The sequence below is a fragment of the Ursus arctos genome, unplaced genomic scaffold, assembly GCF_023065955.2.
Source record: "Ursus arctos isolate Adak ecotype North America unplaced genomic scaffold, UrsArc2.0 scaffold_3, whole genome shotgun sequence".
Taxonomy (NCBI): Eukaryota; Metazoa; Chordata; class Mammalia; order Carnivora; family Ursidae; genus Ursus; species Ursus arctos.
Genome location: NW_026622985.1, coordinates 61704126 through 61832075, shown reverse-complemented (window position 1 = coordinate 61832075; position 127950 = coordinate 61704126). Strand labels below are relative to the sequence as shown.

The following is a 127950-nucleotide window of genomic DNA, read 5'->3' as shown; positions in this document are numbered from 1 at the left end:
ACATATCCCAGTGATTCTAATGAGCAGCCAGCATTGAGATCCTGGGTGGAATCACTTTCCTTTTTGCAAATAGCATGTATTTTTAAAAAGTTTTTATTTAAATTCCAGTTAACATACAGTGTAATATTAGTTTCAGGTGTACAACACTTCCATACATCACCCGGTGCTCATCATGACAAGTGCCCTCCTTAATCCCCATCACCTGATTCACCCATTACCCCCTCTCCCCATATCTCCTCTCTGGTTACAAAACCATCAGTTTGTTCTCTGTAGTTAAAAGTCTGTTTCTTGGTTTGCCTGCCTCTCTTTTTTTCCCTCTGCAAATAGCGTGTATTTAATGTCATGGATCCCCCTGCTCTCCATGTCCCCTGGAAAGGGCATTTCATCCTTTCTCACCACTTCGGGCAGCTCCTCCTTGGGAGCTTATTATACTGGGTTGATCTGACCTGTTGGAACATGCCCACACCTCTGTGATGTTGCGTAGGCTTTTCAGAGCCTTGCTGATCCAAGTGTAGTTCCTGGTCAGCAGCATCAGCAGCACCTGGAAGCCATGTAGAAATGCTGCCCTGGCCTCACCTCCTGAATCAGAATCAGCGTTTGACCAGTGTTTGGTTTATGCATATGAAACCCTAAGAGCTATGGGGTTAAAAGAACATTCTTCACTCTCACAACTTTTTTTTTTTTAATAAAACATTTCAAACGTAGAACAGAGCCGAAAGCATTTTACAGTGCGTACCCCAAAACAATTATTGCGGTCACAGTCCAACTTCTGGAGAGAGCGGAGTTCCAAAGAGCCCCCCTGGAGGGGGTGGCATGCAGTGCTTCTCCACAGTGCCTATTGTGTGTCCCATTTAGGAATTCTGGGCTCTGCTGACTGTATGTGTGGTAGGGCAACTCCTGTACATTCATGTTTTTATTACTCATGCAGCACATTTCCATCACTGAAGGTGGTCTGTGTGCATCTCTCCCTTGCAACTTGGGTTCTCAGATGAGTATATTATTCATTTTGGACTCTCCAACTCTCTGACAATGCCTGGCACATAGTAGGTCCTCAAACTGTATTTCTTGAATGGACTCACCAGCCCTCATCATGAATGATGTGACATGGGTAATTGATTCAGGGAGCAAAGTTAATTGGGTCACCCAATAACAGTTAATATAAATTTGGTAAGTTGAAGGGACACGGAAATTGACTAAGTCAATGCAATTTTGTCTTCCTCATGAGCTGTCTGTGCCTTCATTTTCTAAGGGAAACTTGCAGATAGCTCCCTTCCTGGCAGGTATAATCTCCATTGGAATATCAAAGACACATGGAAATTGGGTTTGCAGACCCTTTTCCAGAGTTGGTCTCATGTTTGTATTTTATTAGGGAAGAGTGGAGAATTAAGAATCCTGTTAAGGACACTCCTCCACAATCCACCTCTTTCCATTCCTTCTTCTGTCCAGCGTGGGGAGATGAAGGGATAATGTTCTGACAGTGGTCCTTGGCAAAATGGTTCCCCTCTGCCCCTAGTCATGAAGAAACGCCCTCTGCTTGGTGAAATCATTTTCATCCTCCAAAGCCCATGGCAATTGTTGGCTTCTCTGAAAATCATCCTGTAATCCTAACCTGCATCCCCCAAACCCAGTCTATCACTCTTCCACCTTCATGCCCAACCTTCCCAGTCTGTTGGGATTAGAGCTTGTTGTCTGTGTTTCTTGTTCTAGTAGAGTTTCCTGAAGGCAGGGAGGACATCTTTGCCCTGGGGGTTTGGAAAAGGGCAAATGTGGTCCTACCACCTCTCCGCCTTCCTTAAGTATCCTGTGTCTGTCCCATCTGAATCCCAGGCGCCTTGGATCCCTGGGGGGGAGTACTTGCTGGAAGGCCTTCCCTACCCCCAACTTCTTCCCCTTCCTCAAGTCCATTCTCCAGGCTTGGCATTTTCTTGAGATTTTGCTCATTTCACACAAACTAGTCCACAAAAATGTCATAAGGACTCCAAGTTGGGGTCTATTGCAAAGAGTTTCTGACTCAGACAACAGCCTGCAGAATCCAGCTTATGGAAGGGCACTCCACTCTCCCCACACAGAGCACCGGGCTGATCACTAACCTTCATCTCCACAGACTAGTCTAGATGTGGCTGGAAAATGTGGACATATATTTCCTGACTTGGCTATCAGCCACCACAGTTAATTTTATATGATACGTATTCTTCTATAAATTATAGGCATGTATTTCCTACATATAAATATTCTGGGGTAGATAAAGAGAACTGTAAACTAGCCAGACAGGCCTGCTCATCAGGAAGTGGGTTAAGAATGGGAAGGAGTGGGGGTCCCTGGGTGGCTCTGTTGGTTAAGCATGCGACTCTTGATTTCAGCTCAGGTCATGATCTCAGGGGTCATGGGATTGAGCCCCATGTTGGGCTCCATGCTTAGCAGGGAGTCTGCTGGAGATTCTCTCTCTCTCCCTCTTCCTCTGCCCCTCCCCCCTTCTCTCTCTCTATCTCTCAAATGAATAAATAAATCTTAAAAAAAACAATGGGAAGGAGTGACCAACCTCTGGTAGCAGCATAATGTAATAAAGCTGCACTACAAGGCTGCAAGTTGGTGAACTAGTCAGATGTCCTCAGAGAGCTGACTTGGCATTCTTTTATTTTTAATTATTTTTTAATTGGGATATAATTGACATATAGCATTATATTAAGTTCAGGAATACAACACACATTCTTTCCCTTGTGACAAGAATTTTAAGATCTAGTTTCTTAGCAACTTTCAGATATGCAACATAGCATGATTAACTACAGTCGCCATGCTGTTCGTTACACCCCCAGGACTTATAACTGGAAATCTGTACATTGGACTGCCTTCACCCATTTCGTCTACCCTCACCCCCTGCCTTGGCAACCACCAGTCTGTTCTCTGTATCTATGAGTTCAGTTTTTTGTTTATTTGTTTTCTTTTTTTAGAGTCTACATATAAGTGAGATCATATGGTATTTGTCTGTCTTTGTTGGACTTCTTTCACTTAACATTAATGCCCTCCAGGTCTACTCATGTTGTCCCAAATGGCAAAATTTCCTTCTTCTTTTTTTTTTTGGTGGTTGAATGATATTCATATACATATGTACGTATATATGTATACATACCACATTTTCCTCATCTCATCTGTCAATGGACACTTAGGTTGCTTCCAGTCTTGGCTGTTGTAAATGATGCACATATAAATGAAGATGGAAGGACATATATCTTTTCAAGTTAGTGTTTCCATTTTCTTCTGATAAATAACCAGAAGTGAAATTTCTGGATCATGTGGTATTTCTATTTTTCATGTTTTGAGGAACCTCCCTACTGTTTTCCACAGTGGCTGCACCAGTTGGCATTCCCAGGACTTGGCATTCTTGATCCCCCGTCTCCTGTCAGATGAAGCCTCTGAATGATCCCTAATTACAGTGTGATACTAGGAAGGCCGAATGAAGAAAATAGCAAAACGAGATGGGGCCTGAGGATGAACAGGGCCATGGTGGGGAGCCATGAAGAGAAGGGAAGCTACCTTCAGTCAGGGCTGTCAGAGGGAATGAAGTCCATTCCTGCTGCTGGACTCTGGCTAGGGAGTGGCTGCTGGAGACAGTTCTGGTCAGTGAGGTGGTGTCCGATATGAGCATGCCACTTGGTCTGATCCCTGGCCCGAGTTTGGGTAAGTGGAGAGCCAGCAGCATTCATTCATGCTTTTCTTCTCTCTGTAGTTTCTCATTTCTTTTTCTCCTTGTCTAAGATGTAGCTGTCTCTGTGTTCATTTGTCTCCGGGAGATTTGTGGTAGGGAGGGGGGCAGAAATAACCAGCAGTTCTTTTTTTACCTTTGTGTTCTAAAAGCCTCTGTTTAGGGAATTAGAGGCTTTGCGGAGGGGCTGAGAGGTAGTGATGAGGGGATCTGTGGAAGAAATATAGTAGCAGTCAGATTTCCCCAGACTTGGGTGGTGGTAGGTCAGGGGCAGACCAAGAAAGGAGGCAGGAGCATGAGCAAAAGTCACTGGCTCCTCAGGCAGCTCTCCTGGGCCTCTGGCAGAACCCCTAGGGAGGAGTGCTTGACTCAAATGTCCACAGGGATCTGGAAAGCAGTATAAATGAGTAAGGGTGCCTGCACCACCCCTTTGGCCTATGAATTCCCACCCCTCCCCCCTCCCCCTACAAAGGGTGCTATAGTTGATTCCCTCACACAACGTCTAGATTCCTCATCAGACTAAGGCACCAGTTCCCCAGCTGCAAGGAACTACCCCCAGCTAAGAGACCCACCTGGGCCAGGATCATGCTCCTCTCCAGGGACAGCCACATCCAAAGACTGGTAGATGCAAAAGTAGAAAGCCAGGCTCCTGTCACCACAAGAAAATGTCCATCACAGCTTCAGAGTTCCCTGTTAAGTTGGCTGAGGCCACCGTTGAGACTGCATGGTGGCCCAGCTTCTCCCTCTGACCAGTTTTGTACTTTCTCACTCCTTTCACGGGTGCTGACCCCAGGAGCACTTCCTGCTTCTTCCATGTTAATCTATGTTCCTGTCGGCTTCAGAGGAACCCAGTCTACCACAAGTACAGAAAATCATTTCTCTCCTATGAGAAAAACAAAAGTGCAGGGCAATGATATGGGGGTGGTAGATGGGGTGTCTTATGAACAGGATGGGCTCGAGGACTCATCATCTCTGAAGGGGGCATCTGCCGCTAAGCCCCAGCTGATCAGTGCCAGAGAACATGTGGGTCTAGAGTTTCTACATCTTACAGGTTTTAAGAGGACCTGGAAATTTAAGTTCTTCAAAATGTGAAAAGTCCTAGTTAAAAAAATCAGTGTGTGGGCGAAAGGAAAAAAAAGCACCCCTGTACCCTGGTAGGCCACATTTGTGTGTGTTGGCTTTTAGTCTGGGGCCTCAGGTCCAGGCAGACAGGGACAAAGGCAGCCTCAGGAAGTTCTACGCCCAAATGCCACATGGACAAGGCTGACTGTGGGACAGCACAAGCCCTGTGGACAGTGGTCAAGGAATACATGGGAACCTTGTCCCACTGAGATTCCTTTGCCATGTGCCCAGTGGTAGAGAGCAAGGAGAGGGAATGAGGAATGCCCAGAAAGACTGATGTGCACTGTTCTGCCAACCCATTGGAATGGGGCTGAGGGTCAGAAATCAAGGGAAGTGGTGGGAAATAAAGCAAGTAGTCTTCTTGCTCACCTGAGTTTGTGGTTCAAAATTCCCACTGCGTAGATTGATGATGCCAGGAGATATCCAAAAGCCTAAAGCTGCTCCAATTATGGAAGCTCCACTCCAATGGGGCTAAGTCACTCTATATAAAATATCAGAGTTTATTAAATCTTATTTGGTTAGATTTAATTCCATTAATACCACTATTCAATTCTGCCAAAGGCATGTCTAAGATTTTTTCCCCCCTGATAACACAAAAAGCTCAGGTCTAGATGATTTTAAAATAATAACCCTTTAAGATAATCTGATTGAATGTGTCCCTGCATGGCACCAAGATCTGGGACATGAAAACCCAAAGTTCATGTTGATGGCATTGAGGAAATGGAAAGAAATGATTTCTTTCTTGCTCCCCCCACAATTCATCACAGCATCTAGGTATTTTTTGTAAATGATTAAAAACCAACCTTAGTCCAACCCTCTGGCTTCACCACCAAAAAAGACTGCTCTTGAAAATCTGTAGCATGTTTATTTCTAATGACTTTAGTGGCTGAAAAGTACACCTGGGGCCTCAGTACCCCAGTTTTCTCCATCCGGTAGAATCTAGCAGAAGGTGGTCCTGTCATGGACCCATTCAAGAATGCTAATTACTGTTGTCCCAAAGTCACCATCAGTTTTAATGCAGCTTTGTGCCCTAATATCTAGCACAGTGCTCAGCACAGGAAAGGATCATCATGAACAGTTTTCCCTTAGTCACTGAAACCCTAGGACCCTGGCTTAGAGTCCTCCTGATTTCTTCTTTCTGCTTTGTCCCTCCCATCCTTTCCCTCGGCCTGCAAGTACAGTGATTCCACCTGGACGGGTTTCTTGTCTCTTCTTCCTCAAGCCTGCTGTTCTGGTTGAGGGTCTCCTTGTAACCACTCACACTGCTGCAGGTGATGCCCTCCCACCACATAGCTGCCAGCAGAATCTTTCTAAAACACAAAATGGATATCATCACTTTCATGCTGAAGAATCCTAGAGGAACCTCATTACATTCAGGCTGAAGTCCAAACTTCTCAGCAAAGCTCTTAGTGTTTTCCCCACCCAGCTTCACTTCCTACCACTCACAGCCCTGCTTCTCTCCACCTTTACCCTCCAGATCATCCTGGACCCCAGGCTGGAGGTTAGGAGCCTGGGCTCTACAGTCAGACAGACCAGGGGGTGAGTACTAACACTTACCAACTTGGGCAGCCTGGGCAAATCATTATCTTCCTTAAACCTCCCTATCTCCATGCCTGTAAAATGAGATTGACATTCATTCCAATCTCCTTATAAAGACCTCTCTTTTTTTATTTTTTTTTAATTTATTTTTATTTATTTATTTTTATTTTTTTTAAAGATTTTATTTATTTATTCGACAGAGAGAGACAGCCAGCGAGAGAGGGAACACAAGCAGGGGGAGTGGGAGAGGAAGAAGCAGGCTCATAGCGGAAGAGCCTGATGTGGGACTTGATCCCGTAACGCCGGGATCACGCCCTGAGCCGAAGGCAGACGATTAACCGCTGTGCCACCCAGGCGCCCCAGACCTCTCTTTTTTTAAAAAATTTTTTATTTTGTTATGTCAGTCACCATGCAGTACATCATTAGTTTTTAATGTAGTGTTCCATGATTCGTTGTTTGCGTGTAACACGCAGTGCTCCATGCAATATGTGCCCTCCTTAATACCCATCACCAGGCTAGCCCATCCCCCCATCCCCCTCCCTTCTGAAACCCTCAGTTTGTTTCCCAGAGTCCATAGTCTCTCGTGGTTCATTCCCCCTTCTGTTTACCCCCCCCTTCATTCTTCCCTTCCTTCTCCTACCAATCTCCCTGCTATTCCTTATGTTCCACAAATGAGTGAAACCGTATGATAATTGTCTTTCTCTGCTTGACTTATTTCACTTAGCATAATCTCTTCCAGTCCCATCCATGTTGCTGCAAATGTTGGGTAATCATTCTTTCTGATGGCTGAGTAATATTCCATTGTATATAAGGACCACATCTTCTTTATCCATTCGTCTGTTGAAGGGCATCTCGGCTTCTTCCACAATTTAGCTATTGTGGACAATGCTGCTATGAACATTGGAGTGCATATGGCTCTTCTCTTCACTACATCTGTATCTTTGGGGTAAATACCCAGTAGTGCAATTGCTGGGTCATAGACTGTCAGAAACTGAAAGAATATGTGACCACCAAGCCACACCTACAAGAAATATTAAGGGGGGTTCTATAAAAGTAAAAAGACCCCAAGAATGGTACAGAACAGAAATTTACAATCTATAGAAACAAAGACTTCACAGGCAACATGACAACATAAAAATCCTATCTCTCAATAATAACTCTTAATGTGAATGGCCTAAATGCTCCCATAAAACACCACAGGGTTGCAGATTGGATAAAAAGACATTACCCATCCATATGCTGTCTAAAAGACACTCATTTTGAACCTAAAGATACATCCAGACTGAAACCGAAGGGATGGAGAACAATTTATCATGCCAAGGGACCTCAAAAGAAAGCTGGGGTAGCAATTCACATATCAGGCAGACTAGATTTTAAACTAAAGACTGTAGTTAGAGATACAGAAGGACACTATATTATTCTTAAAGGATGTATCCAACAAGTGGATATAACAATTATAAATATCTATGCCCCCAACAGGGGAGCAGCTAGATACACAAGCCAACTCTTAACCAGAATAAAGAGACATATAGATAGTAATACGTTAATAGTAGGGGACCCCAACGCTCCGCTCTCAGCAATAGGCAGATCACCTAAGCAGAAAATCAACAAAGAAACAAGAGCTTTGAATGACATACTGGACCAGATGGACCTCATAGATATATACAGAACACTACACGCCAGAACAACAGAATAATTCTTTTCAAATGCACATGGAACTTTCTCCAGAATAGACCATATACTGGGTCACAAAACAGGTCTCAACCGATACTAAAAGACTGAGATTATTCCCTGCATATTCTCAGGCCACAATGCTTTGAAACTGGAACTCAATCACAAGGAAAAATTTGGAAGAAACTCAAACACTTGGAAACTAAAAACCATCCTGCTTAAGAATGATTGGGTAAGCCAGGAAATTAAAGAAGAACTTAAGCAATTTATGGAAACCAATGAGAACAAAAACACATCAGTCCAAAATGTATGGGACACTGCAAAGGTGGTCCTAAGGGGAAAATACATAGCCATCCAAGCCTCACTCAAAGAAATAGAACAATCTAAAATGCAGTTCTCATATTCTCACCTTAAGACCTCTCTTTCTAATTTTACTTGCCTTACAGGTTTATTGTGAGGATAAAATGAGATGGCGAAAAACCCTTAGCAATGTGCCAGGCATCTAGAAGCAAGTAAGCAAGATGCTAATAGTGGCTGTCCTGGATGGTGGGACTCCCAGGGGGATTTTTTTACTTCCCTCATCATATCTTATGTTAGAATATGTCAGGATTTCCTACAACCTGCAGGTCTTATCAAGAAACAGTTGGAGGGCTTCTGGGTGGCTCAGTTGGTTAAGCAGCTGACTCTTGATTTCGGCTCAGGTCATGATCTCAGGGTCCTGGGATACAGCCCTGTGTTGGGCTCCGTGCTCAGGGGGAGTCTGCTGGAGATTCTCTCTCTCCCCTTCTCCCCCTGCCCCTCCCCCATGCTTGCACGCATAAGCACACTCTCTCTTTCTCTCAAATAAATAAATAAATAAATCTTAAAAAACAAAAAGGAAACAGTTGAAAATGATTTCCTCTCTAGATCTTCCCTAACTCCTGGACAAAACTAAGACTCCCCTACCTTATCCCTCTGTTAGCACTTTGTACCTATTTGTGACATAGCCGGCATGGGAGGCATTCATTTGCCTGCCTGCCCTCCGCACTGGCCAGTACCCAGAATTTGTGTTCCTGTGGGTCTCTCTTCCCCTGGGACTCTGCCCAGCACGTGGCATTGAGTGTGTGCTCTGCCAGTGCCGGTTTGTTTGACTTGAGTGGAAGCCCCTCTGGATAACAATCACCGGGACACCACATCCCCGGGCTTTGGTATTCTTCTATTTAATGTTTACAACATTTCAGGAAATATACATGTTTTCTCCCATAAAGACATAGGAAGTCAGACTGTTCCTTGTTGTGATGACTTGGGGAGGGCAGGACAGCAGCAAAGAACACACAGCCAGCTGCACCTCTTCATGAGCCTGGGGAAGTGGCTTGCCTCTCCCTCCCAGCTCCCTGGCCCTCTGCAGGGCCTGCAGGTTCCTGAGGACCAGGTTCCTCAACACGCTGCTCAGACCTAGGCCCGTCAGGACACCTGCTTCCCGAGGAGAGCCCTCAAAGCCCTGAGGGTTTAGTGTCCAGTGTGATGGGCTCATCTGAGAGCAGAGTCCTCACCTGTGTGCGAGGAAGCCAGGGAGAACCAGGGCCTCTCATTTTGGGGCAAGATGTGCTGATTCTTTCTAAGCAGGACACAATTTGGTTTTAATCCTTATTCTAGGTGGATGCCTTGAAAAAAATATATACTCATTTCCTTACTTTGGAAAAAGAGGTATAGGTAGAGGATAGTGAATAGAATTGGACCCCTTTAAAATTTCACTTTGGTTTATCTAAAGAGTCAACAAGATTTCTGAAATAAAAATCCTACACACATACGCATTAATTGGGTACATATTAAGGTATAACATAGTAAACATATTTAACTCAATTAAGGTATAACAGTAAGTTTAATTACTGTAATAGTAAGTTTAATTAAATAACACAGTACATCAATGTCAAGTCTACAGTTTGATAATTTTAGTGTAAGTAATCGCTTGTGTAACTTTCACCCAGATGGAGATACCCTGGAATTTCCAGAAGTTTGCCTTATGCCTCTTCCCAATTTCTTCCCCCAGCCCCAAGGTAACTACTAGTCTGATTTCCATTTATAGGTGGTATGAAATATTTAGACTTGAACATAGTTTTCTCCAGAAAGTCCCTTGTCCTCTGCAATTGTCTTGTTTCATAGCCAGAAACACATCTTGTGGGTTTTACAGCTTTTGTTATTAAGAACCATGTTGCCTTTTCACAACTGTAGGAGTAAGTGGTGTTTTGTAGTGTTGGGATTTGAGTGTTCTTTCCAGATTTTGTTTGATTATATCTAAGTTACTGTTTATCTGGTCTCTTGGGAATGCCGGCATTCAAGGTTTTTATGTAGATTATTCAGCTAGATAATCCTAGTTAAAAATAATATAAGCCGCTCTTTTCCATAATAGGTTTTAATATTAAAACTTATTTGTTTAATTTATTTATTCCTTAAAAGATTGAAGATAACTTAAAGAGAAAAATAAATGGTGTGGAAACAAAAATAAAAAATAGATGTGAAAAGAGAAAGAAAGAAAAGCAGGGCAGAGAGTGGACCAAGAGCATTCAAAATTACAAGTATCACTTGGGGGTTCTTAATATTTGGATTTTCTAATCATAAAGTTGATTGCATTAACTTATTTAATTATAAACTATCAGTCATCTAGATAATTGAAGCTTGTCTTAAATGGACAGATTACTTAGATAAAATATTCTTATAGAAGTAGGCCAAAGTTTCTCCATGAAGATTCTGAGATGGAAAGTATTCATAAGGGCATTGATTCCACCTTCCAATGAATTGTTGGAAAAGACAAAGTGATACCTACTTTGGGCACAATTATCCTGCCTAACAAAATGCCAATGGGTCCCTTTTCACTACTTGTTGACAAAATCTACTTTAAATCTGGAAATATCTCTAAAGTAGAATTTCTCATAGGATGATTTTTGAGATTCTTCCTACTTGGAAATGCTGCTCTCAGTCCTGTTGGTTGGTGGGAACAGGTACCATAAGAGACTATGTCTGTCATCCCTACCAGGCTATCCAGCCCCCCCCCCCCCAATAGTGTTTGGTATGTAACAGGCCTCAGGAAACACTGTTGGATGTTGGATGAAGGAATGATCCTTATTCCTTGCACACAAGAGGAGCTAGGAATGATCTGTCCCAGCACATGGCTCTCCTCCCTTGCCTGCCCTGAGAGGTCTGATAAGAGCATTCTCATTAGCCTGAACACATCTGTTCACATCTGTTACTAAGTGTGTGAACATACTTCCCATTTTGTTTTTATCACAGAATGTAGTACATCAGACAGACTTCTTATGACATAAGTGCTGTTGCCTTAAGTTATGGGGGAAAAAAGCCTATTTTTCAAAATACTAAAGACCCGTCTATGAAATCTATAGAAACTAAACCTCACTTGGTTAATTTAGTTGCTATAATGAAAAGCCCTCAAACTTTGTGTGAACGTCCTGTCATCAGGGTAAAAAAGATCTTATGGTTAAATCAAATTGTGGTTGATATGGAGACATTGAACATGGGTTCACTTTTGTGACTACATTAATGAATATTCAACCTTGCAGAGGAAACGTCTACTTCAAATCCTTGCCTCCCCAACACACACATTTTGTCATAACATAGATCATGGTCAAAATCATGTCTCTTCATCCACCCCTATCAAATAAAGATAAAACTCTGCTCTCATTGTTGAATCTCCATTTTAAGTAAAGAGAAGGTAGAGTGCAATTTCTGTTGGGGGCTGTGTCATATCGTCCACTCCTCCACTCTGCAAGCTCTTAGCGTTCTCGTTGTGCAGTAACACAAGTCTCCTGTAGGTGGCTCTACCTCCCTATTGTCTCCTTTTACGCGGAACTGGCCACAATTCTTTAAGCTCCGGACAGAATGCTGTTGGAGCTTGAGCAAGGTGCTCTGAAATGTAAATCCAAACTGCATGGGCCTGTATGTTAGTGGATGCTGCTTGTACAGAAAAGAAAGCCATTAGACATTTAAATGAGAGGGCACTGGAAAAGTCCCCTAGTGGGCAGCCCCATCTAGTCTCAGCAGAGCTGTAGCCATCCCTTCAGGCTGGTGATGGCTGCGGACCAGACCCAGGTCCTGAGTGTTACACCAGTATTTCCCAACATGTATTTTTCAAGACATGAATTTAGCAAGATTCTCAGTGAAAAAACAAGGCAATGTAGTTAAATTTGGGTAAGCTGTATACTGTTCTCTTTGGAGTCTTGTAAAGCATCTTCATATTTTAAAAGGTCTGAAATGTCCTGCAGGGAAAAAATCAGTTTAATTTTGCTTAGCTTGAGATTTTATGAACTCAGGACTACTAATATGAAGCAGAGTTGTGTTCTGTTGGAATGTACTTTTGGAAGTGGCATCTACAATGTTTCAAAGGGTGAGTCAAGAAGCCTGGGCCTCTGCACTTTTCTGGGGCGGGAAGATGGTGCAGCAAAGGCTCTCATCTTTGACAACTCTGCCAAGTGGCCAGGTAACCACGGAGGGGTGTGTGTGTGTGTGTGTGTGTGTGTGAATTGCCCAACACATATTGTGGAACCTGCGCAGTCCTCCCAAGAATTGGGAAAGGGAAAATTCCATTTATGGGTGCTTTATCTAGATTCCTTTTATGCATAACTAATGTATTCTTCATGGTATTTCCTGAGTAGGTAGACCCTCCATGAGCCGAGGGGCGGGCTCGCTTGCTTGAGTTTGCATGGTAGCAAGTGGCAGAGCCAAGATTTAAACCCATTGGCCTTAAATGTCTTTACTTTGTATTTTGTTGTGTTTTTAATACACTATACCAGGGAACTGTTGAGAGCACTTTCGTAAGGAGGTCATTTGGACTGATTTACCTTCCGCAATCTGTGAAGATGTAGAGGAAAGAAAAGTGAGCGTGAATCAGGAGACCCAGGGAAAAATTCCAGCTTTACCACTTCCTGCCTGTGTGGCCTTTGGGCAAGTTATTTAACCTCTTTGAGCTCTAATTACCCCTCCCCTAAAATAAGAATAATTGATGGAGAACTAAATTAGAGCTAAGGGGATGGACCAAGTACATAACACATGCTCCAGAATGTCTGTGTAGTCCCTTGAGCCAGTTCTTGTGTCCCCACCAGCCACAGGTGAGAGGTGGCTGCTCTCATTCTGCCTGGGGCTCTGAAGCATTAGGCCTGAAGGCCCAGTCTTGGGGCAATACAACTCAGGTCATCTCTTCTAAACTTCCCTAGGGTGTTGGAGCCTTGGATGTTAGCCAGGACCAGGTCAGAGAATAGACCCGAAGCACGGTCCTCGTTATCAGGAGTCAGAGCTAAATTTAGGATGCAACTGTGAAAATGAGTACTCAGCAGGCTCCGTGAAGTAGGGAGGTGAGGAATTATCTGGCAAACTTGATTAATGTAGACAGGTTATGCTGATAATTTGCCCGGTTCTCAACCAAATAGCCCCTCTCCAGTAGTTTTCTTCCTGAGTCCGTCTTGGTCGTCACCCCTAGGATCTTTTTCATGTGTTTTGCCTTTAGTTGCATGGGGTTTTCTTTTGTGGGAATTATTAAATATTTGCTTTGACTGAGCTCTTCTCTTAGACTAAAGATGGCAAACTGGTGACTTTGGAATGCCATTCAGCTCTCAAAATGTTCTGTTTGGCCTGATCAGTTTAAAAATAAATAGAGCTTTCATTGGAAGATTTGGAGATTTCATACAAAAATTTGTATCTTAAAAAAATAGGAAGATAGAGCCACACAGGTCTCGGGTTCTTCCAGGGCCACCCAGGTAGCTCCTCCAGCTTCTCAGCGTCCCCAGTTTCTTCCTGTCCCACCGTGGCTACCCCAAAGTCCTGGCATCAGATGGAACTTATTAGAAATGCAAATTCTCAGGCCCTGCCCCAGACCTACTAATACGAATCTCGGTGCCGGGTGGAGGGGGTGTTTAGAAATATGTGTTTTCACAAGCCCTCCAACTAATTCTGATCCAGGCCCAAGTTTGAGAACCACTTGTATAGAGAGATCCCTAAATGAGACTCGGCAATCCTGGGTCTTTGCTTCAACTTTGGCATTAGACGCTAGTTAAAACTTGGTCCCATACATTCATCCATTCAGCCAGACATTTAATGCACAGATTTACGGAGCATTTATATGAAGCAAGCAGTTTGCTAGTTGCTAATGATGAAGAGCTGACCCAGACAAACGATGTCTTGCTCTCACAGAGCATGTAGTCCAGTGAGGGACAGAGAACAAAACCTCAGTTTTAGCACCTGCTCCTATTACCAGTCCTGGTTTTCAAGCTAAGTTCTGCAGAGTCCCAGGGCTCTGATGAAGGGTGTGGAGCTCCACAGGGGTAGAAGATACAAAAGGAGGCCAAGGGATGGGGCTCTGTCTTCATCTTTGGATTAACCAGAGCATCTCTATTTTTATCTCTTTTTTTTTTTTTTTAAAGATTTTATTTATTTATTCGACAGAGATAGAGACAGCCAGCGAGAGAGGGAACACAAGCAGGGGAGTGGGAGAGGAAGAAGCAGGCTCATAGCGGAGGAGCCTGATGTGGGGCTTGATCCCACAACGCCGGGATCACGCCCTGAGCCGAAGGCAGATGCTTAACCGCTGTGCCACCCAGGCGCCCCTTTATCTCTTTTTTTATTTTAGTGTTCCAAATAAGACTGATTTGGGAGGGAAAAGAAAGGTTCTGCTGTTAAAACAGTTTGAATGCTACTAGACTAGGCAATCTTTTAGGTACCTTCAGGTCTATGTAGCTAAGAAACACAATGGGGCATTACCAACCGTTTTTTTCTTTTATGTGATGAAAGGTGGGGAGAAACATCCTAAAAAACACACCCTACACCACACACATTAGGATGGCTTTTATTAAAAAAAAACAATAGAACACTTTAAGTGTTGGCGAGGATGTGCAGAAATTCGAACTCTTGTACATTGCTGGTGGGAATGTAAAATGGTGCAGCCACTGTGGAAAACAGTGCGATCGTTCCTCAAGAAGTTAAACATTGAATGACCATATGATCCAGTAATTCCGCTTCTGGGTATATGCTTAAAAGATTTAAAATAGGAACTCAAATAGGTATTTGTAGACCAATGTTCATAGCAGCGTTATTCACAACCAACAGGAAGTGACCCACATGACCATTGATGGATGAATGGGGAAACAAAGTGTGATATATGCACGCCATGAAATATGATCCAGCCTAAAAAGGTAACACATTCTGACAGAGGCTACAACATGCATGTACCTTGAGGACATTATGAAATATATGACATAAAACATATATATGAAATAGGCCAGCCATAAAAGGAAATAATATTGTATGATTCTGCTTACATGAGGTATCTAGAGTAGTCAAAGTCATAAGGCCGAGAGTAGAGTAGAGGTTACCAGGGCTGGGGGAGGGAGGAATGGGGAGTTTGTGTTGAATGGACACAGAATTTTAGTTTGGGATGAGGAAAAAGTTCTAGAGATGGGTGGTGGTGATAGTTGCACAATGGTGTGAATGTACTCAATACGACCGATCTGTGTACTTGAGAATGGTTAAGGTGGTAAAATTTATGTATATTTTTTCTGCAATAAAAAGAAGCCCATCCTACAATTTTCCTACAAAAGCCGGCCTTCCCTTGCCTCCCCCAACCCCCTTCACTTTCTCCTGTTTTACTTTGTCTCCATTCAAGAATTTTGTTGTTGTTGCTGCTGCTATTGTTACTGTTTTGAATAATTTACGGCTGGGAAAGTCAGTGCAAATGAAATTATCTTACTCACGGGGCGGATATGACAAGATGCTCTAAGCAGTGGCTGACAATTGCAGCTGGTGGAAAGGTCTGTGTCCCTGTCTGAGCTAGTGCGCTGAACTTGAGGGGAGGATGAGTGTAATCTGGAGACAAAATACTGAGGAAAGTAACTGTAAACACTCCCAGAAGATCCAGACGATTGTCATCTTCTGGAGACTCAGGTATTTCCCCATATGAGGCAGAGAGAACTGCTTCATCACTTGGTAATCTCGGCCCCTGGTGCTTTGAACCCTTTGCCTGGTGGTCCTCACACCTGGGTGTGCATCAAGCTTATCTGAAGACTTTTGTTAAAGCACAGATGGCTGGGCTTTACCTGCAGTTTCTGATTCTGGTTCTCCAAGAATTTGTAATTCCAGATGATGCTGATGTCAGTTTGGGACTACACTTTAAGAAGGACTGCTTTTGGCAACTTTGTTTACAGCTGAGAAGGAATGAAACATACGTACAAAGGAAAAGTCGATAGGGAGGGTGCTGGATGTGCATAGTGCAATGGATGGGTGGGGAGAGGAGGAATCTTTCAGTCTGGATTCCAACGTCATTTCTCTCACCCTTGCTGGGGTTTGGGGGCAAGTAACTTAATTTCCTTATCTTTAAAATGCAGAACTTTTGTGAGGATTTGAAACTGTGTGTGTAACTCCTGGCACCACGCTCACTTTAAGGTGGCTACCATTTTGTTATGTTATCCTGGTGGGGAGCCTTGGGGCTCCACACGAGCATACAGAGGGCCTGTGGGCAGGAGCACCCAGAAAGAGAAAGGAGGCATTGGAAGGAGCCACAGTTTTGCCTTGGCCTGGCTTTGTTCCAAACTCAGTTGGTTTTGAAGCCCTAGAAAAGCTGGCAATTAGACTCCTAAGAAGATTCATCTAACCACAAAGGGATCCCACTTGCTCTAAATCATCTTTAACACTTCAGCTGGCTTGAGCGCACCATGAGTCATTCACAAGGGTGCTGAAATCCAGAGACTTCCCTAAAGGCCCCAGAGGTACAGCCTCTCAGACCCCAAGCACTCTCAGCTGATTGAACATGATGGGAGCTCTGTTACAGTATGTCACTGGGTCCCCTATCATTCCCCTGGCCACCATCTTCTCAATCACCACCGGTCAGTGTCACTGTCATGAAGAATTAGCACATCTCCTCGGCTGGTATGGACACGTCAAGGGGCGAGTTCAAAGTCCCTTCCCTGGTTTGGTTTCCAAAGGAAAGCTGAAAGCCAACCTCAGGCCTGTGTTGACATAGAATCTGGTGAAATGCATTTTCATTAGGGCTACACAACAGGCTTCTGGGTGAGATCTGTGAGCCACCTGGCTGACAGTGCCTTATTCTGCTCCACTGCTGTCGGATCCATGCTGATGAGTGACCAGATCCATGCTGATGAGTGACCTGGCAGTGCACACGTTGCCAGCAAAGAGAAGAAATGCACACAAGTATCCCTACGATTCCTGTCATCGTAGGAAGACTCACTTATTTTTAGCATTTTCTCTAAGGAAAGAAAGTATGGATGGTAACAAGAAGAATAATACAACAGTGGGGTGCCTGGGTGGCTCAGGTCATGATCTCAGGGTCCTGGGATCAAGCCCCGAGTCGGGCTCCCTGCTCAGCGGGAGCCTGCTTCTCCCTCTCCCTGTGCTGCTTCCCCCTGCTTGTGCTCTCTCTCTCTCTCTCTTTCAAATAAATAAATAAAATCTTGAAAAAAAAAATACAACAGTATCCAACCATTTAGAGTGTGAAGTGACGAAGCCAAGGTCAACTTTACTGGAAAAGGAAAATAAACACTGGCTGCTGGGTGCGGCATCAGCCCCAGATGCCTCCTTCCTGTGTGTTGAACCAGCCTGCGTGCAGTGAAACTGGCCCTGGAGGAGGCAGTGCAGAGGAGGCTCATGTGGGCGTCTCTTGGGGGACCTTCTGGTTTCATTATTTGTGATGGGGCCATTGTTGCAATATGTGCTTGCAGAAAGCAGAAAGAAAGCAGTTTGGGAAACACTTTTCTCCTGCTTGCCATTTCCCAGACTGTGTTTTGCAGGAAAGCAGCTCTGGAAGATGTTACTAGAAGCGCCACACAGAAGTGATTTGAAAGTTTGGGGAACATTTCACCCCATGCCTGCCACACCTGCGGTCAGCAACCTTGTTGCATGAGGTCAAGTCAGGAAAGAGAAATTTTTCCAAGCTCAATTTAAGAAAATGAAAAAGACATTTTAAGTCAGGGAGCAAAAAATTGGCAGCTGTGCTTAAGTGTTCTTTCCTTATCCCCTGCTCCCTGAGGGGAGAGAGGAGCATTTCATTCTTCTTTATTGGGCCAGGGACTTTCTTGCTCTTGTAGTTTGTTTGTTCAATATGCCCAGCATTTGTGGTCCTGCAGGGACCCTCCCCAGAGGCAGAGCCTCTGTTCAGGACTCCGCCCTGGGACAGCTACCCAGCCTTGGCTCTAGGCGGCCAGAGGAGGCAGAACTGGCCAGTACGAGGACAGGGAGCCCTTTCTAGGACAAAGTACACAGCAAGGGAATCAGTCTCATTTAGTTCAGTTTCTTGTTCCCGAAATTTCATCAGGAAAACAGATCACAAAGCCTGGTGACCATCGGTCGCTTGTCTTTCTACTAGACTATAAATTTCTTGAGACTTGCCCTTGCACCTGGTACATGCTATGTATGTTTTATGTATACTTAAAAACAACATATATTCTCTAATTGTTGAGCATAGTTAATAGACATCCAGTGTGTTCACTAGGATTTTTTGTCTGCTTGCCTATTTGTTTCTGTGGCAACTGTCTTAAAATCTTTTACTGTTACAGTGGACTTAACACTTGCTTTCTGTAACTGCAAATTTTTCCTTGTATGATCTGAGACTATGTTATTATAATCATACAGTTCAGCATTGTTTTATCTTCCTGGCAGAATTGTTCCTTTTATCATTATGTAGTGGCCTCTTTTATCCCTGTTGATGCCTTTTGCCTTAAGATGCCATTGACTTTTCATTGCACAACACACCCACTTTCCCAGGTGCATTTTCTCGTTTGGGGTTGACAGCATCTGGGCCTGCTGATCTGTGCTTTATGAAACTCCAGTCTCCCTTGGTGGCTGTTATTACTTTCTTCTGGTTTTCTTTTTCAGCTTTTCTATTTTAAGAAAAAAATATGGAAGGTGATAAAAATAATAAACCCTACATTTAAAACCAGATCAAATTGTTTCTATTTCCTTTGAAAATCAGCTCCCTCTGAATAAAATACCACCCCTCTCACTGTTCGTCATCTGCTAACTCCTTCATTTGCTCATCCTTCACTTCTTAGTGTAGGCATCACTTCCTCCAGGAAGCCATCCATGAATACTTCCCTTCCGTCACAGTGCACCCACTGGTTCAGAGGCTTTCCTGTGTCCTTTCTGGCTTCATGTGCAGCCCATTATCTCAGATCCCTCACATTCTGAATGCCACATATTCACCTGTCTTGTGGACATACCTGCAGGCCTGGAACCTAGTCAACTTCTCTGTTCCATCACACTCCTGGTCTGGCATGCAGCTGGCACTCTGTAAATGTGGTCAAACTCAACAGACAGCTATTCCCTTTACCTTACTTTGGGTGTTTGTCAAAGTTCAGTCCAGCTTTCTGAGCGTCTGTCCTCCAAAGCCTGCACCCCTCCCTGGCTTTAGCTCATGCCTCCAGATTGCTGACTTTCAACATCTGCTCCTTGAATCCTGTCCTGTCTCTGAGCTCGGTAGCGCATCTTAGAAGCTTGGACAACCAATCCCCCTTGCTAGTCGGCACCCTCCCTCCAACCCTCCTCCCCACTGTCTCAGTCTGCACACCCTCATCCTGCACAAACCATTTTGTTCCCAAAGCCCCTACCCTTTTAGGAGTCATTTATTCCCATCTTTGGCAGCTCTCTTATTTAAACCCGTGCCCAGCCACGCACTCAGCTTGTTGATTTCCCCCTTTTAAATCTCACTTTTGTCTTCCCTATTTCTCAGGTCTTCCTGCCCTGACCCTGCTCCAGGCATTCATCCTTTGTGCCTGGAAAACGCACCACTCCAACCTGAACCCCTGTCTCCAAGCTGCTTACAGGGGCCCCCTTCCCAACCGCATCCCCTCCTCACCCTCCTCTCATCCTCTTTTTCTATTCTCCTTGGGGGCGCCTGGGTGCCTCGTTGTTAAGCGTCGATTCTTCTTGGTGCCGCGTTCCACCCAGTCAGACTGGGTTTTCCTGCCAACCAGAACCTTCCTCCTCTCTTCTGGGTTTCCTTCCTTTACCTGGACCCTCCTGTCACAACCCTCCATCCGGGCAAATTCAGCTATTTGATGGGTGTGGGCACTGACCAATCACAACAGACACAATCGCGTCAGGAGGCACATAGACCAATCAGAACAGACGTCAGCCATAAACGATGGGCGTTGTCCAGTATCACCTCCGCGGCTTCCTGGACAGAATCTACTCGGCCTTCAAGGTCCCCTCCAATCTTACCAGTGGAGTGGATCCTCCCTGGCTGCTCCTGCCTTCATTGTTCTTTTTCTCCTCTGGAGTCCACCTGCAGCCATTGTCTGAGTCACACCTGCCAACTTACGATTACTCAGAGGCCCAGAGCTTCACGTGAGCTTTTCTTTATTTCCTCAGCTAGACTAAGAGCTCCTTGCGGGCAGAGACCACACTTGCCATTAGTGGGTATTAGGGTGTGGTACCTGAAACAGCGGGATCAGGCTCACTTGGGAAATTAGAAATGCAATTCTCAGGCCTCACCACAGATGTATTGAATCAGAAACTCTGAGCTTAGGACCAGAGTTTAAACAACCAGCTTTTAAGTGATTCTGATCCTCACTCAAGTTTGAGAAAGGACTCATTACATAACCTGGGGAGGCTGAGTGAAAGTCTCTATGGTGAGATCTCGTAAAACCTTACCTTGCCGATTAAATGTTTATTCTGTATTTCTCTTCTCCATGGTGCATGACATTAATTATATATAGCATAGACACTAGATTTGGATCCAACACACATTTAGCAATCACTTGGTAGATCACAGATTAGGGGCTGGGAACATTTCTGTGGGTTTATAATTTTATTCTTCAACAATCTTGTTTGGTAGATGTAATTGACTGAATTTCCCCCGTGTCCCCAGAATTATGTATTGGAATCCTAACCCCAAGATGATGGTATTAGGACGTGGGGCCTTTGGGAGGTCATTAGGCCATGAGGATGGAGCCCTTATGAATGGGATTAGTGACCTTATAGAAGAGGCCCCAAGAAAAAGCTGAAAGCCTTTCCCTTAAGATCAGGAACACGACAAGGATGCCCACTCTCGCCATTATTATTCAACATAGTACTAGAAGTCCTTGCAACAGCAATCAGACAACAAAAAGGGATCAAAGGTATCCAAATTGGCAAAGAAGAAGTCAAACTGTCTCTCTTCGCAGATGACATGATACTCTATATAGAAAACCCAGAAGACTCCACCGCCAAACTACTAGAATTTATAGAGCAATTCAGTAAGGTGGCAGTATACAAAATCAATGCTCAGAAATCAGTTGCATTTCTATACACGAACAATGAGACTGAAGAAAGAGAAATTAGGGAATCCATTTCATTTACAATAGCACCAAAAATCATACGTTATCTTGGAATTCACTTAACCAGAGACGTAAAGGATCTATATTCTAGAAACTACAAATCACTCTTGAAAGACATTGAAGAAGACACAAAAAGATGGAAAAATATTCCATGCTCATGGATTGGAAGAATAAACATAGTTAAAATGTCTATGCTACCCAGAGCAATCTGCACTTTCAGTGCCATCCCAATCAAAATACCAATGCCATCTTTCAAAGAACTGGAACAAACAGCCCTTAAATTTGTGTGGAACCAGAAAAGGCCCCGAATTGCCAAGGAATTGTTGAAAAGGAAAAACAAAGCTGGGGGCATCATGTTGCCAGATTTCAAGCTATACTACAAAGCTGTGATCACCAAGACAGGATGGTACTGGCACAAAAACAGACACATAGACCAATGGAACAGAATAGAGAACCCAGAAATAGGCCCTCAGATCTTTGGGCAACTAATCTTTGACAAAGCAGGAAAAAACATCCAGTGGAAAAAAGACAGCCTCTTTAACAAATGGTGCTGGGAAAATTGGATAGCTATATGCAAAAGAACAAAACTTGACCACTCTCTCACACCATACACAAAGATAAACTCCAAATGGTTGAAAGACCATTGAGACAGGAATCCATCAAAATCCTAGAGGAGAACATAGGGTGCAACCTCTTTGACATTGGCCACAGCAGAATTTTTCATGACACATCTCCAAAGGCCAGAGAAACAAAAGAAAAAATGAACTGTGGGACTTCATCAAGATAAAAAGCTGCACAGCCAAGGATGCAGTCAGAAAAACTAAGAGGCAGCCCACAGAATGGGAGAAGATATTTGCAAATGACACTACAGATAAAAGACTAGTATCCAAGATCTTCAAAGAACTTCTCAAACTCAATACACAAGAAACAAACAAATCATAAAATGGGCAGAAGATATGAACAGACACTTTTCCAATGAAGACATACAAATGGCTAACAGACACATGAAAAAATGTTCAAAATCATTAGCCATCAGGTAAATTCAAATCAAAACCACCTTGAGATACCACCTTACACCTGTTAGAATGGCAAAAATTGACAAGGCAGGAAACAACAAATGTTGGAGAGGATGTGGAGAAAGGGGATCCCTCTTTCACTGTTGGTGGGAATGCAAGTTGGTACAGCCACTTTGGAAAACAGTGTGGAGGTCCCTTAAAAAGTTAAAAATTGAGCTACCGTATGATCCAGCAATTGCACTACTGGGTATTTAAACCAAAGATACAGACGTAGTGAAGAGAAGGGCCATATGCACCCTGATGTTCATAGCAGTATTGTCCACAATAGCTAAATTCTGGAAGGAGCCGAGATGCCCTTCAACAGATGACTGGATGAAGAAGATGTGGTCCATTTATACAATGGAATATTACTCAGCCATCAGAAAGAATGATTACACAACATTTGCAGCAACATGGACGGGACTGGAGGAGATTATGCTAAGTGAAATAAGTCAAGCAGAGAAAGACAATTATATGGTTTCACTCATTTATGGAACATAAGAAATAGGAAGATCGGTAGGAGAAGGAAGGGAAGAATGAAAGGGGGGTAAACAGAAGGGGGAATGAATCATGAGAGACTGTGGACTCTGGGAAACAAACTGAGGCCTCAGAGGGGAGGTGGGTGGGGGATTGGGATAGGCCGGAGATGGGTATTAAGGAGAGCACATATTGCATGGTGCACTGGGTGTTATATGCAAATAATGAATCATGGAACATTGCATCAACAACTGGGGATGTACTGTATGGTGACTAATATAACAAAATAAAAATTAAAAAAAAAAAAAGAGGCCCCAAGAGCTCTTTTGCCCACTTTCTGCCATATGAAGATACGACAAGACATTGACAGTCTGCAACCAGGAAGAGGGTCTCACCAGAACCTGATCTGATCTCAGACTTACAGCCTCCAGAACTGTGAGAAACAAATTTCTGTTTTTATAAGCCACCCAGTGTATGGTATTCTGTTATAGCAGCCTGAATTAAGACAGTAGATCTCATTACAGATTTAACAGATGAGGAAAAATCTCATTTAAATCTCATTTAACAGATGAGGAAACTGAAACCCAGGAAGTTCATGCCTGGCTCAAGCTCGCACGGGTACTAAATGTCAGGGCTGGTATCTGAGCCAAGGCTTCCTAAACCCAAGTTCAGTGCTCTTTACTTAATAAATTCTTGTTGGGTTATTTGGAAATGGGCCTTACTGTGGCTCCAGTGATGACTTCCATGTTCCTATGAATGCTGCTGATGACTAATAACAGTATTTATGGAAGGTGGAATTTGAGCTCTCTTTTAGAGGAGGAATTAAACAAAATACTTTATTTCATTGATTGACATTTTAATATTTCTGAAATTAGGATGCATTTTATAATCAATAGCATGTCATTGTTTAATGATGTGTCTTATAATCAATAGTGTCTTAGATGCAATGAAATTCAGTAGAAAGTGTGTGGTAATTCCATTTGGATAAAATTGAGTGTGGGTGAGTGTGTGTGTGTGTGTGTGTGTGTGTGTGTGAATACACTGTCCTCCTGTATTTATTCATAACAAACATAACTGTTTAACACTAAACTCTGGGTTCACAAGGGCAAAAAAACCCTGAAATATTCTGTGCCTTTAAGATTCTCCTTGGACATAAAAGAGGTACTTTTAGAAGAGGACAAAGGGTAATAATTGACATTCTCCGTTTCCCAAAGGGATAACACAGATCCAGCCTTCTCAACTCCATTGTGTATGCCTCAGGAATTTCTAAATATACAAGGAAAAATATGAAGTCAGTTTCACCTTTCCAAACAGTGGCCTGAATCTCACCATGCTTAGTCAATACTTAAGAAAAATAACAAGTTTATTCAGCTAGGATTTAAAATAGCAGCTCTGACGATCTGTTATACATTTGCCACTTTGGTTATTTCTTTTGAGGCAAGCATATAATTCTGCACAGTGTGTTTGGAAAAGCAGAAAGGAGAAAGGGCCCATCTGAAGCTTGGCCACCCTCACAACAGGTCCCTACAGGGAAAGAAGCGCTTGGTTTTTTGAGTGGCAGTCTTGGTGTTGGCAAACATGTTGTGAGTCACAGCATGTCCAAATCTAGTATTTTCTGACTGAAGTTAAAAAACCTGGTCAGTGGGGTTTGTTCTGAAATGGGGATTTGGGTTGGAATGTGTAATTCTGAACCCATCATTCCTCTTTGCAAACACCATCAGTAATTCCCTTGCCTGCTGATTTGCATACAAACAGTACCATTTGGGACCATGCACAGCAAGACCCCGACCTCCTATTTCGTTTATTACACTTCCTCTTCACTGACATTTTTCAACCAACCTGGACAAATTGGGTTCTCTCAGCTATGCCCTACCTTTTCCTGCCTCTATTGTTTGGAAGAAAATGTCAACTCTCATGCTATTAAACTCTCTCTTTCCATATTCTTATCCCAGGTACCGCCTCTCTCAGGAAGCCTTCCCAGTTTTCTCCAGTGGATCCAATCTGTCAGTTCTTTGGTTCTCTCTAACATTTTTTGGCCTAATAGTTTTATTTGGTCACTTTCTTATTAAAGTTTCTTATTAAACTTCCCGTAATAGTGCAATGCTTCTTAAGGTGTGGTCAGTGTCACTCATATTAGAACCCTCAGGATCCCATTCGAAACCTGTTGGTCCAGGATCTGTAGGGACTCAGGAATATGCACTTTTAATAAGCTTTCTAGTGTTCTGTGCCACTGCCCAATTTTGAGGATCACTGTGTGGTGGAAGGGGCTCTCCTCCCTTTTTGTGTTAGGGAAATTTTCATATGTGTTTGAAAGCAGAGAGGATAAAATAATGTATCCTCATGAACCTGCCAGTCTGGTTTAACAGTGATCAAAACGGGGCTAATTATGCTTCACCTATACCCTCCCCCACTTTTCCCAACACCCCTTGGATTGTATTAAGAAAATCTGTTATAACATTTCATCTATAAATGTTTCTTAATGAAATCTAAAAGATAAGGGCATTTGATTCTAAATCATAATCACAACAGTATTACCACTCCTGAAAAATCCCTAATTCCTTGTTGTGGTAGGCAGAATAATGCCCCCCAACCCTGAGGTGTCCACAGCCTAATTACCCGAAACTGTGAATGCATGGCATAAAGGACTTTACAGATTTAATTAAGGTTAGGGACCTAAAGATAGGGAGACTATTCTGGATTATTGGAGTGGGCCCAATTGGTCACACTAGCCCTTAAAACAGACAACTGTCTCTGGCAGGAAGAGGAGGAAGAAGGCAGAAGAGAGATGCAGAGGAAAGGGAGTTTCGAGAGGTTCCACATGTGAGGAGAGCGGGGTGAGTTGCTGCTGGCTCTGAGATGGAGAGATCATGAGCAAGGATGGGAGAGGGGCCTGGAAGAGCTAAGGACGGCCTCTGGCTGACAGCCAGCTAGGAGACGGGCATGTCAATTCTCCAGCCACCGAAAACTGGATTCAGACAACAACTTGAATAGCTTGTAACTCAGTTCTTCCTCTAGGTCTCCAGAAAGGAACACAACCCTGATGACGCATTGCTTTTTGCCTTGTGCAGCTCTCAGCCGACCAGCTGAGCCATGCTGTACGCCGACTGCTGACCTACGGAATTGTGAAGTAACAAAAGGGCACTGCTTTGAGCTGCTGAATTTGTGGTAATTTGGGAGGCACCTTATGACTGGTTGTCTCTTCCTTTGTGGTGTTAGGGTCGATCCACCCAATGTATAACTTCCCCCTCAGATGTTTTACCTGGTGATTTTCTCAGTCATTGACGATTATCACAAAGAACTCCATTATTTCTTCACTAGTGGCTACAGAGTGGTGATATTTTAAATCTAGCATTCTTTTTTCATTTATTAGCTGGACTCTTCTAAAACACACCACTGTATGGTTAATCCAAGGGACAGTTCATACGGGAAAGCCAGGGTCGCTGCTTGATTCTGGAAGGGCTTTGAAGACAGACAGGTCTGGGTTTTAATCCTGCATCTCCTGTGTAGTGGCTAGTTTGCCTTGGGCAAATTATTGTACATCTTTGACCCTCAGGTTCCTTATTTTAAAATGGAGACAGCCTTGCAGGGTTGTTACAAGAACTCAGTCAATGAATTGCATGAAAGCACGGTGCCTGCTACAGAGTAAGCCCTCATCAAATGTCTGCAATAGAATGAAATTCCAGGGCTGGGTGCCCATGGGGCTCAGCTCGCTGTCAGAGTCTGCCTCTAGAATACTCCATCTGCCTCCTTTGTGGGGACTTTGCTCCTGACGTGTTTGCTCCTCTCAGGGCTGTGCTTCCTCCCTGGGCTGCTCAAGTCCCTTTCAGAGTCCCTTAGAGCTGCAGCTGTAACTGGGCAGGCTCACCCCCCTTCTCAGGAGCAGCCCCAAGGCCTCTTGTGCACATCTCCCCAGGGCCCACAGTTTGCAGTCGGGTCTCTGTTTCACTGCGAGTGTTTCCAGCAGGGAGCAGTGGGGACAAGTACAGGTGGCAGGGTTAGGAGAGGGCAGCCTGACTCTCCTCCCAACTTGCCCATCAATGGGCTGTGTGGCAAACCAGTGGGGTGCTGCTGGGACCTGAAGGAAGTCCCTGGGACCTCTTCCAGATCTTACCACCTTTCTCATCCCAGGGCAGCAAGCTCGGCAAGCCGGGCCAGGAGCATTTCGCCTGCCCCTCTAACTTCCCACAGCTAGGCCAGGTAGAATGTTCCACCATCTCAGGACTCCCAAACAAGAGTTGTCGTCCCTCCAGCCTGGCTGGGCTGAGTGACCGCCTCTCTAACTGGCTGTGACCCTCTCAGGCTGGCTGTGCATAATCAGAATAAATTGGAGGCTAAAATATTTGTCTGGACAATTCTGATCAAAAACGCCCCTTCCTTTGATCTTTCAGTCAAAACAAGGTATTCTCCCTGAATTCTGACGATATTAACCTTGAGCCACTTGTTCAGCTGGGCAGGCATGATTCTCAGGGCTCATTAAGGCCCTTACTCAGCTGCTCAGCTCCAGTGAGGCCCAGGGCTTTGTGCTTTGCTTCCGTAATGCAAATAGTTATTGGCAAGTGTGGAATTGGGCCTGGAAACCCAGACTCCAGTGTTGCCAAGCTGCTACCTGCCTTTTGTCTGCATGCTCAGGAGTTGGGTCAAGCACACTAGAGAGGGACAGCTGGATAGTGGGGGAGCCAAGGGGAGGTGCAGGCGCCTGAGAAATGGCACTTTTTGGGAGAGGTTATGGAGATCAAGCAATCTTTCTTTCCAATGTCCTGCAAAGAGCATTGGCTCAGGGGCTTTGGCAGTTAGCTTCCTTAAATAAGTCATTGGTCTCAGCTGATGGTGCTAACTGATTGTGCAATGCCTACCTTCCTCCCTGCCCTTTTCCTTCGACTAAGAGGGAAACCTTCAAAACTCTGACTGTAAAGTTAGGGGCATGGCTATATGCTCCATAATCTGTCCTGTTCCTATCACAGGGCAGTGAAAGGGCTTTGAAAACCAATAAATTGATTTTTATTGTGAGTGTTACTTTTTAGACCACTTCATGGCGCAGGGTTGTTGGGAAGGACGTTATTGTATTTTGTCTGTCAAGGATCCTTTCATTTGGACTGGTTGCATGGCCCTGTAATGCATGAGGCTGTTAATTACCGTAGCTACACCCACCTCGCCCTTATTCTAGCCAGGAGGGTGGGCCCATGACCCAGGCAGGCCAACTGTAGTATTTATTGAGTACACAAGGTACCATTTGTTGAGTTAATCCAAGGAATGCTTTCATTCTTAGATTAACATTTACTTCCCAAATTAGGTCATGGGTACTACTGGAAGTTCATAGTCGGAGGCTAGGGACACCAACAGCCACAGAATAAATAAACATGCGGCTCTTTTTACTGGTCGATTAAATTAATTCAGTATAGTTTTATATTAAAAGAAATGGATGTATTATGGAGGAGAATATACAAATCAAATGACTCGTTAAGATAAAAGACAGGAATTCAAAGGAGCTCATTGCATGTAGGATGGATGCTGTCCTTTTCCATTGAGTGTGCCCCAGTGACGGGGCTGGTGAACACTGAGGAGGAACAGCACGGGCTGGACGCAGGAGGTGGCGGGGACAGCCTGCCTCTGTGGAGCCTGCGGATGCCATTTAGCCTCTCCCATTCTTTTTTCTCATCCAGACAGTGGGTTTGTCTCCAAAAGTTTCTCTAAGAGTCTAACATCTCATCTTTGCCATGTGATAACGTTAGTGAATTGCTTTTCAGTAGAAGTGTTAAAAAGGGGATTGAGTGGATTAATTTATTAGTTAGAGGGTTTAACTAGTTTAACTTTAGGTCCAATTCTGTGATTCTACTCTGAAGAGGTATAGTGTGATAATTATGATAATTTATGACTGAGAGGGACATTTTCTAGAAGTATGGTGTTACCTAGATTTTTATAGTAGTAAATAGTATCCATGCAGTGTTGATGTTAATACAAATGATATTGATCATAATGCTATCATCATGCATATGTGTCATAATACCATAGCATTAATCCTATATCATAAAGTATATCATCACATAATGATTTTAATATTTTGATACTTAATCATATGGGTACGTATGGCAATGTGCTTAAAGCGAAGAAAGTTGGCTGGGCATAACTCCAAGCAGGGAGGCCCTGTGAGCATCTGTAGGGAGCAGGTGTGGGTTTTCTTAAACATGCAGAGTTAATATAAAGCTTTGCCTGGCAGACCTGGAAGAGGGCTGTGACAGAGACATTTAATACTTGCTAAATGCTTGCTAAATTCTCCATTCTTCCCAGCCTCCCTTGAGAGTGGGGAGGCCCACACGACAGGTTCTGACCAATTGACTGTGAGTGGAAGTCACTTCCAAGCTGAGGTGGAAAAAAAGCTCTAGAGAGGCCCCCTAGCTCTCTTCTCCCCCCTGCCACTGAGATTGTGGAAGTTGTGTTTTGAGATGGTGGAGCCATAAATGGGAACCACCAGGATTTTTGAGACCATGCTTAAAGGATGCTGCCAGAGCCATGTGCCAGGCTGACTTTGAAATAGGGTATTGTGTTGATTTGGGGTTGGTTTTTACTAAAGCATAGCTTAGTCTGTCGTGCCTGATTCATGGACTGATGTTCATGGTCCTATAGGCCTTAAAATGCAAACTTGATGATGCCACCCCACCTCTTGCCTGAAAGCCACTGATGGCTGCTTGAGCTCTTGGGACAGTATCACAATACTTTCCATGAAGTTGCCCACCTCCTGGCCTTCCCTTGCACATTCCTCTTGGTGACCTCTTCACCTGGCCAGCTCTACTTCATGCCACTCCACATGGGAAGCCTGGGGGAGGCCTGACATCATCCCCACGCCCACAGGGTCCTCTAACCTGCTCAATAATTACCCTCTACTTATCATTCAGAGGTTTATTCCCATTGTGATTTGAGTGGTTATCTGTGCAAATATTTGCTTGATACCTGTCTCCTACCGTGGGGAACAGAGGCTAAAGCTGCCTCACTCACTGCTATATCCTCGGAGTAAGGCCTAAGTCTTGACACACGCCAACGTTTGAGCAAGTAGTTGCAGAATTAAGAACCGTGAAAAGCTTTTCTGCACAAGTCTGAGGGACTACCTCTCTTCTGTGAGAGGCAGTTCTGTGACAGCAGGCCAAAGGCAAACCACTTTGTGCTATGTGATAATGACATTAGCAACAACAATGATAATAGTAACTGATACGTTTTTGGACACTTAGCTCAATGCTCAGCGCTCTCATCCTCTCCATGACTCTATCAGGTAGGTACTATCACTACCCCAATTTTACAGATGAAATCATTGGGTCATGGAGACCTAAAGTTCACATGGCTAATAAGTGGTAGAGCTAACACTCTAACACTCCTAGAACGCTCCTCCTTTGTTCTGAGCCTGGCTACTGGGAGGCCCTCTGCATGGTCCCCCCTCTATTCTTTGGCAGGAGGAGAGACCCCTTGGGAGTGACAGAGAGCTAGAGTACCAGGCTGCAGCGTGGCAGGGGGATGGATGGGAGGGCCAGTCTTGAGGCCTCAAGAGCACCCAGGACCATGCAGGAGGCTTGGAGAGTGTAGCTTGGGAGGGACATGAGGCTTCACCCCTGCTGTGTCATTTAAGAGTGTGTGAAATGGATTTAGAAGGCATTGAAGATGATTTTTTCATTACAAAGATTGTCTTTGGTGACTTGGAAAAGGTTTAGTCCAGCACCGAACATGATTTTTCTTTTTTCTTAATTAATTTATCTTCTGCCAAAGAAATTGACCGTGTCTCTTTAAGCGGCACCAACCCCAGAGCAAGGTGCCCCTGGAGGGAACCATAGGATCAATTTTTCAGCCAGGGACTATGCAGCTTGGCTATATAGGCTTAAGGCTTTTAATTTGCTTATACATAGAGTGGCTTGAGCTCTATACATCACCAAATCAATGCAAATCAGTTTACTTGAAGCTGGTTCAATTTTAAAAGAATTTCATTAACCAGCAATAAAAGGCCTGGTTTAATATGATTACTATAGGATCCCAAGCTCATCAGGAAGGATTCCTTTTCTATAATGATCTTAACATTTATATTATGGCATTTTCTAAGAAAATAAAAAAGGGAAACAAAAAATCATACTAGTAGAAGACTGTGAAAATAATGCTTTTATTCTTATGGAATTCAGTGTTGGAACCACCATTAAACAAACTTCTTTTCCCAAATGGCAAGGACCTCAAGGAGGAAACATGTTTATTTAAACATTCATGTGTGGATGTCTGTAGACACACACCCCTAGACACATGTTCATTGCATTATCTAATCCACACAGAACTATAACCACTCCAAGGTGGAAGAACCTTAGTGGCATTTAATACAATCACTTAATTTTACTGAAGAAACTGACACCCAGAGACTGTAAATGGTGATCAGAGGTCAGCCATCTGGTTAGCAAAGATGAGGGCCTGGAAATTAGGTCTTTGCTCCCCTCTCCGTAACTCCCCGCTGGTGGCAAAACTTGGAAGCCCTTGCCTGACTCACAGCAGGTGATGAGAAGCACAGTGGGAAATCATCTCCCTGGAAGTACTTTTCATAAAAAGTAAAGGAATCCTGTAATTTTCAACAACGTGGATAAGCCTTGAGGACATCATGTTAAATGACATAAGCCAATCGCAGGACAAACACTGCATGATCTGCTTTCATGGAGGTAGCATGGAGGGCATAATGTTTCAGTGAAGCAAGAAGAATAAGCGCTAGAGTTCTGCCTACAACATTGCACCTGTAGATGACGGTACCATATTGTGCCCTTAAACATGTAAGAGAGGAGAGCTCACATTCGGCGTTCTTCCCACAATAAAATAACATTAAAAATAAATTGTAAAGATCCATTTGGAGTAAGGCATTTATATTTTTATATGGAGAAGCTGGCATCACCTTTGGTGGCTTGGAAAAACATTTAGTCCAGCACTCATTGTGGATTTTCTTTTCTCCTAATTAATTTATTTTCTGCCAAAGAAATTGAATGTGTCCTTTAAACAGCATAAATCCCAAAGCAAGGTGTCCCTGGAGGGAAGTGTTAAGGAGGGAAGTTCTACTTCATCTCACCAAGATTTTGCCCCTGTGCCCACCCCCCATACTAACTCTGTCTTCTCCTGGAGGAGTGTTATCTGATTTGTCGGAGGCCTATGTTCCTTCAGGGCCCCAATTGACTACTGGGTGGGGTTAGTGGCTTTCAAGACCAGAATCTCACCCGATGTCCTAGGTCTTGCTGCCATGTAGCAAGCCCACCTGCATTCTCTGGGGCAGGTCCAGCCACTTCTGCTTCTATTCTTCCTCCTCTGCTGACCATGTAACCTGGTGGGGAGGGCAGCCTGGGTCTGCTCTGCAGCCGGTTCACCTCGGAGTCAGAGGACAGAGAATGGAAACCCAAGGAAGGAGCTTGAGCCTGGGCACCAAGTCTAATTCAACTTTCGCCAAAGAGCCTACATCAAGGGAGATCAAGATATTGCCTAGCTACTCCAAAAGCAGTTCTTTTGTTTTGCATCTGGTTAGAAACTCAAAGATGAGGAGGAGTGAGAAGCAAGGTAGGGAGGGACCACTGTTACTAGATTTTTTGACCTTAATCTAAGGCCATAGGCCCTTGTCTGGGCCCAGAAGTGTTAGAGAATTCAGAAGTATTCTGGGGTCATTAGGCTAGGAAGATGGTCCTAACATCTGGTCAGGGTTAAAAATCAACATGGCCAGAAGTAGGGAATGTTTAATTTATATTGGGATGATGTAGAATTTAATGAGGCATATAGACTTGCTCCTTTCCAATACTTCAATACTGAACTAAACAGCTGAAGTCTTGACCACCGTTGGGCTGATGGGATTTGGGTTGGGCAGGCTCCCAGGGCAGCCTGTACCACCTGCTAACATCACTTTTCCCATGTGACAGAGTGATGGTTACAACCATGAGCTTGGGAGATGTTCAAATAGTTTGAATCCTGCTCACTGCTTATCGAAGTTGAGGCTTTAGAAGAGACATCTAAGAGTCTAATGCTCGGTACCTGCTTTAGAGATTGAGTTATCTCATCATACGCAGTGCGGACACTGGATGAGCTTGGTCATGGTTACTGTTTGGTCAGCCTGCTCGGGTGTGAGATCCTCATGGGCAGTGTGGTGGTATTCCATTCATCTTTGCACCCCAGGTTCCTAATTTGAGCCTAGAACATAGAATATGCTCAGGAAAGGCTTTCTGCAGGTGGGAACGGATGGATAAAGAGGACTGACAGTCTGCAAAGCAATTGCTCATACTGTGTATTTGGAAGGTGTGTAAGGCTGATTGTCTCTGTTCACCCCCAGGCCTCCCTTCACTCTCCTCTGCTTTGCTCAGCACCGTCATCTCTTGGGCTTCCGTCACCCTCTGGCTTCTGGTTGGGTTTGGCCAATGGAAGGCACCAGTGGAAGATAGGAGAGTGGAGAAGGGTGATTTGGGGTGTTTCTTTCCATGCTCTCCTGCTTCACTGTCAAAGTTCTGTGGCTGTGGACCTCAACTTCTGTCTGGGAAGCCCCTTCTCACCAGCTATCAGTAACATTTCCTTCTTTGTCCCTCCAGACCTAGGCTAATTATGGTGTCCTGCCATTGTTTTCCCTGTCTGCCTCAGAATCCATTTGGGGTCCCTTTGCCCTGCCCACACCTCTTCAATGGAAACCCCTAAGTGGAATGGTCTTTGCTGCCAGGGCCCTGACTGACATTCCCACAAGCGGTTCTTTTAAGACTGTCAACATACATTAATAGCTTATATATATCGGTTCGTAGCAGGCTTTTAAGAAGAGAAAGCAACCACCGGAAGGATAAATTCGGTCTTTCTGAATTAACTTGAAATTTTAGTAATTGCCTTTTGCTGTTCACAGAAGAAGGGAGAGGGCATTTGCAGTGTAAGACTGTGGCAGCAACATGCCCACTTTACATATGAGGACAATGAAGCTTTAAAAAGTCACCTGTCCTGTCCCTGGTTGGCTGTTAGCCCCTGGCAGAGAGCAATCAAGGTAGCATTCCACCTGCTTCTTATAGTTTGTGAGTAGAAAGAAAACCCAGGGTGCCTGGGTGGCTCAGTAGGTTGGGTAACTCTTGATCTCAGTTCACGTCTTTTTTTTTTAAGATTTTATTTATTTGTTCATGAGAGACAGAAAGAGAGAAGGGCAGAGGCAGAGGGAGAGGCAGGCTCCCTGTGGAGCAGGGAGCCCTATGCGGGACTCGATCCTAGGACCCTGGGATCATGACCCAAGCCGAAGGCAGACTCTTAACTGACTGAGCTACCCAGGCACCCTCAGTTCAGATCTTGATCTCCGGGTCATGAGTTCACGCCCCATGTTGGGCTCCATGCTGCACAGGGAGCCTACTTAAAAAAGAGAGAGAGAGAGAGGAAGGGAGGGAGGGAGGGAAGAAGGAAGGAAAGAAAAGAGGGAGGAAGGGAAGGAAAGAAGGGAGGAAGGAAGGAAGGAAGGAAGGAAGGAAGGAAGGAAGGAAGGAAGGAAGGAAGGAAGGAAACCCAATAGGACTTCTTTGTCGAAAAGCCAGTTGGGCCAGAAAAAGCCAATTTGGCGCTTCAGTGGTGGAATCTTGAACTCCACTGGACATTTCTGGCCATGATAACATTCTGCTCTGGCAAGGGCTTCTTAAATTCGTCAGGTAAGAATGAATTTTCCCTGAGGCCACGAAGAGGCATGGAAGCAGATGGCCTTTCTTTTCTGCACAAACCCATTAGAACAGTCTTGGGAGGCCAGCAGCATTCCAAAATGTGGGGTGAAAGATGCCGGTGTTGGGGAGCTCAGCCCCAAGCAGCAGTGGGAGCCGTGGAAAACAGGGCCTGATTTAGAGCAGATGTGAGAGGCTGCCGGGGGCTGTCTGTCCTCAGCTCAGTCAGCCCTTCTGTTGTGTCTGCCTCTGTTCACTGCCTTAGCCCCCGTGGCCTGGGCTAGCCTCACTCTATTTTTAGCTCACATTTCACCTTTCTGTCTGTGAGGTGCTTTTCCCAGCTTAGGAAAACACACCGCAGCCACCAGCACAAGCCCCTGTGACCTCGGTGGAGGGGAGAGGCTCCCACTTAGAGCTAAGCGGGGCTCCTTCTGGGGGCCTCAGACGAAGGCTGTCATGGTGCGTGAATTCTTCAAGGTTGCTTAGTGGGATTGGTTGTCAAGAGACCCCAGGACTCTATCCCGACCTCAAAGGAGAACACAGGGTGAGGGGCCCCTGGATTGGATAAGTGACAGCTCAGACCTGGTGGAGGAAGGCAGCCTGAGGTTTTCTGGCCCCTTGGGCATGGTCTCTATGGGGCCCTGAAAAGTGCAGCTCCCTCACATCTTTTTCATTCTTGATGTTCTCAACCAGGAGAAGGGAGGGAGACATATGTGTTAAATTTCTATAATTTATTGTTATTATTGGTGACAATATTTATCTGCTAATTAGGGAAAGTTTTGAAAATATAGAAATAACCAAGGAAGAAAAAGAATTTAAACCATTTGATACCATGTAGAAACAATCCCTGTAATACATTAGTGTACTTACTTCGAATCCTTTTGAATTACATAATATTTTTACATAGTTGTAATCAGATGATAAATACAAATTGTACAAGTTGTTGTTAAGAGACTGTCCCCCCCCCCCCGTTATAAAGGTAAAGGCATATTGTATATATGGTTTGGAAAATGTATGAAAAAAATTTTCTAATATCTTATCACCCACGGATAATCACTTAATTTATTGGCATATGTCCTGACAGCCTTTTTTTTCTATGCATTTTTAAATATAATCAAGATCATTTTGCAATTTGATTTTTAAGCACACTCATTATAGGAAATTCACAGGTTCTTGAAGGAAGATGATATGAAGAGGGGCTTGATAGGTATCTGCTCTGGATCTTTATCTATTAGACCAATGATTCAGTTAATTAAAGAACCAACTTTTAAAGATTCAAAATGACTTCAGGTCTGAGGCAACCAGCCTCGGGTCATCTGTCGTCCTGCTCAAAGCTGCTTTTAAGCGTTTATTTCAACAGTTCTGACAAAGTGTTCCAAGTATGTAAAATGTTTTCATGGTGTTAGGAAGTGACAGAACGGAATGGCACCCACGGTCATCAAATGCAATAAACATTCTGAACAAAGTGAAGGATCGTGGTGTCAGAAACACAATACTTATTAATGAAAGGAAGAGGGACCTTTAGCAGGGCCAGTTTCATGCTCGTTTTCAGAATCAACCTACAGCACATTATCCAAATGGCTAAGGAGCCTGACGTGGGGCTCGATCCCAGGACCCTGAGATCATGACCTGAGCCGAAGACAGACACTCAACTGACTGAACCACCCAGGCGCCCCTAAAAACTGTGTCTTAATGAAAATGTTGTAATCTTCTACCTTAGACATCCACGGCATTGATTATCCATTTTCTGTCCTCTGTATTTCTCATCTCTTTCTTCCTTATCCCCTCTCTTCCCTGGTCCTCACTGCTGGGGGAGTTTCTCACGTCCGTCCTTCACACAGTGGTCCTCTCGGCGGCAGGTGCCAGTTTCACTCTCTGCTGCCTGCAATGAGCATTTTAACTCTGTCATTGCATTCTGGGTTTCCATTCTTTTCTCTATTATCTTTCTGTTTAGTTTTCATCTTGTCTTTTTATCTCAGCCCATGTCTTCCTAATTTAGTTTTCTGTTTCTTACAGATGGATACCATGACATCCGCTTGAAAGAGATCAAGCACTCACTGAAAAATTTCCTCTTCTTCAGGTAGTCGATTCTTTTTAGAGGTATGCTCTTCCTCTTCGTGTTCTGTATTACCTTTCCTTTTCCTTGGTCTCAAATATTTTTTTTTATTATTTCCCATAATCTATTTTCAAATGTACTCACCCTTAACCACAGGAAAATCTAGCCAGCCTTAGTGTTTCATATCAAACATGTGGCATGCATTTGCCTTGAGCTAGATTTCCGTTCCTTTGGGCGAGGGTGGAGTCTCCTTACCTCATCTGCACCCAGTGGGCAGTTGATGGATACACTTGGCAGTCCAAATCCCGGTATCGTGATTCAGGAGCGCTCGGCCACTGTCAGCCTTCGTTTTTGGTAGGACTGTGAGTTTCTGCCTTCTCCTTTATCCCCACGTGATTCAGGAGAAATTGAGGGAGGCTATGTGATATGCCCTTATTATGGAAAGTAGTCAAGGCAGGAGAACCTCTTTTTTTTTTTTTTTTTTAGATTTTATTCATTCATTTGACAGAGAGAGAGAGAGAGACAGCCAGCGAGAGAGGGAACACAAGCAGGAGGAGTGGGAGAGAAAGAAGCAGGCTCCCAGTGGAAGAGCCTGACATGCGGCTCGATCCCAGAACTCCAGGATCACGCCCTGAGCTGAAGGCAGACGCTTAACGACTGAGCCACCCAGGCGCCCCAAGGCAGGAGAACCTCTTATGTGCCCGTCTTAGGGAGGTGATGCATGTACATGATCTCATTGAGTTCTCCCAAGTTCCATCTGAGGTCAGTATGATTACCCCTCTTTTACAGATGAAGAAATATATTTCATTTTGAGATGAGGTGTCAGGAGGGAGTATTGCAAAATTACAAACGAAATGTCTCACAACTCAAAAGATATTTGCCAAAAGAAAAATCTAAACTGATCTTTCATTATTAGGCAGTTTTATAGGAAAATAAGAAGATGTTTGCACCAATTAAGTGTCTAGAAACACCAAAAAAAGTACAAAATGAACCGTGGGCTAAGTAACACAGCTATTACAGATGGTGAGATAGGAATTCCTTTTAATCTAGATTTAACAGAGCCCTTTAGTCCTTTAAAGAAAATTAAATTAGTGTAATGGAAAAAAAAATTAGAGTTCAAAGTCAGATCTATTGTGCAGATGCCTGGCCTTTCTAATGCACAGTCACATGATGTACTTTTTAAAGATGATGATGATGATCAGAGTTTAGAGCCAGAAACTTGAGAGATATGTATATAATTTATAGCAGAAATTTTCAGTATGTTTTCTCTTAGCCACGTGGTTCAGCACTGTGGCTGGGCTGTGGTTCAAATGCTGGAAGATTCTGCATCAGGGCCGATCACCTGGCCTGCAAGGGAAAGTCTAGGAGAGCTGAGACAGCAGACCCCGCTAATGTGAGCTACCGCATGCTGGGGCCTCTCCTCCCAGGGTGCAGGTTGAAGGCCTAGCTCTCTCAAAGTCACTAGCAGCACCATACTTGTCCCCGAGGGCCTGCTGTGCAAGCTGTCTGGCATCTATCCCCCGATGCCAAGGGGTTGTGGGTACAGGGTTTTCACGCACCCCTGCAGGTGCTGGCTGCCTGAACTCCCTAATGCGAAGTGCTAATGCAGTGTGGCAGCGAAGGGAGCTGAAGCATCCTTTCACTGGGGAGTTGCACCCTGAAAGCTGCTGGCCGCCGTGGGGAGGAGGTATGAGGTCAAGGTAAGAAGATACTTATTCAGACTTCAGGGGATGGGCAGAAAATTAGATCTAGACAGGCAAAGCAACTATTTATAAAAAATGTCAAGGCTTTGTGTTTACTTTGTGGATGTTTTCTGGTCTCCAGGGGGGAGAAAACTGCAAGGCCAGTCTGCACAGCAAGGAAAATCATCTATTTGGATCCAATCTCACCAAGGATCCATCTATTTGGATCCAATCTCAAACCAACAATGGTTTCCCCTCATAGTAGAGTGTTGGCAACACTGGGTTCTTCAATGTTTGCAGAGATTAGGGTCTGAGACAGTCAATTTTACTGTATAGTTATCGGAGCTTAGGAAGTAAGAGACTGTATTTGACTGTAAGTTATTCAGCATTCATCATACTATCATAGTAGCTGATATGAATTTACTTCATCTGGTAAAAGCATTAATAATTTGTGATGCTGTTCATAAAGGTTTAAAAAACAATGTCCTGTTTGTAACTCATCACTAGATACTATATTCTAGAGGACTCTGTTACTGAAGGTGAGTCCGTGAAGGATGAGATACAAATGCTTAAGAGAACAGGCTGATGGTTGATGCCAAAGCGAAACAGAAGCATCAAGGGACCAGAATAAAGTGGTCTTGCCCTGTCCCCGGGTTCCAACATGAGACAAGATCTGCAGATACCCAGGTGTGCAGAGCCTCCACTGATCTGTGGGATCGGCCTCCCCAGGCAGGCTTTGTCATAGCAAACACCCTTCCAGCTGGTTATCTGCCGAGGCCGGCTTCAAGCCCTTTAGCCAAATCCCAGGGGAAGAGAGTGAGAAAGAAACATGGCTGTTAAGAGTGGTGAAGAGACTTGAATTCTAATTCCGTGGCTCAGTCTCTGGCCTGTTAGGTAGACTTTGTGAATCTCCATGTTCTGTGTTGTAAAGCAGAGGCATTAAATCAAGTCCTCAAAGGAGCCTCGTGAGCTAGTGTTTGGGCAAGTGGAAAGCAGCATAGAAAGACAGGTCCACTCCCTTATTTCAGTCTCTGTTATTCAACTAGAACCAACACAGACTTCTTCCCGAGTCTTCAGGCAGCTTCCCCAGCCAGTTGCAGGGGATAGGATGGGGGTGGGGTGGGCAGGCTTTGGCATTTGCAAGGTCACTGCACAAGATTAGTTCTAAAATGCTGAATGAAGATCTAGGTCTTTGTATCGCATTCTCCTTCCCTGAAGGATAGGGACCCAGGCATGTGGTGGGCCCGCTGGGCTGCAGGAAGGGCCAGGAGAGTCTTGCCCATAGTTGTGGTGCACACACTGAGTGCAGAGTAAGGAGCTGGGGTACACGGCCCCAAATTGATCATTCATTCAGGGAGGGAAGATGAGGAGCAAGAGCCAAAGGCAGAATTAAGTGGGACCAAGAATGCTGTGGAGCTTAGGAGCACTACATGGCGGGATACCTGGAGGGGTCCCTAGAAGAAGGTGTTCATGACACTTTCTTTTTCATAGTGTTTTTAAAGCCATTCTTCGGTTGTATCATGTAGGCAATTATGGGGGTTGAAACAATCCCGTGATACAATCCAGAGACATGGATTTTTGCCATCTATATTTTCAGCACATACTTAATACCAGAGGCAGAATTCTCCAGTTTTAAAATGTGCATGTCCTGACTATCAGGCTTCACAAGCCAACGAGTACAGAGGTGGTTGCATTAAGCTGGCCTTTTAAAGGCTACGAGCTCTACCAACTTATCTGCAAGTGTTCTAATCTTTCGAAGACTTTCCTTCCCTAACCCCCATTATTTCTTGGAAACCTCAAGGCGTGCTGCACATGTTCTGAGACTCAGTTCTGGTCATTGCCTTCTGCCATGCCCAGTAAACAGAGATGCCCCTCTGAGATGGACGTCAGCTGGTTGCCTAAGCTGCTGCCCAAGGGCAGGTTGCTGGAGACCCTCTGCACCCCAGTGCTGGGGAGCTGGACCCTTCTGGGTCTCATTGCCAAGGGAACCTGACCACTCTTGGGGCTGCTGCAGCTGGGAGGTCCACAGTCCACTCTGCCTTTAGGCTGATGCACTTGGAATCCAGGTTGCTCTCCTGGAAATGAGAACACCACCTCTAACCCTGCCCATGTCCAAATCCTGATCCTCTCACTTACCATCTGTGTGACCTTGGGCTAGTCACTTACCCTTTCTGTGTCTCAGTTTCTTCATCTCCATAAAAGGGATGACAGTAGTATCTACTTTATGGGGTTATTGTGATGAGTAAATGACTTAATATAGGTAAAGCATATTATACACATTCTTGCTCTGATTACTGAGTTTTGAAGTCATCAAACACATCCTAACTCACTAAATACGAAGTTGCCCTGGCCAGGTAGGGCAAACATCTCAATTAGTATGCCACAGAAGACTGCAGGATTATCTGGCTATTTGATGACATAGCAGACGAGCAGCACTGACCCACAGCATTCCTCTGGTGTGAATTCGGGCCCGGATTCCTACCAGACCTGAAACCCCACTCTTGGACCATTTTTTCACTACCTGAATGACTTGGACTCACAAAAACTGCTCCCATAAGGAAACCAAGACGCCAAGTCCTGGTGGGAAAAGAGCAAATTGTCCAATGGGCATTTGGAGCATTTGACCTTCTGACTTCTAATTATTTTTCCTGTTATTTATACAGCTGAGTCAGAGGTTCCAGGAGAGTGAGGCAATTCCAGGGGGATTTGGGGGAAGGGGAAGAGTTAGGGAGTGAGAGGAGGAGAGAAAGAATTGGACAAAATGTTTTCTCTGGGAGTAATCAATTGATTCAGCCGTTTTGGCACAGAAATGTCAATTTACTGGACATCTTGTATGGACTTTCCAGTACCCTTATAAAAGAATGTCCTGTCCATAGCATTTTGGCATTTTTTATTCCGGGGTTTAGCCAAAATTTAAAAGTTTAAAGATAGAGGAAAGTAGGGAGATCACAAAGGCTTGAGTCTATGACGGCGAGCTCTGGATTTCAGTCTGCTCCCACTTTTTATTTATGTCGTTGTCAGATAGTCAGATACACTAGGGGAAGCAAGTTTGTTCAAACGGACTGAGAGTTGGACTTAAATGTTGCATGCTGGCCCTTTCTGCTTGAAAATGTGCAGCAGCCCTCCTTACGTTAAAAGGAACTTCACTCACTTTCTTTATTTCTTCCTAAGGTCTCCTGTGCTATCACCCTGAGGATTTTTTAATTATAAAAATACTTTGCATGGCAGTTTCAGATCTCATTCCATATGTTAGTGCAGTATTAGTGGACATTGCTCATCTACTGTTTCAAAGTAGCAGAGTTTGTGTTCCAAGTGGTTATTCCTGTCACCAATTATGTGCAAGTGCTCCTTACGTCCCCTTTTCGGGAGAACTGACATTTATGAAGCATCTACTATGTTTCTGACCTGCATTTTGGCAATTTATGTGAGTCATGTTATAGAAAAGGACACTGGATGGCAAATTCTGTCCTCCTCATGTTCCTCTCAAGGAAACAGAGGCTCAGAGAGATCAGATAACTTGCTCAAGGCCACACAGCAAGTGGGAGAGGCAGGATTCTAACATAGACTAACTGCAGCCCTGCTCCGCTCACAACTCATTCTGCTCATTCCTGATGCCCTGCTGTCCTCTACCTGCCCTTTCCAACACAATCCCTGCTGCTCATTAATTTGGAGTGCTCTCCCTCCTTTCCTGCCACCACCCTGGTCCAGGGTTTTACCATCTACAGCCAGGGCCTGGCAGGAAGCCCCTCACTCATCTCCCAGCTTCTTCCTTTGCCCTCCCTCCACTCAGCAGCTAGAGTGAGCCTCTTTTAAACATTTTATTATGAAAACCCCAACATGTAAAAAGAATGAATTTTACAGCGAACATCCGTATGCCCATCCCTAGATTCAGCCATGAACCCATTACTACACTGGCTTGATCACAGATCTATCCATCTACCTGTCTCTCTAGGCATCCCACAGCCCATCTTATCTTGTGATGAATTTCTCAGGAAGTTGAGTAAGTAGTAGCATCCATACTCTTCCCTCTAAATATGTCACATGTGTACAGAATAGATTTTTTTTTTAAACAAGAGGCAGGTCATCTCATTGTCCTGTTCACACCGCCCAGGGCTTTCATAACCCTTGGAATAAAAGCCCAACCCTTGCCATAGTGTATAAGGTCCCAAGGATCCAATTCCATATTCCTTTTGGCTCACTTGGCTCCAGCAATAGTGACCACTTTTCTGCTCCTCAGTAATGGCTAGTACTCCCATGCCTCAGAGCCTTTGCTCTTGCTGCCCTGCCGTGTCTTCTTGGAGAAGTCTTTCCTGATCCCATCATCTGAAGGAGTGTCCCCTGTGCCCCTTTCCATCCGTAAGACCTTGCTTTATTTTTCTTGACATCACTCATCACTACCCAACATGACTTCACACACTGATTTATTTCTGCTATGGCTCCCTGACTAGAATGCAAGCTTGGTGAAGGTGTAGATTTTGTCTTATTCCGTCTTGTATGGCCGGGGCCTATAGCATTTCTGGGGCATAGTAGGTGCATAATAAATGCTTGTTGAATAAATGGATGGATGGTGGAAGGAAGAATAGAAGGAAAGAAGAAAAGAAGAAAAGGAAAGCAGGGGGAGGCAGAGAGGGATGGGAGGAGGGAAAGGAGGAGAAGAGGAAAAAGGGAGGACGGAAAAAAGGTTGCAGAATGGAAGGAAGGCTTGTTTTCCTGCTGGAGACATCTTTTCAGGTGTCTCCTGTTATCACCTCACTGAAGGGAACAGGGTCTTCATCTGTGTGGCTCCTTGCTGAGGGCTATCTCCAGAATCCAGACCTTAATGGGATGTGCAAAGCCGTGTTGAGGGGGTTGGGAGCAAGGCAGGTGGGCGTCGCCCCATGGGTCCATTTCCTGCTGCCCCGTGCCGTATGCCTGTGACGTCAAAGCCTCATCTTTTAACTTGACTTTTGAAGGATTTGTGGGGGCATCTGGAGAGGTTCACAGGAGAGGAGATAATTCCAGCTCAGAGTCTTGAATTGCTCCTCCTTTGATTCCTGAGGTGGGAAAATACTGCCTCTTAAAAATTCTGGACTCTCACAGATAATATTTCAACACCATTTAATCCAGGGATTCCCCAGGTCCTTTTCCTCTGTGGGTTTTTTATAGATTTTCTACAATTTTAATAAGCCCAAATCTCCTCGGCCCCTTGCTTTTGCTGCACACAGGCCCTCCACACCTGTGTGTCAAAGTCCTGTCTGGTTTATTCTCTGAATCAATCAAGCATGTTCTTGGAGTGACCAGTTGTTGCTGCTCTTGCGTTTTTATGGGGCAGGGGTGGGAAGGTGGGACAGATTTTAATATTGTAGGAAAAGCCTCCAATGGGTCATCAACACAAAAATGACCAGCTCTGGACACGTAAATCCGTATTGTTTCATGTTGCCTTTAGCTTAATTTACACAGGTGAGAAGGCCACAGACATGTCAAAGCAGAGGCCTCCGAAAATCTTAATCTGGCTTTGACCTTGGCAGTGCCCGAGGAGAGTTCTTCTCTCCTGTTCTGTTTCATGTGTTTCATGACGCCTGCTGCCCACGAAGCCACAGAGAGTGGGGCCATGTCTCTACCGCTGCTACAGGAGCCCCCATAAGGACACTAATGTTTGTGCACAGACCCTGTTTCCTTGGGCTCCAAAAGCTGCTCCCCTCAAGGTGCTGTATTTGAGCTGTGTGCCCTGGAGTCCTCCTTGGGTTCTGTACTGGTAGGAGAGGATCGCCCTGCTCCCCTGTTTGGAGCCACACTTTGTCACTGACCAAAGCTCCTTGTGGCCCCTTATCCCACTCGGGCCCCTACTTAAAGGGCCTGTATCCACAGGGCTCACACACAGTTCTGTGGGTCCTCACTGTCACCTGCCCCAAGCCCTGTCATCGTGGGCTCCCCCAACTTCAGTCTGGGTCACTCCTACCCTTGTGTAGATGAATTCACATCAAGAGAGGCCTTGGGTTGGCCTGTAGCCTCGAAGCTGCTAGTGTGTCTGAACTTGGTCGTTCTGGTGGTGGGGCTGCTGATTCCTCACATTCTTAACTGCATCATTGGTGGGCCTGTTTTGTGTGTTCCTGGAGAAACTCCCCAAGGCCTGGGCTGTAGGCCTCCTGCTGCTTTTGTCCTCACATAATTCCCTGTTTTCAGTCTCTCTGGCTAGAGTGGCTTCTGCTTCCTGCTTGGAGCCCTGACTGATATGGCATGTCTGTTCCAGTTCATTCCTGCAATATCTTTGGGGTAGCCATTTATATCTTGCTTCCAGATGAGTCCCAAATAGAATACGGCCATGGGCCATATGTGACAAAAACTGGCTTCGAATTCAGTTTCCAGAGGCTTAGTTTTTAACACTGCATTGCTTTGCCTCACCTGAACAGAGAAGATGGGGGAGGAAGAAAACAATGCCAGGGCAGAAAGAGAAAGAAGCCCTTAAATGGCATCCGTTCCTTCTCTTCCAGCACTAGGCTGCCTTCTTCCCCAGACTCCAACATGACCGGCCTTTCTGAAAGGACGTGTACATCCTGGCTGTCAAGCCATTCCCTTCCTGGTACTATAAGCAGGCAAATGGAGATCCTAACATCCCCCAAAGTGCTAGACAGCTGAAATGCTTAAGGAAATTCTGCTCCACCTCTGTGGCTTCATTCGCAAGTATCCTTTGCTTATCTTCTAGGCTTGGATAATTGGCTCATCCTCCAGAACCCCATAGTTCTCTAGGTAGCTCATTCATATTTTCAGCGAACTTTGCACTATGGTATGGTTACTTGTATGCATCTCATACCTCCTCTGCCAGACTAAAACTGCATCTTACCTTTGTATTCCCCATTCACTTGACCAATGCACAGAGCCAGGCCCCGTGTTCGGCCCTGACAATCCAAAGATGAATAGGATGCAGCTTTCATAGTCAAGGAGCTGCAGGTCTGGTGGGAACAGGTCGATACAGTATAATACAACCTAAATATAAAAATAGAAAAATGCAGAATTGTCCAAGGCTGGGGCGAGGCACAGAGGAAGGCTTGTGGCTCAGAAATGGCTCTCGGGGGGGGGGGGGGGGTCATTGCGAGCTGAGGTTTTGAAGTCTGGGTAGGAGTTTTCCAGACAGGGTAGGGGAGGGTGTTTCAGATAGAAGAGAGAGCATGGGCTTGGTGGAATTTGGGTGGCCAGAGCTCAGGATGGGCAGGAGAAGCATGGAGAGAGGAGGCAGGGGTAAGTTAGGAAGCGGTGGGCTAAGAAGGGCTCAGGAAAGGCTTGGCCTAGAGTAAGTGCTACACAAATGATTTCTGCATGAGAAAACACGTTATTGCTATTGTTTTGCAAGTCACATGGAGGTTTTGTCCTGTGGACTGCCCGAGCTCTACTTTCATGCAGAGCTCTCTTTCCAGGCTTATTCGAACCATCCATCATGGTGAGAGCATGTCCCTGAATGTTGGGGGAGGGCATCATAGGGGAGAGCCAGAGGGAGGGCTGGCCTCCCACGAAGCCTCCAGCAGACAGCCAAGCTGCTCTTTAATCAGGGCTCCTCCGATCACTCTTGCCCTGTATTCAATCTGTGGGTCTTGATTTGGCTGTTATAGAGCTGTTCTCTTTCCTAACTTCAAAGTCCATGTTTTTATTAAAGCCTCTGAAATCGTTTTCACCCTCCAATTTTGGTCTCTTCCCATTGTCCTTTTTCATCCTGGTGAGGAGGCTTAGTTGTGCTCCCCATTCTGGGCTCAGAAACATGAGCTACAGTGCCCCCCCCCATAGCCCCCTGGCCTTGGTGCTCACCCCTGCCTTACTGTCAGCCCGTGTGGGAAGCTGGGATGGCTTTTATATCTTCCAGGGGCACAGTTTTTATTTTCTTCTGTGAGATATAGGAACCTCCCTTGCCCTTAGTGCCAGTATCTCTGCCTGTCCAGAGGTGAGGTGGAAAGAGCAATGAGTTTGCGTCTTAGCACAAATGCACACTCTGTGCATGACCTTCAGCAAGTTATGTAGCCGATTCAGTTATTCAGCCAAGTCTCGGTGTTTCTGTCTGTAATGGGATTTACCTTGCAGGGTCTTTCGGCAGATTCGATGTCCAACTCCATGTAATGGGAAGCATACGACACACTGCAACGTGCTGCCTCCTGCTGGCTGCGTGGTCTTGTGCAAGGTACTTGACCTCTTGCGTCTCAGTTGCCTTATCTGTAACATGGAAATAATAATCATTTATCTGCTTCATAGGGTTGTTGTGGAGATTACATAACGTAAAGTATGTAAAGTGCTTGGAGCAGTGCCTGGAACATAGTAAGTACCGTGTGAGGCCTAACACAATTAATTCCTCTGCTGTTACAACAGCCCTACGCTGAGTCCTGTTATTCTATACATTCTGCAGAGGAGGAAACGAGGCACAAAGAAGTTAAGTAACTAGTTAAAGATTCTTAACTCTCCATCAGTGTTGTCCAGTGGAACATCCTGGGATGATGGAAATGTTCTGTGATCCGTGCCATCCAATATGTGTGGCTACTGCAAACTTGGGAGCGTGGTAGGCAGTCTGCCCCCAGTACACCCCCCCCCCAAGATGGCCACTTCCTAATCGCCAAAACCGTGACTGTGTTTCATGGCATGACAAAAGAGTTTTGTAGACATGATTGAGTTAGGGATCTTGAGATGGGGAGATTATCCTGGATTATCTGGACAGGCCCAAAGTAGCCCCAGAAGCCTTATAAGAAGAAGGCAGAGGAGTCAGAGCCAGAGAGAGAGCTCTGAAGGTGTTACGCTGCTAGCTTTGAGGATGGAGGAAGGGACCACGAGCCGAAGAATGTGAGCCTGCCTCTATTAGCTGGAAAAGGAAAGGAGACAGTTCTCCCTTAGAGCTTCCAGAAGGAATGTGGCCCCACTTATCCCTTAAGTTTAGTCCAGTGTGGGCCATTTTGAGCTTCTGTCCCAGAACTGTAAGATATTAAGCATGTGTGGTTTTAAGCTGCTAAATTTGTGGTAATTTGTTATAGTTATAGGAAGCTGATATACTGACAAACTGCATTTCTAATTTTGTTTAACTTTGCTTAGTTTAAATTAACATGTAAATCGCCACAGTTGTCTAGTGGCTACTGTGTTGGATAGTGCAGTTGTAGATAGTAAATTGTAACCACAAAGTGTTGTTAATTGGAGATGTTCATAAGTGTTGTTAATTGGAGAGGTCTGATAAAAAGCAGTTCCATGTAGAAGATTCCATCTTTGCTCCTGCCTGTCCATTCATCCATCTGGGGATGTAGACATCAGAATGATCATGAGTGGTGGAATTGCCAACCCTTTCTTCATGATTCATTCCTGGTAGGGATTTGTCCATTTCATCTAGGTTATCCAGTGTGTTAGCATACAGTTGTTCATATTTTGCTTACAGTCTATTTTATTTATGCGACATCAGTAGTCATGTCCCGTCTCCCATTCTGATTTTAGTAATTTGAGTCTTCTCTCTTTTTCTTAGTGTAGCTAATGGTTTGTCAATTTTACTGATATTTTCAAAGAGCCAACAAATTTTGCTTTTGTTCATTTTCTCTATTGCTTTTCTATTCTTTATTTTATTTATCGCTCCTCTAATCTTTACTATTTCTTTTCTTCTGCTAGCTTTTGGGTTAGTTTTTTTCCCCCCTAGTTCTTTAGGGAAGGCAAGACTGTGGATTTTTCTTCTTTCCTCCTGTAAGCATTTGCAAGTATAAGTTTCTCTCCAGTTTTTACTACATTCCGTAAGTTTTAGTATGTGTGTTTCATTTTAATTTGTCTCAAGGTTTTTTCTAATTTCCCTTATGGTTTTTTCTTTGACCCATTTGTTGTTTAGGAGTGTATTTTTAATTCCCATACATTTGTGAATTTTCCAGTTTTCCTTCTGCTATTGATTTCTTTGTTGAAATTCTCATTTTATTCAAGTATCATTTTTAAAATTTCCTTTGGTTCTTGGTGCTTTGTGTTTTAGCTCTTTGAGGATACTTAAAGATAATTTTTTAAAAAGTCTTTGTCTAGAAGTCTAATGTCTGTGTTTCCTCAGGGATAGTTTCTGGAGATATATTTTGTTTCTTTGAATGGGACATGTTTTTCTACTTCTTTGTACACTTTATTTTTATTTAATTTATTTTTTGTAGGAAATTGGGTATTTGAAAAATAGTCACTGGGGCACCTGGCTGGCTCAGTTGGTAGAGCATGCAACTCTTAATTTCTGGGCTATGAGTTTGGGCCTCACATTAGGTATAGAGATTACTTAAAAATAAAATCTTAAAAAAATAAAAATAAAATAGTCACTTCTCCCAGTCTTTACAGATTGGCTATGTGCTTGGTCATTCCTCTACTTACTAGCAGGACATATTTTGAGTCTTAGAATCAACCCAAGGTGAAGGCTTAAGATCTTTACAAATCTTTTCTGAACACATGTTTTATCTGGACCTGTGTGTGGCTTTTTGAATTCCCCTGTAGATACAGGGAATTGAGTATTTTTGAACATCTTACTTTCCCAAAGAGCTTCACCTCAGCTTCTCCTCAAGACCTTAAATGTTTTTTCTTTTTTAAAACAAGATTTTATTTATTTGTTTGTTTGACAGAGAGAGAAAGAGTACCAGTAGGCAGAGCGGCAGGTAGAGGGAGGGGGAGAAGCAGGCTCCCTGCAGAGGACCCTGGGATCATGACCTGAGCTGAAGGCAGACACTTAACTGACTGAGCCACCCAGGCAACCCAGGACCTTAAATGTTTTATTGTATGCCTCTGTTTGCAAACTCTTGCTCAGGTACCTGCAACTTTTATGAACTGTGCCCACTGCTTTGTGCTATTTTTCCCAGCCCGAGATGCAAGCTATGCCACTTTTCCCCACTAAGCTGCAAGTTAGGCAGAACAGAGACCAGTCCTTCGGGAAGCTCCCAGACAAGTTCTAACATGGCAAATCAAGTCTGCTTTGCTCCCTCTGGTTCAAGGGAGGAAAATGGGAGCTGGGTTAATACCTCCTTCAGTCCAAGAGTGTTCCATACTGGGGGCGGGGCAGGGGGAGGAATGGGACAAGGATCAGCAAACATGTCACAAAATTTCCTACCATTTTGAATATGGATTTTCTTGATTGGAGATTTGTTTGGTTGCTGTCGACCTTTGACTGTTTTCCAGAGCTCCTATAAAGTTACTTTGGCTGCTCACTAGTTGTTTTCAAAAAGTGTTTCTATGGGGGAATGAGAGCCTGGAGCTTCCTAGTATGCCATTTTTCTACTAATATTTAATTTTCTTGTTGATAACCTGTATTTGTGAGTTTTTTATAAAGAACAACTGTTTCTCTTATAATAAGAAAAGGTAAAGATTTTTAAAAGAGACGAGATCTTATTATGAAAGGTCTCACGATAGCGAAAGAAATATAAACTACATAATAAACAAAAAATACAAACTACATAATAAACAAAAAATACAAACTACATAATAAACTTTATCATAGGTGCTTGGAAACTCAAGTGGAACCACCTTTGGCATAGAAGTGAGACCACAAACTGAGCTCTCAGCTAAAATCTTGTATAGTTAACATAAACCTAGCATAATACCCAGCACCTCGAGAAGATGGCATCAGGAAAAGTGCCAGAATCTGAGGCTGATCCCCCATTTCTCTCCAGAATGTGCTCAGCGAGAGGATAATGGGCAGGGTCACCCATACTGTTTAAATTCTCTCTCCTTCAAATGCATATGCTTTATTTATATCATTTTTTAAATGTATATTTGTTTAGACTTTAGTCTCTATGAATAGAATTACAAAATGATACGAAGAGGTAGAAAAGATAACTTAAGCAAATGGCAAGATGTACTATATTCTTAAATGAGAGATCAAGTATCATAAATATTTCATCTTTCTCTATTAACAGATCACCAACATAAAATTCCAATGAAGTATATATACAGGATATTTTGCAGGGAACATGACAAAAAATAATTCAAAATCTCACGTGACAAAAGAGCTAAACCAGGAATATGAAAGATGATTCTGAAAAAAGTGAGCGTGAGAGCAGAGGGTGATGCCAGTTAGTTTTTCCCGGCATTAAATCACACTGTGAAGTTATAATAAACTTTGTGGCACTGATTCAGTAGTAAATGCAACAATGGAATAGGATAACAGAGAAATAGCCTTTTATATTTACATTAAATATTTGACAAAATAGGCATTATAAATTAATTTGGAAAAAAGACCAACATTACATATAAACGTGTGGGATAACTGACTGGCATTTTGTAATGAAGTACTATTTAGGTCATCATTTTTTATTATGAGCCAAAATAAATTCAAGATGGATTTATTTTCAAATATTGTAAAAAGTTAAAAATTTGAGTTAAATATTTATTAGACCTTTTGTGGAGGAAGAATTTTTAAGTTTAAAAGTAATAGAAAAAGTTCACAGGTGAAAAGTATGACTGACTTAACTCAAACAATTTTAACTGCCCTTAAAATGAAAAAATAAAAAGCCAAAAAACACCCTGGAAAATATGTTCAATCAGTTTTATTGACAAAGGCAGTTTATCATACAAAGGGCTCATCTAGACTTTAAAAAATAATCAAAGCATTAAAATCAACAGTATTAGGCGACATCAAATGGTAATCGATAATTCGCAGAGTAGGAATTATAACAAATGAATAAACATGAAACGTATTCAACCTTACAGATTATCTCAGAAATGCAAAATTAAACAAAAGTGAGAAATAATACTTCACCTCTTAAATAAGCTAAAATAAATGTTTTTAATGGTGATGCCAAATATTAGAGATACAGTAGAAATGATATTTACACTTGTTACTGATGGCATTATAAAGTGGTATATATTAATCAGGAGGATTAGACCATGTGGCTCTAACAAGTAACTTGAAAATCTCAGTGGCTGAGATTTTTCACAAAAGCTGATTTCTCACTTACTCAAAGCCCAATGGCTGTTTGTTGTGGTTCTTCTCCATGTGGTGACTCAGGGGTCTCTAGTACTATCTCAATGTATGGTTTTTAGCATCACTTGGCAGATGGAAAGGAGGTGTGGAAACCACAGCCTCCCTGAAGTATCTTGGATGTGTGTCATTTCTGCTCAAAGCCCATTGGCCAGAACTAGTCACTAGTGAAATAGTTACAAGAGAGCTGGAAAGTGTAAGGAAGCCCAACAAGTGAATAAATGTGAAATGTTAAGTATTTAGTGAATTCTGCTCTTTTGGAAATGAATTTACAGTAGAAGTCAAATGCAATAATAATTTCACTTCCGAAGATGTATTTTCAGAAAATAGAAAAACGGTAAAATGTAAATACATAAAAACGATCATCGTTATATTGTTTATAATGATGTAACTGCACCATAATTACTACCATTGCCCTCTTATCCTCAGTGCAGTGAATTGGTCTCCGGCTGCAGGGTAACCGGAAATGGAAACACGCAGTGTGGGCACAGCTTCTTGCCAGGTAGGATCTGCCAGAATTAAGTCATCCCGCACAAAGTCTCCCCTCAAGACCTCAACACCAACTCCCTCCTGTGCGTTGCTAATTCTAAACTTGGCTCCTGATCATGCTGTTCTTTTTACCAGGTGCCTGCCATCCTCCACTATGATTCTTGATATTGATTCTGGCTTTGACCCCTCATACCACCCTTGTCTCGTGCCTGGATTTGGGATTCCATTGAGACACTGGCAGTCTGAGGGCCACTGATGGCCTTCAGACGTGTTTACTTGACCTACACAGTGTCTCGATAAACTTTGAGTTCCTAGTCCACATTTAAAATTGGGAGATTTCACATATATACCCAAATTTCAGACTTATATTTAAAAATTGCAAACCTGATAGCCTGGAAGCTTCTGTGTTTAGGCTGTACTGTTTATCCCAGTGGTTCCCCCCCCATGTTACTTCTCTTGCTTCACTCATCCACCTGTGGGCCCCAGAGATGATGACTCCTTGCTTAGAACAATCACACTGCTTACCCGACCAGTACATTGGGTAGATTTGTTTCTCTGCCACTTCAGAGAAGTACTTCATTGCCTTCAAAAGCAACTTTATGATGATTAGTAAGAACCAGAATACTTTGCCAGCTTTTTCGGAGTACCCTGCGAGGGCTGGTGGGGGTCACAGCTTTGTATCGCTGAGGCCAGGAGAGCTAGCCCCTTCCTGGAGGTCAGCAGGTCTCAGCCTTCTTCCTTGGCTCTCTCTACTGCTGCGCCCAATCTTCTGTCTCTGGGTCACCTCTTCTATTTGTTCCCCAGGCAAATGGCAGCTGATTGGCTTTCTCTTGGCAGGCACAAGTGGGTGCTAATGAATGGAAGAATGTGCTGTCCTTACACCTGATAAAGAGGTAATTGACCCCCACCTCCTCTCTCTCCACCCTCAGTATTTCTTTTTATGTGCAATAATCTGCATAGGCAAGACAGAGACCCCAGCTTAGATCCTAGTTTAGGAGTTACACTTAACTAAGAGCTCACAAAATGCTTAGATGTTATTCCAAGATGCAGAGTTTCCAGCAGTGTCGTGACTGAAAACATAGATCAAAGGGCTTAGGTGTCCATCTGTCTGGCTGTCCATAAGTCCTTCCATCCATCCACCCCTCCAGTTAGCACTTATTTGATGCCTACTCCCAGCCAGGTCCTGTTACGGACTCTGTCCTCACCATGCTGAAAGGTGAGCCCTATTTTACTGATGGGAAGAAGGGCTCAAGGGATTAAAGTAATTTGCTTACAGTTCTAGAACTCAGAGATGAAAATCACCCTCTGACCATTATAGTCAGCAGTTCTGCCCTGAAGTTCACTGTCTAGTAGTGACTATTTCGGGTATGATTATTATGAAAGTGTTCTAAATTTCAAGTTGAATATTCCTTCCATTGTCTCAGTTATCCGATTTTGCCAAAAGTGCTTGGGGGATGAAATTATTTGGAAAATTATTTCAATACACACGGCCTCAGAATGTTCTACTTAGTAATGAGTGTTCTACTTAGTAATGAGTATCAAAGGCCTTTCAAAATGTCCACTTCGTGGATGTGCTCATTTGTGTTTGCTCTCTCTGGATTTTCCTTCTCCCACATCTCAAGCAAGTTGTCAGGCCCTTATCATTTCTTTGCCTTAGGGAATTTTTGCAGGACAGTATAAACAAAAACTGCTCAAAGTCTATGATTCCTCCTGTATTTTGTAAACGCTTATGGCAGATTAGTCTGTGTCTCCAGGAGGAGGGTGATGGGAGAGAGGTAGAGGGCTCTAAGCTGACTCCCAGACTGAGGTGTGGTTTCTGGCCAGCGAGTTACACAAGTGATGTGGGATCCACTCCCACCCCATGGCCGTACCAGGGGAGGTGTACAGACTTCAAGGGGATGGCTTTGTGGGGCCTCCTAGAGATTTGTCTCAGTGCAAGATTCTGGGGACAGGGCATCATCCTGGGGGCAGTCAGGGAAAGGGGAATCTCAGTGAGGACGGTGAATCCATCTTCTGCCTATCCAGTGGAATAGGGCCTTACTGTCAGAATGCAGTTGATTATAAAAAGTGCACATAGAGTTCACGCCAGAGTTCCAAAATGCTTAGGATGAAGAATTTTTGCTACTTCTCCTTCGTCTCCTAAATCAGAGCCAGATCTCTCAGAGTGGTTTTCAGGTCCTCCCTGCTTCCAAGCTGGGCTTCGTTTCCAGCAGGATCCCTCTGCTCTGGGGACTTGGAGGGTACCCCAACCACTGTGGAACATGGATCCCTGTGTACTCTCCTGCCTCCAAGCCTTTGCACATGCTGTTCCCTCTGCCTGCAGAGCTCTTCTCTATTCTCTGGGAAGCTCATCTTTTAAGGCCCTCGAAAAGTCTTCCTAGACCCTTCTCTCTTAACACACACACACACACACACACACACACACACACACACACCCCACACGCACAGCAGAATTAATCATTCTCACTTTTGTGCTTGATGGCATTTAATCAAAGTTAACAACTTAGGACCAACATTGTGAGCATCTTGAGGTCCGGTGCTGTGTCTGATTCACCTCTCCTTCCCTGGGACCTAGCACAGAGCCTGGCACATAGGAGGTGGTCCAGCAAATGTCTGCAGAATGCATGTATCAGCATGAGTGGAAGCACTGAGGACTCAAGGAGCCTATAGGTTGGAGAGGGGACATCCATGCTCCACGCCCAAAGCCTGCTATGAATGGACAGCTCTGAGCAAGGCTCTCCTTCAGCCAGGACAGGAATCCTATGTCAAATCGACCAACTGCCTGGAGTCACACTGGCAGAAGTATGTAAATCTTGGGTTTAATCATGATTCAAGTGTTCTTTTATTATCAATCAAGTATTGATTCAAGTATCTTTTATTTCATACCCTTTGCTCCTTTGTGGTTCTCCTAAACTTGACATTTTTATAAGAAAAGAAATGGGGATTGACAAAGCAACTACTAGGTGTTTGATTTAGGTTGTTTCACAACACGGTGGGTGGGTATCACTGTTCCCATTTTACAGATGTTAACCTAGGCTTAGAAAAGGCAAGTAACTCTCTCTTGTCCTTACAGGAGAAAGAGGTCAGATGCAAGCTCAGGTTTGACTTACCTATCAGGCACTAGTCTCAGTGTCCTGGGGTGGGGAGAGAAGGACCCTATTAGGATAACTTGAGGGGTGTATATTTATAGAGACATGGATTACAAAGCTATGGGGGGGGTTGTGGGGAAGGGGAAGTTCAGGATCCCGGGCTGGGAGCAGCACAGCTGTCAGCAACAGAAGAGAGGGTGCAGAGCCTCTAAAGAGAGCTGGTGAGCCACAGGCCTTCCAGCCCGACCCAGCCAGCCTGAGGCAACCTCCTGTGCTCCTCCTCCCAGGGACCAGGGCGCCCATGGACGGTCCACAGGGCTCTGCTTTCGAGGCAGAGAGCAGGGCGGAGAAGAGGGGAAATGGATCTGGAAGGACAAACAGAAGACAAGTGCACACTAGCAGCTTCTCAACACAGGCAGGCAAGAACAACCTGGACGTGGGATGGAGACACCTAACCGGGCCCCCTAGGCCCAGGGGATAGTCTTACAAAATTCCAATGACTGTGGTCCTTCAACTGCAGGTCACACTCCCACCCTGCATGGCTGTCCACTCTGTTTGGACATGGCTGTCCTCCTCTGCAGCCCCTGATGGCTGTGGTCCGTCTAAGACCTAGTGATGGAGACCAAGGGCCCTTCCTTCTGTGACCCTTGTTTCAAACAGTCACCACAGGAGACTATCTGAGGCCCCAAGGATTCCATCTCTTCGTAGCATCTAATTTCCCTTTGAGTGAGAAGAGAGCAGTGGGCGGCAGGCCAAGCGGGGCTGTTTCTCTCCCCACCATCCACTCCTAGCATCCCATCCCATTTGGGAAGAGAAGGGCAGCGCTGTCTTTCCATCAATTTCTCTCACGCTTGCTTCCCGCACCTTTTCTCCTTCTTAATCTACCCGTGGCTCCTAAAAGGATTAATTAGAAAGATGTGAGCAGGGGCTGGAACGTCAGAAAACAATCGTCACTTTCCTATCTGACCTCTCTCACCAGCTGCAGAATTAACAAATTGAATGTCCCCAGCAGACAGGAGTGGCACATGATACGGAGTTCATTACGAGCCTCGCCAGGGCCTGTGTGCGAAGCCCCGTTTAAACAACTCTTGCTGATTAAATTCCTCCCGGGCACTCCCGCCAGACGCTGTTAGAAAATACTCACATCCAATAGCTTTTTAATTTTTTTTTAAACATGTGCCAATTATTTGCCTGCTATCTGCAGGTGCTGGCAAGCATCACGGCCGGCCTCACTGTCTACACTCTTATCCACTCGGCGCCTGCCTGGGGGCTCACGTTGTCAGGAATAGGACCCTGGGCTCTGGTCTGGGCTGTCAAAAGCTCTCCAGCCACCCTCCAGGGCTGGCCTTCCCTGCCCCCAGCCCCACACGTCTCACCTTCTGGAGCTCACAACTCTCTCGAATGTTTCAAGGTGACAACACAGACCCGGGTGACCTGCTGGAAGTGGGGCCCAGAGGGGGAGGCACGAATTCATGCCTGGGCCAGTGCCAGCTGCCTCCCAGCCAGGGTGTGCTTCAAACCTGAGCCAAGCAGGGACATATAATCGCCACCTCCGGGAGCAGGGGGAGGGCAGTGAGATCCCGTGTGCGGAAGGGTTTGGCACTTACTCACGGCTCCTTTAAAATAAGTCTCACAATGCACTTTTCTTCATGCTCCCACTTCAACCATCCTGATTACTGAGTTCATTCCTCATTTGATGCTTAATTAAAGCTAACGAAGTTCTTAGTCATTTAATAGATGCCGACTAATCTCTACAAGTGGGGGGTTAAAATATAAGCTAGAGAATTTTTATCAATGTTCATGGTTTTTAAGCAAAGTAAAAGGGAAGTTTTACCACTAATAGATTCTGCACTGTGTTCCACGGTCACCACCCCTCCTCTTCCCCCTTCACTCCCAGGAATGGTGACCTGTCCCACTGCTACCAGCTCCTGAGATGGCACCTGCTCGGTGGTTTCCCTTTATCCACTCTACACCTTTGGAACTCACTTTTTTATCAGCCTCTTCTCTAGTTTTCCAATGTGAGTGGCTATCTCATCTTACTGACAGTAGCACCTCGGGCTCTAAATGAACACTTCTGACCCATCTTCCTTGGGGAGTCCTGTCTCGCCCTCTGATGGTGCCCCCAAACCAGTCGATGGGTATTCTCTCCCCGGCACCTTCACCCTTGGTGCTTATGGTTCTCCTGCTTCCCATCAAGGGAACGGAGAACCCCGCCTCCCACCTTGAGTCCACGGACACAAATAAGTAGTTCCAAGGAATTGCAGGTGGAATTGAGGAAGTGAGCATGTTTATCTCCAAGAAGGGAGGACTCGGGTGGGGGAGCAGCAAGGCATCTGTGTTCAGCTGTCCAACAGGCACTTGTGTGGGAAAGGTGGTAGACTCGTGCTCTGAGTCCATACGTGGGAGAACCAGGATGAATGGCAGGGGAGCAATGGAGAAACACGTTTCAGCTCAATGCGAGAAATGAATTTATTCTAACAACCTGAGCGGCCCCGAGAGGGAACTGACTGCACCACTAGGTCGTGAGTTCCTGACCGCTGGTGGTGTTCAAGCAGAGGACAAATGACCTGTTGGTGAGTATGTAGGGCTGGGTGGGAGGTAGGGAGAGGGTTAGAAGGGCTTCCAGATGAGCATCAGTGACCGGTTTAGACCTTTTAAAAATGATCTTCCAATTTGAGATTTTATGACTCTTCAGAAATAAGCATAGTCTTTTCTAGCCACAGCACCTTAGAGGCTTCTCTTCGGGAAGGACGGGGTGGTCCTAGAGGGAACCCAGGAGAAAAGACAACCTCATTCAAAGATTAGGGAGAAAAGAGAAAGAAAACAAAAGGATTTTAAAAAGCACAACAGATTGGGCCCATGCAGTGTAGGGGCACTATCTTATATACTTTCATAGCCTAAAAATGATCACTATGTTAAAGCTCTGTACAATTTTAAATATTTATTATAGCTACATGGTTAGGGAGAAGAGTTAAGAAAACTCAGTAAAATTTAGAATTCAGAAGTATGGATTTCTGATTTAACAAGGTTTGTGCTTCGTGGTATATCACTGCGCCCCCCGCCCCCACAATGTGGCAGCATAAAACTCACTAAAATGCAAGCAAACAAACAAACAGATAGTAATTCTTTGACAAAATTTAAGACAGGTTCTGTGTTAAACTCTCGGGATAATTGTTATTGATGGCTTTACCAATAGGAAAGAGTTGAGAAATAATTTTGGAGCATACATTCTCCAATTAAAACAGCCCACATCCAAAGATGGAAGATGGAATAACCTGAAGAGCTTCCTACTGATGCCTATATCACCAAACCACAGGGACAAGGATTAGAAAAACAGGCCATCTCTCCTCCAAAACCTTCAGAGCTGGCGGCGCTGCAGGGGTCCTCTCTCTCTCCCCAGGATGCCCCCCACCACCCCCTGCCCCTCACACCACCGCCTTCAGATTATCTTGACCTGTATCCACTCAAAAGCCACACTTGCCACAGAGCACAGGGGAACTGGAGGAAGCCACGTTGCATCATGGCTCACTTAGATACCTGGAGAGAAGCACCAGAAACAGAGTAGAGTCAGGAAGACCCGTGGACACAGTTCTGGATAAGGAAGGGGTGTCATCTTTCATGTTCTACATCTTATTTAGAGAACCTGCTAGTTGCACAAGGAAGATCTAACTTCAGCCTAGAGGCATTACCCAAGACAAAGGGCTACAGGTGCATTGACCTAGTGGCTGGTTCTTAACTCTGTACCTTAGGAAGGCAGCTGCAGCACCAGAATGTGCAGTGATGGGGGCTGCTGGACACTCCAGGCATAGGCAGCAATCTCTCCTCTCATGGATGAATGAATAGAAGAGATCACTAAGGGGCCTATGGAAAGGTTTTGCAAAGTATGGGAGACTTTACCTGATGATTCATGGTTCTAAAGCACTATTCTGTTGGAAGAAGAGAATCACGGAGCAAACCTTCTTGCTGTGAAACAGGATCAGTGAAAACTAGCTGGCTGAAATAGGGATGCAGGGAAATTCCAAAAGTAGTAGCAGAATTAAAACCCAATTGAAGATGGTGAGTAAAACAGAAGATCTTGCAGAAAATGATACCAGAAATGTGGAAGAGCAACCTGAGGAACTTCCTTGACATGGAGGAAAATGTTGAAAAGATGAAAATGGTTGTGGGTGGCAGATCTTGAGACTTAAGAGTGTACAGCAAACTGAGAATTATACATGCTTCAGAAGGAGAAACCAAAGCCAGATATTCAATAGAGCTCACCTTCAAATTGGGTTTTCCACTCTAAGACAAGAGGTATAAAAATCCCAAATTAAATACTAACAAAGTGGATTGGACAGATTATTAAAAGACTTTGCTATCATAAAAAACTTGGGTTTAATTTCAGACATGTAAAAATGGTACTATAGTATTACACATTTCATAATCAATGGAGTAATTTAATAATCAATGGATCAAAAATTAAAAAACCAATATGATCATTCAATATATATGCTTTAAAATGTTTGATTAAATCAAGACTCTTAGGCTGCAAGTCCCCTCAGATTTTGTGGTTATATATACACATATTTTCTCCCCCACAATTTTTTTTACCCTAGTTCCTATGATGGAATTTAGTTTTGAAACTCTTGTAGAAGGAGATGCAGACATTCATTCCAGTGGAAGGCAGGAATTCCTTTCAAAGCCCTAAGTGGGGGAATACGAGGGCTCAAATCAAATTGAACTGCCAACGACAGACATCAGAGGAGGGGGATCTCTCTCCATAGGAGAGAAAAGGGGGTTTCAGGACACCCGGGGGCTGGGGAAAGGAGCAGAAGAGACAGAACAAAGAGACAAATCAAACATCACCCATTTCATAATCTGATCAGGGTTGACTGTTACTATCTTCTGTCCTCATGGGTTGATGGTGATGGAATGCAGAGCAGGGATGGGCACAGCAAAGTGCTAAAGTCTTGACCATATAAACATGGGACTTATGAAACTCATTGTGGGACCTGATGTCAGCTCTCTCATCTTCCAGAGAATCTCTAGATTTATGAGATACGGACTGAATAGCTAAAGAGCTGGATAGGCCTAATCCAACAAACATGCCTCTTGCATGCTTCCTTGCCTTTGCACATGCTGTTCCTGCTGCCTGGAATGCTGCATGGAATGCTTGCCCTGCTCTGGTCCACCAGATAAACACTGGTACAAAGATCTCTCAGGCGGAAGGAGTGGCACATTTCCCTGTACACTCGTAACAACCACAGCACTTACCCCTTCGAACCAGAATGAGCTGTTTCCATGCTGATCTCCAGAATACAGAATGTGTTTTTCCAGGGAAGAGGCAATGGCTTAACCATTTCTGTATCCCTAGTCTTACAATGTACTTGCTACATATTAGATCCCAGTAAATATCAGTTTGATGAATGAAGAAAGAAATATAGAAGGGGAACTCTGAAGCTCCAGGTTGGAGAGGCCCACCTTGAGGAGAAGATAGGTGTTCAAGCTCACCAGGGGACTCTATTTTGGGCATTCTTGGTCCCTAGTGGCTGACCAGGTTTGGTTTCTCTCTAAATAGAGCAAATCAAGGGCGGGACTCTGGTGAGCATGTTTGAGTCTTCTGGAATCATGAATATTATGAGCTTGTGGAAATTTAGGACAATCTGCATCCTAAAAGCTTTAGATTGGGCTGCACCAAATGCCATCAGATTTACACGAATTTGTTGCCTTCATTGGAACACATGAGAAGATCCTGATGCAAGAAACAGCTTTAAAGGGCCATCTGCATCTGATTGCAGACCACCAATGGCTCCTGTCAGAATGGCCAAAGCTTCTGGTATAATTAATAGCCAACTGTACCTGCACAGCAGAAGATCATTGGATCCAAAACAGAGATAATAGTAGGACAGTCCTGGAACAGGCAAGATCACAGATCTGGGAATCAGGAAACCCAATCCATCACTTTGAAAGACTGGTGTCTTTGGGTTAGTCTTTTAATTCTTTGGAGGATCTCAGGTTCTTCATGTATTAAACAAAAGCATTGGATTAAATAACGTCTTTGATCTAAAAGTCTGCATTATTTTAATCAGGTAGATGCTATTCAATTGAAGCTAACCACTGATCAAGGAATGGAATAGAATTCTCCTACTTTCTATTTTAATATTTCTTTGATTAACTGACCTGTAGATTACAGGGAACAATCACAAAATTCAAGCTCTTCCTTTCATACAGTTCTGTCAGACGGATAGTCACTCCCTTCAGAAGGATATAAGAAAACTCTAAAACGTGTGTCTTACAACTTGGTGAATATATAAAATAAGACCAAACATTTGAACTCTATTTATAGTCACTGCCTATTCACTATCTTGATTCCTGGAGTTGGAAATATTAAGGACTGCTTGATCCTATAGCAGTCAATCCTTAACACTTAATAAACATCTGCAGGGCCAACACTGTTATAGGGACTCATTTTGCAAATATCACCTTATGTAGCACTTTCAACACACTTTATACCATTCAGTCCTCTTGACTACCCTCCACCTTCCTACGAGCTGTGCTCCCACCAGAGAACAGCACAGAGCACTTAGAAGTGCTGTGCTTGCAAAATCATTAACGGGAGCTTCTCCCTGGCAGTGGAAGATGTCACTCTGCCCAGAAAAGGTGTGACTCAGAGCTCTCCCCTGACCCAGAGAGTACCCTGAAGGGCAGCTACTTCTCCATAAACCTTGAGTCTGTCCAAGACATAGCCTCAAGCTTTACAAGAACAATCTTGTGGGATTTCTTATCCTTCCAACTTTGACTTGGTCAGAAATGCCCTGAGACCAGCCTTTTCAGCTATATTTTAGCACTTTTGTCTCTGGCTTCAACAGCGGCAAATAAGGGTAGAGGGACGTGAGACACTAATAGTATTTCACCCGCACACCCTTAAAATAATCTAGGCTTCTTGGGAATGGTGAGTGTTAGTTGGTTGTTTAAGTTTCACATGAAGTTTGAAGTGATGATGAGTCTCCTCAGCTTTCTCCTTCTCTGGCAGAGGCCATCAAGTCAACTTTTTGCTCTGACAAGAATGCTAAGCACCTGGGAAATCAGGAAAAGAATCAAAAGATTGGGGCTTCTTCATGTATCTTTTGAAACTGTCTTTAAACACCTTTGTTGTGAGAGATACAAATGGCTCCATGGTGAAACATACACAGTCTCTCTTTCTTTAAGGAACTCCCAGTCAGACAGGTAAACTGGTAAATTATAATACTGTATCATGGTAGCCATAATTAGTGGCCTACATGCTTAATGAACAGCCACTCTCCCTTTTTTCTTGCTAATGGAACTCCAGTTGTATTCCCATTTAACCTGCTCTGCCACGGTGGAGCAGTTAGGATGGGTCTGAATCAATCACTGCAAGTCTGATGCTCTTTTCAAGTGACCAGCCCTGGGGGTGGATATGTGACTCTGTTCTGGCCAGTAAGACTTCAGGGGAAGTCTTCTGAACATCTGAAAAGTATATTTATCCCTGACAAAAGCTATTACAAGTTTAAATTCTTTTGTTTCTTCATTCATTCTTCTTTCTTGGAACGCTATTGTATAATTATGTGACGCTTAAAATTGCAGAAGCCATTCTGTGACTTGGAGAAGAATTCTAAACAACTGTGGTTGATGAAGTAGAGATACTGGTACTTGGGTCTTTGACGGCATCATTGAAGACTAAGGCAAACCTAGAACCATCTGTCACCTGACTTCCTATTAAGGAAATAAACATTCTTCAGTTTGAGCCACAGTGAGTTAAATTTTTTGTTACTAGTAGCCAAAAGCGTTCTTGAATGTTAAAAACAAGGGAAGGGCTTTAACAAGATATATGCTACTAAATTCTTGGGGGAGGGAGGCTACACATTGAAGGCTGCACACAGGAGATGACATTTGAGCCGGGTCTTGAAGGATGAGTGGAGCTCACCTCGTGAAGAAAGTGAGGAAGAGCATTCTAGGCAGAGGCATCAGCTTGGGCAATGGAACACGGGTGCAGAAAGGCACGCTATATTTGGACATGGTGAAAAGTTCATTGTGGTTAGGATAGGTTTCGAGGGGGAAGCAGTGAGTTTATTCAGAGTCAAAGCTAAGTTTCCTTAACAAAATGCAGTGGCTTAAAGGATGTTAAAGCTTACTTGTCTCTCACACAACAGTCATGAAGGGAGTGGTCCAAGTGGTCAGGGGAGTAGCACTCTGGCTGATTGTTTAGGGACTCAGTTCCTTGCTTGACTGTTCCATCATCCCCTGGGGTGTTGCCCTTGTCTGTGTGACCCAGGCAGGTTCCACATTCCAGCTTCAGGGAAGAGGATGGCAGACTAGAGAGCTGGGTACTGAATGTTTGAAGGCCCACACCTGGAAGCGGCTCCAACACACTTCATTCTTGCTGTCAATGAGCAAGAATTGAGTCACTGGCCACGGCTAGCTTCAGGAAACTTCAGAAAATGTAGTCACTAGCTGTGCAGGCCACTCTGCAGCTAATCTTTGTTGCTGGGGAGATTTGGGCCTAATTGCAAAGGGCTAAGATAAAAAGATGGGAACTTCTGTAGGCAAAGAGAATCACTACAGAGCTGAGGACTAGCACGCAGGAGGCAGATTTCAGCCTGATGTAAGGATGAAGCCTTCCACAACCGGAGCTGACCAAAAGTTAAATGATCGATTTAATGATGAAGTCGGTTTCTCTTCATCAGAGATATCTGAGCAGATGCTGCAGAGCCACTATCCAGATGTCTCAGAGACCAATGAGGAGAGAGAGGGCTGGACTGGACCTTCCCTAGAGGACCCCCGCCATGTCTAAGACCTGGACTCCGTTCGTACTAAATCTCCGTCTCACAGCAGTGGTGTGATGTGGGTGCATTGAGCAGTCTGCTCCTGAGCCATGGAGACCGTTGTGACGGTGAGCCAAACTGAGGTGGTGCCGGTGGGGACAAAGAGAGCAGTGGTGTGAGGTAGAGGAAGAATTACCAGGACTTAGTGTCTGATGGGTTTGGCGACAGGTGTAGGAAAACCAGAAAGGTTAATGATGACCCCAAGTTTTCCAGTCTGCATAACCACAGAGATGGCACCCAGCCACTCACAGAGATATGCAAGAGTAAAGCAGGATATGAAGGGAAGGTGTCTTTGAAGTCCCTGTGGGGTGTCTATCAGGCAGCTGAAAATGTATATATGGAATTGGTAAAGGGACCGAGGTTGGAGGCTTAGATTTGAGAATTATCTAAATACATAATTTTAAAAATAGGAATTGTCAAGATCTCAAGAAAGAAAGTAAGGAGCAGAGGTAGTTAACCTGGCATTTCCAGAATTTATAGGGCCCACGAATGGGGGTGTGTGTGTGTTTATTACATTCTCAAAACAACCTGTGACTCTTTAAAAAATGTCAAGAATTACAGCTGTAGAAAGAGAATATTCTGTCAGAAAGAACAGAAGAATTTGGAGAAATCATTATTCACAAGTGCCAGAGGGAAAATTCATTCCAGAAAGTGGATGTTTGGCGATTTCAGATGCTACAGAGATGTCCCATAGAGGATGAGAATTGAGGAATGGCTTTTGGATTGGACAACTGATGACCTTTAAAGAAAGGTCTCCCATCTTAGTAGGTGGGAGAGGGTGCAATTCAGATCTCAAAGTGTGGAGAAATGAGTGGGAGGTGAGGACTGAGAGGCAAGGGGCATGGGCACCCCTCATAAGAAATGTATTTATGAGAGGAAGTGATGGCCAGATACTTAAAGAGTGGCTGATTATATTTTACTTTTTGGAAGACAGGTAAGTCGGCAAGGAGGGGAAAAAACATAGAAGGGGAGAGCAAGAGTGGAGGTTTCAGGAATGGTTCTTAGAGGAAGTGGGCACAGCCCAGACTGAAGATACAGCGAGTGGTGAGTGGGAGGTGGTTGGGAGGGGGCTCAGTTTGGGCAAGGAGAGACAAAAAGGGGTAGGCATATTGAAATAAAGGGGTGGGAAGCAAAGGAAGCTTAAGAAAAATGGCCTTTACAACACCTGCTAAGAGTGGGGGATCAAGGGGCCAAGACAGTGTGTCTGGGACTTGCTGGTGTGAGGATGAAATGAAGTCTTAAACATTATGGTCTGCAGAGCTGCTGCAGGGTCAGGCTGTGACCTGGGCTCCCTTTTGCCCCCACCGGGCCTCGCACAAGTGCTGCGCGCTCACTGGCAGGGGCGGGTGCCGCTGGCCATTTCCTGCCACCTTGCTGCTAAGGCGTCGCTTTGGCCCAGGCGTTCATGTGGCCGCCACCCCAGTTCCATGCCTCTGCCCATGATGTGATTAAATGAGACCTGTGCCTTTAAGGAGTGCCCCTTTCCTCGGCCCTTCCCCCTCCAATTACAGCACTAATTTCAGTAATGGAGCATTAATAGAGTAATGGGCTAGTGAGGCTGGCCTGAAGGAACTGTGGAGCTCAGCACAAATTGAGTAAATAAACCATATATTAGATTTCTAAACAATACTTTTAGTCTAGTCTCCAGGGAAAGAGAGTCGTCAAGACTTACTTAAGTCATCCCTGCAAAGTGTATGTAAAAGAAGCCTCCTTGCAAAGCCCGGTTGTTTGTAGAAGCCGGAAATCTCGCTCTCTCTTCCAGGGATTGGAGAGATAAGATAGCTGCTCTTCCCACACGTTCCCTTTTCTCATGATTTTCCCATTTCTCTTCCTTTGACAGATGCGCCAGAGGTGAGAATCCCCAAGGATGCCTCCCTCCTGGGGACCCTGGCAAATGGCGGGCACTGCACATCTGCCAGGGGAAGGTAACCCAAGGCAGGTGGTGCTGACAGATGGAAGTAGAGGAAGGGCAGGCACAAGAGTGAAGAGGAACTTGGGGGGAAAGAAAGGACATTATTAGCAGACGACCTTCTGATGGGAGAACAACCTTGTATTGCCGCTACTTGGCAATGTCTTAGTAGACATCCCTTTCAGAAGATGAAAGCATTATAACATGCTGCAATGAGGATTTCCATCTATGTCGCTTTAATGGATAATGGAAAGAGCAAAGGTCTGAGTGTCAGAAGACCAAGGAGGTGGTCTCAGCTCTATTAACTACTAGCTGTAGGAATCTGGACAAAATAGTATTACCTCTCTGTGCCTCAGTTTCCTTGTCTGTAAGATGGGAAGAGCGGTGTCTTTCTGCTTGCTTTCCAGGGAGTGATGAGGGACAGAGGGGATTACATGTTAGTTGGGCGGAGGCCCTGCCTCCTGTAGCTGGGCACACTGCATCCTCTGTGTTTCTGCTTTCATGAGGCCCAACTCTAGCCTCTGAGGGCAAGGAGAGGGTGATTCTGGGAGGTCTGAGTGGTGGTAGGAAGTCCATAGATTAGTTTCGTCATGGATGTTGATGTATTGATCACTTGCTCCACATCCATGATGGTGACAATTTGAAGCTGTGGAATAGGATTATAGGATTTCAGCATTGTTGTTAAAATCTGCCCTTTGTTTGCTCCTATTGCTTAAGCAAATCCTGACTGTGTGTTGAGAGCATAGGGTGGAGTGCCTGAAAAGAGCTCTCTCTCCTTTGCAAAGATCCTGCCGACTTCAGTAGGGCTGATTCATAGAGTGACTTATGGTGGAGAGTCCCTAGGGTAAGGCATTGATTGCCAATGGCTGTTCTGCTAAACCTTCCAAATGTTCTAGATGTTCTACTTGCAAGATATCAACTACTGAAGGTAAGTTCCTCATGAAGATTTTGTCTACATGGAATGAGGGTGAGAAGGCAGAAAGCAGTGGGAAAGAGGCAAGGTGGGTTTGGTAACTTCTCAGTCTTACTGATTAAGAGCTTGCATTCCCCCAATCTTCCCTGAAGCTCTTTGTCACCTGCAGGCATAGACTTAAGTTACTAGAGGGTGGATATCAAACTATTTCCTCCTTGGTGACTGGTTTAGATGGGGCTCCTAGCAGACTGGCCTCAGAGAATCTCAGACCACAATCACACCCCTGGAAGAAGATGCTTTCCTACCTATATGACTTTCGAAAAAACACCCAAATCTGTATGCTATTTTCATCCTTTACAAAACAGTGCAACCTGAAGGTATTCACTCTAATTGTGTACCTACTGAGTACCAGTTCATCTGAAATAGCAAATACACACAGTAAATTACAAACAATATCTATCATATAGTGACTTTGGAGTTTTATTATTTTACCCAAATTTGCTCCAGTAGAATCAGAACGTCTGGTTCATCCAACCTAGAAAGTGATATGCTATGTAAGTCAAAGTGTGTAACATTGGCAGTGAGAGTTTTCATCAACTCTTTTAGAACTTTTGGGACAGGATGCATAAGGCGTCCTAGCAGAGACAACTTACATTCAAATTCTGAGAAGTCTATGCTTTAGGAGAGAGGGAAAACACATTTCTAGCTATGCCCTCTGGCTCAGTCTGACTATTACTATTACTTATTCACTTGCTATCCTACCAAAATATTTTAAAGCAAATCCCAGCTTTCATATTATTATGTACACATTTCAGTATTTAGTTGTACAGAGGACTATTTTTCAAGCATAATCACATTATCACCTCTAAAAATTATTACAATAATTCCTTAATATCTTTTGATATCTACTTATTTCTCCTCTCCTTCTCTCCACCCTATACCCCACCATATGTAGTTTATTCTTACCAGGATCCAAATAAGGTCCTAAAAGAGGCAAAAGTCTAGCAAAGGAGAAAGTGGGCATGAGGAAGAGGTTACAACATGGTTGCTCCAGCAGTTGGGTCAATGTTTTAATTTAATTGATGGCTGCTGTCCCACTAGGGCCCACAACAGTGTCAGAATGGCATTTGTTGAGCCTGGCAGAGACAAACGATGCCTATGTGTACTCCTTAGCCTCAGAAACCAGCACTTTTTCCTTTAATGCTCCTTTGATGTGTTACAAGATCCTAATTAGGGTAGTTCAATAAATCAGTCCCTTGGGCACTGACACTTCAACACAGGCCTAATTTGCTAAACACTGGTAGACATTAACCAGTTGTTGGAAATTTGCTGTGACAATCCTCAAAGACTCATATAGGGATCCTAGTCCCACCCAAGGCCTTGATTCCAGATTCTGCTCCCAAAGGTTGATCTCAGATAGTCCGTGACTAATAATACTTCCCCCAGTCTTTTAGTGGATTAAGCTGTTGTTTGCCTAAGGCTCCAGGATAGACGGAGATATGTAAGTGTTAAGTGGTGGCCTCATGGCTCCAAGTTTCCTGTGGTTACTGCCCAGCCTTCAGGATTAATTTGGAGCCTATCTCTGTAGAGAGTCAACTGTCCTGTGCAATCCTCATTCATAACTTCCTGCTACATCTGGCAAGACGCCAGAACACTCATTCTTCGTCTACTAGGCTGGAAGGGAAAAAAAGAGGGGGTGGAGAATTACAGAGGAAGGAAGGGAATTAGGGATGCCTTATCTTCAGAGAGTTCATCCATTCTTTCTCGGCATAGGATAAGAATTGCAAGCCGGCCCTATTGGCGTCCTATGTATCCAGCCTGGGATTGCACAGGAAGGATGTGACACGTTTGGGGAAGAGACACTCCCACCTGATACGGGTTTTGGAACTAGCACCTGGGAAAGCCAAATGATAAGACCAACATTTTTTTGAGCCTTTTCTAAATGCCACGTCCTGTGCTTAACGTCTTTAAAGGCCATATTTTATTTAAATGTCCCTGCAGCCCTATGGATTTCTTTGGGTAGAAACTGTTATTTACATTTTAAAAAGGATGAAATTGAGACCAAAAAGGTTAAGCCCCTTGCCCATGATTTGGTCAGCAAGGCGCTGACATAGTGTGCCCCCAAACCACTATGCTGTGTGGGGTGATGCAGGTTGGGGGAGTATTTTCCACCTGTCCAGGGCAGCTGCAGGTGTGATGGTTCTCTCGAGGTCAAACCCACTGCTGTGGTGGACAATGGGTCATGCACAAGCCCCAGTGGGCCAGTTATGGGACTGACTTCACAAAGTCCAGTGAAATAAAGTGAGATGGAATGAAGTTATTGTTACAGAGGGAAAAGCCTGGAACTGCTCTAATTGCTGTTTAAAAGTAGATTATTTGCAAACTTCAGAACTCTTACTTGTATTAGCCACATAGGACCTGCATTCCATCTCATGCCTGATTCTCAATACCTGTGGGTCTGTTCCCTGTGGGTTCTTCATCGTGCCTCATGTGTACAGTGGTCAGCTTTGTTCTGTGATGTTAGGGGTCGCTTTGACTTTGGTCCCTGCCATACACACCTCTTGGGGACTTGATTATATACCAAGCCCTATGCTGGCTTACAAGACTGAGAAAAATAGGTGGCAGTTCCTGCCATTGACGTGAGCCCTGCTGAGGAAACAGTGAGCATAGACTGTGCTTAAGAGCAAGGGCCTGGGTCAGACTGTCCAAGTTAGGCCCCCAGCTCCATCAAATATCTTAACCTCATTGAGCCTTGGTTTTCTCATCTATAAAATGGGGACAATAATGACATACTTTATAGAAAAACTTGACCCAGTCCCCAGTGTGTAGAGAGCTCAAACAGATATCAACTGTTATTGTTTCCTGACATCTTGGGTTTCCCCTCTTTTTATGACAGCTGGGGTTTCCTGGGCTAGCAGCCCAGGCTCTCCAATCTGTATTTGGTTGCTGACTCCACACCAACATGATCTCAGTTTTAAACTGGCCCAGGTTTCAAGCCCGGGGAGTGGCTTATGCCCACAGGAGTTCCCAGATGGGACAGCCGGCCTGGGTGCTCTCTCTTGGGCCCTGTCTCCTGCCCAGCCTCATCAAGCACCACAGTGTCCCCACCTCAAGTACTGTATTTGCGATTTTCTCCAGGATTGGTGACATAATTTTATATCAGCTACAATATTTTTGCTCTTTTATTTCCCCATTTCAAAAGAGAACAATCACTTTTTTCTTTTAACTTGAGTGTTAGAGAACTGGACAGAATGCCTACTTTACATACTAACTTGATAACACCAGACTTTAATGATATTTGCCTCTGTATGAAGAACACAGTCTGCAGTAAATTGGTCTCCCTTCTGCCATCCTCACAAGCTTTGCTTACTCATGCCTCTGTGCCTCTGTTGGCCCTTCCCCTATCCTGGACTACTTTCCTATGTTCAGATTTTTTTCATCCTGCAACACATCTCAAGGTTTTATTCCCACCATGAAGCTGTGTAGCCTTCAGCTCTAGCTTGATTTCTTTCCTCCCCAAACAAGTGAAGCACTCATTGTTTACCTGCAATTCGGCACTTTTCACACACTTTCTTATACTCAGATTATTCAATAAAAATTCAGCAAGCCTCCTATATTTTCACATATTTTACCTCTTTTAATCCTTTCAACAATCCTGAGAATAGATAGTTAATATCCCCACAAATATATGCAAAAATTGAAGTTAGATTCCAGTAGCTTAAAAAACTTGTCCATTAAGAAAATGAGAAGACACGCCACAGACTGGGAGAAAATATTTGCACGTCATCTATCTGACGTGGAATTTGTATCCAGAGTATGTAAGCAACTCTTACATCTCAACAGTAAGAAGATAAATAACCCAATTAAAAATAGGCCAGATTTGAATAGACATTTTGCCCAAGAAGATATGTGAATGGCTATTCAGCACCTGAAGATACGCTTAACATCATTAGCCATTAGGAAAATACAAATCAAAACCACAATGAGCTGCCATGCCCACCTACTGGGAGGGCTAGAACCGAAAAGACAGATAATAACAAGTATTGATGGGGATGCGAAGAAACTGGAACTCTCATGCATGGCTGACGGGGATGTAAAATGCTACAACCACTTTGGATGAGTTTGGCAGTGTCTTGAAAAGTTAAACGGATACTTAAATCACAAAAATCTATGCCCAGGTATCTCCCTGAGAGAAATGAAAACCTGTATCTATGCAAAGATTTATATGTGAATGTTCATAGAAGCATTATTCATAATAGGCCCAATCCAAACATCCATTGGCTGGTGAGTGAATGAACAAAACATGGAAATCCATAAGGCAGAATTCAATTTGGCAATCAAAAGGAATGAATACATGCTAATACATGCTACAATGAGGGTGGAGCTCAAAGACGTTATGCCAAGAAAAAGAAGTCATGTTGAAATGAGCAGATATTGTATGATTCCATGTATATGAAATTTCTAGAGAAGCAAATCTATAGAAACAGAAAACAGGTCAGTGTTCATCTGGGGCTGCGGTGAAAATGAGGATTGACTGAAAGTGATCATAAGGGAACTTCTGGGGGTGATGAAAATGTTCTAAGATTGAGCTGAAGTGATATTTGCACAGCTCTATAAATTCACTAAAAATAATTTTATTGAACCCTTTATTTACAATGGGTAATTGTATATAAATTATACCTCAGTAATGATGTTTAAAAAAAAAAAGAAATCCTTGTCCATGATTGCACAAGTAGTGGAGTAGGGGTTTGGTTGTGCCCTTCCTGCGGGCTCTTCTAGCTAGCCTTTGTGTTTGTTCTTGCATGTGGCTTGTCTCCTCGGGAGAAAGACAACTCTCTGAGAACAGGAGCATGCCTTTACATCTTTGGGACTGCCTCACCGTGTTCTCAACAAATATGTGGAACTGAGTTGATAGCACAGCATATTATAATGGGATTATTCTGTAGCAGAAGGAACAACGTAGGGCTGCTGTTTCTCCAAATGCTGCTCAGAGTGTTGAGACATGAGGGGTAGATAGTCCATCAAAGGCATGCCGCCTGGAGAACAATGTAGTGACAGGGCTGGCTGACAACGGGAGACAAAGAGCTGTGCTGTTGAACACTGCCCAGAGCAACCTGTCTCTTCCTGCTCAGCCCAGCAGACTGTTAAAAGGACCACAAAAGGCTGCTGGGGAGATGACAAGAGCTTAAGAATTTGCTGAATGTGTTACCCTTGATAGTAAGAGTAAACCCGAATGACCTTCCCGGGACACAGAGTAGAGATTATTAGCATATAGGCCAGACCTGAGTCTAGGCAGGGAGGTGGAGGTACATGTTTGAAGACAGTGCAGTGGGCTCACACATATTTGATCCACTCAATAGAGTTAATGACTTTGTTGGAAAGCAATATTAATTTTTTTTCACAATTTAGAAAGGTATTATCAGGAAAAATTGTTCAGACTTGAAAATGTACAAAACAGACTACTATGTGGCCTTTCAGTGGGTTGGTGGGCATTATCTAACGTACCCTATAGGGTGTGCACTTTTCACTGGCTTTTTATTGATTAGGCTACTTTACAACCACCAGGGTAGCAGTTAACATGTGGAAAACTTGATAATAATGCAAATGATTCTTGTTCATAGCAAAGCAAATGAATTTCATCCAGTAGATATAGAAAAGATAGCCCCAAACATTACATTTTATTGCTCTTTCAGGTATTAACCAGTTTTGCATCTATTATTAAATTTATGTGATGTTCTTGACTGTCTATAGATACCTCTGTTCTTCAGATTCTCCATTGAAACAGTCTTAACGTCTTCTGGATTCTCCCATTAATGAGTCATCTTTGACACATATTCCTTTTATATTTGCACAAAGTTATGTTTTTAACTTTTTTGATGGTTATACTTTAGTAGTGTGCATAGACACAATTCAGATTCACAGTCAAAAATTGTAGACTGGCATCTGATGAGATAATTGAAGGAGTTCCCCCCCAACTCTACCCTATCCCCCCACCTGCCTTTAATCCTGAAACTCCCTTGTTTCTTCTCTGTCAGGCCAGCAGCCACCATTCACTCCACCAGAAAGCTCTCTCTAACCTTTAGACTAGGTTAGATGTCTTTGTTCTGTTCGGTCACAAGAATTTCTGGACTTGTTTTCTCAGAAAACCATTATGAGATACTCTGAAAAGAAGTAAAAAACGTAGCTGCGTACTACTTAGAAAAATAACAGTAAGAGTATTACCTCTCAGGGGCACCTGGATGGCTCAGTTGGTTGAGTAAACTCTTGATTTTGATTCAGGTCATGATCTCAGGGTCGTGAGACCAAGCCCAACGTTGGGCTCCACACTGGGCATGGAGCCTGCTTAAGATTCTCTCTAGAGCTCTCTCCCTCTGTCCCCTCCCCTGCCCCTGCTCACACGCACACTCTCTCTCTCTCTCTCAAAAAAAAGACTATTATTATCTCTTAAAGTCTAGGACAGTTATTTGCTATCTTCCTTGTGAAAGGGATTTGATACCTTACCCACCCCACCCCACCCCACCCCACCCCCACCACTTGACTTTGCTAGGCCCTTAGAATGTAAATGGTAGTAACCTATGTCTTGTCCAAGCAGAAGCTTTAAGAGCCCATGTGTGCCTCAGCCACTGCTCTTTTCCTTCTGCCAGGAGGAAAGTATGTCCCAGATGGTTTTTTCAGCTTGCATTTCAGAATGAAGACATTGACTAGAGCTGCAGCCAGCATGCAAAGGACATGTAATGTGAAAGAGAATAAACCCTAAGATGTTTAAACCAATGAGATTTGGGGATTATTTTTTCCTGCAGCATAACTCAGCAAAAACTAATACAGCTACACTGAAGTAGTCTCAAGTGCGCTTATTATTAAAAACAACAATAAGAATAACCTAAGCATTTAGCTCAATCCAGAAAGAGAAATATAAGGGAAGCAGGAGGAAGGTAGCATAAAGTTTAAAGCAAAATTAATTAATTAGAAAAGTAGAGAAATGATAATACATTCAAAAATCCATTCTTTCAATAGGACCAGTTATGTAGGCAAATTCCTCACAAATGTAATTCAAAACAAAAGGAGAGAAAAAAGAGAACCCCTAAAATAAAAAATCCAATATAAAATATCAATAACAAGAAGTGAGTTTGGGCAAAGTACAAAAGAGATTATGAAAACTTTTAAGAAAATACAATGTATGTCTCTATGTTGATAAATTTCAAAATCCTGATTAAATTAATTTAAAAAATGAAAACACAAACGATCAAGTTGGTGTAAAACAAGTTAAGAATCTACATAGAACAAAAAGCATGGAAAAGACAGAAAACATTGTTGAAGACCTACTGTTAAAGTACTGGATTCAGGACAATTTATTGGCAAGTGCTTTTGTATTTTTATTTATTTATTTATTTATTTATTTATTTATTTATTTATTTATTTTAGAGAGAGAGAGCGAGTGAGAGCAGGGAGAAGGCAGAGGGAGAGGGAGAAGGAGAGGGACAAGGAGAGGAGCAGACTTCCCACTGAGCCGGGAGACCCACAAGGTCTCCACTTGATCCCAGGACCATGGGATCATGACCTGAGCCAAAACCAAGAGTTGGACGCTTAACTGACCCAGTCACCTGGGCACTCTTTGTTCGTATTTTCAAGGAACACATAGTTCCTGTGCTATTAAAACTATTAAGAGGGAGGGAAATAAAAGCCTCACAATTTATTTTAGAAAAGTAGTATAACCCTGACACCAAAGTTGACATATTAGAACCTCAAAAAGAGACTATAGACTAAATGTATAACTATATAAATGTAATAATCCTATATGAAATGTTAGCAAATCAAAACGAGCTATTTTTTTAAAAAATATGCTATGTCCGAGTGAGTTTATTTTGGAAATATAAGAAAGATATAATTTTAGGATATTTAATAATATAATTAATTGTATTACCAGAACAAGGAAAAATATTAGTGCTCAAATAGCAAAATACCAAAAGTCTTGGTGTCAAAAACATTTTATAAAATCTGAAATCTATTCCTGATTTTTCAAAAATCCTCTTAAAGGGAAATTAAAAAATTTTAACTTAAGTAAGCATCCTGAAATTAATATCTTGAAAATAATAGCATAAAAATAAGAAGAATTTCCATTCAAGTCAGAAAACAAGATAAAGATGCCTACTGTCATATAATAAAAAATTATTATAAAAAAAAGATGCCTACTGTAACCATTATTATTAAGCATTTTTCTGGAATTTAAAGAAAGGCAGTAAGGTAAGAAAATTAAATGAGAGGCATAAACACTGGTAGAGAGGAAAAGGTATTTTTTGCAGAAGATAATCACCTACCTGGAAAAACTAAGAAAAATCAATATGCTGTAGAGTAAAATAGGTCCATATGATTTTAAAACAGAAAAAAGTATGGGGCACCTGGGTGGCTCCGTCAGTTAAGCATCTGCTCAGGTCATGATCCCAGGGTCCTGGGATCCAGCCCCATGTCAGGCTCCCTGCTCAGTGGGGAGTCTCCTCCTCCCTCTCCCTCTGCCCCTCCCCCTGCTCCTGCTTGCTCTCTCTCTCAAATAAATAAATAAAATCTTAAAAAAAAAGAACCAAAAAAATGAAAGAGTCAGGAAAGGTGTGTACAAACACACACATGTACACACACACACACAGTCTAGGTGTATGTAATATCTTGACACAAAGAGAGAAAACATGAAGGAAAACGTTGATTAATTTGATTTTAATAAAACGTCTTACATAGCAGAGAACACGATAAATAAAACTGGCAGGCACATGATAAACTGAGAAAAATATTTGAAACCCATCTTAAGTATTAATTCCTTTGATAAAGTACACTTGCAAATTTTTAGACACTTTCCTTCATTCAACAAATATTGACCGAGCACTTATTCTTTGCCAGGCACTGTTGTAGGTGCTTGGAAAACTCAAATGAACAAGCAAACACAGTTCCCTGCTATGACAGAGCTTACCTCCTCAGATAATTTATTTTTAAAAATGCAAATACTGATAAAACATGAAAAGATCTTCACTTCTATTAGCAATTACAGAAATATGAATAAAATGTTTTAATTTTTCACTCTTTACATCAGTAGAGATGTTAAAAAATTGGTTATATTCAATGTTGTCAAGAGTATGGGAAACATGTACTCTCATATGCTTCTGAGAGGAGTATAAATTGGTAGAAACTTTCCGGAAGGCTATTTGGCAATCTTAACAAGGATGACTAGCAATTCTCCCTCTAGGAAGTTATACCAAGTGAATAAAGAGATAAATGCAAACACAACTTAACTACAAAGATATTTATTGCAGAGCTATTTACAAGAGTAGAAAAGTTGGAAACAATCTACTTTGGTATACACACACAATGGGCTGACCCATAAGAAAAATATGTAATAGTACAGAAATATTGTCAAGTGAAAATGCAAGTTATAGTATATACTGAATGGTTCAATTTTAAATGAAAGAAGTTTATGTATACCGTTTTTAGAAAGTTGGAAAGATCGACATTAAAATATTAATTAAGGTACTGTCTTAGTGGTACAATTTTAAATGTTTTTAATTTTCTTGTGATTTAGGTGGTACGGATTTTTTCAATTAAAAAAAAAGTATTTTTTTTCTTTACAGCTAATGTATGGAATAAAGATATCCATATGCCTTAGAGGTTTTATATTTTATGGGATCCTATTATTGCAGATACATCTCCTGGGTTTTATAGTGATCCTCCTTAAACCCTATGGGATTCTCGCAGGCCTGACAAAAGGAGGGATAGGCCCTGATCAGGGATCAGGGTAAAGCAGGTGAGGTGAGTTGTACAAGTGTGGTGTTGGATCCCATATTTACTTACATTTTTGCTATTTTGTTTATTGTGGATTTTTTGCATTTGTTTGGCTTTTAAAATATTGCATTAAAACATTACTTTTTTGAATGCTGATTCTTTGGCACCCCCCATCCCTAAATTTTGCCCCTGAAGTCAGGGAGGCCCTGCTCCCTGAGAGCCCTCTGTACCCCTCATGCTCCACAAACAACATCCCTACCTGTCCTGTTCCACCTGCCATCCAGCAGCTGCCACTCCCTCCTGGCACCCTAGGACCAAACACTGGTGCTCTGAGTGGAGTGAAGGATGGCTGCAGGGCCCAGCCATTCAGGGGGCACTTCCTCTGGCTTGGCCTCTGTGCAGAGCCCTTTACCAGAATGACCTGAATCCTCACAATAGCCTGATAGGTTGGGGAGCAGAGATCCTGTGTGTCCCTCACTGTCATTCTTTCCTCTCAGTAGCAGACTTTCCTAATTGCAGCGGGGCACGTGACCATCCAGAGTAAAGACCACATTTCCAAGGCTGTCTTGCAGCCAGGTGTGGCCATGGTTGTTCAGGACAAAAGAAAGTTAGGGGCCATGTCTATAAAGGGGAAGGCCATTCTCTTCTTTCCTGGGCTGCTACTTCTGTGTGGAATATGAGTGTGAGGACTGGGGCTGCAATCCAAGATGCATCTTGGGCTAGAATGGAAACCACCATTGAAGATTGTGGAGCAACTAGGTGGAAGACCACCTGCTTCATTGTGTGGGGTCTCCATAGCAGGCCTGCACTGCTGTGTTATACGGGAGAGAAATAGGCTTCTGTCTCATTAAAACCACTGTTATCTTAGGTTTCCTGGTACTTGCAGATCAACCTAATCCTCATTAATTCTGATAGATATTATTATTAAGTCCTCTTTGTAATGAGGGAACTAGACTCAGAGAAGTTAAGCAACTTTGACAAGTTTGCACAGCCATTAAGTGACAAATCAGAATCTGAAACGAGGTTGTCTGACTCCAGTGCCCTAGCTCTTGATCCAATGCTATTAAAGTTCCCTGCTCTAGGAAGATCTCCAACTCTGAACAAAGGGCTTGGAATCCTAGATTTCAGATGCTCATTCCCATGCTTTCTCCAGCCAAAGTCCTAAACCCTCTGGGGCGTCAGCAGTTGAAAATGGCTTAGCAGGAGAATAGGAAGAGAGAACAGGAGAACAGAAATTCCTTGCCAATGTCTTCTCGGTTCCCTCCCATACCTTGCTCTGTCACCAGCCCAGCCTGTGACACCAGCACTGTTTAAATGCATTGGGCTTTGGGGATCATCCATCATTGTTTCCCAGGACAAATGTTACTCTGCTCTTCCAACAATGAGAGTGGTGAGGGTGCGGGCTAGGGGAGGGCTGCGATCTCTGCAAATGCTTCAGAAATCCCATCACCTTAAGTTAGTCTCCTGGAAACCCAGTCCGAGCCTTGGAATACGGTGCAGCCCTGTGGCATTTTGACATTGGATGTCATTTGCATTGTTGAAGTAACTCAGCACATTGGCATGCGTTTATCCCCTTAGGTCAGGGCAATGCTAAAGGAAGTTCATCACCTCTGCTTCTTCAGTAACTGATGTCTGATGCATCAGCCGAATGCACTTCAGGCTCATAAGCAGTTCCCCTCTGATGTACTGGCACAAAAGCTTTCACCATCTCCCCTCCCCCCATGAGTGACCAGTGTCTCAGCATTAATGCATCTGATGGCACCGAGCCTTGGTGGCCAGAGCGAGGACAGTCGCCAAGCAGGGATTGAAATCACATTTTTATTTACATTATTACTTTTCCACAGCTTGGTTTCCTGCAGGCTTTTTGATCTATTAGGCTACAGTATTTAGTCCAGACTGAATCTTTGAATTGCTTTACTTTTTCATCCAAGATCATCAAAGAACTTGATAAGCCTGTATAATTCATCAAAATATCCATCTATGGTGTTGATATATCAGGTCTAAAAGTGAAACATGTGTGCAGTGTAGAAGACAATTCGTACCTTCCTAAGTGTAGACTTTGTTGGTGATTCTTTCCTGAAGGGTAATCATTGTTATTTTAGGAAAGACCCGGAGTTTTCAGAGCTGAATGAGTCTGGATCCTTACCATAGAATGCAAGTGTGAAACCCAAACCTTCTTGTAAGGTAAACTCATATTACTGTTTACACTTGTCCATTAATAAATGTAGATTGTCTTGGATAAGACACATATTTAATCTTTATAATAGACATGAAAATAGGATTATGGATCATTGCTCTACTTTATTGTGACTACTATGTTGTATTTACCGTCAAACTTTTTTGACAGAGGCAGTAAATTTTAAGTGTTATAATCATTCTCAAAGTGCAAGCTGCCACTTCTGGTTCATGGCTTTTCTCCTCCACACATTGATAAAAGAAATGGAGACATGAGGAATCAAAGCAGAACTGGAGGGATTTGTTAGGACAGAAATTCTGATTCATTCATTATGATTCTCCCATATTGCCAGATAACCAGGAAGTAATGATCCACTGGATTTTTCTTTTGATGAATAAGATGGGCAATTTTCTAGCCCAATAGCTTAGTTTTGGAAAAGCAACCCGAAATGTACTACTAACCAAAATATTTTCTAATTTCCCTTGTGCTTTCTTCTTTGACTCACTGGTTATTTAGGAGGGTGTCAATGTCCACATATTTTTTAATTCCCCAAAGTCCTCCTGTTATTTCTCTGTATTTTCATTCCATTAGATCAGAAAACATACTTTGTGTGGTTCAATCATTTAAAATTTATTGAGACTTATTTTATGGCCTAACATATGGTGTCTCATGGAGAATTTTCTATATATATTAAGAAGCACGTATAGTCTGTTGTTAATGGTTGAAGTGTTCCAATGACGTCTGTTAAGCCCATTTTTTTGGTAATGTTGTTCAAGTCTTCTGTTTGCTTGTTGATCTTCTGCGTAGTTGTTCTATTCTTAATTGAAAGTAGGGTCTCAAAGTCTCCAACTATTATTTTTGGGTTGTCTATTTCTCCTTCAACTTTGACAGTTTTTACTCCTATATTTTGGGGTTCTATTGTTAGGTGCCTATATGTTTGTAATTGTCATATCTTCTTAATGGATTTATCCTTTATTCATTGTGAAATGTCCTTCTTTGTCTCTGGTAACAATTTTGTATTAAAGTCCATTTTGTCTGATATTAGGATAGCCACTCCAACAATCTTTTGGTTAGTGTTTGCATGGTATAATTTTTCCCATCCTACTATGTTCCAACTATTTGTGTCTTTGAGTCTAAAGTGTCTCTCTTGTAGATAGCATATATAGTTGCATCATATTTTTTGTCCATTCTGCCAATCTCTGCCTTTTAACTGGTACTCTCAGACTCCCGAAGGAGAGAAAGCGCCTCCAGCTGGGGACGATCAGGGGAGAGCTTGTGTAAAAGTAGGATTTTAGTGGGGGATTGAAGAATGAGGACAACTCTGTGGAAAAGATCAGACTTTAAAAGCTGTTTAGACATTTTTACTTTAATTACTTAAAAAGTAAACTTTGAAGGATGGAAGAAGAAGGGTGTGGGGAAGCAGAGGTCTAACCTTGCTTTCTAAAACAGAGCTTTTATGTAATAATCGATGGATTATTTCACTGTAAAGATTTATGTTAAACTAAACAGAAGTAGTGGTAACTTTTGAACTTAGCGTCTCCAAATCAGCCTGAGATTTAAACAATTTAGATGAACACAAGTGTTATGGGCTAAATTGTGTCCTCTTCCCCTGCAAGTTCATTCGCTGAAATCCTAACAACCGGGGCTTCAGAATATGACTGTATTCGGAGATAGGACCATTAAAGAAGTAATTAAGGTAAAATGAGTTCATATGGGTGGGTGCTGATCCAATATGGCAGCTGTCCTTTTAGGAAGAGATCAGTGCAAGATGTGCACCTGCACAAGGGAAACACCATGCAAGGACTCAGAGAGATGGAGGACAGCTGCGAGCCAAGGAGAGAGGCTTCAGAAGAAGCCAGACCTGCTGACTTCTAATCTTGGACTGGATCTCGGACTTCTGGCCTCCAAAACTGTGAGAAAATAAATTTCTATTGTCTCAGCCACCCACTCTGAGGTATTTTGTTATAGCAGCCCAAGCAAACTCATACAAAGGTATTACAGATGCATAAAACACTAGAACTTAGCCCAGTGTTAAAGCTGGGAAACAGATTCAGCCAGGTTGGGAAACAAGCGTTTGCTTATTCCAAATCAATATTTTCTTAAATAACAGGAAGCTCAGGGGGCGCCTGGGTAGCGCAGTCATTAAGCGGCTGCCTTCGGCTCAGGATGTGATCCCGGCGTTCTGGGATCAAGCCCCACATCAGGCTTCTCTGCAGGGAGCCTGCTTCTTTCTCTCCCACTCTCCCTGCTTGTGTTCCATCTCTCGCTGGCTGTCTCTTTGTCAAATAAATAAATAAAATCTTAAAAAAAAAATAACAGGAAGCTCAGGATTATTTTCCAAACAGTTTGAGTAAGTATAACAATATGTTCAACAAATGAATCCTAACCATATTCTGACAAACAATTGCTAGGATTGCGGTCTGATTGAACTAGTTTAACTTTCTTTCCCATTGTTTGGACACTTGCAGACACACTCAGAGATCACCCTGGACTTCCCAGGTAATGTATTCGCTGTGAGTGTCAAGATCATTTTTATAATTGGATGTCATCTTTTGTAATAGTCCATGTTCCTAGCTGCAAAGCAACCAGATTTCATTATACGCATTTAAGCAGAAGGATTTATTGAAGGATATGAGGAAACTCACAGAATTGGGGGGAGGGCTAGAGGAAAGGGAGGGAAACTCAGCTTCTGGAAGCAATACCCAAACACTGCAGAGAGAATGGCCTGACGAGGAGACCACTAACTCTGCCTCTGCCGAGCACCTGAGATTCGCTTCTACTGCACCAACTTCTTCCGCCTGTTTTGAAGCCATTTCTGTAACAGGATCTTCTGGAAAGAAGTCTTTTCCAAGTGTCCCTGATTGGAGGACGCCTGTGTCACATGCTGTGTTCTAGCTGCAAGGGAGGTGAGTAACTTCAGCTCTAACTTCTACACTGGGAGACACAGATATGTCAGCTAATAAAGGGAGGTCTTTTAAAAGTTGATGGGCTGGCAAGAATATGACAGATGTCAGCTGCAGGCCTGGAGTGCGCCTTTCCTACTGCTGCGCTATGCTTTCTTCAATGTCTGGGCCTCTAAAATGACAGAATTTATGTTTGACAAATATAATGTGATGAACAAGGCTGACAAGTATTTTCAGTCAAATTCTTACCAAAGCTTTGTATAAGATTTCTTACAATCAACACATGTTCATTATTTGAGGAAAATATTAACGAAAACATGGAATCTCTAAGGGCAGAAATGAGATCTTGGAACATTTAATAGTGTTTGCTAATCAATGAATAAATGTTGTCATGTAAAGTACTCTTTTTTCTTAATGACAACACCAAAGCCTATTGGAACCCAAATTGTTGGATTGTGCTTCTAGCTCCTCATTTTCACACCCCCTAATGGTGTCTACCTTCTCGCTCAAGAATATAGTTTATTTGTTACTGTGGCAGCTTTGTTTCCCAACAGGAACAATGGGACCCGTGATTCTTTTTTTTTTTTTAATTATATTATGTTAGTCACCATACAGTACATCCCCGGTTTCCGATGTAAGGCTTGATGATTCATTAGTTGTGTATAACACCCAGTGCACCATGCAATACGTGCCCTCCTTTCTACCCATCACCAGCCTATCCCATTCCCCCACTCCCCTCCCCTCTGAGGCCCTCAGTTTGTTTCTCATAGTCCATAGTCTCTCATGTTTCATTCCCCCTTCTGATTACCCCCCCTTTCTTTATCCCTTTCTTCCCCTACCGATCATCCTAGTTCTTAGGTTCCATAGATGAGAGAAATCTTATGATAGTTGTCTTTCTCTGCTTGACTTATTTCACTTAGCATTATCTCCTCCAGTGCCGTCCATGTTGTAGCAAATGTTGAGAACTCATTCTTTCTGATAGCTGAGTAATATTCCATTGTATATATGGACCACAACTTCTTAATCCAGTCATCTGTTGAAGGGCATCTCGGCTCCTTCCAGAATTTAGCTATTGTGGACATTGCTGCTATGAACATTGGGGTGCATATGGCCCTTCTCTTCACTACGTCTGTATCTTTGGGGTAAACACCCAGTAGTGCAATGGCTGGATCATAGGGGAGCTCAATTTTTAACTTTTTAAGGGACCTCCACACTGTTTTCCAGAGTGGCTGTACCAACTTGCATTCCCACCAACAATGTAGGAGGGATCCGCTTTCTCCACATCCTCTCCAACAATTGTTGTTTCTTGCCTTGTCTATTTTTGCCATTCTAACTGGCGTAAGGTGGTATCTCAGTGTGGTTTTGATTTGAATTTCCTTGATGGCTAATGATTTTGAACATTTTTTCATGCGTCTGTTAGCCATTTGTATGTCTTCTTTGGAAAAGTGTCTGTTCATATCTTCTGCCCATTTTTTGATTTGTTTATTTGTTTCTCGTGGATTGAGTTTGAGAAGTTCTTTGTAGATCTTGGATACCAGTCCTTTATCTGTAGTGTCATTTGCAAATATATTCTCCCATTCCGTGGGCTGCCTCTTAGTTTTTCTGACTGTTTCCTTGGCTGTGCAGAAACTATTAATCTTGATGAAGTCCCATAAATTCATTTTATCTTTTGTTTCTCTTGCCTTTGGGGATGTGTCATGAAAAAGGTTGCTTTGGCCGATGTCGTAGAGGTTGCTGCCTATGTTCTCCTCTAGGATTTTGATGGATTCCTGTCTCACATCGAGGTCTTTCATCCATTTGGAGTTTATTTTTGTGTATGGTGTGAGATAGTGGGACCCGTGATTCTGACAAAGGATCATGGTAATTGTTTTTGGCCACTAGAAGCAAGCTGATAGATGATGCTCAAATATTAAAATGGCCATTTTGGTGGTTGTGAGGACAAGAGAATATTTCAAGTCAGGACTTGTCCAGAAAAGTATGATATGGCCATGGTACAATGGGTATAGCATTCACTTCAAGGAGAATTTTTACAAGCATTAGTTCATTCATTCATGCAGTCAATGTTCTATTTTAACAAACACTTCTTGAGCGCCTACTATAGGCCAGACACTGAACTAGGCCCCTACGTTATGTTCCACAAAGACTTTGCAGTTCAATAGCATGAGAGGTAGGTAAGCAAAACAATGCAATTAAAGTTAGAAGTTTTAGGACAGAAATCTACAAGTGTGCTTAACCACACACTGTATTATGATTACAAAACAAAAAGTAAATATAACTCTTCCTTTCTTAAGCACAGAGTAACGACAACGAAGTCATATATTAGTATCTTGTCCCCAGTACAGTGCAGATCTCTGTTGAGAGTGTTTTGAAATCTGCTACATTTGCTCTCCTGTTTAAAGATTTAATTTCACTTTGCAAGCAGTAAAACATCAATATGCACATAAAGCCCACGAGATAGAAGATTTCACATAAATACAAAGGGAAGTAACATGACAACATTAGCTTGTGTACAGAACAGACTTAAAATGAGAATCTCTTACCTCATTTCTTTTCTCATTCTCTCTCAAGCACATCTAATTGTTTGAACGAATTTCAAAACAAAACCACTTATACTCTAAAATCTTCTGTGAAATCTTTAAGACCCCTCTTCAGAATGCCTCCTGAATTTCATTCCTTTCCCAAGGGAAGCAGGCATCACTTTATTTGATGGTACATTATTTATTCATTTATTTATTTGTGTCTGTCTCCTGCCCTGCACTGTGCATTCTTTTCTCTCCTTGGCACCTAGGATGCAGAAGATGAGCAATCATCTCAGAATGAATGCATAGATAATGGAACAAATGAATGCACCCCTTATCAACCAGCAAAGCATGAAAAGCAGTTTCCCAGTAGGCCTGCATGTTTAGAAATTAGGCCGCCTTGGTTGGAATCTGCCTCTGCTACTTGTTGGCTTCTGGAATTTGAGCAACTCCTATCATCTTTCTTGGCCTCAGTAGTTACATCTGTAAGATGGACATAATTAACAGAACACATCTCACACTCTTGCTGTGAGAATGAAGTGGGACAATATGTGTAAAAATACAGCACATACTCTGGAACACTGCCAGACCCATGGCCGATCCTAAGCGGTGGAAAGAGCCATCCCTATTGGTAGCTTTCCTCCAGTAGGCACCCTTGCATGTCAGGACACTGAACCTTCTGAGTGGAACAAATTTTATATCCGGCTCTTGACTGCTACTTCCTTTGCCTCATATTCCTTCATAATATAGAATCCACACCTCTGCCTGTCCCAAATCTGAGTGCATTGTTGACCTTTGAGGAGGTAGCATTTTTTCTTACTGCTGTAGCTCAAAATTCTTCTTTCTCTGACTCTTACTGCCTTGGAAGGGCATGTAATAAAAAAATGCCCCCAGCTTAATTTGAAAGCCCAGCTTCCTAATTCATCCTGAAACATAGAAATCTGATAAGCTGGCTTCATTAAATTAAGAGCCCAATGTCACTACACCACAAAGTTTGGGGAGTAGAGAAAGCATGCGCTGGTCAGGTGGGCGGTGAGGAATGGCAGAATATGCCCCCACCCGCTACCCCAAACACAAGCACACATGCTGTCTTAAAACAGCCCGAATTATTTTTTCTGTTTCTTCTCAACTAGATGCTCCTTCTGAAATTGGACCAAGTGGAAAAACACAAAGCCCTTCAGATTTGTCCAATTTTGTAACATTAAATTGGGATGAAGCGTGTGATGGGGGTGGGGGTAGTTTCATAATATAGTAAGTGGAACCTTTTAGCTTCAGTAAGTGAGTCTGACTCAGGAATGTAGGCGATTGTATCTCAAAAAAAATCAATATTAAGATGCACAATTGCTCCCCTGGTATCGAAAGAATTAGTTGATCTACATGCTAAATGACAAGCCTCTTGATAACAGGGATTATGCGACCTGCCTTTCCAGCCAGGGCTGCTGGGGACTGTCCCTTAGGTCCCTAAGGCAGAGATAATCTAATTACAACAACAAAGACCAGGTCCATTTGAGGAGAAGGCCACTGTGGGGGTGGGTGGGGGGTCGGAAGGTGATGGTGGGTGTGCGGGACCGTGTTGGGTCTTGCGTTAGCAGGGAGGGGCTCATCCAGAACAAAAGCATCTAGGTGGGGAATTGCTGGGGAGTGAGGCCCGGAGGGGAGGGAGTGACTGCAGAAAGGGTGGACAGAGGTCACCTCTAAAACATGACTTAATCTCCACTTTGGCTCCACAAACACTGCCACGCTGGCTCCCAGACTCCGGCCAGACTTGACGGAACGAGCGAGCAAGGCTCCAGACATTCAGACACTCAGAGGCCCTCTAGCCAGTCACAGGAGAGAGAGAAGGGCCTGGGAAACACACGTGGGGCTCTGTGACCCCAGTCCTCTCCCTCCTCTGTGAATCTCCCGCCACCTCCAGGACAATAGGTTCCAAGAACGAGGACCTGATGGCACATCCACCTGACCCTGGCAAGAGAGAAAAATAAGGCCGTGTGCTGCACTTTTCAGGGAAATAAGCCTCTTTCAGAGGACTGTCCTCTCTCTTGAGTTTATGTCCTGCTCATGTCTCTTGTGGCAAACAGTCCCTTTTAAAAAGTTTTGACTTTTTGAGATGACGGTGATAGTAGCTAGGAGGGTTTTTTGCTTTGGCTTTTGTCTGTGTTCAGTGCTCTTACCTGGGATGATAAGAAGTTTCCATGGGTTCCAAAAATGTTTGTCTCCGACATTCTGTCATTTGAAAAACAAAAATCTATGAGACTCTCTTTTTAGACTTCTTAGCAAAGGTTTGTTGAAATTTTACCCTCATAGTTTCTTTTATTTTATGGAGAAAAATTGACCCAAATAATCTTTGTTCCTAGTTTCTATATCCACCATATCTTATCACTCCCAAGGTGAAAAGGTGTCTTCAGTACCCTGGAATTCTAAGGCAATGAGACATTCATTAGGTCAGTAGTTTTCCCATCTTTAAAAGCAGAAGGGCCTTTTTTATGTCATCAGGTGACTCAGAACTTCAGTGTGTCCCACGGTGTAGACTAAAGCACAGGAGCTCTGACTCTGGGGCAAGGTGGGCTCACAGTCCTTCCTTCTAGGCCTCCTCTTCAAAGTGCCCTGCCCCACCACCTGAGGGGAGCCTGAGTCCCTCACGTGTCCCTGAGCCATGGGTGTGGGTGTGTGCAGAGAAACCCTCCGTCAGCTTGCCCGTTTCTGGCCCAGTGCAAGAGGCCTTCCTTTTCTCTCCCTGGCTTTTCATGATATGGAGGGGATGAACTGACCCATCAATTATAAATAAGCTTAAAAAAAAAAAAAAGATTTCGAACCCTAAAAAGCTGAGTGTACATGGGGCAAACTTTCCCAAGCCTGGGGCAGTGGAGATGCTGGGTGACTTAGTATGATTTGGTTGAGGGGACCTTCCTACTTATCTAGGGGAGCATAGGTTGTGGCCAGGAAAATAGCTCAAAGGTTCTGTCCATACTGTCACTCAAAGTGGGAAATGAAGGAATATTGCTGGGGCAGGTGGTGGGTGATGGAGAGGAAGGGGCTTCGATTATCTACCAGCCAGTTCTGTTAGCAAACACTGATGGTATAACCTGAAAAGAAATTAGAAAAATACGTGAGGAGGTCTTAAATAATGGTAAAAGATTCTGAATATTTATTTTATTGCCCCCAAGCTCTCATACAAATCCCCGAGTTTCTCAGAGATGGCCACTGTATAAATAATACATCAATTTAGTATTATTTTTATTCCAAATAATATGGTGGTAATTGTTGTGTTTTCTTTTTTGGTAAGAAAAACTTGTGGGTTTGTGTTAAGGGGAAGAAGTTATGAACACTTTTGGATAAAAACTAAAGCAAAAAGTTTTAGGAATATTATCTATATCTGACTTCCTTGCTAAGTTCCGAGGACTAAATCTAGAAGAAATGACAGTTAACATCTGCTTAGCTTGAGTAAAGACTATACTTGGGAGGCTTAAAAATCTCTTTCTTTGACTTATTGAAATGCCAAGAATTTATATCAAACTGATTTGCTTAGGCATGCACTTGAGTTTGGTTTTTAGAAAATGCTGCTTTTGTCTGAATGTCACTATGATTGAGTTTTGAAGGAGGTTGTGCCTGATGAACGAGAAGGAAAGAATCAAAGGAGAGGGAGTCCCCAAGTCCCACTTGTTGTCTAACTGTAATAAAATATACACGTACATTTAAAACTTTAAACTATATTCGCTATTCACCTTGATTTTACTGTCAATTATTGAAAACTGATTGTGTCTCCACTATTCTTACGTAGCTAGTTGGGGAGAAAAGACTAGCACATAGGAACTCACCCAGATCAAGACTGTGATTTATGTTTGGGTGGTCTGTCACAACACAGTTGATATCTGTGTGCTGTGGTAGTCAAGAAGGCTCTGCAGAGAAATGGGTGTTGTGATTTGATTTGATGAATGGAGAGAATCAAGGACAGGAAAACACAAAAGAAGAGAGCAGGAGTAAGAAAGACAGATGTGGTTCAGTGGGAAGGTTGAGCCGGATTCTGACCCCAGCAGAGGACCTTGTTTGGGAGAGAGGAAAAATGAGGTTAGATGAGTAAAGTGGGGCCAGATTATGGTGGGTCTTCACATGCAAGTCAGTGGCTAGTGGTATTTCTCCACTGCTTTGTCCAAGAAGGACATCTCTTATCACTCATGGCACTCTACATCCTCCTCCATATCGGTCTCCAGGCAGCTACTGACAGTTGATCAGCTTTGGTCTTCAAGAAGAAATCCATTTTCTGTTCCCATCCCAGGCCTCTATCTTCAGACTTGATATTGGAAATGGGAAGTTACTGAGTGAAGAATAGATGAATGAAGAAGACATGAGTCCCCAAACCCTGGTTACCATTGATTTCAACCTTTCTTAACCTAATTATGTTTTCAGCTGGAGCTAGGCATGATGGGGAGAATGCTGGTCTAGAAATCCAGGTCAGCCACTAACTTCTCCAGTCTGTGCCTCATTTTCCTCATCTGTAAAATGAGAGGTTTGGAATGGGTAATGGGATAAGGTCTCCTGACACTGACTTTTTAGACTCCTACAGATGCCAACAGGAAGGAAGCCCACCAAGCCTTGTTTGGGCCTCCTCTGGGGAGGAGCTGAATGGCAGTACAAACCAGGCCAGCCATGGAGGGGAAGAGGGAGCTGAGGTTCTGGCTAACCCACCCACTAAATGAATAGCTTCTGGATAACTGAGAGTCACTGTCATTAGACACTATTTGTGTTAGATGATCCATATGGTATAGAACGTGGCTTAGGCGCCTTGAGGTCTCTCAGTAGGAAGCCGATGAAAGGCCACATCTGGAAACGGATTTCTCTAAGGATCAAGCCTGGTGGAAAAAGTGTGTATATCATTGTTTGCTTCCCTCTGGAGCACCATGGCTGGTCCTCAGCTTCATGCGGCCAGTTTGGCAGATGTCCCTATCCAAAGGGACTTCACAACAAAGAAGCCTTTCTCGCTAATGATGACCTCTGCTTCTCTGGTCACCAGCTTCTTTGGCCTCTGAGGGATGCATTTGGTAGACAGGAGACACGGCAGGACACGGTCACAGCTCCATTCAAGAGGGCAGGAAAATGTGCCCCTCCTTTGGGCACAGAACGGCATGCCCTGTAGCCATGGAGCAGGTTTGAGGTCATTACCCCATTTGCCATCTCAGTATCAAAAGATCAGTTCTGGGGAGCCTGCTTGCCAGTGGCTCGGGTTACACTTCCAGAATGCAGATAAGGCTGAGAGGCTTGGAGCCATGGTATTTGAATGTCTAGCTAGGCATTTTGCAGGCCTGGATTGGCTTAATTTATTAATTTGTTAGTATTCAGGCAGGAGCACAGCAAGATTCTGTGCTACTTCTTGAAATGTGCCTTTTTGCAAGCTCCCTACATGCCCATTCAGGGGCTAAGTCTTCAAGGCCCTGTCTGAAGAATTCAACAAGACAGGAATATTAGCTGTCTTTTAATTGGCTGATGTTTAAAAAGACTCTTTGACTTGATGCTTAATAAAATAAACATTCTTTGTTTACTTTCACTTTTAAAATTTATCTTGGAAGCACGTGGCTTGAGACAATAACGGGGAAAACCATGTATTCCTTACTGACATTTTGCATTTTAGGTCTGGGATGTCCAGGGGTCCCTGGCCAGAGATGAGGAGCATGATTTAAAAGGAGCCGGCCTTATTTCTCTCCTTCTCTTGAGCTGGGTTTTGTTGCATCCACTCATCCATCCATTAATCCACTTGTCTTTCCTTATTGTCCACCTGTCTGTCAATCCATCCATCCATTCATGTATCTATCCATCCATTTACTCATTCAGTTGTTTAACAAACATTGCCAGAGGGCCTCCTCTATGCTCAGCGCTGAGTTTACCAAGGAGAACACAACAGGCCCAACCTCCACCTCCATGTCCACAAGTGCTGGGTTGGAGAGGGCCCATGTCTCGGGGGGAGCCTTGATGGTGGACACTCTTGAAGGTGCTGGGTTGCAGGCAGCTGGTTCCCCGTAGGCAGGATCGACTCTGCCTGCATGCACACTGCTTGCTGCACAGAGTCTCTGATCTTTTAAAAACCAAGGAAAGCTTTCTTGTGGCCGCGTAGCCTTTGACTCTGTCTTCAGGAATTGTATATCTAAGTTGGGGCAGAGAAGAATGAACACTGTTGGAGTCGTGTTGACCCTGCTGTCTTCCAGTGTGGTGGAGAGAGGCATGGGTTGGGAGCTGTCCAGCTGGGCACTCACTCTGACCTGCCCAAGCCCAAGATTCTCCTTCCTTCCCTCACTTGCAGATGGTAATATTTACTCTTCCGTGTCCTTGTAAGGATTGCAGGAGATAAAGTGCACCAAGTACTTAGCACAGGGCCTGGCATCTTATAAGCCCCCAATAAACAGGAGCTTTCATTCTTATTTAACCAAAAAGTGAGTTGGGACAGAGCTCTTTTTCTTCCATGAGGGTTGCTAGTGGCTGTCAGTAACTAAGATTTGGACTTTAAGCATTTTACATTTCCTGGCAAAAATGGGTTTCCTTACTGTGCTTTCACATAATAACAAGCAATCAAGGCAGGGTTTTAAGCAAAGTAATGATTATCTTTCACATAATAACTTACAGATAGGACCCAATTATTCCGTAATGGGCACTGGCACTCTGTGTGTGTGTGTGTGTTTCTGGGTATAAATATGGCTCACGGTGATGGGTAGTAAGGAGGGCACTATTGCATGGTGCACTGGGTGTTATACACAACTAATGAATCATCGAGCCTTACATCGGAAACCGGGGATGTACTGTATGGTGACTAACATAATATAATAAAAAATCATTATAAAAAAATAAACAAACAAATAAATAAATAAATATGGCTCAGTTCCCCCTAAAATTTTACCTAAAATAGCACCGAATTGCATCTGAATAGTTGAAAGTAGTATAGGTTCTGAGCACAAGAAGGGGGGAAAGATAAGGAAGGAGTAGAGGAGTTTTCTTTCCTTGTAGACCCATGAACTACACAGCTCTGAAAGAGAACAGGAAGGGGTGCCTGGAATCAGAGGAGACCCAGTGGTCTGTGTCTGCCATGCAGAAAAGACACAGGTGTGGCCTGCTTCGGGCAGAGAGGTCTATGCTGTTCCAGGGTCTAGTTTTTGTTCCTGCAGGGATGTAGCATTTCCCCTGAGAGGTAGACACTCCACCCCACAGCACAGATGTCAGCATGCGGACCCTCCTCCCCACCTGCACAAATGTCAGGGGCCATACGAGATGGCCTTCATTTTGTGAGAAGCCCCAAGGCCCCCAGAGGTAGAGAGGCCAGAAAGAGGCTGCATGTGGCTCCCCACGGGTCCCCAGCTGGGCAGCCAGCCCTGAGCCAGCCTTCTCCCACCACTTCAGCAGTGGCCTCCTTGACCTGCTTCTTTTTCCTTTTTTCCTTGCTTTCCTCCTAGTCCTCAAAACCCTTGAGAGTACTTAGAGTTTTACTCTGGGTGCTTCCTGCAGTGTGACTCTATTAGTTTCCCATTGTTACCGTAACAAATTACTACCAAGTGTGTGAATTAAAACAACATGCATATATTATATAGTTTCCATGGGTCAAGAATCTGGGCATGGCTTAGTTGGACCTTCTGCTTTGGGTCTCACAACCCTGCAATCAAGGTGTTAACTGAGCTATATTCTCATCTGAAGCTTGACTAGGAAAGAATCCACTTCCAGGCTCATTCAGGCTGTTGGGTAGAATTCATTTCCTTGCAATTGTAGGACTGAGGGACCTGACTTCTTGCTGGCTGTCAGAGGGAGGCCATTCTCAACTCTTAGAGGCTGCTTGCAATCCCTCCACATGGTCACTGACTTCATCAAGCCAGCAAGGAGAATCTCCAGCCAGTAGACTCCATTAGTAAGACAGTCTTTCATAATATAACATAGTCTTGGGAGTGACAGCCATCACCGTTGCCATATTCTGTTGGTTAGAAGCAAGTCACAGGTCCTGCCTGGACTCAAAGGGAGAGAATTACATAGGTATGAACACTAGGGGTTGAAGGTCATGGAAGCCTCCTTACAGTCTGTCCACCACGGTGGACTCCATATTTTTTCATTTTTCAGAAGGTGTTTCAATGGCAAAGAACAGTTGTAAGGTCTCAGCCGCTGCCTCAAACCTAGTCCTTTCTAGATGGACTCTTCACCTATTCCTGGCTTCTCTTCTGCAGGACCTGGTCCTCAGCCTCACTTCTCATACCTTGTCCTCCATAGATAGCCTCAGCCACCCTTCCAGCACCATCGTCCTTCTGGTCACCTGCACACAAGACCTCTGACATAACCTTCAGTTCTCCCTTTCTCCCTCAGTCCTGCAGTTACCTCCAAGCCTTGTCACTATCAGTTCCTAATTATTTCTCCAATAAATCTGCTCTCCTTTCTTTTCTGAACTCAGCTTAGTCTAACTGTTCTTTCGTTGGAACTAGTACAGTAACCCCCAGCCAACTTCTCCGCCTTACTGTCACCCCCTCAAATGCTTTCTCATGTCCCCACCACCATCTCCCTCCCACATTCTTCCTTCTAGCAAATCCAAAACAATGTTTTCCTACTACACCAGGCGTGGCTCACCCTCCTCTATTTCTCCATAATGCTCTTCTCCTACCCAATCCCTGCCATTTTACCTGTGTCGTAAACTACTCATCCTTCAAAACCTAGCCAGGATCCAGCAAGCTTTTCCTGGCTACAAACAGAATAATTTACTCCCCTAACTCCATCTTTTGATTTAATATTTAAAAATAAGTTTGTTTTTGTTTTTATTGTGCTTTTGTTTTATATTCGCATACCTAAATGTACCACGCCTTGCATTTTTGACACGTTGACTGCTCTCTGCTATGATGCTTGAGGAAAGCAAGTGTCACTGATTTGTCCTCATCTTCATAGCATCAAGCACAGCAACCTGATGTATAGGAATCAATAAGTATTATTGAGCGGAACTGGTACTTTCAAAATTATTTGGCCAGCTTGGGAAATTTGTCAAATCCCACATAATATAATTACTTTTAAATTTGGTTTTAGACTTTTAACCTTCAGCATTTTAGAATTCAGTTACCTATTTAATGCAGTGTTTTTTCTACCTCCTCTCCCCTAATCTTTCCTCAGCTAGTTTTCAATGATCAATTATGATTTTAATTATTATTATGCTATATTATCAATTCAATGTTATATAATTAGTTATTATATTATATATTATTAATTATTATTTTCAATTATTATGCATGCTCAATAGAGCTCAACAGGGATGAACAAACTAGCTCCATGTTTTTCAGTCAGGAGCTTTTATTGTTTCTCTTTCCAAGCACTGTCTCAATCCTGTGTCCACAGAAAGCATTCCACAATAAAGAACACACTTTTCAAAAAGGCGATCTGCTCAAAAAGCAAGCATTCAGAGATGTCCAAGTCCTGACATTTTTCTTCCCTTCTCCAAACAAGTGGGTCCCCCCAGAAAGAAAGTGTCTTTGCCTCATTGGCTCTCCATGATATCATCAACACTTGCTTTCCTTGCAGCGGCGTGGCATGGTGGCCCAGGAGCACCGTCTCCACAGGAACTGCCTGGCTCCAGGGTAAGGACTGGCACCCAGGAGGGTGGGGAGGGCACACCCCGAGGCACTGTGCGTGGCAGTCTGGCTCAGCATGGATTCTGGAGCCCAACTACTCACTTCAAGTCCTAGCTCCATTATTTACACTCACGTGACCATGAGCAAGGTATTCAGCCCCACCGTGCCTCTGTTAACTCATCTGTAAGATGGGGCTAATACTAACCAGCTTCATATGGTCATTGTGAGAGTGTAATAAAATGATCACGATGCACATAAAACACTTAGAAGGGAGTGCTTCACATCCCAACATTATAAGCATTCAACAAACATTTGCTACTATCATTACTTCAGAACTTAATTTCCACTTTTTTGAAGGGAGCATCAAATGGAATTGGCTCTCCTCAGTTTCAGGATGTGAATTTTTAGAAAGGGATCAAGATGAGAAAAAGAATCAGCTGGTTTAATATGACTTTTTCTAGAGAAAAATGTTGCTAATTCTGCCCTATTTTTCTGTGTCTTTCATCTGCATCATTTTTCTTTTCTAACAAAATGGGCAGTCTATTCTGCTTCTGCTATTTCTTTTTAAAAAACCACTCTCCCAGAATCCTAAATGTTTTTCTGAATTAAAAGATCCTTTCTACCTTCTAATATTGGATTATCTCTTGATTTAGATTAGGCTCTTCAAGCATAGACTAAATCTTTCCATCAGATCCTTCCGTCTGCTGTAGAGGTTTGGTGTTTCTTTCGAACTTTTTCATTCCTGGAAAGTGTTAGGGAGGTCTTGATTGGTTGATTTGGGTTTCTCCTTCCACAAGGTCCCTTGTAGGGGAAGCTGTGGGAAGAGGTCAGGGTTGTGGAGATGTGTTTGCATCTGAGCTGAGGTGTCGGGACGAGGACACTCGGACAGTGTGCTGTGTGGCAGGAGGAGGCTTGGAAGAAGACGAAAGGACACACCAGAAAAGAGTCCCTTAGAGACGGAGCCACAGAGCAGCGCTGAGAGGTGCGTGATTGAGTGCGTCGGGCCATTTCAGACACTCTCCACTCACCTCCCATTCCCAGGAGGAAGCAGCTGGGGGAAGGGGCCTAATTCTCATGGAGGACCTGATCCACCAACCTTGTGCCTGCTGCAGGACAGGGCACACTTATTGACTTCATCTCCCTCCTCAACCCTGCAAAATTCATGGTATTCTCCCTACTTCACAGATGAGGAAGTTGTGACTTTTCAAAAATTGCACTGCTACTAAGGTCCAGAAATGGGTTCAAACACAGGTCAGACAGCAGAGTCTGTATTCCTGTATGATGGACTTCTTGTAGCTGAAATAAAAGGTTTAAAGATCACGTACAGTTTGATGCAGGAGACACTCAAGCGTGGGAACATGTACATATGGTGATTCTCTTTCTGGAAGTCTTGGGACTGTCACTCTCACAGCGCACCAAGATAATTTCCTGAGTACTTGGTAGTTGTTAAAGGAGTTTAAAAAGATCTGTTAGACAACTTTTCCAAGGAAATGCCGATCAACTAAAATGATTCGAGATAAGGGTAAGGAGATGTCAAAATAGACCACCAAAGAGCCGAGAAGCCTGAGGAAATCTGGAAGGATTCTGACAAGTATGAGAAGGGGCAGGGGGACAGATTCAGATTGAGGAAGCCACAGGCTGTACCAACACCTGTCACAGAGGTATAATTGTTTATCGTCTGATCCTTTCATTTAAAGTCAGACACTCTCAAGACGTTGTATGGAAAACAACTGCTCTGCGAAAAAGAGAGAGAGAGAATATTCTTCGGTAGGTTTTCTTTATTCTTCACTTTCAGATAGTGAAAGGAAGAAATGGGGGGACAGGCTAACTTCACCCCTCATGGTGTGTGTTGCTTGATCCAGAAGCATGGGCCTAAGTGATGACGTGGAAGAGGTTGTGTGGAAATATCCCCCCCTGCATGAGCCGCACATGGATCACACAGCGGCTTCTGGGGTGAAGGGAGCATCAAGGGCCCCTCCGTTGTCAGCAGAGAACAGGAAGCCTGGAAGCTCAGAATTTCCAGGCAAATCTCTCACTCTTATATTTTAAAAAGCCTATTACATTGGTTTTAGCAACTGGCTAAGTTTAGATGATCTCTATTTTATGTGGCAGCTTTGAATCATGCATATATTTCTATTTATAATGGAGTCTATTTTTAGAATGACCAAAATGACCAAAGACACTGTGTGTCCATCATGACCAAGAAGCTAAAAGCTTATAGAAGTGTTGATATTCCTGCTCTCAAACTCACGACTGAGTTACTTAGCTGCTTTATTCAGGGCTCTTAGCAAAATGAAAGGGTGTTAAAAAGAATCCATCAATAAGTCCCAGGACAAAGTTTTATCAGCAAACACAATTTTGAAGTACCAACTGTCCACAAATCAGATGACAATCATAAGTTAAACTTCGATAGGATTTTTAAAGGATGTGTCAACAGAGACACAATCTATGCTGTAACCAACTTTAGTCAATTAATGACCTTGTACTACATTCATTCATTCAACATGTATTTGTTGCAATATTTTAAAATATTTAAAAATTTAAAAGTCCTCATAATACCTTCTCCCAAATTACATAAGCACTGGGACACAGCATAAATTGTTGCATTGAATTTTAAATAGATTTTCAGTGTAATTTATTGGAAAACTGGGATAACTTCATGGCCAATGTTTTGTCACCATATTACCAGCACCTAACACATATTGGGAATTCAATAAATGTGTTAAATTAAATTGAGTCTTTTTCAATTTAAGCAGTATTCATTGTGTGCTTAAATTTATGTGCACAGGCCTGCAAATACAGCCAGGAATTAATCACTTCTAAACTTTGTGTCAATGTCTTAAAAAGCTGCATTTAATTTCCAATTAAGAATATGAGAGAAAGGAAACAATTTGACTAATGAGACAGGGAATCACAGCTTTTCTTTGGTTGACCAATGGATTGTGACTTTGATTGAATTGTCTCCGCTGAATTAGTCTGTGACCTGCACAGACCAGAGACTTACTGTCCTGGAGGACTGGCTGGTGTGGAAAGAATTAATAGGGAGAACATAAAATATCTGACCTCAAACACATTTTTAAAATATGATGGTGTTGATAGTCCTTTTTGTTAACTTTTGGCCCTGTATCTTCTCTTTATATTTTTTTTATGTTTTGAGGACAGAAATGGCCAAGTGATGATGACTCTTCATCAAAAACTCAGATTTTGCTGGCATTATACATATAGATTGCACTGTGAGCACTTCCATCTGATTCCAAATAACATACATTAAGAGGTTTGTTGTCAAGTTTCCAGAGGGAGGTTGGAGATGAAAGGAAGCTCGTCTGTTTTAATTTGATTGATTAGTGACCTACATTCTAAATGGCCTACCTCTAAAAACGTAGGAAATTACGCCTTCTCAGGTTATATATTACCAAGAAAACAACTATGTTAGAAAGATATGAATAGTTACAAATTAATTAACCATATTAATTGAGTTGTTACTGTGTTCAGCCCGTTACTGAGCATTTTATACATTAAATCCTCACAACCACCTTCTCAGGCAGACGTTGTTCTGGTTATCTATTGCTGTTTAACCAATTACCCCAAATTCAGTGCCTTCAAAGAACTCCCCTGCCCCTCACTTTTTGTTGTTTTCTTTAAGGCCACTTCAAATGAGTTTTCATTGACCCACAACTGCAAAAATCTTGGGTGTGGATACGACGCGCCGTGGGGGAGAAGGAGCTAAAACATACAGACCATTAGTCATGGTGTTGAGCTAGTGGAGAAATGAATGCTGGAAGGACCAGGGAAGGAGGCAGGGAGAAGGGGTCCGGGAAGGCTCCCCTGCAAATGCAGAACCAAATGCTGAAGAAAAAGTGATGTTTGGCTGTAAAAGGGGAACGGGACTCCAGACAGAGAAAGAGAATGTGCAAAGTGACAAGGAAGTAAGGAGCCGAGATTTGGGACTACGCTTGAGAGGTGGTGGAGGCAGAGAGTTCTCAGAATGGACCAGAGTTCAGGGGTGGGGGCACCATTAGCCTCAGTGTCCGTGTCTGTAAAGTGACAATAACACTTGCCTTTTTCATTTGTTTTAAAATGAGAATGAGAGGGGCGCCTGGGTGGCACAGCGGTTAAGCGTCTGCCTTCGGCTCAGGACGTGATCCTGGCGTTACGGGATCGAGCCCCACATCAGGCTCTTCCACTATGAGCCTGCTTCTTCCTCTCCCACTCCCCCTGCTTGTGTTCCCTCTCTCGCTGGCTGTCTCTGTCTCTGTTGAATAAATAAATAAAATCTTAAAATAAAATAAAATAAAATAAAATGAGAATGAGAGATCATGTCTTTGAAGCCCCTGGCATCTAATGAATATAGAAAAAAAAAATGACAGTTTTGTTATCCTGTAAGAGGGGCAGACGATGAATACAGCAAGAATTATGGGGTAAATTAGAGGAAGCCCTCTCTCTGGACTTACTCCTCTAAGTCCGGATCCCATATTTGCAGACTCTGTTCCATTAATAATTCCTGAAAGTAATAATGGAAATCCATTATGAAGTCCACTACAGGAGTTCAAGTGGAAATCATGCATTTGCTCATGATATTCATGCAGGCTCACTCAGCATTTCAAATGGGAGGTTTCCTGCCCTTAAAAGGGAACAGTTTAGGAAACACTGCTGGGGACAGTGTGAGAGGTATCGCGCATGATTTGCATTATGGGAAAATCATTTCTGCTTTTTTGCTCCTTCGCTGAACAGCAGGGCTGCTGTATGCAGAAGTGTGGTGGGGAGGGGAAGGCACGGCCAAAAGGGATATGGGACTGTGGTGGCTGCCACATCCTCAAATGAGGGGAAAATGATGGTAGTAGAATTTTGGGTTGGTTTAGAGTTAGGAATAGACACTAGGAAAAGACATAATGTATCTTTTTTTTTTTTAGTCTGTTTCATTCAGTTAAATCTGTGTGAGTTTTTCTTGATTCTGTAGAAACATCCTGAAACGAATTCCATCTGTCTCTCTTGCTTGCTGGTGTTGGAGAGCATTTTCTATCCTCTCGGGTGTCTGTGGGTGTTTTCATGGTAATGCTGAGAGAGACTGTCTGACTGTGCTAACCAGCTGCCCTTTCACTTCCCAGACTCTTCCTAGCCCCTCCACTCTTCTTGAATCCGTTCACTGAGGGTGATTTCCAGAATAGAGGTGCCATGGAGTCAACCCTGGAGGATGACCACACAGCTCAGAGCTCAAGCCGGAGCTGGCAGAGGCAGCTCCTGATTGTAACCCTCTCCACTTTTGCCGCAGGAAGCCCACAGCTTTGACCCAAGGAGCGAACCACCTATGGCTGCAGCTGTTCCTAGGAGATCCTTATTTGTGCACGGCGTTCGAGACCTTCAGGTGCTTTTGGCCTGCTCCTCTGAGGACTAATCATGGACAGGAGGGGAGGGTGTGCCACGATGGATAGGATAGGTGGCTAAGGGTCAATGGGCCTTTCCGTTCCAGATGTATCTTTGTTTTCCTTGACAGTAAAAGGATAAATGCCCTTCAGGTAAACACTAAAATACTTGCTATCCAATTCATGTTCTTCCAACCTCATGCATAGAAAAAGATATTTCTTCTTTTCTTTCTCTTTCTTGCTTCTTCCCCTACTCCCGTTGTATTCATTCCCCTCCACCTTGTCCTTCTCCCTCTCTCATTCTCTCCTGTTTTGTTATCTGATTTCTCTTCTCTTAAAGAAAAAAAAGATAGCTTTGGTGGAGGACTGAGGAATGTGCTCCCCACCCTGTGTGTCTCCCCCCCGCCACAGTCATTCCTGGCTCCTTGACCTGGACTCCATTCATTTGGGCACCATTTGCAGCTGAGAGAAAACGCAGGGTAATCCTCATGTACTTAACCTTGATCCACCTGTATCAACGGCCCCACTTGTGAAGAGGCCTGAAGAGATCTGACCAGCAGATAGGGCCCCCAGCGGGCTTCAAGTCTGTACAAGCACAGCGCGCTCTAAGTGACTCCTCCCTGCGAATGGAAGCAAAGCCCCGTCACCTTCTGCCCTCCTGAAAACAGTCCAAATCACAACAGGCAAGTGGAATCAGGTAGTTTCAGTTCCTTGTTACGCACCTGTGGCAACAGCCCCTGCACGTTCGCTTGTTGCTTTCACACAGAATTGATGCTTTTCTCACTCAGGGTCGTGTGTAGATTTTGTTCTGACACGGACTCCGCTCTTCCATGTCCGTGGCCACTCAGCTACAAACAAGTGGGGTTGAGGGTAAACCATGCTACTAACCCCCTGAGCTCCCTTCCTGGGGCCCAGCTCAGAGCACAGCCGGCCGTCCCATCCTCCCGGCCTGGTTCTCAAGTTTGTGAAAGTAGCCCTGTCACTTGCCACCACAGGATCACGGGCAGGACACTCTAATCGCTCTGGGCCCCCGCTGGAGTCTCCAGGTCCAGCGCCCGATACCCCAGAACCAGAGAACTGGTGACCAGCTCAGCCCAAGGGAGAGTCAGGGTGGCCAGGAAACCTAGCTGGGCCCCGTCGTCTGCACAAGGCCACCTCGCTCAGGGGCTGCCTGGACGGAGGCTGAGAGGCATCCACAGAGCACGTGGTCAAACGTTGGGCCTGCCCAGGGGGGACCTTTCTCTAAGCAGGGTGCCAAGCATAGCTATGAAAGAGAAACTGCCAACTTCCAGATGACATGGAAGTCTCTTGTTTTTCAAGTCCAGAGCTGGTGCTTTTCAGCAGAAGGTGAGGCCGATGGCAAAAGCAGATCCTGGCTTTAAGGAAAGCCGGGTGGACCTAGAGAAATCAAGCGGAGTGTAACGGGGACACACAGTAGTGGTTCTCAACGAGGTAGACTATGAACAAACTGCTCTTCCTCACGGCTTTTGGAAGGGCTTGGAAGGCAACGTCAAAGTCCCGGCGGAAGAGGAAAAATGTCTCTCCCGCGACCGGGTGGTGGTGGTGGGGTGTCCTTGTGTAAAAAGATCTGGGCAGGCACCTGGGTCACAGCCTGTGGAGCACCGCCGTCAGTTCTGCTGTGGCGCTTGTGTTTGAAAACACAGATTTGTTCCAGTGCAATCGAAATACCAGGGCATAATTTGAGCATAGCAGTTTTGTCCACGAGAAACACTAGGCAAGGCTGAAAACGGCCCCCTGCTGAAATGTGCCGTGTGGGGGTCCACAGTCACGCAGGCACAGGCCTCAGAGCCGGCGCGCTCTGCGTGTGGGAAACACACAGCCACAGCCCAGCCTACAACCGCCTGCCCACTTTTAGAGAATCCTTCCGCCACTTCACTAACTTCGCAAGCTGCAACCCAGCTGAGAGCAGACGGCAAGTCCCCTTCAAAGAAAAGCATCGTATTTATTCTGGTAGTTCTGTATCGCGGCCCCTGTGATGAGTACAGCCCTGCTCTACGCTGAGCTCTGATGCCGTCACAGATAAAGCAGGACCCCAGGGGGGCAGCTCACGAAGTCGTGGATGTAGCTCCAAGTTCAGGAGTCAAAGAACATTCTAACTACACATTTAAAATACCTCTTATCTGAAAACTCGCCCAGCGAGACTTCAGCTTGCCTTAGCGGCAGGGCCTGGCTTTGTGACTCTTCGCTGAGCACCAGGCCGGGCATCACAGAGGCATTTCACAGACGTTATTGCTGATCTTCACGACAACCCCTGAACACAGACACCAGCACGCCCATTTACAGGCCAGTAGACTGAGGCTCACAGGGACAAAGTGACAAAACAAGCCCAGGGCCACCCGGCAACTAAGCTGTGGAGCCCAGAGTCAGACCCCCTCCCTTTCCCCCATGCCTACATGTCTCCCCCTTGGGGTGCACTGAGAAGATGTGGTTTGGGCCAGGTGCCTTTTGTCTTTACTCGTTTGCCACCAGCTTATGAATACACTTTCCTTCTCATAGAGCTGCTCCCAGCATCCAGTGCACCAGGGTGGTCCCCCTTGGGGCCCTTTCCTCCTCTCCCTAACCTCAGCAGGTTTCCTCCAGTCTACCCAAACTCGGCTTCCTCATCTTTAAACCAATAACGCCGGCCTACCTACAAGAGGAAAGTGTTGTAAAGCTCAAATGAGAATGCAGTACTGCTTGCATGTTGTGACTATTCTAGGTGTGTGAAAGAAAAGAAACAAAACCAGTATTCTGAGTATTGCTCCACAAACCAGAAAACACGTGCACACACACCAAGCAGAGTGCTTCCCTTTTGAGTCGAACTTTTTTCCTCTCAGTCATTCTTGACGCTTATATAAGCCTGACCTTGCCCACATGAATGTTGGGGAGATGAAGATGTATATAAAAGGAATGCCATGAAAAGAAATAAAGCCGGGTAAGGAGGCAGAGGGTAAAGGAGGTGCTGGTTCATGCAGGGTGGCCCAGGAGGGAAGACTTTTCTGGAGAGGTGCTGCCTGGGCTTAGATGCGCATGAAGTGAAGGAATCAGCCGTGTACCATGTTGCTTTCTGGAGTGTCAGGCAGAGGGAAGAGCAAGTTCTGGGTGCTGTGAGGATTAAATACAACTGTGCATATAAAACTCGACAGGTAGCAAGCTCCTGATAATGGGAGATTTACTGAACTAGAAATCTAGCCCAACACAGAACAATGATATATTTTTGAATAAAAATTTGGGTGTGGGGTCCATTACGGTGGAATAGGACACAAATGCATTTTTCTCGTTACTTCCTCTTCAGATGGCATGTCTACATATCCATTTAGTTGATTCAGTGTCATATTTTCATTCTTGTCTCTGGGCTGATGCTGAGTTTACCTAGTTCTTCTAGAACATACCTACTGTTTTCAGGTATGCTTGGAACATCTTTGAAACATTTGCGGCCACCTTTAGTCTTGGCCTTCAGCCCTTGGCTAAGAGAGTAATGTTGTCAACCAAAGTTCCCCACTTGAAGATGATCCGTATATTTAATTTTTATCCCAGCCTATCCATTGATTCTGTGCGGCCATCCTATTGAGAGTCACAAATTGAATTTGTATGGATCGCAGAAAGCCTTTTAGAGAGAGCAGTGGGCAGACTTGTGGGCGGGGAAGGGAGGCTTGGCCTGTGATGGGTCTGACTTTGAATCTACCCTCTTCTTCACCCACTCTCTCCCTTCTCTTCACCCGTCTTCCATGAGTGCTAGAGGTGAAATGCAAGTGGATTCTCTCTGTAGTGGGTATTTCCAGAAGCGGGATGAATGGCCAAGGATGTAAAGTCAGAGAATCAAAAGGATATAACCTTTTGCTTTGGGTTATCATAGGCAATAGATAATGAAAAAGGACCAGAAACCTCTTCACACCTCTCCTTCTCTCTCCACCAATGCACATGTGTGAGAAATTCATGTTGGTTTACTCCCTCACCAAACATCGGTGGGTCAGACCAAGTGATCCACTGTGACTGCGGGGTGTGCTGGTGAGAACCGTGGAAAGGCAGCTGGGCGGAAGAGTGAGGCCTTGAGCTGAGAACCCCCTGGGGAGGACAGTAGCTTCCCCCCACCCCTGGAGTATGGGAGAGTGGATCTCCCTTGGGAGATGTTAACAGCCACGACCCAGCCCAGCAAGGTGGAAGTTTTATTTCATTAGATTGCTCCCCAAAGGGAAATTCTGGTGCCTGGGGCAAGAAAGCATTTGTCATTTTGACACCTTTCTATTGCTTGTCAGATCTTAACAGCCCTCCCGGGCCTCTTCACATGTCCTCCTACTTCAAGTTAGCCTTGCCTCTGGTGGGAGTCTCATGGCTGGAAGTTGTTAGGAAGTACTGTACAAGCAGCTCAGGTCCAGTTTCTGGAAAATGCATGTTATTTCATTAGGGAGTGTAATGAAAAGAAAACAGTGTCATCTATATGAGTTTAAATCTCGGCTGCTCACCCTTCATCTCTTTGGGCCTCAGTTTACCAATTCCGTACTGGAGTATAAAATGGAGACCATCATAGCTAACCCTTAGCATTGTCCTGAGGATCGAAACACAAGTCAGAGTTCTACACATGGTCGCTGTCAGTCTTCTTGAGATTCCAGTGTCTCTGCTTGTCTATTTCAGCAGATGGAAACCCTCCTTTAGAGAAGGCAGCAAGCCCAAGGTGCTATGCAGGGAAACAGCCCCTTCCATCTCATGAGAGATTGAGCCTTGCTCCAAAGGAGTGTGTGGCAAGGGCTCCAAGAACTCGGTTTGTGGCTTCCCAGTGGATCCCGGGAAAGCTTGCCAAATTTAGCCACAAGACACAAAACAAAACAAAAAGGACAATATTTGGGACATATTTGAAATTCAAATTTAACTGGGCACCTGTGTTTGATGTAGTGGCTTTAATCCCAGAGGCTCTGATAGCCTCACATTTGGCCTTTTATGGTCTGCCCATTAGTGTTTGTCTTCTTCATCCTAAGCAACAGCAATAAAAATCCATTCTGGAAGAACTTCATGACACGGCATGACGTGGTGCCAAGTCCTGCTTCGTTCCTCCCCAGCCGCAAGTTCACGGGCACAGTCCTAAGCTCTGTGAGTCCCAATCTCCTTATTTAAACTCCTGTTCTCCCTACTGAGCAGTTGTTAGAGCCGCAAACACAATCTAAGTCCTGATCCCTCTCATGACAGGGGTTGAGGCATTCACTATGCATGGACTTCTCTGGGCAGGAGCACACACAGTCTTCCTCCATTTGTGGAGAGCTATGACATGTGAGGCACGAGTGGAAAATTGGCGAAGTCAAGACAGATCGCAGGGATGAATTCTAATCCAAATAGTGAGGCCGTCATATGAAGGTTAATTAGATTGGTCCGACAGAAAGCTTACTTTTATAACGCTCTGTTGGTTGTCATCGCACTTAGAACAGCGTCTGGCACACAGTAGGGTCCTCATAACGTATTTGTGGAATGGATGAATGACTACATGAGTAAGGAGTGTTACTCCATTCCCTGTTTCCCTCTCAGTGCTTGCGAAGTCATTTAGCATTATTTTTGTCTTGCCAGGAGATTTCTGGTGGAGGAAATGAGCTTAAAGATGGCTTACTCTACCAGCTCACTCTGGTTTGTTGTGCTTCCCACCTGGCATGTCCCTGGGCAGTTCTCTTGGTGGCCTGGGTCACAAGTCCTCAGACTGTGCAAGTCAGACTGCACTGATGAACCGAAGCAAGCATCGGCATCCCGCCTGCCCACGCCTTTTCTCCCTCTGGTGACGCCCTTTCCATATCTTTCCCTTTGGCTTGTGAGGTGGCTCCAATAAGACGACACAAGAGCACTTAGAAAATTGTAGAACTTTTAAGGAAAGCCCATTCTTAATTCTCATTTTCAGGCTACCTCACAGACTAAATGAGCCTTCCAGATGCAGCATTGTGGAGAGGGGCAACGGTCACCTCTTCCTCTTCTCTTCCAGCTAATAAAGGGACAGCATTTCCCTTTACTCTCCTCTTGTGCACCCTGAAAAGTTATATCTCACCTCCTGCTTCAGATTTCTTGACTTCCTTGAACACGTTTTTCTGGTTTCTGTGTCGTCCTCCCTGGGAACGAGTCTGTTGTACACTTTCTCAGCCACTTCAGTTGGGTGTCTCCGTTCCTGTAAAGCCCGGGGTTACTCACTGGACTGAACTCCACCCTTCTACATCTTTTTTTGGTGAATGATAACAATGCAAGAGCTTTGGGGAATTTTTTCCCTGCAAGAACACCTGGCTGTCTCTGGGCCCCTATTTGACCCTTGATCTCCTTTCTGGGCAGGCTTTTCAATGAATCCCTTAAGCCTGTTGAAATCCCCTTTCTTAAAATCCATTTTCTTAATTTGACCACTTTTCCTCCTTTACTGATAGCTCTAACCCTGATCGGCTGAGCATGCTGGTCCCAAGGCACACTTTTGTTTTCATATTCTTGTCGTCCAAACCCCTACCCCCTGCATGAAAACCCCAAATTAGAAGAAACACAAGGCTTTCCTTTCCATAAGCTTGAGAATGGCTTCACTGTGGCTACTTTGTAAGGAATTAGCCATAGGAAGTCCACTTGCTTTTGGTAGCCTTAAACCTCTCACGTGTGGGCTCAGACTTTCGGGTTCAAGGAAATCCACAGCATCATTTGCCAAATGATTTAATTTTATTCCTAAAAGTCACAAGTAGTCCAAGAGATGATGCCCCTGCATTTTAGATTTTTGGGTTTCAGTAGGGAGGACATGCTTTAAACAGATTGCTGTCTTCCTTAAAGAAAAGCAGACATGCACAGCAACCCAAAAGGCCCCAGTTTGGTGCAAAATTGCAATTTCATAATTCAACAGTTTCTGTCTTTGACAACAAAGTGAGCTGCCTGCCTGTGACCCCCCTCATTCTCCCTGTCACCTTCTCACACACACTCAATACCATATGTTCACATGAGATGCCCATAAAACGGTGCTGACACTGGGCAGTCGAAGCTCATACACCAATCTGCTCTTTATGCATCCAACACTTGGCTTTCTCAGGTTGCGTCACTTTGCTTAAACCCCCGGCCTCTGGGATGCCAGGAGCCAGGAGGCTATCCAGATGGAAGTCTTATTCTGAAAGCTGTGCACATTTCATATGCAGCAATGCCTGGAAAGTTTACAGGGGACTTGTCCTCACTGGAAGAAATCGATCTGGAAAGCTCAGAGCAATCCATACATTGAGAGGCAAATCCCACTGCATTTACATAATGCTCCATCACTCCGGAACCAGGGTGGCTGATTGCCAGGCTGCCACATGGAGGACAAGTGAGTTAAGCTAAGGCCATTCATTGCCCAATATTTTTCATCAATACCAACACGATCTCAGGGATTTTAGTTCATTGAGTTTTTCCATTTGGGTAAAATCGTCACAATGGAATTTGAGGGGATAGTAAGTCTATGTTAATTTTTCTGCTTATTTTTCAAAATGAACTATGTTGTCTATGTCTTCTGCAGTTTTCTGCTGCGCATTTAGGAAAATCAAGATTACACTGAATAAGTCTTTTCACTATTCTCCCTCCCCCCATCTCCCCTCCTATCCTTCCCTTCAATAAATTTCTCTTGCTTCACAAGTTAGGTATTTGAGATCACTTTATTACCTTCCAGATGCAAGAGTACCATTAAGTAGCTTGTGTGTCAGGATATTGGGTATAATTTTACAGTGTGAGAATACCTACTGCTCTACGTGGATGTCTATAACTCTCCTCGCCCCCAAGGATTCCATGTGCTTCTTTATTTCTACTTACACCTCATTCCTTCTAACTACATGGAAGTGATAGGTATTGGCCAGTTATTTCTCCTGATTTTCCAAGGCAGGAAACAGGATGCAGAGGGATTAGGTGTTTTATCTAAAATCATCCAGGAAGTTGATGGCACACACTCTTATGGGTGCTGATGTCCTGTTCGGTGTGACACAAGTAAGAACTTCGGTGTCTGTGCTCTCTCCTTTGCTGGGCATGCCTTAAGCAAGTGTGCTGCACTGCACATAAAGGAACACACCAGAAGCAGCATGTGTGTCCTGAATGGGGACAGACAGACCTGGCTTCTACTCTGAGTGTGCCACCACCAAACTTTATGGCTTTGGGCAAAGTCTTTTTTTTTTTTAAAGATTCTATTTATTTATGTGACAGAGAGACAGCCAGCGAGAGAGGGAACACAGCAGGGGAGTAGGAGAGGAAGAAGCAGGCTCCCAGCGGAGGAGCCTGATGTGGGACTCGGTCCTGGAACGCCGGGATCACGCCCTGAGCCAAAGGCAGACGCTTAACGACTGCGCTACCCGGGCGCCCCCAAAGTCTTTTTTTTTTTTTAAAGATGTTTAAAATTTTATTTGTGAGAGAGAGAGCACAAGCAGGGGGGAGAGGGAGAAGCAGACTCTCCGCTGAGCAGGGAGCCTGACTTGGGGCTCGATCCCATGACCCTAAGATCACGACTTGAGCCGAGGGCAGATGTTTCACCAACTGAGCCACCTAGGCGTCCCTGGCCAAAGTCTTTTAAGCTCTCTGGCCCAAGTACCCTCCTCCTCCTCTTCTTCTTCTTCTTTTTTAAGATTTAATTATCAGAGAGAGAGCGAGAGAGAAGGAGAGAGAGAGTACACAAGCGCAGGGGGCAGGGAGGGGCACAGGAAGAGGAAGAGAGAATCTCAAGCGCAACTCAGGACCTCAGTCTCATGACCCATGAGATCATGACCTGAGCCAAAATCAAGAGTCAGATGATTAACTGACTGAGCCGCCCAGGGGCCCCTCAAGTGCCCTCTTCTATAAAGTAGGAGACTTGAAGACAAATGGCCTCCAACATTGTTTTCAGCTTGCACCATTTACTTTCTTATGATTGACATGTGACAGTCAGAGTTCTCAGGGTTCTGAGAAAGATGACTGAATATCCACTTGGCTGGGGATAATGCCTGTTTACACATGACGTCCCAGGGCCATTATTAATAGTACCTCCTTTCATTCTTAAAAATGTCCCAGTTTGAACAACAGTTCAAATAAAATACAGTAGAAGGACCTGCACTTTTAGTGTCGTATCAGCAGAACAGCCGAAGTTATCATTTGGGCTGCTGGCCTTTCCACAGCAGCGTGTTTCATGGCTCACCCTCCTGAACAGTTCAAAAGTAGTGTGGTGTGGGGGGCCGGGGGGCACTCGGTTGGTTAAGTGTCCAACTCTTGATTTCGGCTCAAGTCGCTATTTCAGGGTCTAGAGTTCAGGTCTGTGCTGGGCTCTGTGCTGAGCGTGGAGCCTACTTAAAAAAAAAAGAAAAAAAGAATCTTTTGTGTCAAATCTATAATTGAAAGAGAAATCTATGTCATTTACTCCACAGTGTTTCTTGAGTATCTATTAGGTTCGTAGGTAGATTGAAATCTACATTGGTAGAGATGCATGTTTTGTTCTTCCTGCTGCTGGCAGGCAGGAGCTTCGTGGGTTGACTCTTGATTTTTGCCACTCAGAGTGAGAATAACTTGATCTCTTTATAAATAGAAGTTGGTGCTGTGAAGCAAGCAATTTGCTTTGTTAAAAAAACCTACTAGACAGGAGTTTTCTTTAATATTCAAGGAGAGGGGATTTTTGTCCATCTTTGGACAGACTCTCTCCTCTGCAGGGCCATATCGTTTTCGACTTTCCCCCAGTGACTACGTGGTAGTGAGTGGGTGACTGAGGACGGCAGCATATGGAAATGTCATCCACTCCAGCCCTAGATGGTGGTGTTTAAGTCTTTCTCTCGACCATGAAACATTAGTACAAACCAGTCACATGACAAGCAAGTGGCCTGTGACAACCATGCCACCTTCTCATTCCCCACAGGAATGGTAACCTCAGGAAACATTTGTGGAATTGGGCGGCTCACCCAATACAGAAATTCCCTCTTTAAAAACTCTGGCAGGAAGTCACAGTCTGTCTCCACAACACCTTCCCAGTAGTGAGAAGCTCAGCCCCTCACAAGGCAGCCCAGTCCAATTTTGAATGTCTCTAATTGTTGGACCAGTTAATGCTAGGGCCTAGGCCCCAAGCCTGGGAAAGTCACCTTGTAATAATTGAAGCCTTTACACAACCAGCCTGCATTTTCCAGGTTGGCATGAGGCGCTCAGGCCTCCCTCAGGTCCCTCCTGTACCCTCAGGGCAAGGAGGTGTGGGGGCCTTGTGTGCTATGAAGATACAGCAATCCATGTTCTCAAAAAAAAAAAAAAAAAAGCTCTGGGCATAAATCCAAAAGTAGAGCAGAAAGGTTTCTGAACAAACTGGTATTTGAGGGTTCAGTGTAAAAGAGTGGGTAGCCAGCCAGGACTCCTGAAGGAAAATGCCTAGCAGCAATCTCTTTAGTTTCCTTCTGTTTCTTCTGGATGGTTGTGCTCTCTCCCAGTGCTCCAAGTGTTGAGTGACTTCACCTTGAAGGACGGCCTCTTCAAATGTTGCTCGGGATTGGACTCAACTCTGGGCCACAAGCCGATGCCGCTTCTGCCCTGGAAGCATCCTACCGCCACCCCTCGTTGTAACCCATGCTCCCAGGCTGTTTGGAAAGTTCTTCAGGAGACATTTAACTGTGACTAATATGCTGATTCACAAGTTGTAAGCAACCCCTTACCAAGGAGAAAGGCTGGCAGGAGTCTCTGTGGAGATGCAGAGCGATACACTGTGCCGCAGGACACCCCAAAGCCATTAACAAGCCGAGGCAACAGACACATGGTTAAAAGGTGAAAAGAGAACCTTAGGGAAATCAGCCACTAACATCAGAGAGGGAGAGAAAGCAAGTGTGATGCGGAAGAACTGGGTTCAGCGGCTCAGCCCTCATTTAAACTTCTCTTGCGTAGCCTCTGGGTCCAGACAAGTTGCGTCCAGTGCAACTGTCTACTGCATATTTGGGGGCGTTTTTGCTTGGCTCTGATGGCTAGTGAGCCAGAGAAACCCCAAATTCTCAGCCTGGTCATGGCTTATCAATTGGGTTCAGAATATTTAGGACTTTCAAATACTAACTTCGAGAAAGCTTCGTTCAACTCAAAAGTTGGCGTCCACCATGGAAAAGCAGGATAGATCATTTTAGAGTCTGCTTGGCAAGATTGCACAAGGCCCTTCCTTATGTTCTAACATTTAACATCATTGGCTCTTGGGAAATTCTTCCGTATGTGAAACCCAAATTATTCCAATGGCGGTTTCAGTCTGATTCATTTTATTAGAGAAGAGGGGTGGGGTGGTTGGCAAAAATCAGCAGACTGGGATAGTCTTGAATTCCTAGAATTTATAACTGTGCAATTTGGGACAAAATAATTAACCTCCGTGGGCCTTGGTTTCCTCATCTTTACACTGTGGATATGCCAATGACCATCACCGAGAGCTGTTGCTGTTGTGAGAATTACCTAAGATAAAGTCCAAGGGAGTTGCTAGTGCGGTGCCTGCCACAGACTAGCCACTCAATAAAGAGCAGTTAACTTGGAATCTCTTCTTGAGTGTTCAACATGAATGTCTATTAAATGAGCTATGAGGTGCACTGGATGGCAGGGGCTGGAGGTGGTTTTCTTGGGACAGGAAGCAGAGACAAGGTAAGGGACACTTAGACATCTTGCTCTCAGGGTCTGGTGGATTGACCTCTATCTGCCTGCTCATTCCCTACAGCTCACAGAGACTCCCAACCACTGGGGCCCCGCGCCCCTGTCTTCCTTGGTTCCTCTGCCTTTGCCTTGGTGTGGTTGCCCGAAGTCAGTCAGAAGAGAAGGCTGCCTCTGACCAGCCTGTGTGTTTCTTACTTCCATTTTCTTTAGGCTGATTCTGAGGTGGAAAAAGACATTTGGAGTCAGTATTAGGGTATTGTCTATGAAAATAGTACACGTAACTTGGGTCCAGAACAAACATCATTTATGAATGAACCATAATAGAATTTATACATTTCATCCCAAGGAGGGGCAAACCATTTCTCCCCCTGCCTATTTTTAGGCCACCTCTCCTCTGGCGTGTAGGATGTGGCCGTACATTATTTTCTCTGAAACTTCCTACAGCACTTAAATGAATTAGATGATTTCATAATCCTACAGTGTTTTCATTAAAAATGGATTAAAAAAAAAAAAAGAAGTTCTGGGAATTCTCAACCTGGTGTTGCTTTAATGGTATATAAGAAGTTGAATTTGAAAGTGACCTCCCTGAAACTTTCATTGAGTGAAGGCAAAAAGCCTAAAAATAAAATAACCATGGGAAACTCAGTGCTTGTGAGGTGTCGCCAGTAAAAGAACAAAGGAGGCAAGCAAGTGGTCACGGAGTGTCTAACACAGAATTTGATGTTTGCTGTAAAGAGAGGAGTTCTCAACGCTACACATTCCTTCCACAAACATCACAGTATCATAAATTATGATTTTATTTTCACAGCCATATCTTTCCTCCTGAAGCAACCAGGGCTCTGACAATGCAATTTATTTTTTGCACAGAACATTATATCCTGTCCTGTCCTGATATCATGTATCTTCAAGGACATGATGTCACACTTCAGAATCAATTTTTCTTAATGGGCATTTCAACAGCCCTTCCGTGGGGGGATAGCGTCTGAAGAACAGTGCGTGGTAGAGGGATTAGAAAGGAACCCTACCTCGTGGCGGTGAGAAATCTGCTTCTCCTCGGGCTCAATCACTTTGAGAACATTCTTTAAAGTCTTATTCTCGCTCAGATTCCCAGCTCATCCATCTGTGAAATGGTATAAAAAATTTTTTGGAAAAAAAAAAAAAGACTTCTAAAACTTCTCGAGCTCAGGGATCAGCAAACATTTTCTGTAAGGTCCAGATAGTGAATCTTTTCAGTTTTCAGGCTCAAGTCTGCCCCAAAGTAGCCATACCTCATACGTTAATGAATGGATGAAGTGTGCCAATAAAACTTTATTCATGGGCACTGAAATTTGAATTTCATGTGTCATAAACTATTATTCCTTTTTTGATCTTTTCCAACCATTTGAAATGTAAATGTAATTTCTTAGCCATATGAAAATAGGCTGTGGGCCAGATTTAGCCTGTGGTCTGTAGTTTGCTGACCCTTGCTCTAAGAAATGAACTCTTTGCATATCCAAAACTGCATTAACTACTTTTTTTCAGCATAATTCTTGTGCAGTATGAATCACTCAGGCTATGGTTCCTCTTTCATAATGTCGCTAATAACCCAGTGAGAAATCATAAAGTTGGGGTAGGATTTTCTCTCTCTCTAGAGTCACAGGCACCCTCCTCAAGGAACGGAAAAGTTGAATGTGCCCATGCCTCGGTAGACACTGGAGCTCTACATGTGTAGAGACCGTATGTATACATGGTAGGAAGGAAGATTTGGGTAAGAGAGAGGGCTCTTTTTAAAATTATCAGAAGCAGTTGAGTTATGCTCCCTCTGTTTAATAATCACAAAGCCAGACTTACAGCTCTTATCAAACCGTTTCGGTGGGGTCTGCATCATTTCACCAATTTCAACAAACTGTCCCGGCAAGGAGAAAGATTAGACTGTGTATGTTTACTCTCTGTGCAGCTATGGCTGTGTTCTCTTCAAGAGAATGAGATATGGAAACAGCAGTTTACTTAGTCTGGTCTCTGATGGGTTCCGGTGACAGGGAAAGTTGGCAGTCTGTGCTCAGGTGAATGAAAGTGAAATCCTGTACCGTGTCCTTCCCTCTGGAGATGCAAATTCTTAAAAGGGTGGGGGTGAGGGGTGGCCCTGTGCTGTCTGCTTCAGTTGTAGTTCAGGGTGGTGGGGGGCAGAGGCCTGCAAAGCAGGGAGGGAGGGGAGGCCAGTGTGGATAGCGTCCCATGACACTCTACCCGAAAGAGGCCCTTGCAACCTTCCTCTCCACCTAGAAGGGGAGACAGAGATCAGAGGGAGGGGCGTGATCGCCCAGGGCCTCCCAGGGATAGAAGACCAGAGGCAGACCAAAGGCCAAAAGGAGGCGGATAAGCCCAGGGCCCTGCCAGCACTCTGCACTTGTGAGGGGGCAGAGACTGGCTCGGCCTCTCTGGGCCGCAGATGGAGGTGACTCCTGACCCTTCTACTTGCCCACCAGTGCCCAGGTTCCACTAGGCTCTCCCCCAGATACCCTATTGGGGCGAGCACAGTGATATGACTGTGGAGCCCAGTCCCCAGCTGGGGCCCGTGTTTCATTCCCAGAGGCCCACAGCTGGCCAGAGTGTGGCACCCACCAGAAGTCAAAGGGCATGGGAGTTTATTTCACACCCACACAACTTTCTGCAGGGTGATATTTTAGCAAAAGTCTTGGGCTGAACACTCCAGTGGAGACCCAACTTTGATGAGAACAGGAAACTGGGGAAATATGAAGAAATTTTTTCTGCAGCCTCAGGAGGCTTGTATATACTGCTCTAGGGCCTGGGATGAAAGACAGCCTGATCCCAAGAGTTGGTTGCAGGTCCGTGTCCCCTACTCCTTCCTGCCCCTGGGGTGTGCCAGAGATGAATGACACAGGACTGGGCCTGGGGTCAGGAGCCCTAGCATCAATTTTGTCCTCACTTTCTGTCCTTAGGCCTCAGGGGCCTCATCTGTAAAAGGTCCTGCGCTGGGTGAGGTGATCTTGAGGCCTTTGCCCTGCTAGCATTCTCTTCTGATTATAGACGACTCTGCCAATACCCTCACAATTTACTATGGGATGGGAAGATAATGCCAACCTGACAAAAGGAAAAATTGGCAATGTAGACACAGGTATCCAAGGCATTGACTTCAAAACTCTTCATATGCATTGAATGAAAAAAAATTGCACTTATTCCAGGGATTTATATAAGTTTTCTTGCTGAATCCTGAGAAGAACCACTGGAGAAAATGAAAGCTGTGAGAGATAAATTTACCCAAAGTTGTAAGTCAGTAAGTGGCAGAGCCAAAGTTTGACCTCCAAATTCCCCATTATGCTCTAAGACAAAGATAAGATAAATCAACTTATCATTTTATTTAAATCTCCCCTTACCACCCCCAAAACCCCCCAAAACCAAACTTCTGTTTTTCTCTCTTTTGCGGATTTTACGCCTTTCTTGTAATCTCAGAGCCAGAGACCACTTTAGTAGCAAAGTCTTTGTTTTGTTTTGTTTTTTTAGTTTTTGTTTTTTAACCCAGGCAGGGATCATAGTACTTACAAGATATGCTATGCTGGCCAAGGAATCACAACACTTACAGTGTCATTCAATAGGCATAAGAAGTAGCAGAAGGTGGGCTTGTCTAGGGCCACATTTCAGAGGCTTTCCCTCTAATTTGGGCTCTGCTTTGTGCTTCTCTCTGTACCGTGGTCTGAGCGGGCCATAGGTGGCCAGGACCCATGGCTTCTTGGGTTCACAGGCCATCCCCAAGTGCTATTAAGGAAATACATTCTCACTAGGAACCTCCTGCCAGGAAAGACCAGATGGACATTTTCAGTGTTGATGCACAACTGTGTGGGGGCACCACAGAGGAAGGGAGAGGGAGGGACAATCCCAGCCTCAGGGGTTCATGTGTGTCCGTCCACTGACACCAAATGCCTGGTGCCTCCAATCTGTTTCCCGTTGTCATAGGGAGCTGCTGAAGGGCTACAGCTGCACTGGGGTCAATGTCAGTGAAGCCTGAAGAGCAGCCTCATGGCCAGAATTTGAGCTCCGCATGGAACAGAAAGATGGGAGTGGGTGGGAGAATGTGGCTATGGGGATCCTCGGGGAAATGATTCTGTCCCAAGATTTCAGTTTATCTTGGGTGGAAAGGAGTTCTCCTCCAATGGCTGCGCCAAGAATGTTGATGTCACAGGGAAAGGGAACAGAGTTTGATTGTGTGTCACATGGAACTGGGAACAGGCTGCTGTGCTTAGAGGGACACCCTTATCAATTAGGTAATGTCTGCTTATGATTGAGGAACTGTGCTATGCAGAGCTCCAGCTGTTGAAATGGTAGCAAACATCTGCAAGGGGCACTCATACCTTGTGGGAAAAGGTTTTCTTAAGCTGGATCCCACTGGTTTGAGCTCTGAAAGACTGGCAGACCCAACAGCACCATAGGGCTCCTGGAACAGAGCAACCTGCTGAATTGTGGACTGGGCAGCAGAGGCAGCTCTGGTGGGATCTTGGTTCCATCTGCAGGAGGTAAAAGCATATTTGTGCAGAAATGACACCTACAACCAAATTTTCTTCCCCTCTTTCCCCAGCCTGCCTGCCTGCCTTTCTTCCTTCCTTCCTTTCTCCCTTCCTTCCTTCCTTTCTCCCTTCCTCCTTTCCTCCCATCTTCCCTCCCCCTTCTTACCCCTCTCCTTCCCTCTTTCCTCACTCCCTGCCCTCCTTTCTTCCTTCCTCGAAATATGACCATTTAATGATGTCCACGGTATATAAGACACTGGGCCAAGTGCTGGGCATGCAAAGATAATAAATACCTTGCCCCCAAGGGAATAAGAACTAGAGATATCAAATTAATATGGAAACTGATAGATGTAAAAAAATGTGTCAAAGAATGCAATGGAAGAAGTCTATAAGTTCTACCATAGCTAATGCCTGTGTTTTAAAACATGTAATTGATTTTGTTTAACGTTTTTTCTCTTTTCTCTCACTCTTTTTTAAAATAACAAAACATACCGTAAGGTGTAAAACTTAAATCAATAAAGTAATCCCCAGTCTCACCAACCAGTAATGGAAATGTCTGAAGAATATGCATGTGTTATATGTCCATGTATATACATATACATATTTTAAAACAATTGGATATTACTGTATGTCCTGCAATGTGCTGTTGCGCTGAACATGTTAATGGCATCATTCAGGATTAATACATATAAATGAACCCCATTATTTTTCATTGGTTACATAGCAGTCCATCAATAGAGGGTACATAATTAACTCTACCGTCCCCTGTTGCTAAGAATTAATGTTGTTCCCAATTTGGGAATATGATTTTCAAAAAACAGAGCAAAAATTGTTATAACTAAATAGTTACACCTTGGTCAGGTTATCTCCTTAGGCTAGTTCCCTAGAAGTGGAATTCCGGAAGTGTGTATACGTTCTCAAGCCTTTTTGATACATAACCCAACTGCACCCCAAAACGTTTATGTCGAAAGGTGATATTACTCTTTCAGTGTTTTCCAATTCAATAGTTGGAAAATATATCTCATTTTTAAATAGATGTATCTGTTAGAAAAGAAAATAAATTAAAAAATAAAATTTAAAAATCTAACTATTTCAAATTTATACATTTCACTTTTTAAGACTAGTATTTTATTAATTTTGTTTTATTTATTATTATATTCATATGTTTTATGCATTACAGTCACTAATATTTTGTCTCATATATTGGAAATATTACCCCAATTTGTCATTTACTTTTTAGTTTTTTTTTTCCTATATAGGAGTTTTGGTTTTTTAATGTGATACAATTGATTAATTATTTCCTTTGTGGTTGCTGCTTTTGATGTTATATTTATAAAGTACCTCTCTACTATAAATAAGTATAAATATTTACATATACTTTATTTTTGTGCTTTAATGCATCTGGAATTAATTTTGTGTTTGGTATGCTAAGAATGTAACTCTGTGCTCTCCAAATGGTTAACCAGTTGTATGATATTATGATCAAGTTTATGCTTAAAATTGGAAAATCTGTAATTACATTTCCTATATTTAACATTGTATATTTGTCACTTTTTAAAAATTATTATTGTTAGATATCTGTCTAGGCTTGTTGGTTTTTTAAAGAATCAGCTCATTTCATAATTGTATTATTTTGAAATCATTAATTTCTGCTCCTATCTTTGTAAAATGTTTTTCCCTTTTTCTCTATTTTTAAATGTTTTCTTTGCAGCCTTATGATTCAAATCCATTTATTTTCATTCTTTCTGATTACAAACGAAAAACATTGGGACTATGAATATTCTCCTTACAGTTTGGGCCAAATTCCATACATTCTGTGTAGCATATTATATAAGTTGCTATTTTCTTTGATCTCTGACAAAAAAATGTTTACAGCTTGTAAGGAGTTGGAGATTTGATTTAAATAATTGTCTTTAATTTCTGGTTTACTACATTGTGTCCAAGAGTATGACTTTTAGTTGTTTTTTGTTTTGTTTTGTTTTGTTTTGTTAACTTCCGGAATGTTTTGAGATTATTTGGGAAATCGGGTGCCTAACTGTTTTATTTTTAGAAAATGGAAAAAACAGTTAAGTTTGGAATTCACTTTACGTGTGTCTCTTTCAAATCTTTAAAGGAGCATTATTGTAATCTGTTTCATAGAGCCCCTCGTCACTCTTTCTTCTACCCTAATGGAACTCTCTCGGCCACATTATCCTATTCCCTTTGTCTTGGAGGCTTTCTCCGCCTTGCCTCACGTGATGTGACACAGTCTGTTCTGCACACATGAGGTCTTCCAGGATCCCATCCCACGTGAAATGTAGTTCCCACGTGAAATGTAGTATCCTGTCCTAAATGAAATGACAACCCTCACATTTGTCTTCAGCAAGTGATAGAGGGGACAGAAAGCTACTAAGTGGACAGAAGAGGAAGGAAAAACTCAGTGGGCTTCTCCCCTGTCATTTTGGTGGCTCACAATTAAAACTGTGACTACTACTTTCTGTTTGTTTAAAATCATAAGCTATACTTCTGTTCGAAGTTTCTTTGAATGTATTTATGTGTTCGTTTCTAAAGTTTAAATGGATTTTTCCACTCTGAATGAAACTATTGACATATTTTTTAGACACGCTTAACCTACATGCATTATGGTTATAATTTATTGATTCATCTTAAATCTGCCTTATTCTTTTGTGATTTTTGGCTTTATACATCCTTGATTTTTCCTTCATTTTCAATTTTTTTAAATGAAGTATATATTTTCTTTTTTTTCATCATTCGTAGTATGTTTAAATATTTTAAATATTTAAATATTTCATTTTAAATTCCAATAGCTATTATCATTAAGCTATTCAAAAGCATTACCCATTTTTCAAAAAGGTGAGGGCAGTTTAAGCTCAGTGTTGCCATCAGATCACCTGCATGGGTTGCCCTTGGTTCTGTGCTTTGTCCACCAGTGATGGTTGGTTCCTGTTCTTCATGCTATGGTTGAAAGGTGAATTGATGTTCACAGCTTTCAACCGAGCTTCCAGTATTTCTCAGGCTTTACCAATATATTGTTGCCCTACTGAGAAGGCATTCATTTTATCTGGTTTTATAATACTCTGAAGCACTAGAGTATGAAAAAGTCACAACTCCAAGAATGCTTCCATGGTTCTTGCCATCATCACCCCAGCTATCCCTATTTCTGGAGACTGCCATACCCCAGAATACCATAGGCCATTACCCTTCTTCTTAATTTTTTTGCTTTCAGATGTCATTTTTCTAACAACCAGTGGAGGAAGGAAAATTGATTGTTAACACAACTTCTACTGCTTCATAGGTCAACTACCCATGGGAAGACGAAGGTGCAGTTGAGGTGAGTTTATACATCTGGGGAGCTCAGAAGCGAGATGGCCCTTCAGAGTTTTCTAGAGTAGACAGTGGGTCAAATGGCATTGGATGTGGGACCGCCCTGGGAAGGGGGCAGGATCCTGGGTGAGGCAGCTCTCTTTAGTTAAGGAATTCCATAAAAGGGTTCAGCTGAGGACTATGTTCTGGCAGAGCTCTCGGTGGTTGGAGAATGATTTCTCCCGTCCTGAAGGAGGATCTGGATAACACACTATGGCATCCACCTCATCTCATATCCTGATTCATGTGAGTTTTATACATTTTCTGTCTTTCCACTAGACGGTGAGCTTCATGAAAGCAGAAACTGTCTATCTTGTTCAGTGTAAATCCCTAGTTCCCAACACAATTTCTAACAGGCTTGTAGTATATATTAGCTGGATGGGTGATAAATGAATGAATGACACATCTTTAGGTATAGGGAAAGGGCCCAGGATGAAAGGAGAGAAAAAACTGTAAAGAGGAGAGGAATCCTCCATCTCATAGAAGAGAGGTGTTGTGAGATGTAGGAAAACTATTAAATGACCTTAAAGTCCACACAGAGAAAGACAAATTAGTGACCCTAGACAATTCCCCACATTCACTTGAGAAACATGGCTGGAAATTGTGGAAGAACATTTTTGACCTTCAAATCCAAAGAAGGACATTAAATAATTGTTTGGTGTAATGTCTTCTACCCTCCTGGGACCCCAGCTCACTATCATGATTTCCTGACATAGCCTGCATCCACACATACCCTACTCACATTGTGTGCATGCGTGTTTGTCATAGTCAACGAAAATGTGTTTGTGGTAGATAGACAGGTAGGTATATTTGATAGATGATAGATAGATAGATAGATAGATAGATAGATAGATAGATAGATAGATGATAGATAGATTGATCTCAGTATATCCCAGTATTTTATGCTATTGAAATATTTTGAAATGCCTTGAAGTATCTAGAAAATCAGACTGTGAGAGACTGTTCTAGAATTTTAACCAGACAAGCCCATGAAGGGACCCTGTTTGGCTTCACTGTCTTCTATTCCCTGTCTCTGGTATGTTCAGTTAGTGTTGGAACCTGGCTCCAGATACATTTACTTCTTGCTTGCTCTGCTCTCTGGTTGAAACCCTTCTCCCTGAAGACTAACTCAATGAGCAAACCAGAAAGAGGCCATAAAACTGATAAAGACAGCAGAAGCTCAGGGAGATTCCCACCTCTCAAAGGGCGCCCTGGGCAGATTGCACATGCCTCACCAGCCGGGAGGCCTGAGCTGGGAAGTGCAGCCTCCCTCTGTCTGAGCCTCTTAAGGTGGGAGAACAGCACTGTGTCCTCCCTACAGAGGGAAATGGATAAAATGGCTTTTCTTAACTAGAAACATCTTCATCACAAGACTCTTTCTCAGGCACCAGTCTTCCTGGCTCCCTGTTGAAGTGTGGAGTCCCCGGGTGTCTATCCCAAAGAGACCATTCTTGCTTGCACTGCCCTGAGCCCATTGTATGTTGAGACCACCACTGGAAAGACTTCATTGTATACTCAATCTCTGGTTTAATATTTAATCTTCACACGGTCCTATGGGTAGGTATGTTTACCTCCATTTTATACACAAGGATGGTAAAATAAAGAGTACTCAATTTATCCAAGGCTATCAGCCAATAAGTGGCTGAGCTGGGATTTTATTATTATTATTATTTGGTCCTTTATTCAGCAGCTCATTTTTGGATATCTGCTTGTACCCGGCCAAGGTGCTCTGACATTCCTACAGTCTGTCTGGAGAATGTGCCATCAGCAATTACATCACCACCTGCCTCCATCTGGCAGCCGGTACTGGTGGTACTGGCAGCTGGGACCCTCCAGCCTAAAACCTTTAACAATGACCCATAGAATCCCTGAAACTTCTGAGGGAAGGGGAAGGTTGAAGGTTGAGAAAGGTTGGAGTTCTCAGAAGTCTCTGTAGCAATGCAACTGACTATGGGCCATCCTGCAGGCCCCGTGAAGACCCAACATGGGCAAATCCCACAGTTTGTACCATGGCACCTTGACGTCTAGGCCAGGCGTCAGGTGGTTGATAGCTAAGCCGAGTAAAGTCTGCCACCATCCGTGGAAACTTGGAGATTCTGTCCCAGGCTGTTCCTGGAGTTATCCAAGTGTGAACCTGCGTGTGCGTGTGGCAACGTGGCTGAATCTGTGTGCGCACGTGTGTGTGTATACCTGTGTGCTTTGTGCTTGTGTGTGTGTGTGTGTGTTGTGTTTGCCTACAATGCCGCAGGAGCTCCCTAACAAGGAAACTGAGCATCTTAATGGTCAAATTTAAAAACTCTTCTGGGGGCACCTGGGTGGCTCAGTTGGTTAAATGTCCGACTCCTGATTTCGGCTCAGGTCATGATCTCAGGGTCGTGAGATCAAGCCCCTGCGATGGGGCTCCATGCTCAGCAGGGAGTCTGCTTGAGATTCTCTCTCTCTCTCTCTCTGCCCCTCCCCCCTCCCCTGCACAGGCACACGCATGCTCTCTCTCTCTCTCAAACAAATAAATACATCTTTAAAAAAATAAGCCTTCTGAGCAATAAAAGTTTCTCAGGGCTCTACCATGCCCCGACTCTAAGCCTTTAGAAATAAGAATCATAGTAACAGCCAACACTCACTGACTACTTAGTCCTCCAAGAACCGCTCTAGGCAACTTTATGAGTTGAGAGCTTAACGCTTAATTCTTAGGTCAATGCAATGAGGCTCGCACTTCTACTACTCCCTCTTTAGAGAAGTGGAAGGGAGGCAGCCAGAGCCCATGCTCAGGGGCCCTGGGTGTGGAAGCCATGAAGCTGGCATGGAATTCAGACCTTCCAGCCTCAGAGTTTGCTTTGCTAAGGGTGGCAGCAGCCTGCCCTCCCTGCCCTCTGTGCATCCCAGAACGACGGAACATGTCCTCCTTTACATGTTACAACTCCAAGATGCAAGTTCATTGTGAGGGCTATAGGTTTCATCTTCACCAGGTCAAGGGGGTCAGAGTAACCGTGGAAGGTTATTCCGGGGAAGGGGTCCAGTTAGAATTTCTAGGGCTTCCTCTTCCTTTTGCTATCACCTGGGAAAGCAGGTGACGTCAGCCCCAGTGGCGGAGCTGAAGCTTCCACAGGCCCTGGAGTGTGGAAACCAAGAGGTGAGATCAGAACAAGGCAAGGTCGGAATAATGGGAAGGCCAGAGGAGCGGAAGGCAAACGGAGACCTGATCACCCACTGGGGCAAACCAAGCCAGGTGTCAGGGGCAGGATGGCAGGCAGGACAGGTTTCCACAGAAACAGGGCTTCTGAAGCCCCTCCTCTCCCCATGGCCCAACCTGGCTTCCCCTTATAGTAGATGGTTGCTTCTGGAAGCTTCGTTTTGTCAGGTTGTAGGGAAAAGCAAGTATCAAGACAGGGCTTAGGGTGTTAAGGGAATAAAAAAAGGAAAACAAAGAAAATAACTATACTTTTATTTTAGAGAAAATCATACTGAGACTGAAAGCTTTCTTGATTTTTTTTTTTTTACTAAATATGAGCACTTTGCCCTGCAGCCCTTCTTTATTCCCCTCACACTAGTAAACTGTGAACTGCAGAAAAAGCACCCCCACCATTGCACAAGAGGGCCCTTTGATCAGACCTGATCAGACCCAAGGACTCCAGAGCTAGTGGGTGGGGAGTGTCTTTCAGCACGCCCCCGCCCCCCGGCCCCATGCCCTTTACAAGGCACAGCCTGCGTAACCATCCACAGCGGCCCCTCATGGGGCGCTCACTCTCCAGCAGTCCGTACCGCAAGGGAAAACACACGTCTTGAGCGTGTGGATTTATTCATCTTCCCTGTATCAGTAAGGAGATGGAGCTATAGCACATTAAATATTTACAATTATCAGAGACAAGACAGCACACAGCACTGAACCAAGATAAGAATGCAGTTTTAAAATATTTACAATGAACACATCTCGCTCCTTCTGGTTCTTTTCTTTGGCCTGGCATTTTAGGTCTCTGATCTCTTTATTGTATTTTCTTTCCAGGCCCTCTGTAGTTTGAAATGCCTGACAGAGCCTCATAACTAAATCTTAAGAGGACTATCATATAGATGAAAGATATTGGGAAATTTTATTCATGTGCCTCCAAGCAAGGGGACCTTTCTCACCATCTTTTCAGCTGATGCCTGTGTCTCCTGCATATGCTCCATATGCCTGAGTCAGGTTTCTGGTAGTTCTGTCACGTTCGAATGGTGCTACCTAGAGCAGGGCTGGTGGAAGGAGCGGGCATAGTGTGCTCTCAAGGCTGTGTTGTCCCTGAGAGCCCATGTGCACTGGTGGCCTGAAAATTTAAAGTGACTTTAGACACCAGAGTTAACAGTGTGCGGGGAATGGACTGGCTTAAGATCCCTTTCATTTGTTCAACACTAAAATGTTACACATTATTATACTCAGAAGCACAACGCCATCGTGTTTGATTTAAATCTTGACTCTGAAAGATTCCACTCTTTCCTTTTAGATCTTCAGACAACCAATGATCAGGAACAACGGAATTTTGGCCCGAAAGGGCTATATTAGCAACCCCAGGGAGAAAAAAGTGTTAAAGAAACAAAGACAGGAAAGATAATTCAGCCCTTGATTTAATTGTAAAGAATGTGAAAGAAGCTTCAACTGTGAACTCTTTGGCTATCCGGAGAGATGAAATGTCTCCAGCATTTTGGATGGGGTGCCAGGCAATTCTCAGGGATCACAGGCGTTTTATTTGATGGGTGCCATATTTGACCTTGAAGTGGCGAGGCTGGCACTCCATCGTGTCCTGGGGATCTCCTGACGTCCTTGCGCCCTGGTGGTATCCGCCCCCAGGCTCTGAAGGCCTCGACTCCCGAGTATGAGCCTGTGCACGTTTCTGGTGTGTATTTATATCGAGGTGGCTGTGTTGCCAAGGAGCTCTGAGAGAAAGCAGAGCGGAGATAACTTCTAATCCACCTTTCTGTGATAATGTGGCGCAAAGTGAAGAGACCCAGGGCTCCATCCCCCTGGTCTGGCATTGCCCTGGGAGGGGCAGGCCTGAGGGGTGTTTTTAGCAAGCCCAGCAGACACTGGGGTGAGCTTTTGCATTGGAAATGCTCATGACCACACCAGAGTGTAGCTGAACTCTGTGCAGCAAATAGAAGAGACTAGGAAGGAAGAGAAGAAGAAAGCAAAATTTAATTTGTAGGCAGCAAGAAATGGATTGGAGTGACCATTCCAGAGATTTGGACAGCTAGGGAATTAGAATCTGGGGACGTTAGAACTGGCGAGGAGCCCAGAGGGCACTGAGAATAGAGAGAGGAAGTCCCTTGCCCGAGATCACTGGGGGAGCTGGCGACAGCAGGGCTGGGGAGCCCAACTCAGGGCTCTGGGCTCCATATCCCGCATCCTCGGTAGCTCCGAAATTGCAGTGAGGTGCTTTCCCTGTCCACACAAAGCTGGCACAAGCGGGGCTGTCTCCTGAGGATTCTCTCGCATCAGAGTACAGGTAGAAGAGTCTGGAGCCCCCCCCCCCCGTTGGAATAAAATCAAAGTAGATGGGTAGGGGGATAGCCCATCGTATGCACATAGGTTGTGTATTAAGATGAAATGCAGGAGGGTGGGCCCAGCAACATAGCTGGCAGCAGACAGACCCGGCCTCGGATCCTCAGCTCCTGTACCTGAGCCAGGGGGACTCACCGAGGTTCACGGTGGCTCCATTTCCTTATCTTTAAATCGGGGATCAGCACACCTTCTTCACAGACTTGTAAGGCTCACATAAGGAACAGGCATGAAACCCTTCCGTGATAAAAAAATATGCTTTATGGGGCACCTAGGTGGCTCAGTCCTTAAGTGTCTGCCTTTGGCTCAGGTCATGATCTCAGGGTCTTGGGAGGAGCCCTGCATCAGGCTCCTTGCTCAGCGGGGAGTGCCAGCTCTGCCACTCTTCCTGCTGTGTTCCCTCTCTCACTGGCTCTCTCTGTCAAATAACTAAATAAAGTCTTTAAATTTTTTTTTTTTTAAATGTGCTTTATAACAGAGAGTTTAGGCTCCTGAGGGCTTGGCCTTTGGGAACTCTTTTTCATTAATAGGCATCATGTCTGGGTAGCTGGCCATTCTTTACCCTTGCCGTCCTTGTCTTTTTCTACTTCCTCCAGATGATTTCTCCATCTTGATCAAAGCCTGAGCTGGGGAAAAGGGCATAGGCTGGAGGTTCATCAAAATGCCACCGGTGCCGGCTCATGAGCCCATGCATTGCTCCCAGACAGCACCTTCTAGAACAAGCCTTCCTTATGAGAACCAAAGCAGGCTGCCCTCCAAGGTGGGGTAGAGAAGAGCTGGAGAGGTCCCAGTCCTTTGCCTTAAATTTCTGATGCCTGTATCACTTCATAGCACAAAACCCCTCTAGGACAGAATGGTCTTTTCACAAGGAATTTTAATAAAAATAAGTGGAATAGGAAAAATAACACAAAAATCACTCACAGCATAAAAGGAATCACATTAACAAAGCATCCATGACTAACTGTAGAACTGAGCTTTTCTGGGCTCTTAGCCCCAGCATCTAAAGTTGTCTTTCTTACCAGCATTGGGTTTATGAGGTGGTGGGTTGGATTAATCCCCCAGATTAGCCCAGCCCAACAATCCAACATAATCCTTCACAGGCCCTGAAGGGGTTGTGTTTTGTTTTGTATGGAAGATATTCTCATAGGTTCTGGCTACAACACACTCCTGGGTTCTGGAATTTGCAGGATTCCTCTGGATCATCTGGCCGATGGCCAGGGTCAGACTGTGGTAACAGTGGCATAGCTGTCCTGGTCTGTGGACATCAGCAGCACCTTCCTGTGGTGGGCAAACCGAGGAGTCCATCACTGGGGCTCCCAAGTGGCCAGAGGCCCTGAAAATCTGGCTGTGGGCCTGGTGGGTAATAAGGGTCAAAACTTGGCCACAAGGAGTGCATCACGGGAGGCAAACTGTCATTCTCTGAATGCAAACGACATGATCCTGGCTCTGAGCTTCCTTGTTTATGGAGAACACCTTCCCGTTTGTCGCCCCTTGTCTAACTGCTCCTGTGCTCAAGCCCAATCAACTTGCACCTTCCCCGTGAGCCCAATTCAGCTGATAAATATTTAGTGAGTGTCTACTACGTGCCTATAAAGCATTTTATTTTTGAAAAGATGTTATTTATTTATTTGACAGAGAGATAGAGCCAGAGAGCACAAGTGGGGAGGAGAGGGGGAGTGGCAGAGGGAGAAGGAGAAGCAGGCTCCCCACTGAGCAGGGAGCCTGATGTGGGGCTGGATCCCAGGGCCCTGGGATCATGACCTGAGCTGAAGTCAGATGCTTAACCAACTGAGCCACCCAGACATCCCACCTATAAGGCATTTTAACTCATGTTGACCTGTTTTGAAGCTGAGTAAAGACCTGGGTCTGGGTTGGTTTCCATATTCAGTGGGAGTACAGAAAGGGCCATAATGGTCCCTGGTCACTGGTCTACTAGGAACAGGACTTCAGGCAGTGGCTGAGGGACAAGAGACAAGGTGTGTGATTCCCAGCTCCTCTATCTGGAGAAGAACTGGAGAAACCAAGCAACTCCAGGAGTCAGTGCCACAGCCGGGGTCTACTGCAGGATTGCTGCATCAATAGAGAGTTTGGGTGCAGGACAGGAAGCTGGACAGGAGCTCTGCTGTATGTCTGGAGCATCTCTGAGGAACTCTAAGAAGGTGTGGTCAACAAATCAGTGTTCAGAGCACGAGATCCAGGCCTGAGGTGACAGCACTGTTGCAGTTCTCACCAGGAGCGAGCTGGGAACAAGGCATAGCTGGGTGTGCAGGTAGAAGCATGGAAGACCTTCAGCCACAGGGTCAACTTCATCTCTGCTCTCAGCCTTCTTAGTTCCTATCCTCCTTCGTGCCACAGCTCAAGACTTCCTCCTCAAAACAAACTTTCCTTGGTCTCTCCTGACCACAGGGACTTCTTCCTCTTCATATTCCCAAAATAGATTTCCCTCCACCTTTCTCACTTTGACCGACAAGAATGTCCTGCCTTATTTCTTCTACCCTGGCCTCTGAGCTAAAGCTACTTAGAACCAGGTGCTAACAAACACTCATTAGACACATTTTGCGCATCACACTTCACCCCAAGTTGTCACGCATCAGATAAAGTCCTTCCCAGCTCCTCACCACCAGCCACAACACAGTGTGGGCATCTGAGGTCCTAGCTGGCTCCCGACGCTAGCTCAGTGGTTGTTCTGTGGCCGGGAGGCTCGCAGGTCCTCTCAGCCCGAGAGCAGTGCTGGGCTGCGCTCTTCCATGCAGTAGACCAGTGGGGGCCTTGCCTCTATCTGAGACGATACCTCTTAGTTGACTTACTTATTAAAAATACCGTATGCTTAATGATTTTAGAAAGTCAAAAAAGGTGGGAAGAAATACAAAAGCAGGAAAAAAAAAGATTCGACTTGGGAATATTGCTTACAGTTGACATTTGCCTTTCCTCCAGATTGATTCTTGACTTTGCATCCTGTCCACAGAGTGACACTCTGCCAACCAGACATTGTCACCTGCTGGGCGACTCACTCAGGGCTCCTTGGCTCTGTCTGGAAAATCTCTCCCTCTCTCTCCCATCCTTGTCTCCCATCCCCCTTCTCCCAGCTCGGAGCCTTTGTTGACGTTGACAGCTCATCCCTGGGCCATCATTCATCCTGCCCATGGCAAACTTTGGAGAAAATAAAAAACCCTGCTCCCCTAATCTCATTAGAAGGGCTGCAAATTGAATTTAGCCCCTCTCAGTGTCCCCTCAGCTGGCTGTCATTAGGAGCAGAGGCTGGGCCTTGGCTGAGACCCAAAGACCAGCTAACTGAATTTGAGATGCTGTGGTCTTGACAGGCCAAGGGAGGTAATTGAAGAGCCGTGGGGCTCCTGGTAACATTTCAGGCTGGGATTACACTGGGGATCCAAAGCCCCCATCTGCATTGGTGTGGGGGCACTAAAGAGTCACCCGCTGGGCTTCCAGGGGTCGAATTATTGATAAAGAGATCATTCCCAGTGGAAGGTGGGGGGACAATGGGGAGGCTGCATTTGGTTATGATGCAAAGTGGGTGTTATAGGTGGGGGAAAGGGACACCCTAGTCAGTGAGAGTCAGCAAATCACCCGAAGTTAGAAATAATTTGCAGAGAGTATTGTCTAATGAAAAAAAAAAAAAGGCAGTTTGGAGAGACTGACAGATAAACCTAGAGAATATGAGGAAAAGAAATACTGAGTTTGAAATTGTGGGCATTATTTACGTGTCTAAATCTTCATATTTTTTCTTCCTGAATCATTTTAGATTTATTTATTTATTTATTTATTTACAATCGGAAAATCGTATTTTTGTAAAAAAGAAACGTACAAAACCCCTGCATCCATGTAATTAGGCACCTAACAGAGGCTCAGGTGAATGATAGACACTATCTCAAACTCCTAGGGCCTCCTTAGTTCCCAGATCTATTGCAATGATTTCAATGCAGTTGAAAGTTTGCTGGAATCCTGTTCTAAACAAAAGGAGACTGACAATAATTAACCAGCTACTATGTGCCAGGCGTGGCCTTCACAGCAACAGAACAAGATGGACATTACTATCATTCATATCCCCGCTTGATTGATGAGGAGACTGAGTCTTGAAAAGATTAGTCAGTCTCTTGCCCAGGGTCAGGGAGATGATAAGTGCTGAAACTGAGATTTAAACGCAGAACTGCCTGGCTCCCCCACTCTGGAGGCCTTCCTGGCTTAGCACAGTGCTAGGTTTTCCACCCCGTGTCACTTTCCTAAAAGAAGCCACAGTGGTGAGGTCTGTTACTCAGAGGCGGCGAGGTTGGGAGCGCAGGCTAGGGGCCAGACAGGCTCGGTTCACAATGTG

General features: G+C 44.0%; 2 long non-coding RNA genes across 2 annotated transcripts; both read left to right on the top strand.

Moving 5' to 3' along the window:
• The first annotated feature begins 36529 nt into the window (after positions 1-36529).
• On the top strand, positions 36530-71100 carry LOC113266467 (uncharacterized). Its single transcript, XR_007188109.2, has 8 exons — positions 36530-36616; positions 46301-46397; positions 51597-51669; positions 52494-52549; positions 54232-54458; positions 62330-62495; positions 63430-63635; positions 65408-71100. It is a non-coding gene; the product is annotated as an uncharacterized LOC113266467 (long non-coding RNA).
• Positions 71101-76028: 4928 nt separating this feature from the next.
• LOC130542105 (uncharacterized) lies at positions 76029-93365 on the top strand. The gene is made up of 3 exons (XR_008956414.1): positions 76029-78335; positions 80079-81233; positions 93266-93365. It is a non-coding gene; the product is annotated as an uncharacterized LOC130542105 (long non-coding RNA).
• Positions 93366-127950: the final 34585 nt, after the last annotated feature.